The sequence below is a fragment of the Oryctolagus cuniculus genome, chromosome 5 (genome assembly GCF_964237555.1).
Source record: "Oryctolagus cuniculus chromosome 5, mOryCun1.1, whole genome shotgun sequence".
NCBI classification, from domain to species: Eukaryota; Metazoa; Chordata; class Mammalia; order Lagomorpha; family Leporidae; genus Oryctolagus; species Oryctolagus cuniculus.
This window is the reverse complement of record NC_091436.1, coordinates 8,030,167-8,147,955: the sequence shown is the minus strand read 5'-3', so window position 1 is coordinate 8,147,955 and position 117,789 is coordinate 8,030,167. Positions and strand designations below refer to the sequence as shown.

At 58.8% G+C, this 117,789-nt stretch overlaps 1 protein-coding gene across 2 annotated transcripts; it reads left to right on the top strand.

The window, feature by feature from the left end:
* The first annotated feature begins 789 nt into the window (after positions 1–789).
* On the top strand, positions 790–107,634 carry IGF2R (insulin like growth factor 2 receptor). Of its 2 annotated transcripts, XM_051854188.2 has the most exons (48): positions 790–1,159; positions 19,881–20,020; positions 40,014–40,138; positions 42,268–42,366; positions 49,177–49,309; positions 51,736–51,865; positions 53,258–53,363; positions 55,384–55,546; positions 56,012–56,174; positions 57,167–57,270; positions 61,879–62,043; positions 64,788–64,928; positions 65,969–66,112; positions 67,401–67,538; positions 68,007–68,154; positions 68,429–68,606; positions 68,899–69,014; positions 69,326–69,494; positions 71,260–71,439; positions 73,033–73,134; positions 73,970–74,071; positions 75,949–76,138; positions 78,699–78,863; positions 79,468–79,611; positions 79,698–79,873; positions 80,142–80,229; positions 80,589–80,804; positions 81,706–81,836; positions 81,957–82,054; positions 84,634–84,770; positions 85,648–85,838; positions 86,944–87,070; positions 87,688–87,807; positions 88,135–88,391; positions 88,560–88,778; positions 89,820–89,969; positions 90,969–91,130; positions 92,028–92,235; positions 92,496–92,642; positions 93,696–93,930; positions 94,555–94,691; positions 96,892–97,006; positions 97,958–98,104; positions 98,696–98,883; positions 101,360–101,546; positions 103,684–103,833; positions 105,221–105,290; positions 105,910–107,634. In XM_051854188.2, the coding sequence occupies exons 1-48, from the start codon at positions 999–1,001 to the stop codon at positions 106,342–106,344; spliced, it is 7,497 nt and encodes a 2,498-aa protein (XP_051710148.1). In that variant the 5' UTR covers positions 790–998; the 3' UTR covers positions 106,345–107,634. The 2 variants fall into 2 exon arrangements, with proteins under 2 accessions (XP_051710148.1, XP_069930698.1); XM_070074597.1 differs by lacking the exons at positions 790–1,159; positions 19,881–20,020 and adding an exon at positions 36,846–37,693.
* Positions 107,635–117,789: the final 10,155 nt, after the last annotated feature.

Genomic DNA, 117,789 nt, shown 5'->3' with positions numbered 1-117,789 from the left:
TCGGCGGCTTTGTCACCGGCCCGGGGACGGGCTGGCGCCATCAGCCGGTTCCTCCGCCTCAGTCTCCTTATCTGTAGAATGGGCGTGAGGAGACAACGAGCGAAATCAAAGTGCGGGAATGCTAGTGGGACACAAGCCTCTAATAACAGAGCCACGCGGGTGCTTCGAGAAGTTCACGGAAAGACAGAACTGAACGCTCATTCGATGCAGAACTTGGTGCACTTGCCCGCTCTCCGGCCGGCGGCCCCCAGCCCCTCGGGGACAGCCGGGCTGCCTCGGCACCCCTCAGGGCGCCCCGCTTGCGGCTTCGCTCGGTTTCCGGGGCGGAAGCCCCGCTGCAAACAGGCGGGCGGCCGTGCCCAGCCCGAAGGAACCGTCTGCTCAGATTCGCCCACCTCGGCGCCTCCCGGGCCGCCGCGGGGCCCAGGGGCTCTCCCGGGCGCAGGCCCCTTCGGCGGCCGGTCCGCGGCGCCGGCTTCCTTTGCCCGAGACCCCTCGCCCTTTGCCGGCCGGGCGCTCGAGGCCGGAGACCTTGCAGCAGGCTGGGAAGGGCCAAGGCCACGGCGCAGCCCGGTCCCGCGCCCCCGCGCCGCGCGCAGCCGCCGGGGGGCGCCGCCCGACGCCGCACCTGGCCCGGCCGCCCCACCCGGCGGCGCCGCTTCCCGTCCGGCGCGGGCGGCGCTCACGTGACCGGGCCTGGGCGGAGCCTGGGCGGGCCCGGATCACCTGAACAAGGGTGTCACGTGAGCTGGGGGCGGAGAGGGGGCGGTGCCGACGGCGGTCACGTGATGCGGTTCCGGGCCGCCGCCGCTTGCCGAGCTCAACCGAGCCGCACTCCCCTCAGGCTCCGGCTCTCATTCCTGCCCCGGCTCCGCTCCGGCCGCACCTCCGCTTCCACCGCCACCTCCGCCCTGGCGGCGCGACCCCGTCCCACGCGTGGCCCCGGGCAGCCGCTCGCCGCCCGCCCCGCGCCCTTCGCGCCGCCCGGGCCCGGTGCGATGAGGGCCGCCGCGGGCAGGAGCGCCCACCTGGGGCCCGTGCCCGCCGCCCGCCCGCTGCGCTCCCTGCTCAGGTCGCGGGAGCTGCTGCTGCTGCTGCTGCTGGTCGCGGCGCCGCCGGCCGCGCGGGCCCAGGCCGCGGAGTTCCCTGAGCTGTGCAGGTGGGTGGCCCGCGGGGCGCCGGCTGCACTCGCTGTGCCCGGGGCGCGCGGCCGCGGTGGGGGGGCAGGGTCCCCGGGGCGCCGCTCGTGCCCCGTGGGGGTGCGCCCCGCGCCGGCCCTGAGGGAAAGTTGCGCGCGCGGGCGCGCGGGCGGGGGTCGCGGCGCCGGCGCCCGGCCACTTGTGGCTGTCACCTCGCCGGCGGCTTTGTGCGACTCCGGGCCCCCGCCGCGAGTTGCGGGGGGCTGGCGCGGCGGCCGTGCTTTGTTCCCCTGCGGGGCGCCGGCGGGACCCTCGGGCTGGGGGACACCCGGCCGCGGGCGCAGCCCACGCCTTGGTTTCCTGTGCTGAGTGGGAGTCTCCCTGCGGGTCTCCATTTTCTCCGCGAGGGCGCGATGCCACAGTCGGGGTCCTTTCCCCTTGGGGTCCCGGGGGGCTCCCGAGGCGACTGCTCGCCTCTCGCAGCCTGACTTCCTGTCTCGATGCCCCGATGATGTCATTGTCTGCGGGTGGGCGCTTCCAGCGGAGTCTCCGCGCCCGGGGGTCCGTGGCACCGCTGGTCCCCTCGACGGCCGTTGCCCGGGGACTTGCTGGCGCTGCGAGGGCGATGGGCAGCCCGGCTTTGTTCACCGTGCACACTTTGGGGAGAAGGAAGCGCGGTGGAAAGTTCTGGGCAGCCGACACGCCTTCTCCCCCAGCGCGGGCAGGGCACTCCGAGGACCGGGCGCAGCGCAGCGCACTTTCGGGCCGAACGGGGAGTTTGTGGGCTCTCACTCGCCCCTCCGAGGCGGGTCGGCTGGCTCCCCGGGGGTCGTGTTTCCCGGGAGAGGGAGGGCGGCCCCGCTCAGGGCGGGAGGGCACCGGGGGGAGTTTGCAGCAGGCGGGTTTGCCGTGCGGTGCGCCCCGCTCGAGCTGCCGCGGTGACTTCGTGGTGTCGGCGAGCGCTGCCATTGAAACTGAATGTCAGGGCTGCTGCGACCCGACGCGTCCATTAGGAATTAACTCGGCGAGGCTCGCGGGGGCGACACGCTGCGGATCGTGAATGAGCCGGAACTCACTGCTTGATGGTTGCGGTTAAAGTTGGCCTGGGGGTAGACTGGTCTTGCGGGGCTCATTCGGGGGCCCCCGCTTTTGGTTACAGTTTAGTGACCCTGGAGTCTTCGCTCCGTGTTCGCCCCCCCCCCCCCGCCACGTGGAGCAGGGCCTCGTGGTCGTGGTCCAGCAGGAGTGGACTTTGGATCTTTCCATACTGTGGCCCCTGTCACATGTGGGCATGGCTCGGGGACTGTGGAGAGGGGCTGCGCTCGCCCGGCGTTGTTAGGGTGGCAGAGCGAGCCGGCCAAGGCCCCAGGACGCCCCCGGGTCGGGGGTGCCCTGATGCCCCTGGGACTTCTCAGGGCGGGAAAGCCCTGGTGCACTCCTGCTGCTTTCCCTCCAAGTTCTGTCCGTTACACGAAGTTTCTGCAAAGTGAAGTTCTTCCCTCTGTCCTGTTTCAAGTCCCTACCTCTGAATTTTTTTTTTTCTCTTGGGATGATCAGGTATCTGCGTACCTTTGATGACGCTGGCTAAACGTTCTTAGCTAAAGCGCGTTTCTGAGTTATGGGAATGCGTGTTGACTTCTCTCTTTTTTTCCCTCCTTTAAGCCCATCTGAGAAGTTATACGGAGCATCCCCAGAGCATGATGTGTTTAGCTATCTCTTAAATCATTTTAAAAATATATTTCTTTAGCTTATTTGAAGGGCAGAGTGATAGAGAGGGGGAGACAAAGAGAACGCTCTTGCATCTTCTGGTTCACTTCCCCAGCCGATGTAACGGCCAGGGCTGGGCCCAGGCAGACGCCAGAGCCTGGGACTCGCCTGGTCTCCTGCTTATGTGGCAGGGCCCCACGTACCCGGGCCACCCTTCACTGCTTCCCCAGGGGCCTCAGCAGAGACCTGGATTGGAAGCAGAGCAGCCTGGACTGGAACCAGCACGGCCCGGCGGGGCAGGCGGTGGTTAGCGCTCTGCGCCCTCTGTGCCGAAGCACGCCGCCCCGGGCTGCCTGTTCCTTCTGCCCCTGGGCGTTCCTTTACTGAAATGTAAATAGCTCCTCAGGTCTGCCTCGGCGAGGATGTAAAATGAGCCCTGCAAGAATTACTCTTTGTTTTTGCACCTTGGTCTTGGGCAGGCAGCCCCCTATGTAAAGAAGCATCATGTTTCAGTCATTTGCAAAACACGCTTTGCCCCCAGACGCCGCGGTCGCTCGCAGGGCGGCCGCCACGCAGGTTTAACGCCCGTGCTGTGCGTGCTGGGGCCGCAGCCCTCTACCCAACCCAGCGCCTTAGAACCTGGAGGGAGCATTTTCCCGCTTGTGACCCCAGGACCACATCTGGGAAGCTCAGGCCTGCCTCTGGGTGCCTGCTGGACACCAGAAGCTGGGGCCGGGGCGGAGCTCCTGGTGCCGACGGCTGGTGGGAGAGGTGACAGCAGCGGGCGAACTCTTCAGCCCCCGCCCCCACCCCAGCCCCCGCCCCAGCTCTGAGCGTCTCCGTGAGCGCGGCGGGAGCAAGTTCCCCGGAGTGTAGCCGGCTTGAAGCAGCACTTGAGTAAGCGCTGGTTCCCTCAGAGCCTCAGCGGTCAGTTCTGAGTGTCAGGGGCAGGGCTGCCGGGTCAGGTGAGCCCTGCGTGGAGGAGGTGATGGAACAAGGACAGGCGCCTCGGCGGCCGTCTGAGCTCCCGCGCCCTCTTTCCTTACTGGAGGCAGCGAGGAACTTTTGCTCCAGTGTACCTGGGGCCAGCATGGCAGGCTGTGAGACTGGCTCCTGCAGAGGTCCTGGGGCAGCCCAGTGAGAGCCAGAGGAGAGCGAGCCAGGAAGAGAGGGGCAGAGGCCAGCCAGGCCGAGCAGCGCTCCAGAGCTGACCAACGTGCGCTCAGAGAGCCAGTAGCTTGCGTCTTTACTCCGCTTTAAACTCCCTGAAACGCTGTGTTACATATGTAACATGCAAGCTTCCATCCATTATTTTGGTGTTAACAACATCCTTAATGGGTGAAGTCTTAACAGTTTGTAGTAATTATAAAATAATACGTTGGTCTGGCTTGATTTAGGCAGTTACGTGCTTTAAAATTCGTGCAAACAAGCTTTCTCCAGCTTGGGTGGGTGTCCATGCTGAAAAGTTTTATTGTGTTGGACAAGAGCATCGCGGAGCCAGCTGGGATTTGAAGATACTTCAGTTTCTCTCTCAGAGGAGACTTTTTTTCCCTCTGTATTTTTTCTAAAGGAACAGTGCCTATATTCCTAATTTGGGTCATATGTTCAACCTGGATTGTACCCCTTTGTGTGTGTGCGTGCATTTCTTTTTTTTTTTTTTAATTTATTTTTTATTTATTTATAAGAGGGTGGGGAGAGGTCTTTATCTGCTGGTTCACTCCCTAAATGGCTGCAAAGACCAGAGCTAGGCCCGGCCCAAGCTAGGAGCCTGGAGCTTCTTCTGGGTCTCCCACATGGGTGCAAGGACCCAAGGGCTTGGGCCATCTTCTGCTGCTTTCCCAGGCACATTAGCAGGGAGCTGGATCAGAAGTGGAGCAGCCGGGACTTGAACCGGTGCTCCTGGGATGCTGGCGTCGTAGGTGGTGGTTTAATCTGCTGTATCACAGTGCCAGTCCTTGGCTTCATGTTTTTTGCCAACATTTCATGGAGGGATTATTAGTAAAAGGTGTGTACTGGGCAGGCAGAATTCAGCAAGTTCTAGAGCCGCGTCTCCTGGCAAGGCGTGGCTCTTCCTCCTCTTCTGAGTGTGTCCCAGCTGTGGGTGGGCATCTTGGTAATGGCCCAGCTGCCATTTTTATGGGTTCATGGGAACCACGGAAGGGGTTGTGCCGTGCTCATGCTGTATCCCCAGCAGCAGTGCATGAGAGCCCCAGGTGTTCCCTAGCCTTGTCAACACTTGATCTTGCCACTTGTAACACTAAGTCCCCCACCAGCCCTCCCACTCCACTGCTGCCCCAGCTGGCACTGCAGTTAAGCCTGTGCCTATGATGACAGCATCCATTTGGATGCCCATTTGGGTCCTGGCTGCTCCACTTCTGATCCTGCTCCTTTGCCAGTGCACCTGGGAAAGTAGTGGAGGAGGGCCCAAGGGTTTGGCCTCCTGCACCCACATGGAGACCCAGAAGAAGCTCCTGGCTCCTGGCTTTGGTCTGGCCTAGCCCTGGCCACTACAGCCATTTGGGGAGTGAACCAGCAGACGGACACACTCTCTCTGTAACTTTGCCTTTCAAATAAAAACTAAACAAAAAAGAGTAATTACCTCATCCTTTAAAACTTATCTTGGATGTTTTCTCTTGAGGTTTAAGAGTTTCTTATATATTCTGGGTTCAGGTTGTTTCTTAGATTAATGTGCATTATTGTTCAGTCTTTGCCTTACCGTTTCCTTCCCTGAGTTTGAAGAACAGATATTTTATAAAATGTGATGGACTCCAACTTATCAAATTGCTTTAAAATTTTTAATTTCTTTTCATTTTGTTTGAAAGACACACAGGCATATGTGTGTGTGTGTGTGTGTGTGTGTGTGTGTGTGTGTGTGGAGAGAGAGAGAGAGAAAATCTCCAGTCCTCTGGTTTACTCTCCAGATGCCCACAGCAGTCAGGACTGGGCCAGACCAAAGCCAGGAGCCTGGAACTCAATCCAGGTCTCCCATGTGGGTGGCAGGGACCCAGGCAGTGGGGCCTCCCAGGTGTGCATCCGCGGGGAGCGGGGTCAGAGGTGATTTGAACCAGGATTCAGTCTCAAGAGGCGACTGAATTGCTGCGCTGAATGCCCACTCCTCCATTTTTTCCCTAATGTTCTGTGCTTTTTGGTAGTCTAAGATTTTTGGCTACCCCGGAATTTGTCGGCTCAGCACTGTGGACGTTTGGGCTGGGACATTAGATGCTAAGAGTTCTCTCCACTGCCTGCCTCTCACCCTGGCCCCCCAGGGTGCCCCATGGAGAACCACTGGTGTACTCCAAGGTCACAGGGATCTTCTCCTGTGTTTGCTTCTAGAAGTTCTATAGCTTCAACTTTCATGTTTAGCTCCATGATCTACTTTTTAATTTAATTTTTACATAGGCTATGAGGAAAGGGTGAACGTTTATTTATTTTAACTAGATTTAAAAGATTTTAAAAAGATTTTTATTTAATTGGGAGGTAGAGTTACAGACAGTGAGAGGGAGAGACTGCTGGTTCACGTCTTAGATGGTTGCAGTGGCTGGAGTTGGGCTGATCTGGAGCCGGGAGCCTCTTCTGGGTCTCCCACATGGGTGCAGGGGCACATTTTTTTTCCATGAACATACAACCAAGGTGTTTTATTTATTTATTTTTTAAAGATTTACTTATTTGTTTGAAAGACAGAGAGAGAGCGAGCTTTCACCTGCTGGTTCACTCCCCAAATGGCTGCAATGGCTGGAGCTGAGCTGATCCAAAGCCAGGACCCCAGAGCTTCTTCCAGGTTTCCCACATGGGTGCAGGGGCCCATACCATATGGGATGCCAGCGCTGCAGGCCAGGGCATTAAGCCCACTATGTCACGCCACAGCGCTGGCCCCCTGGGGACGGAGTTTTTAGGTGAGATTTGGCTGGGCTTGACTGATTTTGTTCTCAGGAATATGTTTGCTTTGTAGAAAGAGCTAGCTTGCCTTCCGTGTGTGTTTGCAGTAGAACCGGTTTTGTATAAGATGAGTATTTTCTGTTCCTTTAGTCTTGGTACAGCTCACCAGAACTGTCTAGTCTGGGTGCCTTGGAGTGTGGTGGGGAAGAGTTTTGGTTATGGTCTCAGTTTTAGGTCCTTTATTTGCTAGTCAGATTTCCTAATTTTTATTGAGCCAATTTGGGTATTCTCTCTTTTTCCTAGAAAATTGTCATTTTAATCACATATTTGTATGGAACTAGGTAGCATGCTATACACTTTTTATTCTCAAAAATGTTCTTTGTAGGTAAGTTTTAAAAAATTCCTGTCTTTGCACCTCTTTTTTAAAAATTTTATTTAGCAAATATAAATTTCCAAAGTACAGCTTATGGATTACAATGGCTTTTTCCCCCCATAACTTCCCTCTCATCTGCAACCCTCCCAACTCCTGCTTCCTCTCCCATTCCATTCACATCAAGATTCATTTTCAATTATCTTTATATACAGAAGATCAATTTAGTATATATTAAGTAAAGATTGCAACAGTTTGCACCTTTTTTCCTTAATTATATTAACTGCAGGTTTGATTACCTTTTTAAGTTTTTTCAAAAGAATGAGCATTTTATTCACCACCCCGTCACCATTAATTTTTGATTTCATTAATTTCTCCTGTTAATTTCATTAATTTCTTCTGTTCCTACATTTTCTTGTTTCCAGTTTGAATTGAAATCTTAGAGATTTCACTTTAAATCATGTCATATATGTAAGAAATGAATTTAAATCACATTGTGTATGAACAGCGTGAATTTAAGATGCATCCTGTATGTTGAGAAAATTTAAATCACGTCCTGTCATGTAAGAAATGAGTTTAAAATGTTTCTCCCTAAGCCCGTAGCTTTCTTATGGGTTCTGACGTGTGGTTTTTTCAATAGCTCAATTCTATATATTTCCTTTTTGGACGCACAAGTTCTCTCGCAACTTTCTGGGCCCTCTAATGTTGTACACCCTTCTTTTCCAGGTAAGTGGGTTTTGGGGTTGTTTATTGACTTTATTTTTGCATCGTGGGGAGTGGGTGTGGTGGAATTTACCGAGATTTCTCCCGCGGCCCAGCACCGACTCCAGGTGGGAGTGTTTGATGAGTTGAGTCTGAGGGGGACGTGTTCTGGGTCGGAGTTACGGACTGTGCTGTTTGGCTTTTCTTTGTCCCGATTTCTTTCTCCTGCTCCGTTTGTCTGTTGCTCTTCTGCGTTCACCCGGCTCCCACGGCGTCGGGCAGGGTGTGGGAGGTGGCCCTCTGCCCTTGCCTCCCGCTGTGTGGCCGCGGTGTGGCTGCGGTCTTCAGGTCTTCAGGTCTTCGCAGTCACAGCCGCCGGCTCCTGCTGCTTGGCTGCCAGGGCAGGCAGTCACAGCCCTCCCGAGGTGCAGGGGCACTTACACAGTCCTGGAAAAGTGGAGGTAACAAAAAAGAATGTGTAGATGCTATCTAAATCATGAACAGGGTATGCAACTAACAAGAAAAAATGGAGGTAACAGATAAGTTCATTTGGTGTAAAATTTTTTTAAAGTTCATGCATGGATTTTCTAGTCCGAGTTAATCTGTGCAGTTCAGTTTTTGAAGTCTATGCATGGATTTTCTGCACCCGCCATTTCCATGGACTGTCTGAAAACCTTTTGTATGCATGGATTGCAAAATCTCTCTCTCTCTCTCTCTCTTTTTTTTTTTTTTTGGCGCCAACACAAGCTCATGCTTTAATTCTGGTTCCCATGAACTTGTCGAATTCGTCGTGTGTGTCTTAAACCCCTGCCCTGACTGCTCTCGGTTCCTTTTCCTTGGGCCCGGCTTTCTGGGTTATCTCCTTATCTTCCTGGGGTTGCCTCCCTGTGCAGCTGTGCGGGGAAGCAGTTGTTGGAACTTGGCTATCAATTGTTCCTGGGGAGAGGGGGATGGGCAGGGTGTGCCTCTCCGGGCCTCTTCCATCCTCCCCAGCGTGGAGAGGCAGCTGCCGGACCCCTGCTGTTGGCAGCCTGGAGCATCCTGCTTGCCACAGCTCTGTGCTCACTCCTCTTTTCTGGATCTCACTTTCCTCCAGGGGAGAGGTGGGAGTCCGTTTTGGAGTCCGCACTGTTCCCCTCACAGGCCTGGGGCAGAGGCCCCCCGCCCCACCCCGGCCTGTCTTCCCTTCTGTGTCAGTTGGGATGCTGGCTGGGGTTGGGCTGGGCGTGGGAATGAGAGCGCATTTGCCTGGCCCGCGCTCAGCATCCACAGATGTGCGGGCTCCTTGCCGCCTTACCTGCGGCGAGACTGCGCTGCTGGCTGGGAGCAGGGCTTCACGTTTGCAGCCCGTGCCTCCGTGGCCGCACCACAGCTTCACCGGGGTCGTACCTTGGCCTGCCCAGGAAGTTTCTGCCGTTTGAAAAGGTTTCCAGGCCACAGGTTTTGCGATTCTCCGGGCTGCTTTGTGTGCGGAACTTTGATTCTGAGTTCTGGCCTGAGGACTCCTCCCGATGGCAAGGAGCTTGTGGACAGGAGGTGTGGGGTGTAGGCGGGTGCCAAGCACCCAGTGTGTACTGGGCCTTGGTCCTTTCCTGCACCCCTCTTCCTCTGGCGGGAGGAGAGCAAGAGGGTGGCAGCTCCACCGTCTGTGGGAAAGAGAGGGCCCCCTTGTTTATCTCTTGGGGAGTCAGGAAGTCCCAGCAGGCTCCTGTTGAGGGTGTAGGCAGCGGGGGGCTCCCCTGGAGGTGGAGGCATGGGTGCTGGACTGCAGGGCTGCTCCTGGTGGCCTGGGGCATGACGGGAACGCAGGCCAGTGAGAAGGACATGACAGACTTGCTAAACTCCCCTTGCAGTACAGCCTGGAGAGCTGTGCTGGCCGGTGTTTGGAGGTGCTCACGACGGTGCTTCACCAGCGGGGCCTGGGGAGGGCTGTGTGAACCCTCCGCGGTGCAGGGAAGCCCGAGCCTTGAGTTCCTGCCAGCATAGATCCTGCCCCTGTCGGCCTCTGGGGGTGGGGGTTCCTGGGTGCCTGTTTGTGTGCTTTTAGATCCTGGGGGAGTCCTTGCCGCCTGAGTGTGGAGGGCAAGCGTCATTCTCTGTTGTTTTAGGACTCAGAGGGCTCTGGGTGAGATTAAGGGATGTGTGCAGAGTGAGCCCAGGCTTTGGAGGAAGTTGGAGGGAGGCGGAGGAGGGGTCTTTTGGGCAGGGTCCCTGCTGGCCCTCACCCGCCTGCTGTCATCGAATGCCCCCACACCGCCCGTCCCAGAGCACGCTGATTGTGGGTCAAGTACTTTGCTGCCACCTCTTGATGACCGCTGCTCCCAAGTCCGTTACCCGATTTAGCACAGCTGTTTCCTCCTTGTGCGCCCCACCCCCGCCTGCAGCGGGAGCCCCCGGCCTGCGGAACAGGGGTGCTAACGAGGTGGGTTTCCTAGAAATGACAAGGGCGAGCTTCCAGTGAGTCATCCTCACCGTGCCCGCCAGCGGTCGGCTGCTGTGGGAGCGAACTTTCCACCCCAAGGGGGCCGGCGTCTCCCTCGTCCTGTGAGCGCTGGCCGCTAGAGGAGGCGGCGCCCCTGAGTCACTGGGCTTTCCTGATCCTGTGGCACAGGGGAGCTGGGCAGGTGGGCCGAGGGGCGCTCTGCGACTTGATGCAAAAGCAGAACCAGGAGGAACCGCGGAGTGGCCTGCACCTGAGTGCAGGAACACCTTCCCCACCGGGGGTTCCCTGTGTCAGACATGCAGGTGGGAGAGCCCCCCTGCCAGGCTGGGGAAGGGCGGGGCCCCCGTGACTCCTTGGGAGAGGGAGGACAGGGGCAGCAGGGGTGGAGCACTCACTGGTGCTGGGGCCCTGAGGCGGCCGTCATGGCTAGAGCCTGTGCTCTCAGGGAGCCTGGGAGGGTTTGGCTGTGTGAAAGATGCTTCGATGAGTTCACAGATGTGTTTTCTATTCACAGTTCCTTTGAGTTGGTGATGCTTGTTATTTATTTTTCTTAAGATTTATTTATTGATTTGAAAGAATTGGAGAGAGGGAGACACAGAGTAAGACATCTTCCATCTGCTGGTTCACTCCCCAGATGACTACAACGGCCAGGGCTGGGCCTGGCAGAAGCCAGGAGCTTCATCTAGGTCTTCCATGTGGGTGGCAGGTCCATGCACTTCTGCCATCTTCCATTGCTTTCCCAGGCCGTTAGCGGGGAGCTGGGTCAGAAGTGGAGCAGCTGGGACATGGGGACAGGAACCGCCATCCATATGGGATGCTTGCATTGCGGGTGGCGGCTTTATCTGCTGTGCCACAATGCTGGCCCCTTGGCGATGCTTTTTAATGAAGTGGGTAATGAGAGCTGTGGCACGTGCCCTGGAGCAGGACACGCCTCTCCCAAACACTGGTGTGGCTATGTGTGGTTCTTTAGGTGCTGGATCAAGTCCTGGCTGCTCCACTTCTGATCCAGCTCCCTGCTAATGACCTGGGAAAGCAGCAGAGGATGGCCCAAATGCTTGGGCCCCTGCACCCACAAGGGAGACTTGGATGAAGCTCCTGGCTCCTGACCTTGGCCTAACTGTTGCAGCCATATGGGGAGTGAACCAATGGATGGATGGAAGTTTCTCTCTAACTCTTTCAAATAAATAAATAAATTAAAAAAAAAAAAAAAGCACACACACAGTGTGAGAGCCGCACCGTTGTTGGCTTGGGATGTTCCGCCCGTTTTCGGAGAGGTGAGAACAAAGGGCTCCGGCTCGAAGGAGGGTGCTGTGTGTGCCCCCTGCCCTGGCCGGCGCTCCACTCTGCTCAGCCCTGTGTGCTTGCCCACTGCGGACCCCCGCCTCTCCGGAGCAGAGGCTTTGCTCCTGTGTCCACCGAATTGGCCCTTGCGATGCTCCAGGCTGAGCTGACGGCAGAGAGGGGCCGGCGCTCCCTGGAGCAGGGACTCAGGGAAAGGCGTTGGGCCTGGGCAGCGGGGTCTGCCGTGGGTTGGCGCTGAAGCCCGTGGCACAGACGGCTGTGTGATGCAGGAGGCCTTGGCCGTTTGTACGGGTTTTTCATATGCACAAGGGATTCTGAAGCTTCACCGTGGAGCAGGGTTTAGGGGAGACGCTGACCCCCATCCTGGGTTGCAGAGGGCGTGCATGTTGCGTGGAGGGCACTGGGTAACTCCGTGAGAATCCCACGCTGTGCACTGCGGTGATGCCTGTTCGGGAAGAGAGCCTTGCTCTCCTGCTCCTGTGCCAGCAGTCTCCATCCCTCAGGTCTGTGTTCTGACGGCGGCAGCCAGTGGCTGAGCCCAGGGTCACTGGCCGTTTCTGACAAGTTGTGGGAGGCAGCTGGTTGTGCGTGTGTGGTTGTGTGTGAATGTGTCTGAGGCTGTGTGCAGACTGGGCGTGTAGACTGCGTGGTGTGTGTGAAATATGTGGATGTGTGGAGCGTGTGTGATGTGTGTGTTTGTGTCCCGTGCGGAGGGTGTGTGGTTTTGTGCGTGGGGTGGGGGGGCTTCTGCCCAGCACTGTCAGCCCCCAGCCTGCTCCGCCTCCCTCTCCAGATGCCTTTGCGTGAGCAGGTTGCCCGTCTGTGGAGCAGGCAGAGCCTCTGTCTGCCTCCCTCAGAGCCCTGGGCCCCTGCTTCCTGCCGGGACCTTGCGACTCAGCCGGCTGTGCTGGGAGAGGAAGCCGGCGGCGGTGCAGGTTCAGGCCCAGGTCCCTGCAGCTCTTCCCACTGTGACCGAGGGTCCTGTCAGGAGAGGGTCTCTTACCGCTCTCCCCCTGACCTGTGCTCCACCCGCTCGTGGTGTAGGCCCTGATGCCCACGTGGCTGCCGTCGGCTTCTGCCGCGGACTTAGCTGTTGTGTGTGACGCTGGGCTGCTGGCTGCCTTTCTGCTTCCGGGCCCTGCACGACAGGCAGCACCAAAGATTGAAGCTGAAGCTGGCACTATTTTTTTTTTTTTTTTTTTGCAGGCCCTGTATCTTCGTCCACAGCTTTGTGGGTTTGTTAGAATGGGAAGTGAAGTACTTCCTGTATAGGCTTTGGTCACGCTGTGTCAAGCTCATGTGCTCCCAGCCCCAGGTCAGAGGACAGAGTCACCATGCCAGATCAGATGCTGTCCCTGCGGTGGTGGTAGCAGGCGGCTGTTGGCGACAGTGGTTGCTTTATGCTCTTGTCGCGCCGGTGCCAGTATCGGCGACGGGACCCTGCTGCTTTCCACCCTTCCCTTCTCCCCCCAACTCCGTCCCGCCTTTTTTTTTTGGCCTGTCCTCCTTAGTTTGGGAGGCTGGCCCAGATTTTTGGAGGTTAGTGGGCTGAGAAACTGTCTTGACAGTGATAAAGGGCGGCTGTAAGCCACATGATTTCTTGAGTGTTCTTTCAGAGGACTTGGGTGCGTGCCGAAGGAGGAGACCGTGTGGACGAGCGCCTTGGACAGGCCCTGAGCTCCCTCTGAGTCCACTGGGCTGGATCCGTGGCTCACTCTCCACTCAGCAAAGCATCCCTTGCTCGAGTGGCATGGATGGGGTCTGGCTGTACAATTCTCGCTGGTACATCACCAGCTGGGCTTTTTTTTTTCTCCCCTTAAGGAAACCAAATGATAGAGTCACACATGCTTATTCATTTTATTACAGAGGCTGTTATGCCTCTGTCCTTCTTTCTGTGCCAGTAATTGTAGGCCGGTAATAAAATGTGTAATAGATACGTGACCGTCACCCCAAGACTCACAAGGAGAGAGAGGAGCGAGGTGTATTTCCATAGTGTGGATGTGTGGTGGTGTGAGGAAGGGGATTAATGGGGATTTTTTTTTTTTTTTTTTTGAAAGGCGGCAGAGTTAGAGAGAGAGACAGAGAGAAAGGTCTTCCTTTTTCTGTTGGCCGCTACAGCCGGCACGCTGCGCCGATCCAAAGCCAGGAGCCTGGTGCTTCTCCTGGTCTCCCATGCGGGTGCAGGGCCCAAGCACTTGGGCCATCCTCCACTGCACTCCTGGGCCACAGCAGAGAGCTGGACTGGAAGAGGGGTGACCAGGACAGAATCCTGTGCCCCAACTGGGACTAGAACCCGGGGTGCTGGCGCCGTAGGCGGAGGATTAGCCTAGTGAGCTGGCCATGGAGATGTTTTTGTATTCCAGAGAAGGAACTGGATTTTCCAAGGCTCCTTTCTTTCAAGAGATGGCCGTACTCTAAGTGTGGGAGGGAGAACTTTATCTCCTTTATTTATTTATTTAGTTGTAAAACATAGGAACTTTCCCGTTACAGCTTCAGGGCATTGCACTCCTGCAGGCGTTTGGGATGACACACGTGAAAACCTGGAGAGGCGTCACTCTGTGTCCCAGGACCCCTGGACGGTGCACCCTGTGGCTTTCTGAGTTTTCCCTTCTTCCTTATTCACAGACATTGGAGGCTCGCTCGGTGCCACTGGCCCTGCAGCTCCCCTCCCCTCCCCTCATGTCCCAGCTCCTGGCAGGCGCGCGGGCAGTCCATGTGCTGCCTGCTCAGTCCAGACGTGGCCAGTGTGGGCTGTCACGGGGGCCTTTGCCGGAGCAGGGTGGGAACGCGGAAGCACCTTCCCGTCTCTGGGCAGGTTGACGTGCATTGCCTGTGTGCTCCCATCTCTCTGGCCCAGCGTGTCCAGGAGGTTAAGAAACGTGAACCACATGAGGGCCCCCCCCCCCCCCCCCGCTGAGTGCGGGCACGGACGGGTGGGGTGCTCAGGGTGGCTGTAGCAGGGAGGAAGCTTCCCTGAAGAAGGTGGGAGAGGTTCAGAACGTGTGGTGGACTCGCCCAGTGGCTGCCCGCGTCTAGGACGTTTTTCAGCCACAGAATTCACTTTAAAATCAGAGGTTTGTGGAGGCGATTGCCATGTGTGGGACTTCTGACCCTCCCCCATTTCCTGCCGGCTTGAGTTATTGATGGCGGTTGCCGCGGGAGCAGGGTGGGGGGGTGTGATTCTGTGCCGACGAGAGCATTACAGACGTGTCCCTTCCTTGTGGGGTCCCCGGCCAGTGGGGAGGGAGCGGGCATGATAATGCATGTTTTCTCTACCTCTGGTGTTTGGTACTTCAGACTGCAGAGAAAGCAGAGCTGGGCTGGGACTATGGAGTAGCAGAAGCCTGAACTTGGGGGAGAACTTGGACTAGGAGGAGCGTGTGATCTGGCCACGAGCATGACAGGGTGGGGGCCCCGAGCCTTCGGGAAGTTCATGGCTTCTCCCAGGAGGCTGCACTCAGAGGGGGCCAGGGGCTCCGAGAAGTCTGCCTTCGCCACCCAGGCATCATCTACGTGAACCATGGCCTTGACAACGGGAAGGGAATTTGTGCAAAGAGCTGCGAGCGCAGAGAGCTGCAGCGTGGTGATTTCCATCTTTCTATGTAATTGGTATTTTATGGAACCAAATTGTACTATAGACAGTTGGCTGGTAACATAATTGGAACTTGGGAATCTTTACGCCATGCAGAATCTGTTGTTTTAACAGCACTTAATTGTGACAAGATTTGAACTCTATAAAGTTGTGTGAAATGCTTTGCTGGTTTGAATGTTGTCATTGACATGCTAAATATTTTCTGAAAAGTTGATTTAAGTGTTTTAAAATCCTGAAAACAGATGAAGCAGTTTCCCTCTGTGGGAAAGCGCCTACCTCTAGGGTGTAGACTGACCGGAGTTGATTCCAGGCCCGTCCCGTCCTCTTTGTGTGACGCTGGGAGAGGTGTGATCCCTCCCAGTCTTGGGACTTTGAGCCGAGTCTGAGGAGCTTGGAAACCGGCGCCCAGAGCTGGGGCACATGTGGCTTAGAGTTGTGGGTGTATCTCTGGTTTACCACATGTGGTTCAGAGTCGTGGGTGTATCCCTGGTTTACTTCCCGAATGCCTGCAATGGCTGAAGCTGGACCAGGAGCCTGGGACTCAATCCACGTCTCCCACGTGGGTGGCAGGAACCCAAGTACTTGAGCCACCACCTGCCTCCCAGAGTGTGCATTGGCAGGAAGGTGGGATTGGCAGTGGAGCCAGGACTGAACCCAGGCACTCTGATGTGGGATGTGGGGCATCTTAATCAGTACCTCAGACGCCCGCCCAAGCCATCAGGGATGTAGGCGCTTACATCTGCCGGGCAGCGGGCCGTGAGCTCCAGTGGCGGTGCAGGGGTGAGAACGGACACCTCAGGGGATGGCGTCGCTGAGCAGTGAGGTGCCACAGAGGGCAATGTGCCAGTCACCTCCAGCAGCCACTGTGGCGTGCGTCGGCGTCGGCGTCGGCGTCGGCGGCTTCCAGGCTTGCCTGAGAGACCGATGAGGCTCTTCTGAGCGTGGGAGAGGGGCCATCCTGAAACGTTTCACATCCTGAGAAATGAGGTCAAGGAGCCAAGGTCTGCGTGCTTTTGCTAATTTTCCCAACCCGGCTTCTTGCAGAGTTTTGTGTCCAGAAGAGCAGTTCTGCGTGGGGCTGCGCTGCTTTCCCTGAGGACGCTCCCCAGGCCTCGCAGGACTGGGACACTGGGCAGGATTCTGGGGCAGGCGGCTGCCCTGGGCCCCTGTGGTGCCTCCTGTTCCCCGCCCTGTGTCCAGTTGCTTCCCTTGGATGAGGCGGACCGTGGCACAGGGTCAGTGACTTAGAAAACCCGACTGCATTTGGGAGGTGTGTGTGTGTGTGTGTGTGTGTGTGTGTGAGACGGCTGCGTGGCGCGGTTGCAGCTCTGCTCCTGGCGGGTGCTTGCTCGCTGCTCCCAGTCCCCAGCGGCAGAGCACAGGCAAAGGTGCCGGGATCTTGGCCGCATCTCAGGGAAATGAAAAGAATGACACGGTGCCTCCTAAATGATGCTGCCAAGGCACCCGCAGGCTTTCAGCAGTGCGAACATGACTCCAGCGGCCGTCACGTCTGCTTTAAAACACACCTGCCTAGTGTCCAGTGTCATTAGGAGCTCAATCTCCCTGAAAACTCATGAAGCATATTTCAAACAGTATCATACACTCTGGTATGTAGTGTAATATAACTCTGGTTAGATTAAACTATGCTTCTGCTAGTAGTAAATATTTTTTAAAGACTATATAATAAACTTGAGAGTTATATAAATACTTCATAGCACTTTTTAAGAGATTCATGTTAAAGGGGTAGGCATTTGACCTAGTGGTTGGGACAGTACTTGGAATGCCTGCATCCCACATCAGATTGCCTGGGTTCAAGTCCTCGCTCCATTTCCAATTCCCGCTTCCTGCTAATGCACACCCGGGGAGGCAGCAGGTGGTGGCTCAAGTACTCAGGTCCCTGTCACCCAAACAGGAGACCCACATTCAGTTCTTGGCTCCCAGCTTTGTTCTGGCACAGCCCCAACTGCTGCAGGCATTTGGGGAGTGACCAAGGGGGTGGAATATTTCTCTTTGCCCCGCCCCCTTTGTCTCTTTCTCCCTCCCATCCTCCCCCTCTCTCTTTGACTCTCAAATCAATAAGAGAATAAAGAGGTTATATGTCTGAAACGGGATGATTCTAAATTTTTTGCCAGATTGATGGTCAAGCCACCAGAGTGGCCTAGGCCCAAATCATTTGTAAAATTAAATTGATGTTAAAGCTTAAAAGCACCGTGATCATATTATAGAACCAGGGGATGGGTTGAGCAGCCCTGGGAGTACTGCACGCTGAGTAGGATGCAGTGTAGCTCTGAGGAGTGGTAATATTTTGTCTGAACATTTGTCTGCTGGAAACCTCCCTACGCGAAGTGAGGAAGCACAGCCAAAACCAGGAGCGGGCACTCCACACCAGCACGGCTCACGACAGCCAGGCCGGTGCAGGTCCTAGACAGCCCGCGCTCTAGACGAGGCTGTGTGGACTTCCACAGTAAAGGCTTAAGAAAAACAGTGAAGGAAAAGAATGAGATCCACAAATCAGATCAAAAGAAAACCAAGCTGTAATACTACAAGTTTAAGTTTCAGCAAGAAACGGGGCCACGTAAGAAAGTAAGTGGGAACTTTGTGGAAACACAGTGCACGTGCATGCACACACACACACAAACATTCCAGCTGTGCCTGCATAACCAGCAGCTTCCGGGCAGGAGGGTGCGAAAGCACCGTGCACGTTTGCCTGAAACACACACACACACACACACACACACACACCCACACACACCGGTAAACAGTGCGCAGGACCCTTCAGGGGACTCACCGCCCCTGTTCCCAGAGCCACCGAGCTTGTGGGAAACAGAGAGGAAATGCGAATGGAGGAGAGCCCGTGATCCAGTGGAGCGCCAGGCTTGCTTTCCAGCAACGCTGATTTCCAGGAAATCCGGGCGCTGCCCCTCGTTCACTGTTCTCTGTCTCCTCTGCTCCCCAACCCTCGCCTTGTTTCCACGTCTCCTCTGAAAAGCAGAGCAGCTCAGGCCCCGTGTGGCTTCCGTCCAGCTGCCTCGCTCTAAGTGACACACTTCTCCACCCTGTCACAGACCTAGGTTTGTGAGCTTGGTTACGGGTGCCACCGTCAAGGCTCTGAACGTGCTGTCTGCTGTCCTGGGCAGGCTTAGCCATCGCCCTGCAAGAGAGGAGCATTGCCCTGTCATTGGGCAGTGATCGCGCCAGTCCACTGATGCCCCGCAAATAGAAACCCCAGCGTCTGTGTTCCTGGGGCGATCCGTGGCCTCTCTGCAGGGCTTCCTTTGTTCCTGAGTTCTGCAGGCCCCACCCCCACCCCCGTGACCCAGCCTCCCCGTGCCCTCCTGTCTGTCCCACAACTAGGCGAGTTCTCTACCTGGCTGGTCCCTCTGCTGGAATGTCCTTCCTGCTGTAACCCCCCCTCCCACTCCCTGCCCCCAGGTTGTTACCTTTGTGAGCAGGCCTCAGGGCAGCCATCTCAAAGCGTCCTAGTGTCCAGCAGCCTCGTAGTGCCCCGTCAGGCCAGGCTACTTCGTCTTCCTCGGAGCGTGGATCAGCAGGTGGAATGCCCTGGGCGTTCATTTACTTGCTTGCTTTCTGCCCTCCGCTCTGCCACTGGTGGGTTTGATCTTGCCCCGTGCAGTGCGTGTTAGAAACGTGTGTGAAGCAGATGAGCGAGGGTGATGTGGAGCGCAGGAGGCAAGTCCTGACCGGTGTTTTCCGCTGTGCCTGGCCATCCTTGGGTGGTTTTCTCTTGTGTGCAACGTCCTGGCTCTGTGGCTCTGAGAAGCGACTGATGAGTTGAGCTGCACCTGCTGGCACCCCAGGCCGGGCGCTCAGCTGGTACCCCAGCCTGTTTTTCAGGTTTGTACCAGCTGTCACCCTGCTGGAATGCTGTGGGTGCTTCCACCCTGCAGCTGCTTGGCAGCTTAGGTTCTGGGGGACACGTGCTGCCTTGTCTGCCAGTGACCGCCACAGGGCTCTTGGCTCCTCCATCACGGGAAACTGAGTCCACGCAGGGAGGGGCTGCTGCCTGGAGCTTCGTTCTGAGACCTGGCACTGATGTCCCCCATCTCGGAGGCTCTGGGAGTGGACTGAGCTCGCAGTGGGGGATCACGTGCAGCCCGGGGGCCCCCATGCCTTCTCCAGGCCACAGCCCCCTGCTTTGTGTAGGGTGATGCCGTGTCCGCGGGGGCTCTGGGTCACTCTCCTCCCCCGTCTGCGGAAGCGACCCCCTGGTGCTGGAGGGTGGGCAGCACGCTCGCGGAGGGAAGAGCGGGCGCTGGGAAAAGGGCGCGGTCGCCTCCTTGGCGGCTGCTCCCCGGCCGCGGGGCCAGGGCTTTGAAGTGGCTCTCGGTGAAGCAGCCCAAGTGGATGCTGCCCGGCCGTGGATTCGGTGACGACATCGCTCTCGTCAGCGTGGCTGTGAACCGTGGGGCTCCGCAGTGCCATCGCGAGAAGAGCGGGAGCAGCCCCCTGGCCTCTCAGCGCCGTGGTGGTGGTGGGGAGGCGCCGGACCGCCGTGCCGCGCGTCAGGTCCTGGGGTGGCGTGGAGTGGACCTCAGCAGAGCGGGGTGGCAGCGGTTCCTGCCCTGGCTTTGCGTCAACTGGACATACTTGACATTCGCATTCTCGCCAACGAAAATGTCTCCTAGTTTGTGGTAGTTCTGAGCAAACACGGCTCGGCGCTGAAACTAGAGAGAAGTGTAATTATTGGCAAGTCCATGACAGTGACAAGTTGTTTTTCTTCCTTTCCAGTTATACATGGGAAGCCGTTGATACCAAAAATAACATACTTTATAAAATCAACGTCTGTGGAAACGTGGCCGCTGCCCCGTGTGGGCCGTCCAGCGCCGTGTGCATGCACGACCTGAAGACGGGCAGCTATCGTTCCGTGGGTGAGTGACACCGCCGGTGGGCGCCCGATGGGTGGGAGGGTGTGTGTGTGTGTGTGTGTGTGCGCGTGCGTGCGTGTGCCTCATGTTTTATAACAGAGGTGGTGAGAGTTTGCCTTACGTGAGGAAGGCAGAGCTGTCCTGGGCGGCTCTCTCCCCTCTCCCACCTTTCCCGTAAACTCTGCATTTTCTCTTCTCCCTCCCTCACCCCTCAGTGTCCAGCCCCTCCTCCCCGTGCCTTGTCCACAACCCTTTCTTTTGTGGTAGTTTTTTTTTTTTTTTTTTAAAGATTGATTTATTTGAAAGAGTTAGGGGTGGGAGGGGAGAGATCTTCCATCTGCTGGTTCACGCTCCAAATGACTGCAATGGCCAGGGCTGGGCCAAGCTAAAGTTGGAGCCAGGAGCTTCTTCCGGGTCTCCCATGTGGGTGCAGGGGCCCAGACACTTGGGCCATCTTATGCTGCTTTCCCAGGAGCATTAGCAGGGAGCTGGATCAGCAGAGGAGCAGCTGGGACTCGAACTAGCACCCACATGGGATGCGGGCACTGCACGCGGAGGCTTAACCTTCTACGCCACAGTGCTGGCCCTGTGGTGTTTCATTAGCCTATGGCATTAGACTTACGGGGCAGGAGCTGTGGCTTAGGTTAAGTCTGTTCCACTTCTGATCCAGCTCTCTGCTGTGGCCTGGGAAAGCAGCAGCAGATGGCCCAAGTCCTTGGGCCCCTGCACCCACGTGGGAGACCTGGAAGAAGCTCCTGGCTTTGGATTGGCCCAGCTCTGGCTGTAGTGGCCATTTGGGGAGTGAACCAGTAGATGGAAGACTTGTCTCTCTCTCTCTGTCTCTCTCTCTCTAACTCTGCCTCTCAAATAAATAAATAAAACTTTAAAAAATAAATAAATAAAAAGACTTACCTCACACATTAAATGGTCATGAGGGTCTCAGAGTCAGAGAGGGAAGTGCGTGCTGCCTGTCTTTGCGAGGGTTTGGGCCAGGCTGCAGTCCTGTGGTGGAGGAGGTCCAGGTGGGCTGGGCACCTCTTGGTGTCGTGGAGCAGGTGAAGGCAGGTGCCCAAGGGCAGGGATGGGGGATTTCTCCTCGTGCTTCTTCGCTGCAGAGAGTCTGGTGGCCAGGGTTGATCAATCAGGTTTGCAGAAACAGGAGAAGGTACTTTTCCCCTTGACTTTATTATAATACCTTCATGTTCTGGGCCAATGAAATTGTGTCTTATAGTTTGTGGCTTGGTATACTAGGAGGGAACTTCAAAAAGTTCATGGAAAATGGAGTTACAAGGTGAGTTCATTGAGGTGCAGAATACTTGGAAAATTGCATTTGTTTTTAAAATGTATTTGAAATGCAGAGGAGGGACAGAGCTCCCACCTGTGGGTTCCCTCTAGAAGTGGCAGCAACAGCTGGGGCAGGCTGAAGCCAGGAACCGGAACTCATGCCGGGTCTCCCACATGGGTGGCTGAGACCCAAGGACTTGAGCCACCACCTGCTGCCTCCCAGGCTATGCGTTTGCTGGAAGCTGGGACCTGGAGTGGACAAGGAGGTGAACCCAGGAGCTCTGATGTGGGATGCAAGTGTCCCCAAGCAGCGTCTTAACCCTTGTACCAAGAGCCTGCACCAAGCGCAGAAAGCTTTAAACCTGCCTGTGAGGGTTATTCCTGAAGTTTGTGGAAATGCTTATTATGAAAAACTGGGTGGGTTTCAACAAATCTTTTGCACCAAAATAAACTTGTCTTTTTAAATTTTTTTTTTTTTTTTTTAATTTGAAAGACACAGAGATGGAGGGAGGGAGGGAGGGAGGGGAGGGTGGGAGGGAGTGAAGAGGGAGGAGTCCTCCATCCACTGGTTCACTCCCCAAATGGCCACAACTGCTGGAGCTGAGTAGATTTGAAGCCAGGAGCTTCTTCCAGATCTCCCACATGGGTGCAGGGACCCAAGTGTTTGGGCCATCTTCCATTGCTTTCCCAGGCACATTAGCAGGGAGCTGGATTGGAAATGGAACAACCAGGACTCAAACCAATGCCCATACGGGATGCTGGCCCCTTAATTTATTTTTCTAGTAACTTTCTGAAGTACTTTCCTGTAATAAAAGGGACTGATATCAGATGCAGATAAGTCATCAGGAGGGTGATTTGTGATCAGCCTGGCTGCACAGAATATGAGTGTGACTGAACCCTGAGGCCTGGAGAGCCTGCTCGGTCGTGGGTCCACTGCAGATTCTTTGGAACAGTGTTGGGAAGGTGGGCCGATGGCAGGTGTCTTTGGAAGACATGGCCCAGTGGAACAAAGAAGGTTGCTTAAAGGGGCGAGGCTGAAGGCAACTGGGTGGGTAAGAGCTAAGTTACAGGTTAAGTTGGTGGCCATATAAACCAGCAGTTTGCAGTCTCCTTTTTATTCCTGGACACAGACCACAGAGATCTGTCCCGGAGTGCGGACTCCCAGAGGGAGAATGAGGCAGCAGCAGTTGCTCATTTCTTTAACTCCAGAAAGCAAACTGTGTGTGTGGAGGAGAGTGACATGAACATTGACATAGGATAATGTGGACTCAGGTCTAATTTTGCTAGTTTGCGTAAACTGTCAATTTGTTGTATACGTGTGTGCCAGGTTTTATGTTTTTAAGTGAAACATTTAATTTATCCAACAACCTTTTGAAGCAGATCAAGATCTCATTCTCATCGTAAAAATAAGAAACGCAATTTAAAATGCATAGGCAGTGTGGCAGGGTCACGTCAGCCAGGTGTGGGCGCTGAAGCAGGAACCGGGATGGGAAACCCGAACACACGGCCGACTGAGAAACTAACGTCTTATGAACTTGCTAGAAAGGGAAAAATGTGAACTTTAAAACCAACCACAAGAGCTGGAACGCCCGTAGATCAGAGGAACAGAAGAGCCAGTGTAGAAAGAGATCCAGACATGCACACGCAGAAGCCTAACGCACAGCCAGGATCTCGGGTGTCCTTGGTGGTGTGTCTTCCACGAAGCACAGTGAGACAACTCCCCTCCCCCTTCACATCACAGACCTGCTAACATTTGAAAGTGAAAACACAATTCGACATTGGGAAAAAATTAGTAACTTAGAATCTGAAGAGAATCTGAGCTTCCCTGGAGAAGCCTGGCGCATAACTGGAGCTGAGGGCACACGCTTTAGTGGCACAAGGTGCTTTAGTGGCACACGCTTTAGTGGCACACGGCGCTTTAGTGACACAAGGCGTCCCGGAGACAAAAGACCACACTAGCCAGGGCAGATGTTCCCAGCAGCAGTCCCACATGCTGTTAGGAGAGGGAGAGGGAGAGGGAGATTGAGACCGACAGCTGGGGAGAAAAACGGCGAAGCCCAAGAACAGGCAATTCACAAGAGGACGGCATCCGGCTGGGCGGAGCAGAGCGACCGTGAGAGCTGTCTCGTGTTCCCTGCACTGAATTAGCAGAAATGTAGATGGCTGCCTGCTGGGCTGCTGGCCGGCAGCCTGGAAGTGGGCTGCTGCAGGGTGCTTGTCTGCAGCCCTGCGGGGAAGGTAGTGCTGATGTGTGTTTCCTAGAGCCCTCAAGGGCACTTTCTGTGCTCCTACGCAGATATTAAGACCCCAACTCTGGTTTTAACAGTACTGCATTGCAGACTGAACATCCATAATCCAAAAATCAAAGATCTGAAAGGCTCCCAAATCCGAAACTTCCTCGCACTGACGCTGCAAGTGGCACATCCCACTCCTGATCTCGTCTGGGGTGACAGTAAGTGCCGGTGTGCTAGAAGTGGGTTAGAAACTACTTTCAGGCTGTGTGTCTAGGGTGTCCGGGAATTCTGTGTTTGGACTTGGGTCTTGTTCTCAAACTGTCTCATTTCTAAATATTCTACAGTCTGATGGGGGCTGGGGGCGAGGAACACCTGAAATCTTAAAACACTCGTGGTGCCAAGCTTTCTGGAAAAAAGTGCTTAGTTTACGTTTTTAGTGTAAAAAGTCCCACATCAGTTCCTTCCTAGGTACGTGACACTACACGTGAATGGATGAACGTAGCAGCAAACAATCGAGTTAATCATCGTCGGCACATTTCGCAGGGTTTGTATGTCGTATGTGTTTGAGTTCCTTTTGATGTACTTCACATATGGCGCAGCAGGTAAAGCCACCATCTGCAGTGGGCATCGGTTTGAGTCCTGGCCACTCCATGTCCAGTCCAGCTCTCTGCTGTGGCCTGGGAAAGCAATAGAACTCCTTGGGCCCCTGCACCTGCGTGGGAGACCTGGAAGATGCTCCTGGCTCCTGACTTCCGATCGGCCCAGATCCGGCTGTTGCAGCCATCTGGGGAGTGAACCAGCGGATGGAAGACCTTTGTCTCTCAATCTGCTTTTCCTTCTTTTGCTGTGTAACTCTGACTTTCAAATTAATAAATCTCAAAAAAAAAAAATTCAGCGTCACAACAATTCTTACAAGAACAACAGTTTAAACTTATAAATATGATAAAGCTGAAATTCTCTTAAATATTCTAAAACTGTCAGGATTCTAGTCAGTTGCTTGGTCGTAAACTTTGAATTGGAATTATGTTGAACATTGCACATGTATAAAAATACTAAACGTGTTCACATGATGCCTGTTATCCCCGTGGTGAGTACCTGGGCTTTCACTAGTCTTTGTGAGGATCCAGAGCTCTGCGTTTGGAGTGGGAAGCCCGTTGCCTCCTGTGTGGACTGAGGCAGCGTGCTCGCTGGGGAACGGCATTACCGAAGGAGACAGCGTCGGAGCGGGAGTCCCGGCTGGCTCGTGGTTGCGGCCTGGGGAGGACATGGCGGTCCTGACTGTGGCTGCCAGGCCCGGTGCTTCCCGTCAGGAGCCCGGCCCCCGGTCCCGTTTATATGGTCTGACTCTTAAAAATCCACAGCAGCCATCCCGGCTGATCACGACATTAAAGCTTTCACCTCCCTGACTCGTGTGATGTGCCTTCAGCCCTTTGCCCCTTCATTTTCTTAAAATCGTGTTGGCTATTTAAGGGATCGGTTGCGTTTTGGAAACGGTTCATGTTTTTATATGATTTATGGTCTCTCCTGGAAATGTCTGTTAATGTTTAAAACAAATTCTGATGACCTACTTTCATGAATGCAGAAAACAGAAGAAATAATACTACACATAGATCTTTGAACAAAATTTTTTTGTTTCTTTTTTTTTTTTTTTTTTTTGCTGTGGCAAATATGCTGGAACCATCTGGCTGGAGATGGTTCAATAAATTGTGTGGTTTTTGTTCTGGGTTTAGTCATGTTCTAGGTCATGTACAAAGCTATATGTGTAAGTTTTTTTGAAATACAGCCAGTGGTTAATATTCACTTATTTACTGTCAATAGTTGACTGCCGGTCATTTTTGGGCGTTGTTCTTGGTACTAAGTCATTGAAACAGACAAAACTCCCTTTTCTTGGGGCACTGAGTAGGGGGAGACAGGCCAGGAAGTGTAGAGCGGCTGCAGAGTTAGGGCAGAAGGAATGCTGTGAGAGCGAGTGAGGGTGTGGGGGTGGGGCTGGGGCTGGGGCTCAGGGCTGTGTGTGAAGGATTAGATGGAGAGAGTGACATGTGGGTGGGGGCCTGAGCCCTGTGGCTGAGTGGGGGAGCCAGCTCAGGGAGGAGGGGCTGGGGGGTGGGTGCCAGTGGCAAGGACAGGGGTCTCCCTTTAGAACCTTCATAATAAGAGCAGAGAAACCAGGCAGTCACCGGAGGCAGCAGTTGTCAGAGGGTTCTCGTTTGCTGGATTAAATCACACGTGCGTAGTGAATGGTGCGAGTGGAATTCGGGAGATGATGCAGCAGCAGCAGCAGCAGCGAAGGGAAAGCGGTGGGGGGTGACGCGGGAGCAGGAGAAGCCTTGCCGGCGGCACGCGTTGGTGAGCAGCAGGGAGCTCGTCTGTCTGTCTGTCTCACAGGCGTTTGTCGCCCCGCGGCTGAGTGTGGAAGGCCTGCAAAGTCAGATTTGCTGCAGGCTCAGCCAGGCTCCAAGGCATGGCCTGGTGGGCCTGGTCAGGTCTGGCCTGGTGGGTGTGCCTTGGTGCTCTGCAGGCCCCGCTGGTGTGGCATGGAGGGCTTGCAGGTGCAGTCTGGCAGGCAGGCTTCAGCAGCCTCGTGGGTGCGACCTCGTGGGCCTGGCTCTGACAGCACGGCCTGGCCAGTGTTCAGCGGAGACTCTGGAAACCTAGGGTTCTCTGAAATAAAGGGTTTGTTGGGCTGTTACAGATGCTAGCCAGAGAGGCTCCCAGGCCCTGGAAGGGGTTGCGTGGCTCCCAGCGGCAAGGCTGGCGAGAGGTTGGATTAGAAATAGATCTGCAGGCCCTGCTCCCAGGGCATTTTTGTGGCAAAATTTGGGAAAGGAAAGCATACCCTGTGGACGATGACCTGACATTGGCTATAGATATGGGGGGTGGGATGATGGGAAGCTGGGAGATTTGGGCTAGGAGGACCACCCACTGGGCCAAGGACTGGTGGCTTCTGGGTTGGTAGGGGCCAGAAAGTTCCTGTGTACCTGGGAGTTGACAGCCCCAGACTGGGGGCCGCCTGGGGTTTTGAGTCTGAGTTTCAAGTCCCTCCAGGAATGTGGAGCAGTCGTTGGCTTCTGGCCTGCAGCTGGTAACTGATTAACTTCCCTTATCTCTGCCCCACTGCACTCGCTGACACTTGTAATTAAATTTAGGACATCTCATAATTTTTTTTTCTCAGTTCCCCCTTTTTCTCAAGGGCCTTCAGAGAAAGCATTACTGATGAATGCTTGCAATATTTTTATCGTCTTTAATGAGCTCTTTTGTGCTCAGGGTGCATCCGGCGTGGCTGGGAAGGCTTAGTCCTGGGAGGCCACAGCTCATGGAGGAGGAACAATGATAGGTGATGGTGGTGAGGATTTTTTTTAAACACAATTAGAGATGACAAGATGGCGCTAGAAAGGGAGGGAGAGGCAGACGTGCAGCCGGCTCATGCCGTCAGAGATCTTCAGTTTTCTCAGAGATGGCTCTGTCTGGAAAGCATGGGCAGCAGGTAGGTCTCCCGAGCACGCATGGTACTGGCGGGAGTTTGGCCTCACTGATTGACATGGAAGGGGAAAGCAGAAGATACAGCCCTGAAAGATGATAGCAGTCAGAACGCAACCTAGAGCTGGTGACCTGTCCCCTACTAGACCCGCTTTTGGTTGGTAGCAAATCATGTTAGAGGGTTGTTTTTTTTTTTTAACTTTTATTTAATAAATACAAATTTCGAAAGTACAACTTTTGGATTATAGCAGCTTTTCCCCCCGTAACCTCCCTCCCACCCGCAACCATCCCAACTCCCACTCAGAGGCCAGTTCACTACATTTGCCGTGTTTGTCCATGTGCGACAAGTGCTGTTAGCTCCTGTGCGTGCTCCTCCTCGTTCTGCTGCTGGGTGATCTAAACTCTTCCGCTGTTTGCTGCAACCCAAGTGAGAGAGTTAAGGGCTTTCCTGGGGCAGCAGGACTCGTGTAACACGTGGTGAGTCTTGGCCAGCTCCAAGCAAGTTAGTTACTGCATGGCAGCACGCTTCCCATTTTAAATAAGAACCATCAGTAGTGTGCCCAGATACATCAGCATCAGGGGTCAGAGTTTCCTTCCAGAAATCTGTTCTGGAGAGTTAAAGAGCACAGTCAGTGCTGTGCGGCCCCGGGCGTGTCTTCTCGCCGAGGGCAGCAAGGTGGCTGGATGAAGCCTGGGAGATCTCCGGAGGGGGCAGAGGCTGCTGGCCGGAGGCTTCTCAGAGGTCAGCCTGCTGGCAGACGGAGGTCGTATGAAGTGAGCGAAGGTAGCCGGCAGGGGAGTGCCTGCAGCAGTGTCTTCCGTGCAGGCAGCGGCAGCAAGATGGCTCGGAAGCAGGGAGGCACTGCTTGTGCTACACGGCCTACGGAAGCGCCCACGTTCCTCTGTCAGGACCTCCAGCATGGAGCCGTCACTTTTACGAACCATAAGCAGAAAGGCAGATTGTAGTTTGGGTGGCCCAGGGCTGGCAAGTTGTCCTGAGTTCCCGTTAAAGTCCTAAAAGCCTGCAGCCGTTCTCTGGCGGTGTGGAGCCCTGGTATCCAGGCAAGCAGCATCTCACATCATGGCTTAGCAACCAAAGAGAAGGCCGGAGCCCAGTTAACCTGGTCCTTTCAGCTCCCCAAGTCCTCTTAGTTGTCCTCTGGTAGTTGGTCTGGGGTGCTTGTGGGTATGGGTATATTTACAATTTAAATAAATATTTGAAAGGGAGTATCAGTCAGTGGCCCCAAAAGGGTATGGGCTTGGGAAGGTTCCGGAGAAATCAGATGCCCGTGGCTTCATGTTTTGTCAGTCGTCCGAGGGCAGGGATGCTGCATCTGCATAGGGCCTGGGGCCGAGAGAATGGCCCTGGGTGCCGGTCCTGAGGAAGTTGGAGGAAGGAGGGCAGGCAGCCCCTTTGTCTCCTCAGAGCTCCAAGAATCTCCGGGATTTTAGAATCAATAATTTAGGTTGTTTTTTTGGGATTTTCTTAGTTTGAGGTAGTCCCTTTTCTTAGTTTGAAACCAGTCCCTGGTTTCTTCCAGCAGTGGCAGACTCCTTTGGGTTTGCTTTTGGATTTGTAATTATATGTGAATAATATATACACATATTCACAGTTGCTTTTGTCTCACATGTTGGAGCTGCAAATTCATTATGTATCAGTCTTTTCTTTGTAGTCATTAAAATTCTGGGCTAACTCATCAACGCATGGGCGCAGGAAGGACTTCCCAGTCAGTGCTGGTCCTTTTAGCTAGAGAGGACCATTCCTTGTCTGTTAACCAAAACCACCTTATTTTGGCATCAGTAGGCAAACCAGAATTTTCCTGGAAGATAGAACACAGTCAGTTGGAGTAATATTTGTAAATGGTTTCTCCTTTAGGGCCCCTACATTCTTGCATCGGAGCCAATCTATAGGTTTTGGGGAGGCCTGAGAAGCAGTTCTGTGGCTGTTCATTTAGCTATACCAAACCAAGGGCCAAATTACTAGGTTGAGTCCCTGCGAAGCCTAAGAGGTTGGCCAGTCCACAAGCTGCATTCAACACTCTGCTTCTCCTAATCCCACTAACCTGTGAGCCAGTGGGTGTAAGTGAGGCGGCCCTGGTTTATAGGGTCCAGTTCTCATTGGAATGGGTAGGGATCTTTATGAAAAATTGGGATTTGCTTTGCTGTAGCCCTTCATTCGGCTTTAGACTGTGGGGCGTAAGTCATGGCTGGCTTTTGTGTCTGGGGTTGGCCAGCTCCATTTCTGACGTGGCCACTTCACAGCCTGTTTCCTGCCTGTGCAGCCTGGTCTGGACCCTGACCTGGGGTGATGGTCGCCTGTCTGTCCAGGCCAACAGCACGGTGGGCTGCGTTGCCAGTAGCTACAGTGGTTGCAGTCTCTTGCCTACAATGAGAGTTACCTCTTATGGTTATGCCTGGATTTTGGGAATTCCTTGAAACAGGCTGAGGTGGTGAGGGGCAGGAAAGGGTTAGGGGGACCAGGAGGCAAATCAGGAAAGGGGACAGGTGCTGATGCTGGAGGAGAGGTAGGTGGAAGGGCTGGGGGAGGGGAGAGTCTACCTGGGAAGGCTTCTTCAGCTTACTCTCGCTTCAGTATATTTTCAGTCATTTTGGAAAGAAACCCGCAGGGAAGCCATGTCAGTCTCCAGTCTAGCTACTGCTTTGCATTGTACCAGTTAAAGGACACTGCCCATTCTAATGTTCAGTGTGTTTGATTTGTAACTTGGAATCTCAAAAAGACCCGATTAGCCAGAGGAAAGTGCCTCACTGGACATCCAGAGAGCTGTCTTAGGAGGGCCAGCCCGTTTTGAGGAAAACCTGCCTGCATCCACTCTGTGTTCATGGTGTGTGTGTGCACGCATACACACAAACACACACACACACTCGCACCATCATTCCTGATGAAGGACCAGGGGCGGGGGCAGACCTTTGTCTTCCCATTGTTCGTTGTTTACAAGAGTTGCTTTGGGTCTGAAGTGTGCTGTTTGTGAGTGCCACTTCCCAAATGTCCCCAGTGGTCGCTGGCTGCTTGTTTGAGTGTCTTAAGCCCCTGCAGACCACACAGCGTCGGGGTGCTGGAGGTCCTGGGAGAGCTGGTCCCTCGTGTGTGCCTCAGTTGAGCCAGAGACCTTCCTTCTGATCCGGGAATAGCACGTGCTTTTGTCTGTTGGGGAGCCCTGTGGGACTGCTGCATGTCACGGGCGGTGCCCTGACACTGGCACAAGGTTTCCAGGCCTGGAACAAGCAGTTATCTCTTGTCTTTGGAATGAAATTCATCTCATTTAAATAACAGAGCTAGTGGTGGTGGTTACTAGTGCGGTGAAGGTGCAGTTTGTAGTAAAAGGACCAGAGATGTCAATAGGAGCTCAGAGTGTTTGAGGCCGATGAAGGCAGTCAAACCCAAGAGAAAAACCTGGTGCGAAACACATGGTGATGCGGACTTGAGGGTGTCCCTGTACCAACTCTGCAGCTCCAAGGTTGGTGTTTCCACTACAGACGTAAGGAGCTCAACACAGCCGGAGGGCAGTGGCCGCAGAGCTGAGTCCACGGTCCAAGGCTTTGAAGGTCCCAAAAGAAGCTCCGTCTGCTGAGTCTCAGTGGGACTGCCGAGGACACCGCACTTGGCCTTGAGGGAGCCGCATCCCTTCTCCCTCAGATGTTACACCTGATGCCAGAGTGTTAAACCAAAGCTCTCGAACCAAGGACTCTCTGAAGCAAAAGGGTTTATTGAGCCAGCAGACACCGGCCAGAGAAGGAGCCACTCCTGGGATGAGTCTCTCCACCTCCAGCAGCCAGGGTGGTTAGTGATTGGAAATCTAGATGGATCTAAGAGCCAAGAGCATCGTATGTCACTTTGTGTAAGGACAGCATGAGTGGGAGACGTTGAACCTACACTGGCTGAAGATAAGAGGTGCAGGGGAACTTGAGCCCGGGAGGCTTTGGGACAGAGGGCTGACCGGCGGGCGAGGCACTGGCTGCTTCTGCGTGGGACTGATGCGCTGGGAGGTTGGTGGGTATGCAGACAGCAGCAGCACCTGAGATCTTGGAATATTAAGAGTCTAGAAAAAAATTCACGGAAAATGCCCGTTGGGAGAAAACTATACGTGGATTTCAGTTTTGTTTGCACCAAAATAAACTCTTACTAACTTGTTCCAACATGGCTGGGTTAGATCCAGTTAGAAACACTAAAAAGGCTAAGACATCAGTTTGGAAAGAGCCCTGTGAGAGCAACGTGAGTTTTGCCCTCATTGAAGCCAGAAGACATCAACTCTGGTGCTATGAGAAGGGGGAAGTCGCTGGGGCCTTACCTGACATTTACACGGACAGTGTGCATAATAATACACATGGCTGATCTGCTTTAACAAGGGACAAGATGAGAGGAAAAAGTTAAACTGGCTCGTGCCCTCATTGAGCAGGACCGGTGACTGACTCAGAGGCCAGAGCCGGCCCCACAGGTGTTGCAGCTGTCCAGCTGACCCGGTTCCAGCGGAAGAATCAAGGTGGAGCAGAGTTTCTGCTCAACGATTGCCGGAGCTGTTGTACCCAGCTCGGCCACGGGCAAGAGCAGCGCGCTCAGCGACTTGCCAAACAAGTGGGCTCAGGATCCTCAAAGAATCGCGGGGAGGTGAAGCCGTGGCTTTGCCGGCATGACTCTCCAGAGGGGCGGGCCCAGCAAGAGCCAAGGGTCCCGTCAGCCGTCGCCTGGGGCGCTCAGGGCAGTGTGCTGGCTGACCTGGACGGACAGTGAGGACAGCTGCTTGTTGGAGTGCTGTGAGGAAGAGGGAGCTGGGCAGGGAGTCCTGCACAGCGCGATGCCCCCCCTGCCGTTGCCCTCATCCTGCCAGGGCCACCTCTCCTGGCCAGAGTTTGGTGGGGATCGTCCACCATGCAGTCCTGGTGTGGCTCCCGCTTTTTTGTCTTCTGAAGAGCACCCATTTTCCTCGGGTGACTCGTGAAAAAGACGAGACATGCTTAAGTTACTGGGACTCCCAGGTCTTCAGGCGTGGGCTAAGTATTGCTTACAGGAGTATATTGAATGTAATGCAGAGTATATTGAGACAGAGTTGATCTTCTAATCCTGTTTCCTTGACCTCTGTGGCGCCCACGGGTGTTCAGGAACGTGGAGACATCTTGGTCCAGTTCATCCTCAGCTGTTCACTCACCCGATTGCCTCGTGTCTGCCCTCCTGCCACCCGCTGGCTCTTTAAGTTTAGAACATTCCAGGATTTTTCTGTTTGCTCCTGGGTGGTCCAGAGGGTCCCTGAGAAGTCTGTGGGGCTGCGACCCACGGGAACGTTGTGGAAGTGACCCGAGTTTTAGCCAGGTGGCAGACTGCAGGCCCTGTGAGCTTGGTGCGGTGAACTGCACAGTGTGGTGCGCAAGGCCTGGCTGTCTGGGTTCAGCCCGCGGCGGAGTGAGCTTTGTGAGCGCGGCTCTGCTGGCGGCGAGTGTAGTTTGCGGCGCTCCTCAGCAGGGCCTGCAGCATTGGGACGCGCAGCGCGGTGGTTCAATGAGCGCCGGGACCGAGCTGGCGGGCCTGGCGAGCGCGGCCTTGCCTGGACCACTGGGGGTGTGGCTCGGAGAGCCCGGCCAATGGGGTGCGGAGCACGCGGAGGCGCGGCTGCGGCACGCTGATCACAGCTGGCGGGCCTGGCGCTTCCAAAGAGCGCCGCCTGGTGAGAGCGGCCGGTCGAGCATGGAGCTCTTGGAGGTGCTGCTGGCTGGGCAGGAATTCTCAGCGAGCGCGGCATGGCGAGCCCGGCCAGTGGGGTCTGGAGCCAACCAAGGCGCGGATGGCGGTCCCGGCCAGCCCGGTGGCGGGCTGGTGCTTCAAGAGCGCCGCTTGGCGAGTGCGGCCGCTGGAGTGTGGACCACTTGGAGGTGCTGGGCTGGTGAGCCTGGCTGGTGGGGTCTGGAGCGCTCTGGGGCGTGGCTGGCGGACCCCGCGATACCATAGAATACGGCTTGGCCTAGAGGGGTCAGAGGCACAACTTAGAAGCCCTGGTGAGCCGTGGCCAGTGAATGTGGCTGGTGGGTGTGCAGCACTCAGAGGCACGGCTGGTCTGCCCCGCCGATCGCGGCGAGTGCTGGCTGGCGAGCCTGGCCCCTAAGGTCTGGAGCGCTCGGAGGCGCGGCTGGCGAAGTCCGACGATCCCAGCGAGCACGGCCTGGCGAGCCCGACCCGTAAGGTCTGGAGCGCTCGGAGGCGCGGCTGGCGAAGTCCGACGATCCCAGCGAGCACGGCCTGGCGAGCCCGACCCGTAAGGTCTGGAGCTCTCCGAGGCGCAGTTCCCAGAGTCCGGCGATCCCAGCGAGCACGGCCTGGCGAACGCGGCCTGTGGGGTCTGGAGCGCTCGGAGGCGCGGCTGGCGAAGTCCGGCGATCCCAGCGAGCACGGCCTGGCGAGCCTGACCCGTAAAGTCTGGAGCGCTCAGAGGCGCAGCTGCCAGCGTCCGGCGATCCCAGCGAGCACGGCCTGGCGAGCGCGGCCTGTGGAGCGCTTGGAGGCGCAGCTCCCAGAGTCCGGCGATCCCAGCGAGCACGGCCTGGCGAACGCGGCCTGTGGGGTCTGGAGCGCTTGGAGGCGCAGCTCCCAGAGTCCGGCGATCCCAGCGAGCACGGCCTGGCGAGCCTGACCCGTAAGGTCTGGAGCGCTCAGAGGCACAGCTGCCGGCGTCCGGCGATCCCAGCGAGCACGGCCTGGCTTGCGAGGCCTGTGGAGCGCTTGGAGGCGCGGCTGGCGGAGTCCGGTGATCCCAGCGAGCGCGGCTTGGTGAGTCCGACCCATAAGGTCTGGAGCGCTCGGAGGCGCAGCTGGCGGAGTCCGGCGATCCCAGCGAGCGCGGCTTGGCGCGCGCGGCCCGTGGGGTCTGGAGCGCTCGGAGGCGCGGCCTGGAGGTTTGAGCGCATTGGATGGGGTCTGGAGTGTTCGGGGGCGTGCCGCAGGCGGGCCTGCCTGGAATTCTAGGAGGCGCGGCCTGGAGGTTTGAGCATTGGATGGGGTCTGCAGCGCAGGGAGGCGTGGCTGGTGGGCCCGGCGCTTGCATTGAGCGCCGCCTGGCGAGCGCGGCTGGTGGGTGCGGAGCGCTGGTGGGCCCGGCAATTCCAGGGAGCCTAGTCTGGCCCGTAGCACTCGGAGGCGCGGCGGTGGCCCGGCGATCCCAGCGAGCGCGGCAGGGCGAACCAGGCTGGAGGGGTCTGGCGCGCTCGGAGGTGTTGCCGCAGCCCAGCGATCACAGCTTTGAGAGCGCGGCATGTGGGGTCTGGAGCGCTGAGACGCGGCAGTGGCCCGGAAGTCCCAACGAGTGCGGCATGGGGAGCGCGGCATGTGGGGTCTGCAGCGCTCAGAGACGCGGCTGGCGGCCTGGCGATCCCAGCGAGCACGGCCCGGCGAGCCCGGCTGGGCGAGCGCGGCCCACGGTGTCTGGAGTGCTTGGAGGCGGGGCCTGGAGGTTTGAGCTCATTGGATGGAGTCTGTAGCGTAAGGGGGCGTGGCTGGTGGGCCCGGAGCTTTCCTTTTCCGCTGCCTGGCGAGCGCGGCCAGTGTAGTGCGGAGCGTTCTGCGGCACGGCTGGTGGGCCCGGCGATCCTGGGGAGCGCGGCATGTGGGGTCTGGCGTGCTGTGAGGCGCGGCTGGCAGGCCTGGCACTTAGAGAGAGTGCCGCCTGGCGAGCGCGTTCGGTGGCGTCTGGAGTGCTCGGAGGTGCTGGACTTTCTCAGGCGCGGCCTGGCGATCCCGGCCGGTGGGGTCTGGAGCGCTCGGAGGCGCAGTCGGCGGGCCCAGCCATACCATAGAGCACGGCCTAGCATGGAGTGGTCGGAGGCACAACTGAGAGGCCTTAGTGAGCATGGCCTGAGGAATGCAGCTGGTGGGTGTGCAGCGCTCAGAGGCACAGCTGGTCTGCCCCGCCGATCGCAGCGAGTGCTGGCTGGCGAGCCCGGCCCGTGGGGTCTGGAGCGCTCGGAGGCGCGGCTGGCAGAGTCCGGCGATCCCAGCGAGCGCGGCTTGGCGCGCGCGGCCCGAGGGATCTGGAGCGCTTGGAGGCGCGTCTGGCAGAGTCCGGCATTCCCAGCCAGCGCGGCTTGGCGCGCGCGGCCCGTGGGATCTGGAGCGCTCGGAGGCGCGACTTGGCGCGCGCGGCCCGTGGGATCTGGAGCGCTCGGAGGCGCGGCTGGCAGAGTCCGGCGATCCCAGCGAGTGCGGCTTGGCGCGCGCGGCCCGTGGGGTCTGGAGCGCTCGGAGGCGCGGCTGGCAGAGTCCGGCATTCCCAGCCAGCGCGGCTTGGCGCGCGCGGCCCGTGGGGTCTGGAGCGCTCGGAGGCGCGGCTGGCAGAGTCCGGCGATCCCAGCGAGCGCGGCTTGGCGCGCGCGGCCCGAGGGATCTGGAGCGCTCGGAGGCGCGGCTGGCAGAGTCCGGCGATCCCAGTGAGCGCGGCTTGGCGAGCGCGGCCCGTGGGGTCTGGAGTTCTGCCGCAGGCGGGCCTGCTTGGAATGCTTGGAGAGGGGCCTGGAGGTTTGAGCACATTGGAGGGGTCTGCAGCGCAGGGAGGCGTGGCTGGTGGGCCCGGCGCTTCCATAGAGCGCCGCCTGGCGAGCGCGGCTGGTAGGTGCGGAGCGCTCGGAGGTATGGCAATTCCAGCGAGCCCCGTCTGGCCCGTAGCACTCGGAGGCGCAGCTGTGGCCTGGTGATCCCAGCGAGCGCGGCAGGGCGAACCAGGCTGGAGGGGTCTGGAGCGCTTGGAGGTGTGGCTGGTGGGCCCAGTGATCCCAGCGAGCCCGACCTGACCTGGGCGCTCAGAGACGCGGCTGGCAGCCCTGTGAACCCAGCGCCCAGCCTGGGCGCTCAGAGACGCGGCTGTGGCCCGAAGTCCCAACGAGTGCGGCATGGAGAGCGTCGCTGGTGGGGTTTGGAGCGCTCAGAGGCGCGGCTGGCGGCCTGGCGATCCTAGTGAGCACGGCTTGGCGAGCCCGGCCCGTAGGGTCTGAGCGCTTGTAGGCGCGGCTGGCAGCCTGACGATCCCAGTGAGCGAACCCGGCCCATGGTGTCTGGAAAGCTGCCACTGGCGGGCCTGCCTGGAGTGCTTGGAGGCGGGGCCTGGAGGTTTGAGCTCATTGGATGGAGTCTGTAGCGTAAGGGCGTGGCTGGTGGGCCCGGAGCTTTCCTTTTCCGCTGCCTGGCGAGCGCGGCCAGTGTAGTGCGGAGCGTTCTGCGGCACGGCTGGTGGGCCCGGCGATCCCAGCGAGTGTGGCCGGTGGGGCGTGGAGCGCTCGGAGGCGCGGCCGCAGCCCGGCGATCCCAGCGAGCACAGCTGGAGAGCGCGGCATTTGGGCCTGGAGCGCTCAGAGGCGCGTCTGGCGGGGCTGGCCAGTAGGGGTCCCGGAGGCGCGAGTTGGAGGGTCTGGAGGCACGGTCTGTAAGTCCTAGGGAGTGGTGTGCGGCGACCGCGGTTGGTGAGCGCATCCGCCAGGCCAGTTGGGTCCGGGAGCACACGGAGGCTGGCTGGCTGTTCCGGCGGCCCCACCGAGTGCGGTCTTGCGGGCCTGACCGACGGGGACCGGAGCGCAGAAGACGAGCCTGGAGCCTGGCGGGCCTGTGGTTCTCGATTCCCGCCGGGCGGAAATGGGGCGGCCGGCGGGCCCCGTGAGCTTGGCCTGCGAGCCCTGCCGGCAGGGACCAGAGCGCACTGAGAAGCGGATCGCGGACCCAGCGACTTGCCGCAGTTCGCGGCCGCTTGCCGGACACCCAGCTTTGCAGCTCTCCAGCGGCGAGAGTTGTGGACCCTCCACTGAGGATTCCTTCTCAGGCCGACGCTGCCGAGAGCTCCAGCGCCTTTTTTTTTTTTTTTACAGGCAGAGTGGACAGTGAGAGAGAGAGAGAGACAGAGAGAAAGGTCTTCCTTTGCCGTTGGTTCACCCTCCAATGGCCGCTGCGGCCGGCGCACCGCGCTGATCCGAAGGCAGGAGCCAGGTGCTTCTCCTGGTCTCCCACGGTCCACTGCCTTCCCGGGCCACAGCAGAGAACTGGCCTGGAAGAGGGGCAACCGGGACAGAATCCGGCGCCCCGACCGGGACTAGAACGCAGTGTGCCGGTGCCGCTAGGCGGAGGATTAGTGAGCCGCGGCGCCAGCCTTCCATCGCCTCTTGACACAGTGCTGGAAAGGTTGCCCTTTGAGAGCCGGAGTCGCGTGCTGGCGTCCCGGACGTGGGGTCCACGGTCTCGTGTATGTCTGGACAAGCCGCACTCCCTACTGGCCCCGGCTTGCGCGGCTTTTCGCAGACTCGTCCCTGGCAGGAGAGTCTCCAGCCCCATGGCACCCGCCACGCCTCACTGCACGCCCTCTACGGGCGGGGCCTCAGGGAGCTGTCCACGGGCGCTGTCCTCAGTCCCGGAGCTTCGGCCCGGCCTCTGCACGCTTTTGGGTGAGCCGGTTGGGGACAAAAACATGTTAGAAAAAACTCGGGTTTCTCAGGCACTAGAGGACGATTCCGGCAGACCTTGGCGTGCGCACGGAAGAAGAGCCGTGGTGCGCGGACCGGGGACAGCCCTGACCCGCACCCGGGGTTTGGGTGTGCGTGTCGCCCCGGACCGCGTGCGTGACGCCGTGAAGTCTGTCGCTAAGGAAACCCGCACTCCTGGCCGTGACTGGTATCAGCCCGCGTTCCGCTGCCTGCATTTCAGGTTTGTACTCTAACCTCGGAGAACTGTGGGTGTGTATGAAATTAGCGTCGTGGTGCACGGTGTCCGTCGTTTTATGGGCGACTCTGCTGGACATCGCCGAGTGCTCCGCTCCTCCCCGCTGGCCAGGGCTGAGCGCGCCGCGGGCGGGAACTGGCCGGAGCCTCTCCCTGCACCCCCGGTTATATATAGAGGATGTGCTTGGTGTTCTCTCGCGGGCAGACCTGCGAGTGGAATAACTAGGTCACAGGGACACGGGCATTGGATTTCAGGACGCAGTGTCACACTGCCCGAAATAGCGGCCAAGCCGTGCACGCCTGCCCCTCACCGCTGGTACTTGCCGGCCAGGGCGCGTTAATACCCACGTGGTCTCGCAGTTCCCTGACCACGGTGGTCACTTACCAGCATGGGGCCTTTGCCGTGCGTTTGGTCACGTCTTGTCCGTTTTATGGCTGGTTATCTCTTGGGTGGGGCATATTCTGGCTGGCTCAGCACTTTAGAATTTCCTCTCTGTCTTTGATACAAAATCGGCAGAAGTGACCAGGCGTGGGTTTCATCTGTTATCTCCTGGAATTACAAGAAAGCTTGTCTGTTTTTGTTTGTATGTGATTGGAGATATTCTTGGCGCTGGTTCCTTGCCAGTTCTATTCATCTCCCAGTTTGTGACTGTTTTCTTTAAGCTGCTTTTTGATGGATGTAACCTCCTAAGCTGAGCAGGTCAAGTTTGTCAATCTTTTCTTGTGTAGTTAAATTTTTTTTTTTTTTTTTTTTTTTTTTTTTTACTTTAAATTTGAGAGAGTGAGAGAGAGAGAGACTTTGAAACCCCTTGTCTGCTGGATTATTCCCTAAACAGCCCACAGTGGCTCAGCCTGAAACTTGGAGCCAGGGACCGAGGCCAGGTCTCCCGTGTGGGTGACACTCAGTTCCGTGAACCATCGCTGCTGCCTCCCGGGGTCGGCGTTAGCAGGAAGCTGGGAGCTAGGGCTGGAGCGGGGGATTGGACCCAGGCATCTGGTGTGGGGGCTGGGAGCCTTAATCACTAGCCCACATATGTGCTTACTCCCAAATTAACGTTTGCGAGTCTCAGGAGCCGTGATGTTGTGCTGTAAGAGATGTCTTCTACGGAGCTTTAATGTTGGGTTTTAGCATTCGTGTCTTTAATCCATTTAGAGTTGATTATTTACCTTAAAGGCAAAGAGAAAGAGGGAGAAGGGGAAATGGAGAGGTGGGGGAGATCTTTGATCAGCTTAGTTCACTCCTAAAATGGCTGCAGCAGGCTGAAGCCATGAGCCCGGGGCTCAGGACTCACGGGCTTGAGCCAGCATCTGCTGCCTCTCAGATTCCCGAGCTGGATTAGAAGCAGAGGAGCCAGGACTTGAACTGGCAGCGCCTCCCATGTCGGTCGGATGTGGGAGTCCCCAGTGACAGCTCAGCCCATTGTGTCACATTTGCCCCCAGAGCTGGGTTTTGTATACAGTGGGAGGTAGGGTTCACATTGTATCTGTTCCCAGAAATAACTGTTTCGTTTCCAGGTTGATTGATGCAGCATTGTCTGCCTTCTGCACCGATCCGGCATCGCTCTGTGGCCTCATCAGAGTTCCACGTGTATGAGAGGCCTTCAGAGAAAGTGCGTGGGAAAAAACGCAAGCTGTCTTTTCACTCCATCTTCCCACGAACTTTCAGAAGCACCCTCATCCATGTGTCTCTCTGCTCGCTCTCCTGGTCTGTTGGTTTCTGTTCTGTTTATCACTTTAAGTATTCCTGTACCAACCCGTGCCATTCATTTTACATAGACTTTACTCTGTATTATTATTTTAATGTACCACACAAACCCGATACATGGCCACCCTACTTGTGGGTCTTTATTTTATGGCGTGTGTGATGGGAAGCGTTGAAGAATGTCAGAGCTGAGTTATGCCTTCTGATTTGTGTTTTGAGATCACATTGATGCGGGGTGGATGGGGAATGGGACTGGGGAGGGAGGACATGGAGTGGAGGGTGGCGAGGCCTGGGGTGTTCTTTTGGGGGTGCAGGTGCGGGGTGAGGGTGGTCTCAGTGCTAGCAGAGGTGGAGAAATGTGGGTGACTTTACCGTAGAACTTCTGACGTGCTGACTGAGGCAGATGAGGCAGTGGCCCTGGGGGTCCTGCGTGTGGCCCAGAGCAGCACGCGTGGAGGCGAAGACTCCCGGGGCGGGGGCCGTTCTGGCAGTGTTGGAGTTTGCAGACACAGAGTCGTGCTCTGAACTGCTGTTTGTCCCTGCAAGTGGCTTCGAGGCGACGAGTCCCTCTAAAGTCTGTTCGTTCTCGTCCTTCTCCACACAGGTGACTCTGCCTTGAGGAGTGCAAGCAGATCCCTTCTGGAATTCAACACCACGGTGAGCTGTGGGCCCCGGGGTGCCGGTCACCGGGTGCAGAGCAGCATCTCCTTCCGGTGCGGGAAGACCCTGGTGAGTCTCGAGTCACTCCAGGCATTTCTTGGGTCAGAGGAATTTGCGCCTGGTTCGTCCTTGCCACACAGACAGTCCAGGAAGAAGGCAGCAGAGTTAAAAAGACAGATAAGAAAACCATGCAGGTCGCCGTCACCGTCAGGACCTGTAGACGGACAAAGTCCACACATAGTTCGCAGGTTGTTAGTGAAATTTGAATCACATCCCGTGTGAGCGCACAGTTCAAAGTGATTAATTGGTATGTTAAATGCAAAGCACTGTTCAGTGTTTATGTCACAGGCGTAATAAATTTTTTTCTTCTAAAACCTCCTCTCCCAGTATTTCATTTTGATGAGTTTTAGAAGAATGTGCTTGAAAAGCGGTTTTCCCTCCTTATTTACGTTAGATTGGAGAGACCAGAGTCTGTTTAGGGGAATCCCTGGCCAGGGGGTTAATGGGGTTTCCGACCTTTTTGGGTTAAAAGGGGTGTCTTTGTAAAGCAACGTGTTCTTATTCTAGGTGTGTTGTACGTAGTTGGTTGGTGTTAATCTTCAGTTTCTAATAAAGGAAGTTGTAGTAAAAATTTCAAGCTTTTAGGAAAAGCAATTGCTGTAAAAATCTTACGAATCTTCTTGAGTCAGAATAAGAAACCCAGTGTTCAGAAAAGCTGGGAATGAACGAGACTCACGTGGCTCCCACGTTGTACCTTGCATATTGTCTTCCCAGAGCAAAGCGCCACAGTTTGTTAAGCTCCCAGCGCAGCAGTGCGTGCTGGAGAATCAGGAGAAAGACGAAACCCACAAAACAGGTGGGACCTGCCACCCGAGCCTCTGTCGCTGTGGGTTGTCGGCCCGGCTTAGTACTCCTGGACTGCAGAGTGCCCGAGCCGGTGTTTGGACGTCGTGGCTATCAGGGTGTGAATTAGATCCATGAGCTGGGGGGAGGGAAGCGCAGAACCCCCTGGAATTGCGATCACCTTGGGTTCTTTGCCTTCGAAATGCCTCTATGGTGCTGTAAGGAGGCGAGGAAGAAGTTCAGGCAGGAAGTGTGTTGTTAATAGCCTGAGCGCCGGTGCTCGGTGAGCCTGGGGGCTGAGGCTGTGGACAAGGAAGCCACGGTTCTGAAACCACTGTGCTGCAGCGAGGAGACTGCTAGTGCTCACCGGTCTCCATGTATGACCTAAGTCTGCTAAACCCATCTGGTTCACTTCCTTAACGTTTTTATGTGGTCTGTGAGGCAGTATGGTTTCAGACGGGCAATAATTTGTGCAGTGGTTTATTCCCAAGTATGCCTTCAGCAGAACAAACATTTTTTTCTCTATAGTTCCTTGCCTTAATAAATATGTAATGTGAATTCAAGGCAATTCTGTTTTGTGTATTTCTAAAGCACAAAGTAATAACGTGAACACCTTGTGGATTCTTGTCATTAGCACACTCAAGGTGAGAATCCAGTTTTAAGTAAAACTACAGTGTTTTATCTGAACAATGAACAAAACCCCCGTGTGCTGGGAGCAGTGTGCAACGTGGAGGATTATGTCACGCAGTGAGCTCGTTGCTGCAAGTTTGCTTTATGAGTTGTGTGTTCACTGTGCAAGAAGCAGAACCCGCCAGCCCTGCACGTGGGAGCGCAGAGGTTAATCTGCACCGAGCCCCACGTCCCCCAGGACAGCGCTATGGTTGACCAGTTTGGAGTCAGCCCTGGCCGCAGTCTTGACGGGAGGGGCTTCCTCCAGGGCGGGGGTCTGTTGGGCGTGCGGACCCGGCCAGATGCAGACGGGCTCCTCACGGGGCCCTCTCAGGAAGCATGAGCTCACGTTTTCTGGCTTTGATTTTGCTGGCGTTTGGTTAAGAGAACATTTGGAGCTGGAGCGTGGAACGGCTCTGAGGATTACTTCCCATGAGTTCACTGTGCTTGCAGAGCTGGGGCACAGGGACAGTCCTGGACCAGCTACACGAAGATTCCAGCACGATTTCACGAAGCCTTTGTCTCAGAATCTGGGGGCTTGGGAACCTCGCGCTGACCCTGTTGCAAACAGCTGCCCGTCCTTGCTGCCGGCCCCTCAGCCCCCCTTAGCCTTGGCCGTGCTCTGAGTGTCCCAGAGACGCTCGGTGAGATGTGCTGTGGTGACTTTTTTCTTTCTTTTTAAACAGGGAACTCCTGAATTTGTAACGGCCACAGAATGTGTGCATTACTTTGAGTGGAAGACAACAGCAGCCTGCAGGAAAGACACGTTCAAAGCAAACAAAGAGGTAAAGAGGGAACCCGGGGTTGCATCTGCCTGCAGCACGTGCCAGCGACCGTTAGGATTTGAAACCCTGGCTCCCGCCCCCTGGGGGTGAAGCTCCTGTGCAGCTTTCGGATTCCGTTTGAGCAGAGACGCCATGTGATTGTGCTGAGACTTTTCTGGTGGTTCTTATTTTTAGGCTAGGGCATCCGAAACATCCTGGGGTGTGATTTGTGGCCCAGATTGGAAATAGAGTGGCTCACCCATATAAGGCGAGGCCTCTCTTCTGGTTTCTGGTGCAGTGCAGCTCCATAAGCTAAGGGGCGTGGTTGGGCTGGACTTGGGGTTTTCCCTCTGCCCGCGGGAGCTGTGTTTCCGACCTGGCTGCATCGTCTTCCACTGCACCTGGCCTTCCCAGCTGTGTTGCTCCTCACTCTGACAAGTCCCTGCTGCCTGCTTTCACGGTCAGATACCTTGCCTTGGTCTTGGGACCATCCCAGGATGCACTTTGCGCACAGGCCAGGTGTTCCGGCCCCTTGTGTTCTTGGCTAGTTCACCGTAGAGGCAACTAAGTGTGTCTTGGCCAAGTTATGTTCTGGTTCTGTCTCTCACTCTCTACCTTTTGTGTACAACATTGGTGTTTTGAAATACATAACATGGGGGGTCTTCTAAAATTCAGAAAATGCATTACCGTGCACGACTTCCAAAAAGATTTTGCACCAAAATAAACTTATCTTTTATTGTTTCTCCATGCGCCTTTTGAGGTGTCATTGTACACTGACGAAGGCTAAACCAAGCTAATGGACGCACGCGTGCACTTCGGTGTTGCTGTGACAGCACTGGAAATGCACTTTCTTAACTCACTCTCCGGAGCGCCATGCACCGCGCTAACTACCGATACTGCCGGTCGTCCCGTGTTGTGTGACGGGCCGCGGGGACCAGCCTTGGCTGTCCCAAGTCGGCCTTGCAGCCTCACTCACCCTGGCCGCGGCTTCCCCTGCCACAGCCCCACAATCCCAGAGCGTAAAGGCACCTTCCTGTGTGGTTGACTGATTACACACACTTTGCTCCATGCATTTCTGCTTTTAAGAATTGCATTCAAAGGCTCTCAGGCTGTGGGACCTGAGGAGTAAGTTTCACTGGTGGCCCGATAGGCACACAGAGACACCATTTTGTTATTTATTCCCTTTTATTTATGTGACATGCAGACTAACGTAGACACACAAGCACAGACGGAGGGAGCGAGAGAGCTGATTGATTCACCAAAGGCCTGCAACAGCCCGGGCTGAGCTGGGGCTGAAACTGGGAGTTGGGAGCCCAATCCAGGTCCCCCCGTGGGTGGCAGGCACCCATCGTCTGAGCTGTCAGTACTGCCTTCTGGGATCTGTATCAGCAGAAACCGGAGTCAGGAGCCAGAGCCAGGACTGTCGTGAGCTGTGGATATCTTAACGGCCATCTTTGACCTCTAGGCTAAATGCCTTCCTCTGGATGTTTGTTATTTTAAAAAATAAAGTAAAAAAGCTATGAATAATAAGCTACCACAGGGTCTTCAAATGTGGCCATCTATAGGAAAGAAGTCTGATGTGAACTGGAAAAGACAAATTGTCGCAGCCGCCCAGGAAAGAGCGCGAGGAATGCTCAATGAAAACAGAGTGTGTAGCAGGGAAGAGCCAGGACTGGCATTGAGGCGGGTGAGCGGTTGCCGCAGCTCTGCCTGCCGTGTGGAGCCCTCGGGTCAGGGCCGGCTCTGCCTCTGATTCAGCTCCCTGCTGGTGCACACTCGGGGGCGGCAGCGTGGTAGCTCACCCACGTGGGGGTGTCAGAGTGTGTTCCTGGCTTCAGCATGGCCCGGCTCTAGCTGTTGTAGGCATTTGGGAAGCGAACCAGTGGATGCAACATCTCTTTGTCTTCATCTGCTTCTTTGCCTTTTAAATAAAGTGAAAATCAATACATTTTTTTAAAAAAATGAAGTCAGATTGTTTGGCAACATACTGCCAGTGGCAGGAAAGGCATTTGGGGGGTGGAGGGTGCTCATCCCATCGCACCTGGTTGGCCCAGCCTGAGATGCTGTCCCCCGCTCCCCTGTGAGACCCCCACGGGTGATCTCTTGGGCTTGCGTTCCCCAGCTTGGTGTCACCCCAATGGTTTTGTTTATCTGAGTGTCCCTCTTTCCCGGATTGAAAGTGGCGTTTCCCACCACCTGGGAAACAGTTGCTTTCTAAAATAAGTACATGCCGATTTTTCTTCTGTGAGTTAGAAATCACGGAAACTGTAGTCCATGGCCTGATCCTGCCCCTGGCTGTTTCTTGCACAGCCCCAGAGCTAAGAACAGGTTTTACATTTTCACAAGGTTGTACAAAAAAACAAAGAATTTGTGATAGACTGATGTAAGCCACAAAACCTAAACTATGTACTGAAAAAGTGTGCTGCGGCCTGTGCCAAGTAGTTCTCTGGGGTGGGAGTATGGAGATACCGTCTGTGTTTTCTCAAAACAGCGACGTGCAGTTTTTCTTAGAAGCTGATTTGAACGTGCATGAGAGCAGTTCGCAATTTGTTCTCAATTATTGTCCTGCTCCGCGTGCTTGGCGGCTGGGGCTCCATCCACTCAGCTTTCCCTCATGAAGCCGGTTGTGGACTGGGCTGTGGAATTCCGTGCAGTTTGGAAATGGTTCTCGCTTGCAGGGAGCCCCCAGGGGAACGGCGTGGTATGCGTCACGCGTGTTCACCAGCTCAGCGTGTCCTGCCCTCGGGCCTAGGCGAATGGACGGAACAGGCCAGGAGCGAGGGCCCCGAGGACAGGGCTGACGCCACGGGCAGATCGGAACGAAGCACTCGCTCTGTTTTCTGTCCCCAGCGCGCTCTGCCTACGCCCTGTAGGCGCTGTGATGTGACAACTTCAGAACTATTCGAAAAGTTTGTGTGCTTAGGAAACACCCATCACCGAGAAACGAGGTCTCGCGTGGGTGTGGCGTCACTGCGCCTTGGTCTTGGTTTCCACGCCACGTGGACGGCTTCCCACCTTTTCTCCCAGCGTCGCTCTGTCGAGCTGAGACTGAGTCGACGGGCAAGGTCAAGGCCGTTCAAGCCATCCGTCTCACAGCGGCTGTGCTGCGTGTTCAGTGATCCTGCTGGAGGTTTTTGAGAGTTATTTCTTCAGAATGTTCTGTACGTCCGAGCCCTTTCCTGGCATTCTCGGGAACATATAAAATTCAGAGCTGGCGTGCTGGCGCTCTGAGTGGCGTTACATAAGTAAGATTAATGGACATACAGAAACACGAAGCACATAACTCAGTGTGCGGTGTGTTGAAGCTGGCAGGCAGCCTGCTTCCCCGGCTGCGGAATTCCTGGTCTTATGAATGTCTCCCTTGCTCTGCTCGCTGGAGCGGGAAGCGGGGAGGGAGGACGTCCCAGCGGCCTTGCCTGTTTTTCCGACGTGCACTCCAGTTCTGGGGAGCTCTGTGTTGGGCGTGTCTTCTCTCCTCTGGCCCCGAGACAGCCCGAGGGTTCAAGGTTGCTAGCTGCCCCGAGCGGGGTCCCTGTGGACCTCGCTGACTTGAGACCCTCCAGATGCTGGGATGAGATGGGGCTGCTTCCCGAGGCCAGCTTCCCCTCTCGCACCAGTGCCATCTCGCCCCGTTTCTGTCACTGGGCTTCGCAGAGCCAGCCAGAGAGTGACTCGCTTCCCATGCTGGCCAGCTGGCCGGGCCGTGGGAGAGCAGGCTGTCGGCTTGCAGGGCTGGGGGTGCCCGTGGTGGCTTTCCTCTGCAACCCAGCCAGCTTGCAGGAATAACTTCCCTTTCTTTTCACTGCTGGTCTGTGGGCATCTGGCGTTGGCCTCGGGCCCTGTGTGCCAGTGCCCTCTGAGCCTGGGTGGCTCCAGCGGAATCCTTCTGAGAAGCCTGGTCAGCAGCCTCGGGTGCCTTTGCTGCAGGCATTGGTCGATGTGGGGGTTCACGGGCCCCAGGAGGCTGTCAGAGACGGAGGCCATTAGGCTGACTTCATTGGCTCTCTCTGGAACCTCTGAAGTCAGGGCTGGGGAAGGAGGTTAGTGGGCTAGAGAATTCCTGCTGGGCTGATAGCATCTTTTAAGGGAAACTTGAAAGCGAACTCTTCAGCAGTTAACTTTTGCAACTGCTGTGAGTTGCTTCAGTCTAGAAGATAAAATTTTAGGGAATGTGTCCAGAGGAAGTAATAAAACGAGCTACTGTGAAATGACTGGAGAGCACGAGTCGCTGGAATATTCCCCGGCTGAGGCCGTCAGACAGTGCCAGTGTATTAATTTGGAGACGGAGCGTGTGGGCTGTGGCTGGTGTTCCCGCGGTGACCCGGGCTTATCTTCAGGCCGATCGCTCTGCGCTCAGAAACAGGCAGAAATCCTCAATCACAAGGCCTCGCCAACTGTAACGGGCTCCTTGACGTTTTTACAATGCGAGGCCATTAGTTCGCAGACATGAGAGAGCGGTCATAAATGAGACTCGAGCAGGGGCGGGTTCAGGCGCTGCGAGGAGGAACGCTCCTTCCAGTTTCGCCGAACGGAGAGGACTGAGCTCCCGCTCCGTCGTGGGCAGCGTCCTGAGCCGAGCTCCGGCAGTGGCACCGTCGTGTACCCGAGGAGCCCACACTCGAGTTGGGGAGCTGACACAGGCCCAGCATCTGTGAAGGAAATGAGGCTGGGAGGGGGGCGGAGCCCAACACTTGGGGCGCTCGGCGCAGGCAGCCTCCCAGCAGTGGCGGGCGGGGGTGGGGTCGGGTGCTGCAGGTCAGGAGTTCGGGAAGCGATTGGAGCCGAGGGACGGGGCCCGATTTCATTTTCAGTCTCCGTCCCGCCGGCTGGCGGCAGGAAGGTGTTGGAGCTGGGACAGGGAACGCGTTCAGAGCGGGTGGCAGGCGAGAGGTCGCAGAGGTGGTTCACAGGACTGCCTGTGAAGGGGGAAGGAAAGGCTCAGACTTGCCCACGCTTGGGTGTAGAGTGCGAGAGACATGGCGCAGGTATCCAGTGACCTCACGCCCTGGTGCCCGGCCCAGCAACTGCACGGCTGTGTCCTCACTGAGATGCAGAGCACTGTGCGTAAGACCAGGTTGGGGGGGGGGAATATGCAAGGCCCATTTTAAGATGTGAGGTTTCAGGTGCTTTTGTGTGCCTTTCAGTGGTGATGGGAGGCCGGCGCCGCGGCTCACTAGGCTAATCCTCCACCTTGCGGCGCCGGCACCCCGGGTTCTAGTCCCGGTCGGGGCGCCGGATTCTGTCCCGGTTGCCCCTCTTCCAGGCCAGCTCTCTGCTGTGGCCAGGGAGTGCAGTGGAGGATGGCCCAAGTGCTTGGGCCCTGCACCCCATGGGAGACCAGGAGAAGCACCTGGCTCCTGCCTTTGGATCAGCGTGGTGCACTGGCCGCGGCGGCCATTGGAGGGTGAACCAACGGCAAAGGAAGACCTTTCTCTCTGTCTCTCTCTCTCTCTCTCACTGTCCACTCTGCTTGTCAAAAAAAAGTAAAAAAAAAAAAAAGCCGCAGTGGTGATGGGAAGTAGGAGCAAGTCACACCCGGGCACTGCCTCGCCAGGAGCTGTGCCAGGCACTGCGTCGTCTCCCTCCTGCCTCCCAGCACCTGCAGGGGTGCTCGCTTTCACCACCCCCACCCCTTTTTAAGATTTGATTTATTTCTTTGAGAGGCAAAATTTCAGAGAGAGGGAGAAACAGAGAGAAAGCTCTTCCATCCACTTGTTTCACTCCCCAAATGGCCGCACTGGCTGGAGCTGGGCGCATCTGAAGCCAGGAGCTTCCTCTGGGTCTCCCATGTGGGTGCAGGGGCCCAAGCGCTTGTGCCAGGTCAGAAGACCTGCTTTCTCAGGTCAGAAGAAGGGAGCTGGATTGGAAGAGGAGCAGCCAGGATACGAACCAGCGCCCATTTGGGATTCCAGCACCGCAGGTGGTGGCTTGACTTGCTACACCGCAGCACCATCCCATCATTCCCCTTTGACTTGTGGGGTTTGCCCACGGTCAGACAGTGACAGCACCAGCGTTGGAACCCAGGGTTCTGTTAGCTTTGCATGTCTGGAGCTATGAGGAGACACACACGGGTACCTCAGAAAAGTTGGCGGAACATGGAATTAAATAAAAAGTTTATTTCTTAAAAAGTGGAAACGTGCATACTAAGGGGGTCTTCAGAGAGGTCTTGGAAACTGTGCATCGGCCTCAACTGTTTTCCCACCAGAACACGCTTGTCGTCTCCTTCCATTTCCCACACACTCTCTGAGACGCCCAGGTGCATTTGGGAACGAGTGGCAGGTGTTTAGAGCCGTGTCCCCCGTCCCCATGTGAATGGGCACAGGCAGGGAGGAGCTGCGGTCGGGGGTGTTGCAGCACCTTTGGGAGTAGCACTCTGGTCCCAGGAGGCTGGGAACGGGCCGGCGGCCGGGCAGGTGCCCAGGAAGCAAAGCAAGGACTTGAGGACGCAGAGGCTGTCAGTAGCACCTGTGGCCCGAGAGACCAGTGAGGGCACCCTGGCAGACGGCTTTGCTGGAAAGACAGAGCACGGGACGAGGCTGGGGAACCGGCTTCGACGGAGTTTGGCTGGAAGATGCAGACATGGGTGCTGGTGCTGTGGGGAGCGAGGGGAACGTGGGTGGTGGGGAGGAGGAGAGAGGACCGCGGAGGGCTGTGCCCCGTAGGCGAGAGACACCAAGGGACAGGCTTTTGTCCATCTGTGCTTCACAGGGGTGGGCCTCGTGGCCTGTCCTGCCTGATGGGTGAGGACGTAGGATGTGGCTTACAGGGTCAGGAGAGAGGCACTCATCCCAAGATGCGTGCTGAAGACCCGCTCCCGCTCCTGTCTTCCAGGTGCCCTGCTACGCGTTCGATGGGGAGTTGCGGAAGCATGACTTGAACCCACTGATCAGGATGAGTGGCGGCTACCTGGTGGACGACTCGGACCCTGAGGCCTCGCTGTTCATCAACGTTTGCAGAGACATAGGTCTGGCTGCGGGGGGAGGGGGCTTCCGTGGCTCTGCCCTTCCCCCCACACTCCTGCGCAGGCACCCCCGGCCCGGGCAGCCCTCTTGGAAAGCTTGTGTCCCACAGAGGTTCTCTATGCACGACCCCAGCCCTCTCCGCTGTAATTCCTGCCTCGGGCGGCCTCTTGGGCCCCGCGGATCCCAGCGAACCACGTGTCCTTTGGGTTTCGAGGTTTCAGGGTTGTAGCAGGGGGAAGGGCTGGTGGAGCTGCTGTGTCCATCAACCCTGCTGGGGGCCCTCCCGAGGCACAGGCCGGGTGGGAGGCGGCGAGCGAAACAGGCTGGGGGTGCCGGCTCACCATGCGGGTATTTCTTTCTCTGTAGATGCCAGAACTGGGGTGAGATGCTTGTGTATCCCTTCTAAATTATCCAGAGGAGTTTATCTAAAAGGGGCCGGGAGACGCTTTCCTGTGCCCGCCAGCACGCCGCTCCCTCGCTCCACGCGTCCTGCAGGGGCCGTGAACCCTGGGCCCCACAGGCCAGCTCTGGCCTTGCCGCACTGCCCTCAGTGTCTGTGCTAGGAGTCGGCATTGCTGGTGATAGACGCAGTCACAGGGTCATTGTTAGTGCTTTCTGTCTCTCACACGGCAGCGTAAAACATGTCCTTAGAAAACTGTGGTGATAAATTTTTAAAAATGGCCTTAGTGTGTTACTGGGTGACAGGTACATGAGCCTTAGTTCACAATCATTGTTCAGATTGTGCGTGCACACTATGGGTCATCTTGCTTGTGCACTGTTTCTAAACAGTTAAAAATAATAGCGTCCCCCCACTCCCCAACCGCTCACCAGAAGTGATGAGTGATAATTTAAGATTTTCTCATGTGTGTGTCAGGTTATTACATCATCCTTCTGTGGTCCAAGGACAGTCTTTATTGTTCTTTAGGAAAAAAAAGCCAGCAGAGCAGAGTCTTTGTCCCAAGTGGGTCAGTATCTCATGTTGAGTTGTCATGTTGAAGACTCTCCTAGATTATTGACTTCTGAAATAATGGGCTGTTGTAACTCGGAAAACATTTCGCTCTCTGGCCCCTTAGCCCTTTGAGGATTATGTGAGCTCACTGGACAGTTTCTGACAACGGTGTTTTCCTCCCAGCCCGCTGGCAGTACGAGTGCGACGCCAGGGCCTTTGATTCATGCGAGACGGCCCCGCTTTGGCTCAGGCAGCCTCCATTCCCAGGAAATTAGCCTGAGCTGCAGTCCAAGTTTGACCGTGACCCCCAGGTTTCCGCGTTTGCTGTCAGCTCAGCTGCTTGCACACTTGGGTGCTTGCCTTGTGTTTTGTGCACAGTGACCGAAGCGGTCTCTGCGAGGGCACTGCACACTGTGCGTGGAGCAAAACGGCCCAGGCGGTGGGGGTCTTAGGACAGCACTGGGCAAGTCTGCTTTGCGTCACCTCCATGACATGGCTGACACAGACGAACCATAAAGAAAAGGGGTTTATTTAGTTGGCAGCTCTGGGTGCTGGAGTCCAAATAGCACAGCCCGGGCTTTTTCGAGGCCCCCAGATGCAGGGCGTGGATGGGAGAGAGAAGTCACGTCGAATGAAGTATGTGGCCAGTGGGAGCCGGGGGTGGGGGTGGGGCTGGGTTCAGGTTTCTCAGGCAGATCTCAGGAGAACCAGCGTGCTCCAGGAGAAATGCATCGGCCCCAAGCGCTTCCACGAGGCCCCACTCTTAAGGTCCACACTGAAGGTCTCCCAGCACTGCCAGCCTCGTAACACAGGAGCCTACAGGGGACAGGCCACATCCCCAGACACCGCCTCGTGCACACACCATGCCTGCCCTATGCGCTAAAGCTCAATGGAGGTGGCACTGGTGGTCGCTCCCTCATCCGTGGGAGGAGCTCCCAAGCTCCTCCTCTGTGCCCGGCAGTGGTGTCGGAGCTGGGTCACACCGCTCCACGTCCCACAGTCCCCGCTCTCTGGAGCTCAGAGGCAAGTAGAAGACATGCAGGAAGCAAGAAAACTCATCAGGGTGTGTGTGTGTGTGTGAGAGAGAGAGAGAGAGAGAGACAGAGAGAGAGAGATGATAAACAGCACCGGGCAAAGAGATGCACAGCTCCCATGGTCTCTGAAGCCTGCCGTGGTCCTTGTACCGGGCAGGTGTGTCAGCGTGCTGTGAGCGTTACACCTCCCCCTGCCCGGGTAGCTCTGTAGTTGGACCCGAGTTGCAGACAGAGGTGAAGGAGAAGCACTCACCCCCGTGAGGGAGGAGAGTGGGAGCTGTGCTGTGCCTGTGCAGAGCCACTGCCACCCACTCCTGCACCCTGGGCTTTGTTTGCCGAGCCAGTTCTCAGTGACACACTGGGCAGTTTTCTCTAAAGGACCCTGGGCCGGAGGACCCCGTGGCGGCCACTCACTGCGGCTTTGCGCGTGTGTGATGTTTTACAGACACGCTCCGTGACCCAAGCCCTCTGCTGCGTGCTTGTCCCCACGGCACTGCTGCCTGCCTGGTGAGAGGAGACCAGGCCTATGATGTTGGCCAACCCAAGGAGGGGCTGAAGCTGATGAGCAGAGACAGGTCAGTCCGTGGACACCACCGCTGTTTGCGTCCTCAGTCTCCAGCCAGACCTGCACGCGCGGCCCTTCCTGCGGGGTGCGGGACGGCCCCGTGTGGTTGCTGCTTCGCAGGCGCTTGCAAGGTCACTGGTCACTGCCGCGAGCCACGCGGGCTGGGTTGCTGGTGGGCCGCTCCGACGACAGAGTGTACCTTTGCTTCGTCGCCTGGGCGTTCTCGTGTCCAGGGCTCTGTGTACTTGGGAGATCAGAGGTGGCGGCCTTGCAGAGGGCAGTCTCCTCCCCTGCAGGGGCGGCTGGGGGCTGGGACCCCCGCGCCTCACTGTGGCCCTGCCTGACCGGCAGGCCTGTTCCCTGCAGCCCGTGGCACAAGACCACACCTTGAACTCAGACGCGGGCTGATTTTCTCCCAGTCCCCGGAGCCTCACGGACGCCTGGTTGCCGCTGCCTCTGGCCTGGAGCTGCTGGGGCCCAGAGCGCCAGTCGGAGCGGTGTGCAGTCAGAGATGCAACTGCTGAGCCAGAGTACAGTTGGGATTTTTCCTGCGTGGGCCCTGGGGCCTGTGTCCTGGTCCCCTCTCCTAGTTAGGACCCTGGTGGTATCAGCCAAGGGCCCCCATGACCTCGTTCTTACAAATTCCTTGCCTTTTAAAGTCCCTGTCTCCAAACACAGTCACAGGCAGAGATGTAGGGGCGGGGGCTTCCACACAGGCCCTGTGCTGGGAACCAGCTCAGTCCCAACATTTGTCCTGAGTGACAGATGGCGAGTGTTGACATGGGGCGGGCCGGCCAGGCTGCAGTGAGGGGCAGGGCACCGAGCAGGGGCCCAAGCTTGGCTCTGAGAAGAGGCAAGGCGTCTATCTATTTTCAGCTGTTCTGCAGCCGGCCCGCGAGCCACGGGCGCATTCCACAGCGAGCGGTGCCCGCCGATGGGCGCCAGGCGCTTCCTGCTGCTGGGGCCCTGTGGCTGCTGCTCTGGGGCGGGGAGGAGCAACCTGGGCCTGCGACTGCTGGGCCAGTGCTGACTCCTGGCTTAAAAAAAAAAAAAAAAGAAAAAACAGGTCTTTGGCTCACAGTCAAAAATGTGCTGGGCCTGCTCGTCTCTGTTTATTGTGTTTTGTTAGATCGTTTACAAGTCTGTTTTGTTTGTTTTACTCAAATAGCTTTCTTTAGTCTTTCAAAATCACATCTTGATCATTTTTACTTAGTTGGTTTTTAACAAAATAGCCCTCACTGAAGTTTAATTTCACCCTGTTTTGCCCTCCTCCAAGTGGAAATGAAGTGAAGTGAGTTTAAGCTCCTAGCCGCTTTCCTGTCCTCACCTCTCCCGGGTTGCCCGTGCCCCTACCCCTACGGGCGCGCTTTGTGACGCTCTTCTCTCCACGTGGCTGATGCAGGCTTGTCCTGATCTACGTGAAGGAAGGGGCAGAGAAGCCGGACTTCTGCGATGGACACAGCCCTGCCGTGACAATCACATTCGTCTGCCCGTCGGAGCGGAGAGAAGTAAGCCCCTCGTCTCGACGTGGCGGGTGCGGGCTGGGGGTGAGGGACCCCGCAGGGCGGGCTGGGCTCGTGGGAAGAAGGCCTCCTGGGCTTTGCCCGCTTTTCGCGCCAGCCGGGAGTGCGCTGGGCTCCGTCAGGCCTGGCGGTGCCTCGCGCTGGTCAGTGGGAGGACGTGCAGGTGCGGCGTTGGATGGGGTCGTTCTGCGGGTGGGTGTTCGTGGGTAGCTGGGAAGCTAAGTGTGCTCTCTGGCCTGCGGTTCCTTCAGGGCAGAGTTTCTCCGCCGGCCCCTTCCCGGGCCCCCCGCCTGCCCTCCCCCTCACTCACTCGCACTCCCAGGCAGATTTATGACTTGTGAAATCCACAGCACAGCTGCAGCCTTGTCCTTCAGTCCCCATCGCGGGGCGACCGTGCGTGCGTCAGTGCGCTGCCTAAGTGTTTCCACAGAGTCCAGGGTGCTGATGGAGACGGGCCTCCCCCAGGAAGGAAGGGCCAGGGCTTTCCTTTCATTTATTTCTGCCTTCTTCTAACAGAAAGAATTGGGAGGGGCTGAATTCTTTTGCCTGAGAACCACACTCCCCCTCCCCCACCAGCAAATGTGGAATTCACTGTGATCTCGGGCTGGCTCCTGGCCTGTTTTGTGCGAGCATGATCCGGGGACCCAGGCACAGCCCGGGCTTGGCTTTCCGTCCTGCGTCCCCAGACCTCATGCCCGCGTGCTGTCAGCTTAACGAAGCTCGGCTGACGTCAGCTCTGAACGTGAACCTGGAGAGGTGTTTGTTTGTTGCTATTTCCTGTTTGTACCTACAGATGCGAAGGTGATCTGAGCTGATAGTGGGTTGAGAGCTGACCCGTGTTTGTTCCGTGCTCGGTCGCACACGGTGGCCTGCAGGAGAGGGAGAGGCCACCTGCGTACCCGTGCAGTTGGCTGAGGAGAACCGGCTGTAGCTAGTGGGGCCTGAGGGCCCGTTTGCAGCCGAGCTGTTTGCTGGGGAGCACTTGAATTCAGGGTGCACGCACACGTGGTGTTTGCGAGGATTAGATTGGCTCCTTGAAGCTTCTAGGAGCTGCTGTTCAGTAAACGTTCACCATACTGGAGTGATCTTTCGAAAAAGCCGAGGTTCCATCCTGTGCATTCGCTTGTTGTCAGTGAATCCCGTGGCTGCAGACCTGTGCACCCTTCACCACAGTCCCATTTTAGGACATCTTCACCCCCAGGAAGAAGCCTCGTGCCCGGTAGTGGTCTCATCCCGCTCCCGCCGCCAGCCCGGAGCAGCCCCTCTCTGTCTGTACGGCTGCCCTTTCTGGACACTTCGCGCGTCTGGCTTCTGTCATTTAGCACTTGGCTCTGCCTCGCGCCGCATCAGAGTGTCCTGGCCCAGTGTGGAGTCACCCAGATCAAGCTGGGCCTGCAGACGTGCAGCTCACTGAGGGGGTGGCCTGCTTGTCAAGCCAGCGCTCGGTCCTGGGCCTGGCATGCAGCAGGCGCTCAATAAATATTTACAGAGCGAAGTGAGCAGCACAGCTGTGTGTGGTCCTGAGACCAGCGAGCCGTTTCTCCCAAGGTGGATTCAGAGGCCCTGGGGGTTTCTCCCGCACCCATCACAGCGCCCACCAGAGCAAGCCCCCAGAGCTCCTCCTCGTCTGCAAAAGCAGCAGGGAGGCAGGGTCTGGGCTTGTGGTTGAGGGGTGCTCTGGGGCAGAGCAGGGGGCCCCCAAGGCCCCTTTGTGAGTCCCAGGAAAGGGGTCAAGGACCCTCTGCTGGGTCACTGCCGCTGGCCTCGTAGTGAGGCAGCTCCCTGGTGCTGAGTTCAGGCTGGGTTTGCCGAAGCTTGAGGGTGACTGTGAGGGTGGCTGGGAAAGAAACTGCATTGTCAGAAGTCAAAAAACTGGAATACGGCTCTGGTTCCAAAGGCAGAAGAGTGTAAGAACCCACCAGCCTGTGTTCAGAAGCAGGGCAAATCTGCACTGATGCTGCATGTAAGAGTTTTTAATGGTCTCTTTTTAAACTGTTCCCACTAGGGTACCCTTCCCAAACTCACTGCTAAATCCAGTTGCCGCTACGAGGTCGAGTGGGTGACTGAGTACGCCTGCTTCCGGGACTTCCTGGAGAGCAGCACCTGCTCCCTGACCAGCCAGCAGCACGACGTGACCGTCAACCTCAGCCCCCTCGCCCAGCACCCAGGTGAGCGCCCCCAGGGGAGGGGTCTGGCTCTGGGGCGAGTTGGGCGGGGGCGGGGAGATTCCGGCCTCTGCGGGAGTCAGGGCAGGGGTGCAGGGAGACCAGCTTCTGCGGGAGTCGGGGCAGGGGTGCAGAGAGACCAGCTTCTGTGGGAGTTGGGGCAGGGGTGCAGGGGCAGGGAGAGACCAGCTTCTGTGGGAGTCGGGGCAGGGGTGCAGGGGCAGGGAGAGACCAGCTTCTGCGGGAGTCGGGGCAGGGGTGCAGGGGCAGGGAGAGACCAGCTTCTGCGGGAGTCGGGGCAGGGGTGCAGGGGCAGGGAGAGACCAGCTTCTGCGGGAGTCAGGCAGGGGTGGGGAGAGACCAGCTTCGGGGCTGGGGACTCAGACGCAGGAGGTGGGGGGACTGAGTCCGCACTGTAGCTTTGCAGTGCTTGCCTGCTTGAGGGTGCATCTCTTGCCCCTGCCTTAGGGTCCCACTACACCGCAGACGGCGGGGAGTACACGTTCTACCTGAACATCTGTGCGGGGACAGGGGCACCCATCTGCAACAACAAAGACGCTGCCGTGTGCCAGGTCAAGGCCAACACCAGCCAACTCAAAGTGGCAGGAAAATACCAGAACCAGACCCTCCGGTGCGTAGGCAGCCGCCCCGCCACGTCCAAGTGCGGTGTATGGGGGGCCCTGCGCAAAGTCAGCGGGAAATGCACCGGACAGACATTTATTTTGGTTTAAACAAAAAAAATTCCAAATTCCACACGTAACTTTTTCATGCTATATGTTTTCCGTGAACTTTCTGAAGGCCCTTTGTGTTCTGGAGAAACATAATTCACTCCTGTTCCTCCTTGCCTTTTCCATAAAGTTCAGGAAAATCGGCTACGCCGGCGGCGTGCCTTCCTGTTTCTTAGGCAAGTCGCTAAACAGTTGGATGTTTTTCCTGGCTTTACAATAAGATTGCTTATGTTAGAGCTGCGTGTTTCATAAATCTATTGTTTGACAGGATCCGGACTGCAGGAAAGTTAATTAGTTTACGGTTTTGTGTTTTTTTTTTTTTTTTTTTTTTTTTAAAACACCTATGGTTTTGAGGAGCTTGGGTTTTTCCTCCAGTGATGTGAGAATCGGAAATGCCGTTAGCATTCTATACAAGTTTTAAACAGCCCAGAAAACACGTTTGGGGCGGTTCTGGTGACCGCTCAGCTTGGCGATTCCCCCCACAGAAGCCACGCAAAAATGCAGTTCTCTGAGAAGGAGAGGTGTGCGGGCACTGCAGGCGGGAGCGGGTGGAGGGCGGTTTGCTGCGGGAAGGCCGCCTGGTCCGCGGGCGTTATTTGTTCTGTGCAGAATCTAGCAGTGAGAGCAAGTCTCCATGCTCACAGCGAAGCCGTCAGCACTTGGTGACTTTGAAGTCAGGGGCCGACAAGTCCCTCCATTTGGAACTCATTTCCTTTCCACGACCCCTCCCCCCGCAACTCCCGCCCCCCAGCTGGCTGGAGAGCTCGCTGTTTTATGTCAGTAATGATTTGTTGATGCTATGCGAAAGGCTTCATGGAGACATTTAAAAAAAAATCCCGCCATCTTCCTTGGTTCCACCAAACGCGTTTGTGCGCGCGTGTTCTCGCGAACGCAGGTACTCCGACGGGGACCTCACCCTGATCTACTTTGGCGGCGAGGAGTGCAGCTCCGGCTTTCAGAGGATGAGCGTCATCAACTTCGAGTGCAACGAGACCGCAGGTGAGTGGGCCCTGCCGCCGGCCTCGAGGGGTGCTGCACGTGTGTGCACGTATGCGTGTGAGTGTGCGTGTGGGGTGCTCAGTGGGGCGGTCAGATGTCCTCCCCCGGACCTGGCCAGCCCTAGTCCCCACCAGGTCTTTCTGTTGGACTCGGGCCCCCCGCCCCCGTAACGACACACACATCCTGTTTCCATTTTCCTCTGCTCTCATGTTTGTTTTGGGAGTGGGCCCAGCACTGGGCTTGCTGGGAGAGTTTCTCTCTGGACTTCTGGGTGCAGAGAGGCAGAGCTGGGCTTACTTCGCAGCCTCGAGTGGGTGCTGCCACTTTGCAGGAGTGAGTTTTGAGGACACCCTGTCTGCTAAAAGGCGGCCCAGTGGCAGCGTTTGGTTCAGTGGTGGTGAGGTGCTCTACCAGGAGAGTGGAAGCCGAAGGCGGGCTCTCCCTGAGCGGCTAGCAGCAGGCGCCATGAGTCACCGTGGCTCTGGTGTGCTGCTCCTGTGTCTTGGAGATTGTAGACACTGTTGGCATCTGTGGAGAAGTGATGGCTTCCACCATCTCCAAGGCCAGTCCCTACCCGCTGGTACCCAGGCGGTACACCCAGGTACCCCCGCAGCTGACTCCCCTCTGCAGAGCTCTTTCTGGAGCCGGGCCTAGTTCCCAAGCCCATCTGTGCACAACTCGTCCAAGCACACGTGGCTGCCCCCATCCCCCTAAGCCCCCCAGGCTCTCTCTAGCCTTTCCTTCTGTTTGTTTCGCATGTTTCTATGGCAGAGCTCGGAGGGCCTGGCCACGGGGCAGGTTCCTACGTGCTTCGTGCAGGACCGGGAGGGGCAGCTGTGTACAGTGTGGACTGTGCTCCCAAGGCACACGTCTGCAGTGGGGGAGATGTCAGGCGTGGGTGGGGGTGCAGGGCCAGTGTTCCAGGGAGCTTGCCAGCAAGCAGAGCACGGGCCCAGGGTCATGCAGCTGGGAAGGCCGTCCATCAAAGCTCCCCAGGCAGCACTCTTGGCGTCGCTGTCCTTGGAAGGCTGTGGTTCACGGGATGTGCTGGGGCCGTCCCACCCTTCCCCCTCTGCTCGGGGCCTCCACTCCCCCGTTGGAATCTGTTTGCTGTTCCCCACTCCCCCTCCTCCCCACCATTTGTCACTTTCATGGCACACATGTTGTTCTAGTGCTTGCCTGCTGAGGCCCTGGGAGGCCTGCGGGTGCTGTGTTCAGACCGGGAGCAGAGCGGGAGGACACTCGAGGGCGGGCGGCATGTGGCAGACCAGAGAGCCCTTCAGCGGCACGGGGCAGGGGGTCAGCCCCAGGCAGCGGGCCGTGAGCGCGGGCTGTGGCGGGACCTGCGTGCACGGGCGGCCGGGAGCGGGTCTGAGGCTGCACGTTCAGCCCGCGGCCGTGGTAGACGTGGAGTAGCCCCGCGGAGCCAGACTCTATCTGGAAATCAGTGTGAGGCTGGGGGGATTTGTGAGTGAGGAGAGTCTGTCTGGCCCTTGGCTGGTCTCCATCCGGTCTGAGCCCCTGCCCATCCTCAGAGGCCCTGGGTTTCCAGCACCCTCCCCCGCCCATCTTCCCCGCCTGCTCTCAGAAGGCGGAATTTGAGCTCTGGAGCCCAGGCCTTCCTGCTCTGCGTCTCGGCCGTCAGCCCCCACGCGTGGTCCCGGATGCTGGCCGGGCTGCTCTGGGGGCTTCTGCCCCGGCCTTGGCCTCACGTGTTCAGGGCTTTTCACTGACGGTTCGGCTGAGAGCTGCGAGGATGTGCTGGGAAGAGTGCAGTGAGCTGAGTGGGTGTAGATGGGCGAGGAGGCTGGCCAGCACCGGTGTAGGCGTGGCAGCAGGGTGCCGGGAGAGCGGGAGCCAGAGGAGCGGGCTGGCAGTCCTCCCCCACTCCCTTTGTTCCTCTTTATCACAGAACATTTCAGACAGGGATTAGAAGGGACGTGTCGAGGGAGCACTGGATACCCACTCGTGTTTTGCCGGCTTTGCTTCTTGTAAACCGTGGGTCATCGCTGGGTCCTGTCGCCCACCCCGATGCCTGGAAGGAGGCTTCCTTGCCACACCTTGACACGATGAGCAGTGATGTCCTCGTGTCACTGGTCTGTTTGCATCGGGACCAGCAGGAGCTGGAACAGAGATACCTGGTGCTTTGTGGAGGGGTCCAGTCCGCCCCGAGGCCGGAGTTGGTTGTAGTGCTGGCTGGGTCCTCAGCCCTGTGGCCCCTCCTCCAAGCTTGGGAGCAGATGGCGCCCCACGCAATGGCTTCGTTGTCACTTTGTTTGGATTTACATGGACATGGATATTACCTGCACAGGTCTTTGGGGGCCGAGGCTGGTGGTGGGCTCAGCTCCGTGTGGGCCTCCCAGGACCTCCTACATGGTTTCCATCCCTTGGGGCTGCCGTCTGTGGTCAGAATGGCTTTTCTTTCTTTCTTCTTCTTCTTTTTAAATGAGCTGCAACTAAGTGTCTTGGCCCAGGCTTTAAGGTGAGGAGGCTGTGTTTAGCTTGGTACCCAGAGAGACAGCAGAGCTGGCTGCGTAGTAGGTGGCTTTGTCTTTGCTGCACAGAGCTGACAGGAGCGGATGCTGCCCATCTCCTTAGGCAAAGCGACCCCTGGCTCCCCTAGAGAACGCTTTTACTGTTGAGCTGGTTGTGGAATCCGGAGACTGGGGCCACGTGCGGTGCTGCTCTGGGGAGTAAGGCCGGGCCTTTGGGATTGTGTGAGTGCGGGGCGGATTGTGAAAAGCTCCTGCTCTTGTTGATGAGCCGTGTGGGCCCCCAGCTGTGGGAACCCCCGAGCGAAGGTCCTTCCATTGCGAAACGAGTGGCTTGGTGGAGGGGAGGGTGGCTGCCTGCCCCGAGGTGGGAACACAGGTAAGATGCGTCCAGTGGTTGTTTCCAGTGAGTCATTTCTAAGCCCCAGATGCAAAACCAGCTAGAAGGTAGGGCGAGTTTAGCACCATTCCTGGGATCATGTGTTTGTGTGCACAGCGAAAGCTTCCGGAGTGTGGAAACCAGTCTTTTTTTGGTAGCAACATCAAAACCCAGAGTGGTGAGGCTGGGAATTGGGTGGGACTCAGCCATGTGCAAACAGTGCGGTGGGCTGACGGGGCAGATGCGTGTCGTTGCTGGTGAGTTAGTGCGCAGCCGTGAGCGGGGCCAGGGTCCCAGCCAGGGTCCCAGCCTCTAGGTTGTTGGCTGCCCAGGATGGGCAGGCAAGAATCGCTCTTACGGGGAATGCCTTACAGGAATGCCTTAGGGTACTTCCTACAAAGGGAACCCCGCCAACCGCCAGAACGAAAAGCCCGGGAAAGTGAAAGAAAAGCAGCTGCTGCCACGGGAGGGGAGGGGTTCCCGCTGGCGGTGATGAGCCCGGCTCCAGGGCTGCTTCCTGGGCTCCCAGGCTTTCTAGCTGTGAAACCACAGCCACGCCAAATCCACAAATGGGGCTAAAATTGTACCCTGGCCACAGAGTTTTGAAGACCCAGTATATTAATGGTAGAGAGCCCTCAGAGCAGCCCGTGGCTGCGCAGCCAGCCCTCGTGCGGCAGGGCGGCCCAGCGCCTGGCGGAGACGGGGCAGTCTCGCGCAGCTGCTGTTGCTGGTGTTACGGTGACCATGATGGTAATCTTCAGCGTTTAATAGCAGCTACAGTGGAAACATCATTTGCCCTTGATCCAGAACCTTATTTCCCTTTCCCTTAGAACATTAAACAACTCCAGATACCAAACCTCAAGGAGGCAGATCGCGTGGGAGGTCCAGGCAGGGATCATTAAACCGTCAAGGGTGGAGAATGGAGCTTGTGCCAGCGGCCCACCGGCCTGCACATGCGAGGGGATAGGGTTTCCAGCGAGGGGAAAGTCAGCAAAATTTGTTGAATCCCAGGCCACGTGGAAAGGGGAAGTAGCCCGTGCAGAGTGGGTTTTCAGACTGGAGTGGAGCCGCGCTGGCCGATGGAAAGGAAACCCACGGGTGGCGGCCGTGGTGGAGGAGACTGTTGACTTTGGAGGGGGGTGCAGACATGTGCCTCAACGGTCACAAGACACTGGCAATCTGGGGTGGTGGGCCTCAGCGGCTGCGGCCGACATGGACCGTCAGCACCCCACAGCCAGGAGCCCCCGCGGGCGGCCTTCTTCTGTGCCTCCATCCTGGGGCCCAGTCCTGGGGGCCAAGTCTCGCCCCGACCGCATCGTCGAGTCAGCAGCACTCTTAGAAGCGGCACTCTGGCCTCGGCCCTGTGTTCCGCACGCTGTGGGCCTCCCCGCCAGGGGGCTGACGGCCTTGGGCAGCAGAGGCCTGCTCTGTGGCTGGCAGGAGGCTCCTCAGCCCTTCATCTGCCCGTGGAATGGGCTGTTGGTAGCTTCCTGTCCAGCCCACTCCGTACCACTGTGCCTGCCTGCCCCCGGAGTGGGGAGGTGGGAGTGTTTGCACGTTAGAAGCCGTGTGGCGGCCCTCCTAGTCTCTGACTTCCAGGGTCTCTTGCAAAAAAACGTGGGCTTCACTTAGACAGTGGCCACAGGTCCTGTTCGCCAACTCTTCCCTCGCTCCCCGGGCATCCCTTGGTTTGGTCACATTGTACGAGTTTGACTTTTCTGCTCTTGACTCGTTCAGAGAATGACGGGAGAGGAACCCCCGTCTTCACCGGGGAGATGGACTGCAGCTACTTCTTCACCTGGGACACGAAGTACGCCTGCATCAGCGAGAAGGACGGCCTCCCCTGCGGGGCCATTGACGGCAAGCGGCGCTACGACCTGTCCGCGCTGGTGCGCCACTCAGGTAGGGCTCCCGCCGCCCGGCCGCGGGTCCGTGCCACGTGCCCCCGGGCTGCTTCCAGAAACACTGTTCCCGTTGTCTGTTGTTGTTCCGACCCTTGCTTTTCCCTCTCAGGTAACCGTACAGATTGTTAGAGGGTGCGTTGAGTGGGGAGAACAAGTCCGTGTTTTGAGACCAGCGCGCACCGTTCCCTGGTTGGGGTGCGGCGGGCTCCTCTTAGCCGCGGTTTAGCACGCATTCCGGGCGCCGGCTGTGTGTCAGGCGTTGGCAGTTATTGCTTAGAAACCCTCGGCTGCCGCTGGGGGTGAGCTCTCGTTTAGCTCCGAGGTAGACAGCTGGGTGGGGGTCCTGGTGGAGCTGGGCTCTGTTCCTGTGCTTTCTCCCTTTGCTGTCTGCAAAACGGGACCCGTACCCCTGCTCATCCTAGGAGATGGATGTGTGGCCTCGGGGGCCGTGCTTGCCCTCGAGCCCTGCTCCCGTGAAGCCCCGCCCAGCTGGCTGAGCATTTGTCACGGGGCAGGCGCCAGAGTAGGTGCCGGGGGTCTGGCACGGGCCCTGCCAGGGTCACCTAGTTTCACAGCAGTGGGGCGGGGGGAGCTGCGGTCTTACCCATTCAGCAGCCCCGGAATCAGGCATACAAGGGTGCTTCCAAACGTTTGTGGAAAATGTGTTTTACGAAAAACTTGGCATGGATTTCCAAATTGTTCTGTATCAGCATCAGCCTTGTCATTCCAGTTTCACACAAGCATTTCCTAGTGCTCTCGTGTGGAGGCCAGTTCCAAGTTCAAGGTGGCGATCACACCCAAGGCAGGGAGGGAGTCACGTGGGGGCTCGCAACTGCCAGTTGCCAGCCTCTGAGTGCCTCGGCTCTGCACGGCCCCTGCTAGGGGAGGGAGCCTGCCTCTGTGAGCGCTGGACACAGCTTCTTGGGCTGAAACTGGGCAGTGGTATTAGATCCCTTTGGTTAGCATTGGGTGTTTCTCATTTCCTGTTTTACTTTTTAAAGAGATTTATTTATTTATTTGAAAATCAGAGTTACAGAGAGAGAGAGAGAGAGAGAGGGAGAGGTAGTATGAGAGAGAGATCTTTTATCCACTGGTCACTCCCCAAATGGTCACCACGGCCAGAGCTGGGCCCATCTGAAGCCAGGAGCCAGAAGCGTCTTCTGGGTCTCCCACGTTGGTGAGGGCCCCCAAGCACTCGGGCCATCTTTGCTGCTTTTTAGCAGAGAGCTGGATTGGAAGAGAGGCAGCGGGATTCAAACTGGCCCCATCTGGGAGGCCGGTGTTGCAGGTTGCGGCTTTGCCCACAGCGCCCAGCACCCGCCCCGTCTTCTGCTTTTTGAAACATCACCGTGTACAAGACACAACCTGGGGTGTGTGAGCGGTGCTGGGATCTGTTTATTTGCTCTAAAACTTTCTGACCCGTGCTCTGGGTCCCTGTGACTCCAGAGTGCTCTTTGGGACTTGCACATGGAGAGCCGAGGAGGCTGGGGGCAGAGAGAGCTGACATCCTCGCCCACTGCTGAGGAAGGGCCGGCCCAGTCTGTGACTTCCCACTGCAGCCCAAACTTGCAGACGCTGGGTGGTCCTGGTTTCCATGTAGTCTTGGCATGGCCTCTCTTAGGCGTCGGCGTTGGAAGATTGTTCTCCAAAAGCCATTTGTCACCCCTGATGAGCTGTAGGACTTTTTTTTTTTTTTTAAAGATTTATTTCTTTGAAAGAGCAAACAGGGAGGCAGGTGGTGGGAGAGAGGGGAAGATCTTCCATCCACTGGTTTGCTCCACTTCCCAGATGGCCACAACAGCCGGGGATGGTGGGCCAGGCTGAAGCCAGGAGCCAGGAGCTTCTTCCAGGTCTCCCACATGGGTGCAGGGGCCCAAGCACTTGGGCCGTCTTCTGCTGCTTTCCCAGGTGCATTAGCAGGGAACTGGATCGAAAGTGGAGCAACCAGGACTCAAACTTACATTCCGATAAGGGGTGCTGGTGTTGTAGGCAGTGGCTGTACCCCATGCGCCACAACCCCAGCCCTGGGCTTTTGCCTTGTAAACCCTACAAAGGGAAGACCTCAGTTAAGAACACGTGCGTTTGCATCTCTACGTCCTTCACACACAATTCTAATGTCTTCCCCATCTGCCGGCTGTCGCTGGCTTGTGGGATGAGTGACTTTCGGCGGCCCCTCCTCCGTGTACGGTCCTGCTCGGGACATTCAGCGTAGGCTCCCTCCACCTTGCGAGGACTCTGCTCGGCGCCTGAGCCCCGAGGGGTCAGCGAGCAGATGCGTTTGCTGCCCTGCTGGCATCCCCCTCCCGCCCTGCACGGGGTCTGTGTGCGGGGAGGGGCCTGTGGGTTTGTCTAAGCTGCGCAGGCCTCTGCAGTATCCAGAGCTGGTGCCTTCGCAGTGCTGTGTCCCCAGCCCGGTCCCGGGACACGGGCTGGCTTCCTGATTGGGTTTGCAGTGAGGACGGTGTGCTGTGGGGTTCTGTCTCCCGTTCGGTGCAGGTCCTCGCGTGAACGAGTACGGGACCCTGGTGCTTCCCTTCACGCTAAATGAGAAACCTGAGGACGGCAGCGAGTGTCCGGGTCCTTGGGCAGCCTGGGTTCCAGAAACGGGAACGCCGCCGATTTGGTGGCCGTGTCTCTGAGAGGGCTGGGCCTGGATTTGGCTTAATCGCCACCGATGGTGTGACTCACGGGAAAGGAATCGCTGCTGGCGAACTGAAGCCTTTTTTTCTGCTCTGGTGACAGAATCAGAACGGAATTGGGAAGCCGTGGATGGCAGCCAGGCGGGAGCAGAAAAGAAGCATTTCTTCATCAACATCTGCCACAGGGTGCTGCAGGAGGGCCAGGCCCGGGGCTGCGCTGAAGAGGCCGCCGTGTGCGCCGTGGGTGAGTGGGGCCCGCCGGGCACCTGGGTGACCCTCGTCCTGGAGGTGCGAGCGATGGTTAGGGAGTCCTGTGCTTGCTGGGAGCCGCGTCTCTCTTGGCTCAATGGAGGAAGAAGGAGAGGGTGTTTTCAGTGACTCACCCGTCGGTAGCTGCCGGGGGCGCGCCCCGATGTCAGCTGAAGCCATAACCAGGAGCAGAAGAAGCACGCCGGGAAACACGTGGTCGTCTTGTCATCTGTAACCTGAGCAGCCACCCCGCCAGGGCCTGCGTGAAACCCATCCCGAGTCTTAGACAACTCCGCTGCTGGGCGTGCTTCCGCAGTCGCTGCTCGAGGCGATGGGGGCAGGTGGATTCCGGGTGGTGGCCCTCGTGTTAAGTGCGTGTCCCCCGCGGCTGTCGCTGGTTAGTCTGGAAGCTGTCGTGCGGACTCCCCGAGCTGACGCAGAGTTCGCACATCAGTTGTCTGTCCCTGGAGCCTCTCTGTGACAGTACCAAGTGGGCGTAATGGGAATCTGATGGGGGTGTTCAGTTAGGAGCCCTGGGCCTCAGCTGGGTGTTCCGAATCGGCGGTGTGTCTTTAAAAACAGTTGAGGCAAGTCCACGTGTTTCCTTAAGGACTTGGGGACAGAGTTTTCATCCTTAAGTGGCCACTTGCTTGGGTTGCTGAACCGGCTTAGTGAGTTTCTGCTCTGGTTGTAAGACTGACCCTCACCTCTTGTCCCCGCCATCAGAAGGCCTTGTGTCTTAGGAGCCGGGCCCTAACGGTGGGGGGTGGCGTTCCTTTGTGGATGGCTGTGACTAGTGTGCCCTTGGGGGCAGTGGGTCGTCGTCCCCAGTCCTTCACTGCTGAGTCAGTCCCGAGTGATCGCCCAACCTGAAACTCGACAGAAACCTCACCCCAGCCCAGCTGGCGTAGCGGCCGGGGGGGGGCGGCGCGGCGCACCTGCTGAGCTTCGTCCAGTTTCTGGTGCTTGCTGTTTGAGTCGTGAATCATTTTAAACCACGTCTTCCGTTTTTGTCTCCTTCTTTCTCTTTTCCAGATAAGTTTGGAAGTAAAAATCTGGGAAAGTTTATTTCTCCTCCCACGAAAGAGAAAGGAAGCCTTCAGCTCTTCTACTCAGATGGTGATGACTGTGGGGATAACAAGAAAATAAGCACTAATATCACACTCGTGTGCAAGCCAGGTAAAAACCAGGGGCAGATACATGACAGCTTGGCCACAGGTGTGGCCGCCTCCGCCCTCTCCCTGCAGGGCTGGCGCTGGGCACACTGGGTCCTGAGACGGTGCCCTGCCCCCAGCCACTGCTTGAGTGCAGGAGCCCGGTGGTGTCGAGCCTCATCTCGGGTCCCATCTGGGGTCCGCAGTGTGGGTGCTGACTGCTGCCCTCCGGGGGAAAGGTCGTGCAGTTGTCCACGGTCTCGCCATTGAAACGCCGTGTGCACTTCCGTAGCCTCGCTAAATGGAAGCCCGCGTCTGGTCACACAGCAGACGGCTCCTCGGGTGTGCTAGTGAATGGCTCTCAGTGTCTCTCTCTCGATCACATGGGGAATTTCCTTGTTGACGCTCCAGCTTTGCTATTTTTAAACACCCCCCCTGCTGCTGGAACTGGGGCCGCTGCCGATGCTGAAATGGTTCCTGGGGATGAGTCCCTGCTGGGGAGGAGGGCAAAGGCCAGGGCCAGTTTTTCTTGTTTGTTTATTGTGTTAAAATACACATAGCACAGAATTTGCCTTTTTCTTTCTTTCTTTTTTTTTTTTTTTTTTTTTTTTTTTAAGATTTACTTACTTATTTGAAAGGCAGAGTTAGAGAAGGAGGGGCTGAGAGGGAAAGGCCTTTAATCCACTGGTTCACTCCCCAAATGGCTGCAACAGCCAGGGCTGGGCCAGGCCGAAGCCAGGAGCCAGGAACTGCTTCTGGGTCTCCCACTTGGGTGCAGGGGCTCAAGCGCTTGAGCCGTTGTCCACTGCTTTCCCAAGTGCATTAGCAGGGAGCTGGATTGGAAGTGAGAGCCTGCGTGGGGTGAGTGTCAGGGGGAAGCTGGATTGGAGCAGCTGGGGCTCGAACTGGCGCCTGTGTGGGACGTCGGTGCTGCCGCTGTGTGCCACAGCACTGGCCCCATTTGCCGTGTTCAGTGCGCCCTTCACTTACAGCATGGTGTGCGGCTGTCCCTGCCACTTGTCTGCAGCCTCTGACGGCCACCACTGCCCATTGTGCTTTCTGTCCCTGTGGACTCGACCTTCAGAAAGTCCACGGAAAAAAGGGAATAAAAAAGATGAGCTTGTTTGTACAGCAAGGAAGACCTGAAGTCTGTGCTGTATATGTGTTTTCCATAACCCAAATTGTGTGCATCACACACCTGGTGTGCTTTTCCCTCGGTCCCTGCTGCCCCTCTTGGTCCATCAGCACAGTGAGAATGAGGAGGGGTTTCAGGAGCGGGCGGGTAAGTGACGGAGCCTGTTCCTCCCGGGCAGGAGACCTAGAAAGCCCGCCAGTGCTGATGGCCTCGGGGGACGACGGCTGCTCCTACGAGTTTGAGTGGCACACAGCCGCCGCCTGCGTGCTGTCGAAGACGGAAGGAGAGAACTGCACAGTCATTGACTCGCAGGCAGGTGCGTGTGCTGTAGGGTTTTCCTGGGAGGGTCTTTGAAGCGGCCTGCGTTAGAATCCGATCAGCACCGTTTGACCCGCGTTCTGAGAACCTTCAATGCTGAAGACACTGCCTCGGATTTGTCGCGGATGGAGGCGCCTTGTGCTGCACGCGGAAGCTCAAGGCCGCAGGGGGAGCAGATCTGGTTTGAAAAGGCTTTCTGCGGGCGCCCTAGCCGAGGGAGCCACCTCGGAGGGGCCTCCAGGAAGCCTCCTGTGCTGTGGCTGTGTGCCTGGGCGTGCTGGCCTCTCACTGGACCCGAGCCAGGCGAGGCAGTGTCAAGGGCAAGGCTGGTGGCTCACGGCAGCGCTGGGGGCCGGAAGGCGCTGCTCCATTCTCAGCTTCCTGCCGCCCTTGCGAAGACTCGCCCCTGTGCCCCGGCGACCGCATCCAGACAGGCCGTACCCACCTGCCCCGTGTTTGTTCTCAGGGTTTTCTTTCAACTTGTCACCTCTCACAAAGAGAAACGGCGCCTACCGCGTGGAGACGGCAAAGTATGACTTCTACATCAATGTCTGCGGCCCCGTGGCCGCGGCCTCGTGCCCACCGGACGCAGGGGCCTGCCAGGTGTCAAAAAGGCAAGTGGCTTCCCGCCTTGGGTGGGGGAAGAGGGAGGCGCTTGGTGTTCTCACTCACACGGCTGCCTGCAGGAGATCGGGCCGACAGAGCAAGGGGCCGGGCGTCTTGATTTCCCCGGGAAGGGACCTGCAGGATCTTGTGGACGAGGAGGGGCTGTGCAGGGCCCCTTGGTCCTCAAATAGTTGTGTGTGGGCTTCTCCACTGTGCAGGTAGTGGGTTCCAGCCAAGCGAGCTGGGCGCGTCTTTTCTGAGAGACCCCCGTGTTCCTTGCAGCGATAGGAAGTCCTGGAACTTGGGAGTGAGTAACGCCAAGCTCTCCTACTACGATGGGATGATCCAGCTGAGCTACAGGGACGGCACGCCCTACAACAACGCCAGGCGCACGCCGCGGGCTACCCTCATCACCTTCCTGTGCGACCGCGACGCCGACGTCGGTTTCCCCGAGTATCAGGTGGGAGTGGCAAGGCCGTGGCTGGTCTGGGGCCAGATCCCCTCTGGCGGTGTATGGCGGCACTCACTCCTCACCGTGCGGTCCCTGGGCCAGCACCTCAGTGCCCCACACAGCCTTGTTTGTCCTGGGGGTAAAGCATAGAAAAAAAAAAAAACAAAAATCATCACCTGTCCGGCAGGCGGCTACTGTCCATCTTACTGCGGGGCAATCTCCCCTTTGATTAAGCGAGAGGGGCTGGGCACAGGAAGCTTGGTCTCATGTTGGTTTTCTGCCGCTCTTCCCCCGCCATCAGGAAGAGGATAACTCCACCTACAACTTCCGGTGGTACACCAGCTACGCCTGCCCGCAGGAGCCCCTGGAGTGCGTGGTGACCGACCCCCTCACGCTGGAGCAGTACGACCTCTCCAGGTGCGCGGATGACGACGGGGGCCCCTGTCGCCCCGGGGTGGGGAGATGGGAGCAGAGTGGGTGGTGGTCTTGACCTGGTAGCCCGTGGGCCGTCAGTCTCCACGGCAAAGCCTCCGCCTGTAGCTTCACCATTGACAATGGCGACATTGGCTGGCAGGCGCGTGGGTTTAGTGCAGGTTGCGGGTGATCGGGGTGTGACTCAGAGCGCTGCCCGCCACCTTTGTTTCTCTCCGAGCTCAGAGACGAATTGTCAGAAACCTGGATCCTCTCTGAAGCCATGCTTTTTTCTTCTTTTTGGTTCGCCATTTCAGTCTTGCCAAATCTGAAACCAGTCGTGGAAGGAACTGGTACGCCTTGGACAACTCAGGGGAGCGCATGTCATGGAGGAAGTATTACATCAACGTGTGCCGGCCCCTGAACCCGGTGCCCGGCTGCGATCGGTTCGCGGCGGCCTGCCAGATGAAGTTCCAGAGAGATCAAGTGAGTCTGCCTTGCCTGCCCTCGCCCGTGCACAGAGGGTGGACATCAAAGCGGGCTGGCTGCTCACGCAGGGCCCCGTGTAAGCCGATCCTGCCTCCTGAGCACATGTGCGCCACACTCGGGTCTTTGTTCGGATTCAGAACTCAGGGCAGATGCCGTGGCGCTGGGGACGTTTGATCATGACGTGGGACAGAGGGAGCTCTAACGACTGCGTCTGGCCCGGAGCGGACGGTCTTGGCCTGATTCAGCAGACATCTGTAAAAGGAGTCTCTGCTTCCAAGGGCTGCTGCTGTGGGATTAATTAGGGGAAAAGATTGGGCTGGGAGCGTTGCTGGGGATGAACTGGATCCAGCCTTCTCCCCTCTTGGGGTGCCCGGCTGCACTCACTTCCTCATCTGAGCAGACACAGCCACGTCCAGGCCTTCGGTATCTCTCTCTCCCTAAGATTTATTTATTTGTAACACAGAGTGAGAGAGAAATCTATCCACTGATTCACTCCCCAGATGCCTAGAACAGCTGGGGCTGGGCCAGGCTGAAGCCAGAGGCCCGGGACTCCTCTGGGTCTCCCACAGGGGTGTCAGAGGCCCAAGCATTTGGGCTGTCCCACGCTGCCTTCCCGGCTGCATTAGCAGAAAGCTGGATCGGGGGCAGAGGAGCCGGGACTCTTGATCCGGGATCCAGGCATTGCAGACGGTGCCTTAACCCGTGCCTCCAACACCCGCCCACTTCTGTGTGTTTGTCTGTGGTCCTTGGACGTGTGTGTTGGCTTCTGTGAGCGTGTGCGTCAGGAATTGCATGCACACGTGTCTCAGCGTGAGTCAGGGGCAGCACAGTTTCATCAGGGACAGTGGTGAGTGTGCCCTCACGGTTACGAACTGTGTCCCCCGTGCACACTCCTTACCGGGGCAGTGACCTCACCGTCCACAGATTCCATGTTGTGGGTTCACCTGCTCACTAACACGTGTGGCCTCGGTGTCTTGTGGCAGCTGCCTCCTTGTCCTCCTCAGACACACATTCGGCCCCTTGCACACATTCCCCCTCTAGGCTGAGCAAGGCAGTGCTCTGGTCTCTTGCTTCAGCCAGACACAGAGAGGATCATGGGAGGGGAGGGTGGGGGCAGGGCTGGTGGCACAGGCTCTGAACCCCACCTCTAAGGCCCGTCTGTGGGGTGTTCCCAGGTGAGTCCCTTCACCTTTCTGAGCCTTGATTTGCCTTTGGTGATGGAGATTCTGTGAGCCTGAGCTGTTTCCAGGAGTTGAGAGTATGACCTGTGACTTACACGCTCTTCTCAGAGCAGTGGTTCAGCATTTGATAATTCACGCCACAGCTCTGTAGAAGCAACAGATCGGGGCTGGCGCCGCAGCTCACTAGGCTAATCCTGCGCCTGTGGTGCCGGCACACCAGGTTCTAGTCCCGGTCGGGGCACCGGATTCTGTTCTGGTTGCTCCTCTTCCAGTCCAGCTCTCTGCTGTGGCCCGGGAGTGCAGTGGAGGATGGCCCAAGTGCTTGGGCCCTGCACCCGCATAGGAGACCAGGAGGAAGCACCTGGCTCCTGGCTTCGGATCAGCGCAGCACGCTGGCTGTAGCGGCCATTTTGGGGGTGAACCAATGGAAGGAAGACCTTTCTCTCTGTCTCTCTCTCACTGACTCTGCCTGTCAAAAAAAAAAAAAAAAAAGAAGAAGTAACAGATCGGCTGTGCTGGTCACCAGGACGCCAGCTGTCCTGTCATCAAAGGAAAACCCCAGCACCACTCTCTCCTTGCAGGATTCCTACACTGAGGTTGCGTCCATCAAGAACCTGGGTGTGGCCAAGACAGGCCCCGTGGTGGAGGAGACGGGCAGCCTCCTCCTGGAGTACGTGAACGGCTCCGCCTGCACCACCAGCGATGGCCGGCAGACCACCTACACCACGAGGATCCACCTGGTCTGCTCCAGGGGGAACCTGGTAAGTGGAGGAAGCGCCACGCTGGAAGGCTTTGGGGTCCTTGTGAACAGTTCCGCTTGCTTGCAGTTTTGAGTTGTGGTCAGGAACTGGCCAGATGAACCACCTTTGGGTCCTGGAGCACGTGGTGCACACGGCCGGTCTCAGGCATCCGTCGCGAGGATCTGTTTCCAGATGTCACCGTCTCGGCCGGCTGTTTTATCTGGAGTCTCAGTGTATACCAGTTTGTAGTTACGTAACGGTTGGTGGCTCCCGAGTAGAGATCCTAATTCCTCACAGCCCACCGGGGTGACATCTGTCCCAGCTCCTTCCCAGCGACGTGTGTTCACTGCCCCAGGGCCCCCAGCAGGGGCTCGGTCACACACAGCCCGGGTCCCCTTCCTCCCCCCAGTTCACGTTCGCTGAGGGCGTGGAAGGCCCTGGCCCTCACACCTTTGGTTCGTCTGAGCCTGGCCCGCCAGTTTGCTCTCCCCGCCCAGGGAAGGAATCCTGGTTCTTCGGTTCCACACGTATCTGTCCACGTTACCCCGTGGCCTCCTGCCAGGCCCTGCATCTGTATCCTCTCGTGGGAGCCCTGGCCAGCCACAGGCTGCCCCTTCTCCACTCTCGTTTTTTGGTGCCAAAGAGATACGGAGTATTTCTAGAAAATTCCTTGTGTCTTTCAGTGTTTCTGAGCTGCTCACTGTTTTCAGTGAGGCCTCACTTGGTCGCTGTATCTCTCAGCCTGTGTGTGCTGGGGCCTGGGGCCTGGGACGGGTGCAGGAAATACTCACTGCGTGAATCAAGCGCCCCTGTCGCAGGTTCGAGCCCCGTGGCTGTGCACACCCTCCTTGGAGGCCCTGGAGGCAGTTGTGTTTCTGTTTGGTTGTCAGAGCTGCTGAGGCCATGAGGGCAAGGGCCTACAGGCGGAGAGGCTGGGCAGCCTGGGGTGTGCGCTCGGGGCCAGCTGACCACTGTCCCGTCACCTGTGGCCCGGGCAGGTCCTTCCCTGTGGCTCCGTCTCCTCTCCTGGCAGGGGTCCTCAGAGGTGCACTTGAGAAAAGCCGACAAAGCCCCCCCAGCGCAGCCTGCTCTGTGAGGGGCCCCTGCCGCGTGCGGTGGAGGGGTTCTGAAAGGGGGCGTGGCACACAGGTGGTCAGCGAGTCACGGTTGGATGAGTTCTCCAGAGCCAAACACAGCTGCAGAAGCAGAGTCCACATCGGGGCCTGGCCCCGCTGCCCAGGGAGCCCTCCGGGTGCTGGCCCTGGCACCGTGGGTCGGCTTTGCCGGGCCCTGAGCTTGCGTCTGTCTTTTGTGTCTGGCTTTTTGCCTTCCCCTCTGGCCCACGGCGTTCTGCAAAGCAGACACTCGAGCTCGGGTCTGCATGTGGACCCCACCCTGCCTGTGCGGTTGCTGTGGTCTCTGAACTCCTAGCACCCAGGTGGAGGAGGTGGCGGCACCTTGGCGGGGGGCGGGGGTGGGGGTGTTCGGCTGTGAGGAGCTGACAGTGCACATCATGGGCACCCAGTAGGTTGTGGCCGTTTGGAGGCTGTCCTTTGGGCCAGGCGGAGTTCCGTGTTGTTCTGTCATCTCTCACCCTGGCCTTTTCCTTTGCAGAACACACACCCCATATTTTCTCTCAACTGGGAGTGCGTGGTCAGTTTCCTGTGGAACACGGAGGCTGCCTGTCCTGTGCAGATGATGATCGACACAGACCAGGTAGGATGCTGTCGCCTGGTCCCCTCGCCGAGCCGCCGGCTGCCCTGCCCCTGCCCTGCTTTCTGAATCGCTCTATGGCCTCGTCACCCCCTCCACATTCCTGTCCCCACCCTGACTCCAGGACCCGTTTGGACAGGCAGGACCCTTGGTTATAGCCCCTGCTCTCCCTCCCCCTCCGCCCCGTGCCCCTTCCGTGTGGTGGCTCTGTCACCACAGAGTGGGTCCCTGCACCCATCCTGGCACCTGTGGGGTGCAGCTTGTGTTTAGATGAGGGCTCAGCTGGGGGGGGCTGGTACATTTTAATGTGACCTCACCTGTGGGGTGAACCTCGCGTGTTTTTATTTACTTGTTTGAGAGGCAGAGAGACAGCAAAAGGGGGAGAGGGACCCACGGCTGTGCTGACGCCAGGAGCCTGGAGCTCAGTCCAGGACTCCCTTGTGTGTGGCAAGGACTGCAGAACCTGAGCCGTCCCCTGCTGCCTTCCAGGTGTGCGTTAGCAGGAAGGTGGAGGAGCCAGAGCCGGAGTGTGTGGAGCGTGGAGGTCATAGCTGCTAGGCCAAGCACCAATCCCAAGATTTTTTTAAAATTATTTCTGGGCGTCTTACGGGTCCCACGTAACTTCCCCCTTGGGGATGAGAGAGCCGCCTTGCTGGGGCAGACGGAGCAGCCCCGAGAGCCTCCGGCCGGCCTCGTGTCTGGCACTGGGGCTGAGTTAGGAGGCCGCCGAGCACGGCAGGGCTCTGGGCATCAGCGGAGCGCACGCTGTGAGAGTGCCGTGTGTGTTCTCCCGGGAGACTGGCCTGAGTCCTCCCTTCTTCTCCTTTGTCTACTGTAGACTTGCTCTATTCGGGACCCCAACAGTGGATTTGTGTTCAACCTGAACCCCCTGAACAGTTCGCAGGGGTACGTGATCCCAGCCATCGGGAAGACGTTTGTGGTAAGTGATGGGTCACCTGCAGCCGGGCTCGGGGGAGGCAGGAGTCCTGGGGACGTGCCCGGGGCACCGGGGCGGCAGCTCTCGCCCTGGAAGAGACGAGAAGACCCAGGCTTGGGGACAATGCCGTGGAGCCATCACCACCGTCTGCAGCCTTCAGGAATCCGAGACCGTGTCAGGCATCCGTCCCAGGGTGATGGCAACACCTGGGAGCTTATTAGAAATACAGATTGTCAGACTGCACCCGGGACCTCCCGACTCAGAAGCCGTGGGGTGGGGTCCAGCGGTTGATTTAGTGAAGGCCCGGTGATTCCGACGCCCAGGGCAGGGAGAGAGCTGCTTGCCCAGAGGAGGTGGTGGTTACGGGGCCTGTAAAAGGGAAGCAACCTGGTGTTCCAGAATTTCCTGGAGCGCCGGAGCCAGAAGTGCAAGACTCCTCTTTGATTCCAGCTAAACGCGACTGGAAAGGGCAATCGTGTTTTGAAAATCTTCATTCTGATTTTGAATGCTTAAGTCCTTTTAGCAAAGTCCACACTGGGACTAGAGAATGTGTTCAAAAATGAGAACTCGTCTGAAAATCAGATAGGGAGACCTTTGTAGGAGATTGCACATGTCCGAGAGCAGACAGCTCATGCCTGGACAGGGCGTGCTCCTGGCTGCCCTGGTGGCCCTGTCCCCACCCCCAGGCCTCCTGCAAGCTTTCAGGGGACTTCTTTGTCTGGCAGTGCGCTGAAGGCCTCGGAGTTGAAAGCTAATTTCAATACTGTTTGACTCACCAAATGTCCGCTGCAGGGTTTGGTGCATACTGGGTGCGTACACGATAGGTCCGTGATGGTGGGAGTATACTCGCAGGAGGCAGGGGAGAACCTCGGTGAACCTTTGGAGAGCCTGCTAGATGCTGACCCGCTAGGTCGTGGCGAGACTGACTCAGGGTGATGACCAAAGCAGACTGGAGCTGGTTGGGAGGGTGTTTGGGCTCCCAGGAGTCAGACTTGCCTGGGCGCTGCGCAGGAGCTGCCTGCCTGGGGGACCACAGCCCCTCAGCTGCCTGCTTGGCATCACAGGCTGAGTCGCCCAGATTCCTGCCACTCTGTCCTGCTGGGCTCAGCCACCCCGTGCTCCCCGGCGGCCTCCACACGCTCCATACGGGTGCCTGAACACCCTTGAGTGGGGCGCGTGCTGGTGTGGGTCAGCCAGTGTGCCCAGAGCCCACTGCATCACCCAGCTCTCTTAGCTCGCAGGCAAGAGCTGAGGGAGGGGGAGGGAGCCTGGTGCAGCACCCCAGACACAGCCCAGGTGGCCGCAGGAGCATTGTGTGTGGTCTCGTCCTGGCTGGCTGTGGGTTAAGTGGGACACTTCCGTCTCGAAGGCAGACAGTTCAGCCTACATTCCTGAAGTCCGTGTTCATCGTCCGCGGGCACCGAGCAGATCCTGGGAAGTCTCTGTGTCTTCCTACCAGGAACATTCTGCAGTATTTCATAACCGCAGTCGACTGATCTTTAATGGAGTGACACGCGCACGTTCACCGGCTGCCAGAGCTCCATTTCATGTCTCCTCCAGCTCTGCATGCTTTCTCTGACGCCGTGAGGTCTATAAGTCACGGCCTCTGTCCCTTCCCTGCCCCGTGTGGAATGTTCCTGCATACCACCCAGAGGCCCAGGACTGTGCAGAGAAAGCTACGTGCTCTGAGTCTTGGAGGCCATTTACGGGTGTTTCTGGTGGACTTGGGTTTTGTTTTTTTTTGCCTCACGTGCTGACTGACAAGGGGCTGGTGTAGATGGCGCTTGCTCAGGCGGCAGGGTTGTGCACAGTGGGGAGCTCGTCTGTGGGGAGTTGTGTGGCCTGACCGTGTCTGTGTGGCTCTCGCCCTCCCTTCCCAGTTCAATGTGTGTGGCACGATGCCCGTCTGCGGGAAGGTGGGCAGCCAGCCGGCCTCTGGCTGCGAGGCAGGGACCCACACAGAGGACCTCAAGAACCTGAAGCCAGAATGGCCCGTTGTGGAGAGGAGCCTCCAGCTGTCCACCGAGGGCTTCCTGACGCTGACCCTCAAGGGGTCATCTTCTTCCAGAGGTGAGCTCCAGGCCGTCCTCCCACTCCCCTCCCCGGGGCATCGGCCGTCCAGTACCTGTGGGCTCCTGCGTTCCTGCGAGGGGAGTGCTTTCCCACTCCTTTTATCTGCTCTCCTTTAGGTCCAAGGGAGGCGATGGATGAAGATAACGACTTATTTTGTTCTTTCCTAAATGTTTTTCTTTGCTCCTCCTCTTACACTCAGCCTCTCTGGCATCCTTTTGCAGAAAACAGTTTTGTTTTGTTGAAATGTTTCTACCCCTTTCTGCAACCGTGTTGTACAGCTGAAGCTCCGTCACTGTTTTCTGAGACCCAGGGTCCAAGCCCTGCGTGATGACCGTGGCAGTGGCAGCCACAGAGACCACGAATTAAGTGCTTCCTGCAGGCCAGCCTCATGTTCAAATGCTGCGTGCATGTCATCTGGTTAATTCTCGCGCCAGCCTCAAGAGTCTATACTCTTCTGTTGCTCCAGTGCCAGGTGCAGTCAGGGGCTCGTCGGTGGGCAGGGTCCCGTGAGGGTCCAGGTCTCTCGGCGTTGGATCCAGGCTCCGTCCGTGCACGGGTTTCTGATAGGCAGAGGAGGAACCTCAGGCACACGCAGGTGGGGTCACACAGCTGATGAGCAGCAGAGCTGAGATTTGGGGCCTTAGGTCTGACTTCCCCGTCATATCCATGAGACCCCCGAGGCAGGCAGAGGTGTGATGTGGCAGCCAAAGATGTTCTGCCGTCTCCAACAGCGATCAGGGAAGGCCGTGCCAGCGGAGTGGAAGGGTGCTGCTCTCCTGGTTTGTTGCGGCCAGTCTGGCATCATCTGTTTCTTTAGGATGTCACGCCTCCAGCTAACTGATACCAGCGACTCCTCGGACTCACAGCCGGGGTGTGAAGGGCGGGTTAAGATCTGGGAATCTGTGCTCTCCGGAGCAGAAGACCTGGGCCCGCAGGGGCTGCTAGCCTTTGAGGGGTTTCCCCGTAGAAGAGGACGAAGCTTGTTCTGTGTGCTCTGTCGAGGGAGGATGTGGACCAAAGGCCGAAGGTCAGAGAACTCACTTCGGTTGCTCAGACGGGAACTGTTCCGTGGAACTGGCCGAAGCTGATGGATATGTCGATTGGCTCAGGAGACAAGCGTTGCTTGCAAATGACCAGGCAGACGTGGCGTGTCCACCTGGTGGCCAGAATGCGCATGTTCTTTCCGTCCTAGAGGTTCGGGAACGCGTGGTTTTCTTGGTGAGCACGAGGCAGAGTGCCTTGGGCAGCCAAGCTCACACGTAATCCTTCCTATGAGTGAAAGCTGGCGTTGGACTGGAGTTGCAGGGTCAGGATGAAGGCGGGGTGAGGTCCTCAAAGCTTTGGTCATAGAGCTGGCCGCTGTCCACCCCACCATGCAGAAAGCCGGTGGTGCTCACTCTAATTATAAAGATTCATTGGCTTTGCCATTTCAAGTACTTTAAAAAAAAAACTTATTTTATTTGAAAGGCAGAGTTAGAGAGAGGAAGAGACAGACAGAGGTCTTCAGTCTGCTGGTTTACTCCCCAAATGGCTGCAATGGCCGGGGCTGGGCCCGGTGGAAGCCAGGAGCCCGGAGCTTTTTCCAGATCTCCAGCTTGGATGCAGGAGCCCAAGCACTTGGGCCATCTTGTGCTGCTTTGTTAGGCCATTAACAGGGAGCTGGATTGGAAGTGGAGCAGCCAGGACTCAGGTCGCTGCCCATATAGGATGCTGACGCTACAGGCAGGGGCTTAACCCACTGCGCCACACCACCCGCCCCTCAGAGCACTGTCTTAAAAAGTGAAATGGATGAGTCATTTTTTTGTGAAAATAATCATCTATCTCTTGCAGGGGTGCCCACATGGCCATGATGTGGCTAATGCTTTATCGGCTGCTGGGTGTGAATCCCTGAACACACTGGGGGGAGGCTCTTCTGTGGAGTGGGCTGTGCTACCTTAGGCTTCAGATCCTGAGTGTATAAAACAGGGCGACGGAGCTGCTGACGCCCTGGTGTGTGAACGCGGGAGTTCCCGTGTTAACATCCATGCAGCATGTGGTGCTGCCGTCGCCTGCACACCCCCGTGGCTTGTGCCGGCGCCTCGCTGCACAGCCTCCTCCTCTCCGCCGCTTCGGTCTGTCTCCACACAGCAGTCGGGCCGTGTCACTTGCCCTGCCGTGGCTCCACACCCCACCTGGAATAGAAGCCATTGGTTTGCTCTGTGGCGGTCACCAGCTGTCCCTCCCTCTCTGTTGCCCAGAGCCCCGTGGGGCACCCTTAGCCACCCTCCCTGGCCGGGCCTTTGTACCTGCTCTTGCCCTGCGACCGTGCAGCCTGATTCCCTTCACCCTTCCTCATAGCAGGAACTTAGCAAACATTTGCCCACTACACCGAACTTTCTGGAAGAGAGAGCATTCCAAGACGTTGGATGCAAACCCAGTCGGTCACCATTGCCGCAGATGTGGCCACTGTGTTCAGCTTGGGCCCTGCTGGGACCGTTGGCGAGGGTCGCTGGAGGCCCGCTGCCATCCTGCGAGGGCCCATCCTGCGTCCTCAGATCCGGCCCCTCTTACTCCACAGGTGCCTCTTTCGTCATCCGCTTTGTTTGCAACGACGACGTCTACCCAGGAACCCCCAAGTTCCTGCATCAAGACATTGACTCCAGGCGAGGGGTCCGCAACACCTACTTTGAGTTTGAAACCGCGCTGGCCTGTGTCCCTTCTCCAGTGGATTGCCAAGTCACTGGTGAGACCCGGAGCCAGCCACTAGCAGATAGATGGGTCGAGAGAGGGAGAGTGTGTGCACGTGCGTGTCTCCATGCGCATGTGAGGGTCTTTGGAAGGTTTATGAGCAATACATGTTATGAAAAAAACTGCATGAATTTAAAATTTTTTACACCCAAATAAACCCTTTGTTGTTGCCCGTGTTTTAAAGCCCCCCGAAGCCGCGCGTGTGCCGTGGTGTGGGCTTCCTTTTCCGGCCATCTCCGAGCGATGCTTAGAGCCGTGTGTGGTGTTCCGTTTGAGAATCCGGACACGGAGGTGCTAAGCTAGGTTTTGGGATCAGTTGCTGCTTAAAAACAGGAAAACTCAGAGGGCAAACGAATGCACAGCCAGCCACTTGCCCCTCTGAGGGCATTGCAGTGGCAAACCCTGGCCTTGGTCCCCTGCCCCACCGTGTCCTGGACGTGCTACTTCTATGAAGGGCGGCTCGAGGGACTGGGTCTTTTGTGGGCCATGCCGCGCCTTGGGCTCCTGTGGCTTGGCCCGTCCGGCACTGGCGCCAGGGGCAGGTCCGTCCCAGGAGTCTGTGCTCGGGGACAGAGGACCTGGTGTTCCTTGTGTTTCAGACCCTGCGGGGAATGAGTATGATCTGAGTGCCTTAAGCGCTGTCCGGAAGCCGTGGACTGCTATCGACAGCTCCACGGACGGAAAGAAGAGAACTTTCTACCTGAGTGTCTGCAACCCGCTCCCGTACATCCCCGGGTGTCACGGTGAGTCCTGCCCCGTCTCCCTCTCCTGCCCTGAATCAGCGCAGCCCCCTCCGCCCCTCACCCTGCCACTCCTCCCGCGCCTCCAGGCAGCGCCGTGGGATCCTGCCTGGTGTCAGAGGACAACAGCTGGAACCTGGGGGTGGTGCAGATCAGCCCCCAGGCCGCGGCCAACGGCTCTCTGACCATTGTGTACGTCAACGGGGACAAGTGTGGGAACCAGCGCTTCTCCACCAGGATCATGTTCGAGTGTGCTCAGGTCACGGTAGGTGTCCAGGCCAGCCAGGGCCCTGGCCGCGGGCAGCGCCGTCTCCCACTGCCCTCGAGCCTCCACTTCTCCTGCTTCCAGCTTGCCTGTGCTTGCTCGGCCTCCAGCCAGGGTGTGCTGTTTTCCCGCAGGCCTTACGTGCTAAAAATCGCTGTGTTTGCTCCTGGGGCTTTGCGATCAGCTAACCCTGGCCGTTGTCTGATCAGGTCTTTATCTGTTTGCTTACAAATAAACGGAGACCAAGGGAGCTGTGGGTTTGTTGCAGGGGTCACCAGTCTTCCAGCTGATGGATGACTGCGAGTACGTGTTTGTCTGGAGAACGGTGGAGGCCTGTCCCGTTGTCAGGGTGGAAGGTGAGCCGGGGGCCCTCCAAGGAGCGCACGTCCCTGGGGACCACGTCTTAGATGCAGACCCTGTGACGAAGGCCGCGGGGGCGCGCTCAGAGCACCCCGAGCTGGTGCGCCACGGAGCCCTGCTGCGCTCACCGGGGTGGTCCTTCCTCCCACCGCGTGGAAGCGCGGGCACGGGTGCGATCTTGTTTTATGTGAGGAAGTGGCTCCTCGGTCCTTGGCCGAGGCTTTTCTAGAAGGCTCTGTCAGTTACAACAAAGACAAGACGTGGAAATGGGAGTTCACGGCCTTTCCCTGGTGGTGCTGGGGGCGTGACCGTGTGCACCCTCACGTGTGCCCTCGGCCCTTGTGTGTTCTCGAAGGGGACAACTGTGAAGTGACGGACCCCCGGCATGGCAACCTGTATGACCTGAAGCCACTGGGCCTCAACGACACCATGGTGAGCGCCGGCGAGTACAACTACTACTTCCGGGTCTGCGGGAAGCTGTCCTCGGACATCTGCCCGACCATCGACAAGTCCAAGGCTGTCTCGTCGTGTCAGGAAAAGCGAGGGCCGCAGGGATTCCAGAGAGTGGCAGGTGCCGTTGACTTCCCCCTGCTGTCGTCACAAAGGGACGGGGTTGAGATGGGAGGGCGGCACTTGTCTCGAGTGGGAGGGATGAATGAAGCGACAGGATCCGCACTCGGGGCTGTGGTTAGTACGTGTGTGATTGATCTCTATTAGCGACACGCGTTCCTGACCCCTTGGTCTGATGACCCTTCCTCATCATGTTAGGTTACACTGAGTCCCGCACGTGAGCACCCGGGTGATGCTGGGTGTCTAGAAGGCACTCAAGAGACACATTCGAATTTCTATTTATTTACATATTTATTTATTTGAAAGAGATCAATCTTCCATCTGCTGGTTCCTTCCCCAAATGCCTGCCACGGTTGGGGCCGGGCCAGGTGGAAACCTGGCATCTGGAACTTGACCTAGGTCTCCTCTGTGGGCAGCAGGGAGCCAAGTGCCTGAGCCATCATTCGCTGCTTCCCAGGGCGGGCACTGGAGGGAACTGGATTGGAAATGGAGCCAGGGCTCGGGGATGGGGCATCTGAGCTGACATCGCAACAATGAGGCCAAATGCCCACCCCAAAATCGCGGGGTTTGGCGGTAGAGCTGAGTGCGGGCTGTGGGTCACGGGGGCCATCTCGCGGCCAGGCTGGGTGTAGCTCAGTGGCAGCACTTGCAGGAATGGCATGGAAGGAGCTGGCGCAGGAGCCCGGAGCCCTCAGGTGCAGTGGAGGCTCAGGAGTGTGAGCTTGGCGCCGTGCCCGTGGCAGGAGGAGGTGCAGCGGATCGGGATGGGGCGGGGCCAGGCTGGGGAGCAGGGGCTGCAACACCAGCGGGTCAGGCTGCCTCCTCCCCCGGCAGTCTGGTGGCTAAGTGGCAGCCCGGGGGAGCTGTCCCACCTGACCGTGTTGCCGTGCTCTGCTTGGCAGGGCTCCTCACTCAGAAGCTGACGTATGAAAACGGCTTGTTGAAGATGAACTACACGGGCGGGGAGACGTGCCACAAGGTGTACCAGCGCTCCACGACCATCTTCTTCTACTGCGACCGCAGCACGCAGAAGGTGAGCTCGCGCCCGGCTCCCCACAGCCCCGCCCACTGCACAGCTGGCCCTGGACCGCCGAGCGCGAGCTACGTGGAATTCCGTGTTCCCACCGTGAGGCTGTCCCTCTCCCTCTTGCAGCCCGTGTTTCTGAAGGAGACTTCAGATTGCTCCTACCTGTTCGAGTGGCGAACACAGCACGCCTGCCCGCCCTTCCACCTGACCGAGTGCTCTTTCAAGTGAGTGGCTGCGGGTGCCGGGTTTCCGGACAGGAGAGCAGAGGCCGGGCGGGGGTGTCGGGATCCGGTTAGTCGGTTAGTTTCTCTAGGCCTTGGTTCCCTGCAGTTGAAATGAGGCACCGTGTTCAGGCAGCTCCCCGACCCCTGGCAGCTGCGAGATTCCATGCTGATCTTGTGTACAGCAGAACGTGGCTCAGTGGGAGGTGCGGCGTAGGGTGGGCCCGGGCGTCCCCTGCCCTCCGCTCCTTCCTCAAACGGCCTGCACCCTCACCCCCGTCCTCATGGCAGGGAGCGGGTGATGGCAGGCATGGCCTGCCTGCAGATCTCTGTGTTCCCTGTAACTCCAGCACGCCCCAGAGATCAGCTGTGCGGGGCGAGGCGGGGGGTGGGGGGATGGGGGTGGGGGTGCTCTGGTGTGTAAGCTTCTGCAGAAACACCGGGGATCTTTACCAGAGAGACACGGTGGTCCCCTGGCTGCACAGCGTGGAGGGACACACCGGCAGTTCTCCTGTGCTGCGCCACCTTGTGAGCCACACAGCCGCCCGTGCTTCCCAGGGAGCGGGCTGGTTTTCCCCTTTCCCCTGTTGTGTCATCTATTTTTTCTTTTTTGTCGGTGAAATCATAACATGAGTTTCAGTAATGTATGTAAATGCGTGCTTTTAGTTTTCTATTTTTAAGTATTTTTAAGATTTATTTACTCATTTGAAAGGCCGAGTTAGTTGGAGAGAGAGAAAGAATCTTTGATCTGTTGGCTTACTCTCCAAGTGGCTGCAGTGGTCAGAGCTGGACTGGCCCGAAGCTAGGAGCCAGGAGCTTCCTCTGTGTTTCCCATGTGGGTAGCAGGGGCCCAATACTTGGGCCATCCTCTGCTGCTTTCCCAGGCAGGGGCCTGGATCGGAAGTAGAGCAGCCAGGACTTGAACCAGTGCCCATATGGGATGCCTGTGTTGCAGACAGTGGCTTAACCCACTGCGCCACAGTGCCAGCCCCAAAGAGTAAAATTTTGAGTGTTTATGTATATGATAATTTTCTCCTGAAAATGCTTTTACATGCTAGCTTCTAAAAGAACAAATAAGTCGCAGGAGAATTTTGCAGTTGGTTGCAATAGAAGTTAATATGTGTATACTGAAATGAGTTTGCGGAGGGAGGACAGAAACGTGTGAGGTGAGCTGTCCGCCCACCCCTGCCCCACTTGCTGGTATCCTGGCTTCCCTGGGCTCTCTGGGGCCTCCTGTCACTCTGAATGGTCACGCGTCCCCCACGGGCAGCCTGCAGTGTGATGACCTGACCTTGAGCAAGATGCTGCCTCTGCGCCCGGGGCTGCACCCCTCGCCTCTGTCCCTGGCCCCACTCCGTTTCTGCACTGGATTCCATGAAGTCAGTCCTCTGCGCTCCGTTTCTCGCTCGCGCACCCATGGGTCCCCTTTCACTGCCTGTAACACTGCCTGCTGCCTGCCCCGCCTCCGCGCCAGCCACACCTCTGACCCGTGCCATGGCTGGTTAGTTCAGTCCTGCTAAAGTGTGGGCCAGACCTCGTGTCTGGCTGACAGATATCGCTTGGTGCTCCCAGCCTAGCTTCTTGTGGCTTTAAGAAAATCCTGGACAGGGTGGTGGCTCTGCGAGCCCCTGGCCTGCTGCCATCGGTGGATGCCTCCATGTTTCCTCTGCTCTGGCCACGTGTGGCTCCTGGCTTTGCTTTGAATGTGCCAGGCCTGCTGTGCCACGGGCCCTTTGCTCCTGCTGTTTGTTTGCCCACGGCGCTCCTTACCGGGTGTCACGACGTTCCCTGCTCTGTTTTGCCCAGTGTTTATTCTGTGGTAACCTCAGTGACGCCTCCCTCGGCCACTTTGTCTAAAATGTAGGTGACCCGCGTGGCCCTGTGCAGCTTCGTTCCCACTTCCCCCGCTGTGCCCCCTTCAGCTCAGTTGTTGTCTTGTTCCTGGTCTTTGCTCCTCCTGACCACTCGTGTGGATTTTGAGACAGGGCTTTTGGGTTCTGTGCGGCTCAGTCCGCTGGCCCAGCAGAGGTCAGAAGCGCTGTCCACTGTCAGCCCAACCCCACTGTCCACGCGGCAGCTGTCTGAGCGCTGGCGCCGCACGTGGCACAGGGCTGTCCTCGGGAACTGTCTGCGGTGGGGATTTGTATAGAAGGGGCTTTTCCGACGTTGGCTCCAGCCGTTCCTGTTCCTGTGGCCGTCGGTGGTCCCAGGCTTGCGCAGCAGGTGGCCTGCCAGGCTGCGTGGTGCCGCGTGTGCTGATCCTGGCTGTGTACTGCGGCCGCTGGCCAGCCCGCTGCTCTCCGGCCTCACACGGGCAGCTGATAGGCCTCAGATTCCTGGTTGATCGTCTAGTTACAGCGAACATGGGAGTTCCAGGGTCCCTGGTTCTTTGGGGGGGGGGGGGTATGTGCATCTGGAGCCCAGGGCATCAGGGAGAGACCAGGCCGGAAGCGGGTCTTCAGAGAATTCCCTGAGGACTGCGTGGGCCTCAGGGCTGCGGTGCACGGCCGCACAGTCGCCTCTGATGCGCTCTGCGTGAGCTTTGTGCTTAAGACTGTGCTACTGTGCTCTTCTCCCTTCAGGGATGATGATGGCAACTCCTTCGACCTCTCGCCCCTGTCGCGGTACAGCGACAACTGGGAGGCCGTCACCAGGACGGGGGCCACCGAGCACTACCTCATCAACGTCTGCAAGTCACTGTCGCCACAGCCCGGCACTGGTGCGAGGCGGCCCTGGGGGGCGGGGGGGGGGGGGGAGTAGGGCGGGGAGAGGTGGTGTCTCTGGAGGCCCTTTGTTTACTCCTGTGGCAGGAGCAGGGCTGATCGGAGGGTCTGTCTCAGTCGAAGTGAGCCCGCCTCCCCCAGACAGGCATCAGCCCCTCTGAGCGCATGTCCCACGGTGTCGTCAGCTCCCACCACCCTGGGCACCCAGCCTGCAGCACTGGGCCTCTGGGGAACAAGCCCTAATGGAGTCTTAGATGCTCATGGTGTGGCCCCAGGTTGGGCAGCGCCGAGAGCTTTGAACAGGAGCGTGAAGACACTATTGAACACAAGGGGCAGGTAGAAATAATCGCAGTGGCCTGTCCCCTCGAGACGGGAGGGGTGTGACGCACAGACCCTGGCGCCTGTGTGCTGTGGTGGTCAAGAGCAGGGGCCGTGGGCTGGCTCTCCACTCCCTGGTGCCAGGGCCGAGCCTGGTGGTCAGGTGCACACATGGGCCCAAGGGCAGTCCCCGGGGAGCTCAGCACTGCCCTTGGCGGTGTGGACACCCGAGAGCGAGACTAGTCCTATTCTGTTGTTCAGTGTAGCCCCGCCTGCATCATGGCGTGGCTCTGTTTAAACTCCGGACAGGGCTTTGTGCCCTGTGCGGCTGGGCAAGCGGCCCCCTCAGGAGGGTCGGTTGCCTCTGGTTCTCCCCGCCACACCCCACAGCTGTCCCAGCCCGTACACTGTTGAGTGAGAAGCAGCAGACGTCGGGGTGGCTTGGAATGAAGGGGGTGTGAGGTTCTAGAGCACGCCAACCCCCTTCCAGGTGAAGCTGTGCTCTCCCGGGAGACTCACGGGGGGTGGTCTCAGTCGCGCCTTCTCGTGTTGCAGACCCCTGTCCCCCGGAGGCGGCCGCGTGTCTGGTGGGCGGTGCCAGGCCCGTGAACCTGGGCAGGGTGAAGGACAGTCCTCAGTGGAAAGACGGAATCACCACGCTCAAGTACGTGGATGGCGACCCCTGTCCCGACGGCATCCGGAGGAAGTCGACCACCATCCGCTTCACCTGCAGCGAGAACCAGGCGGTGAGTGGCGGCCTCTCAGCCCCTGTTGCTGCAGCTTCCAGAATTTTCCAGAATGGTACAGATCTGAGTCCCTGAGACCCACGTCCTTGTGTGCCTGGGTGGTGTTCAGAAGAGCTCAGGTCGGGGTCAGGGCATTAGGGCAGTGTCACGGTGGCCCAGGGAGCTCTCGTCTGTGACTCCCGGGTCTTCAGCCTGGCAGCTCAGTCTCAGAGCAAGTTGGGGCCCTCCTGGGTCGGCCTCGGGGGCCCCTGGGCTGCAGAGAGGATGGACTTTGGGTGCCACGCCTTGTCTGTGGAGCAACTTGGGCAGTGAGAAGGCTGAGACCCGGTCACAGGTGGTGTCTGCCCTGGCCTGAGTGACAGGAGGTTGGAGGAGGTGGGGGCACCTCGGGGGCCATTTCTGGCTCGTGATGGGCACGCAGTGCACAGGAGCCTGTCTTGCCTTCGTGACGGGTGCCGTGCAGGCGAGCAGGTATTGACTGCGCCGACGGCTTCTCCACGCCTCTCTGAGCTGTGCCAAGTCTGAGCAGTCTTTGCAGCCCTGCACCTCCACGCCGCCCTCTTGACCAGAGCAGGGAGGCTCGTGGCCCCAGACCGCGTGGCGGCCCGACAGGCAGAGGCAGTTCAGAGCGGCGGGGGCTACGTGCCATCCTGTGCAGGGGCTGGACTGCAGTGCGGGCCAGGGCGCTCCTGGTGGGATCCTGGCAGACGGAGGGGGGCGGGATGTCCCCTGGGAGCAGCCCTCGGAGGGGTTGGTGGGGTCAGTGCCTGTTCTTCTGGCAACCTGCTGTGCCCTGAGCCAAGACAGCAGGTGTCGGTTCCTTTGCTGCTTAGAGCCTTATCAGCCGTCCACTTCTTCCGTCCCTGGTGGGCCCGTCTTGTACCCCAGCATTTGGAAGCTCTCCCGGCCCCTCTGTGGGTTTCCGGCCCTGGGGGCTCTGCCTCACCTACACATCTAAGCCCACAGTGGTGCCGCAGGGCCGAGCAGTGCTCGTCGGCTTTCCCGACGCCTCAGGGACGTTGAGACAGGAGTTCAGGGCCTGTGTTCGGCAGAGGAGGGTGCCCTTGTTGTGGGCTGGAACCGAGGTCCCTGTGGTCCATTGCAGAACTCCAGGCCCCTGTTCATCAGCGCCGTGGAGGACTGCGAGTACACCTTCTCCTGGCCCTCGGCCTCCGCCTGCCCCGTGAAGAACAATGTGCACGAGGACTGCCAGGTCACCAACCCCAGCACAGGTGAGCGCCGGGGACAGGTGAGGACAGGTGTGGGCACAGGTGAGCGCCAGGGCCCGCCCCTGAGTGCCTGAGGACAGGTGAGCACCGGGCCTGTCCCTGAGCCCAGCTCGGACAGCTGAGGACAGGCGTGGGTACAGGCGGCCTTTCTTCGCAGGTGGTCAGGGCCGGCGGCTACGTGCGAGGCAGGGGAGGGGTGCTGCGTAAATGTCCTTCCTTCCTGCGTGCGGGTCTGGGGTCCGTGATTGACGGCCCCTTGTGGTCACTCCTCGCTTCTGTCACCCGCGGGGCTGTGGAGTGTCCTGGCCATGCCAGCGGCCGCGGCTCTCCAGGGCAGCCTGCCTGTAGGCCAGCGTGATGGACAGCAAGGCCTCTGCTGTCCCTCAGTGCTGGGCGCCCAGAGGGACACGAGCGGCGGTCCTAAGGCTCCTCCCAGGCCGAGGAATCCTGGGGGAACCTCTCCCACATTTGGGGGTGGCTGTTGTCATTACGCACATGGGGCAGCCAGGGCGGCACCGGCGAGGGGGCAGTGAGTCAGCCGAGCTCTCAGAAGTCCCGAAGCTGGCGTGAGCAGGGTGTGAGCTCCCTGGGGTCACTGTGTGCCCTCCCCCCCCTTGCAGGGCACCTGTTTGACCTGACCTCCTTAAGCGGCAGGGCCGGCTTCACAGCCGCGTACAGCGAGAAGGGGCTCGTCTACATGAGCATCTGTGGCGAGAATGAAAACTGCTCCCCCGGCGTGGGTAAGTGCCGTGGCCTCGCGCCTCTCGCCTGCGCACTCGCCCTGTCCCTGGGCGGGGGCAGGGCTGTGTGTGTCCACGCCCTGAGCCTGAGCTCATGGCAAGAGATGAGAAGCAAGGGCAGCAGGCTCTCTCCTCCCCCTGCATGGGCCTCTGATATGGGGCGGGCACACGTGACCATATGTATGTAACTCGTTAGCTAAAACCATGTTAGGCGCTCACGGGGACAGCGGGCTGGAGGGCTCAGATTGGCTGAGAGCTCTCACTTGCGTGTGAGCCGCTAAACCCGTCCCTGTGTGTATCTCCCGCCCTGCCCATGTGGTGTTCCAGGAGCTTGCTTTGGGCAGACCAGGATCAGCGTGGGCAGGGCCAGCAAGAGGCTGAGCTACGTGGACCAGGTCTTGCAGCTGGTGTACGAGGACGGGTCCCCTTGTCCCTCCAAATCTGGCCTGACCTACAAGAGCGTCATCAGCTTCGTGTGCAGGCCCGAGAGCGGGCCCACCAACAGGCCCATGCTCATCTCGCTGGACAAGCAGACGTGCACGCTCTTCTTCTCCTGGCACACGCCCCTGGCGTGTGAGCAGGTGGTGAGTGCCCACCCCATGCCCACCGGCTGCACCCGACCCCGCAGCAGAGACTCAGCTGCCCCGTGCACTCCCAGTTGTCCCAGGAATGCAGTCGGTGGGAGGGACTCGGTGCCGTAGTCTCCAGGAAAATGCTTTGGTAGACTGAGCTGTGGTTTTTCTCTCGAACAGACGGAATGTTCCGTGAGGAATGGGAGCTCCGTCATTGACTTGTCGCCTCTCATCCACCGCACCGGCGGTTACGAAGCATACGACGAGAGCGAGGACGACTCCTCCGACACCTACCCCGATTTCTACATCAACATCTGCCAGCCGCTCAACCCCATGCACGGCGTGGCTTGCCCTGCCGGAGCCGCCGTGTGCAAAGTGCCCGTGGATGGGTCACCCATCGTAAGTGTGGCAGACACGGGGCTTTTGGGCTACAGCCCTCGTGTCATGTTCCTTGCTCTCCGTGGAGTTACTCCGGCAGAGAGAAGGGGGACGTCGGGCTGGTCTGTGTGTGTCCTGAGCCGTCCAGGGGAACGTGAATGTGAGGACGTGGGCTGCGGGTGGTCAGCCGTGCGGAGTAGCCAGCAGGTCCTGTGCTACCTGAGGAAGTGTGAACGCAGGTGCAGGGCGCTTCTCCGGCAGCCTGGGAGCCTCAGGGCCCACGTGGTCAGGAGCAGCTGCGAGGATTTATCCCAGAAAGGGCATTGGCCGAGTTTGGTTTCTGTGTTAACATTTGTTCAACGCAAGCGCCGTGTTCAGCAAAGGGGGGAGCAGGTCTGAGAAGCTTTGGCTGGTCTCCCACTAGCGCTTTCCAGTGCAGATTCAGGTCTTTAAAAATTATCTCTGTGACTTGCATTCAGGGCTTTTTTTTATCCGTCAGATTCTTGGTCTGGTTTAGTATTTAAAATGCACGTCAAGAGCTTCCCTTTCGACGTGTGTATCTGCGGTGTGTGTGCGTGAGGGTGAGTCCTGCCGTAGATACCTGGGTGTCCTCGGCAGAGCCGGGTGCCGCGCGTGGCACTGCCGCGGGGGAGCAGAGTGGGCAGTACGGAGTCAGTGAAGCTGCAGCCGTGCGAGGCAGGGAGGCTGCTGGGTAAACTTGCTTCCTTCTGGCTGTGGGGCCGGGGTCCACGATGGACGGCCGCTTTCTGAGAAGCTCAGTCTGCAGTGTTTTCCTCCTGGGTCGCCCTGTGTCGGGTTGTCAAACCGGAGTCAGTCCCCGCGTGGGCGCGGTGTAGCCAGGTGGTCTGCACGTGCTGCGGCGATGCCTCCATGGAGAGGGAGGCGTGTGTGTGCGGGAGCTTCAGAAAGTCCTGGGAAACAGAATGCAAAGTTCATTTTGGTGCCGAAAAAATCTCTCTGCTGCTGATTTTCCTGACTGATCGGGTGTGATTCGCATAGAGACAACTTCCGGAACCTCCCTCTGCTCTCGTCTCTGTCCAGGACATCGGCCGGGTGACAGGCCCTCCGATATTCAATCCAGTGGCCAACGAGATTTACCTGAATTTCGAGAGCACCACTCCTTGCCAGGCGGACAAGCATTTCAACTACACCTCTCTCATCGCCTTCCACTGCAAGAGGGGCATCAGCATGGTGAGTGGCCGCTGAGACCGCCCGCCGCCGGGGCGCCGCTGGGGGAGCCGGGCAGCGCGGGTCAGGGGGGAGGAAGCGCGTATGTGGAATTGCTGCCTGACATGGAGGCGAGACAGCAGTTGCAGGGCGCGGAAGGAGCTGCTGCCTCGGGGCTGCTCCGTGTCGAGGCCAGGGCACCCCCGGGCCCGTGCGCAGGCGTCTGCTCGGGCACCACTGGAGATGAGTCGGCACGGAAGGGCGAAGCTGCTGCAGTCTGCCCCGCGCACGCGTGCGTGTGTGTGTGTGTGTATGTGTATGTGCACGTGGATGCCACGGGACCCTGTGGTGTCACCCTGAGGGCACGTGTGGCACAGGGCCGGGTGCTGTACCCTGCAGGAAGGTGCGTGTCTCCCCCAGCACCGCCTTCTCTCGAGGGCATCCTGCAGATGTGTCCACTCCGCAGCGTGGCTGGGCGTCCTTGATTGTCTCCTGCCGCGCAGGGCACCGTGACTGTACTTGGCCAACGATCGGTGCTCGTGCTGAGTGAGCACCCACTCTGGGGAGGCTGGGAGAGACTTTCCCCTGTGCTCCCATGAGTCACAGCGAGTCTCGGCAGCGGGGAGAGGGAGCCCCTGACAGCCACCTCACCTGTCTTTGTGGATTTGGGCGAGGCAGGGGGTAGAGAAGCTGACCCAAGAACTGATCTGCACTGTGAATGCCCCCAGTGAGGAGTCGGGGGTGAGGGCGCTCACTCCTTGTGCCCAGACTCCTCTGGGAGGCCTGGAGCAGGCCTCTCCCTTGCTTCCACTGGGCGTTTGCATGGCCCCCGGACACCCTCTGTGTCTGAGGAAGGGACAGTGACCTGGGGCTAGCTGGGCGTTGCAGGGGTGCGTGGGGTGGAGTCAGGGCTGCCCGTCTGTGCCCTGAGGACAGCCTCACTCCCCCACCTGCTGCCGAAGCTTGCCCGTCGCCTCCACTCTGCCCCCACCTCTGTCTCCCACACGCTCCTCCCACCCGCAGGGCACTCCTAAGCTGATCAGGACCAGTGAGTGTGACTTCGTGTTCGAGTGGGAGACGCCCATCGTGTGTCCCGATGAGGTGAGGACGGACGGCTGCGCGCTGACGGACGAGCAACTCCTCTACAGCTTCAACCTGTCCAGCCTCTCCAGGAACACCTTCAAGGTAGGTGCTCCGGGGGAGCCGCCGGCCACGGGGCCTGCCTGGCCGCTGCTGGCACGCTCTGCGCTCTCAGGTCGCATGCGGTCTGTGGCCGTCGGGGTGGTCATCTTGGCAGGGCCGGGAGGGGACTGTGGTCAGCCTGGTTACTGCCCACCTCGTGCCCTGGGTCACAGTGCGCCTGTCCTGAGTGGGGTGGGTTTTGTGAGGGCCAGATGCTCAGGGAGGCTGACAGTGGGGTCCTCCGTGTCCCAGGCGGAGAGTGGGCTGGGGGACGCCCATGTGGTCGTGCACCCTTGGGTGGGGCTGGGTCTAGCATGGCGGGCAGCAGGCTGCAGGCAGTTCCTCTGTGTCCCCAACCTGACTTTACGGTGAGGAGGAGCCAGCACCAGAGGAGATGGGTGCAGGGAGCTAGGCCGTGCCCCCAGCCTCAAGAAACTCAAGTATGTGAGTCAATGCTGTCCCGAGCCTCTGGCCTGTGTCTGGACTGCCGCTGAGGTAGTGGTCCCTGCTGGCTAGAGCCAGGCCCTGTGATGTGGCGATCACCGAGTCAGACAGCGCAGCTACCAGGCCGTGGGCCCCCAGCCAAGCTCGGCTGCCACCTCTGCTTCGGTCACAGAGCCCTCCCGACAGGTGCACTTCGGGGGACAGCCTGCAGAGGGCGATGTGGGCAGGGAGGCAGAACCTCTGCCTCTGTCCTCACAGCCCCTGGATCCCCGGAGGAGAGAGAAGCTGGGCCTGAGGGCGGAGGGAGGGTGAAGCCCTGGGAGCCCACAGTACATTGGTCACCCTCTGGGGGCAGGCCCGGGGCCAGGGGAGAAGGCAGGAGCGCCTGCGCAGCCCTTGCCGCATGGGAGGGGCCGCCGCTCCACTCACAGCCACACGTCGTGTCTGCCTGCCCAGGTGACCCGAGACTCGCGCACGTACAGCGTGGGGGTGTGCACCGCGGCCGCCGGGCTGGACGAGGGGGGCTGTAAGGACGGAGGCGTCTGCCTGCTCTCGGGGACCAAGGGGGCGTCTTTCGGACGGCTGGCGTCCATGCAGCTGGACTACAGGCACCAGGACGAGGCGGTCATCCTGAGTTACATGAATGGTGACCCCTGCCCTCCAGGTAAATCTCTCAGCGTGATAAACACGCAGGTGCGCAGATGGTGAAGCCGAGGAGGGAAGCCCCCCAGTGCGGTGGCCTCCCACGTCCCCGTGCCCCCTGGCCTCGGGTGGTCTCGGGAGGGGATCTCGCGCATCCTGTAGGTGGATTGGGACGGAGGGCAGCTCCTTCAGGCTCCACATAGGCCCTCGAGTGGTCGTGCCTGGCCAGGTACCGCTAACAGCGCTGAGCCTGCGTCGTTCACATCACCTTCTTCTCCCCAGAAACCGACGAAGGCGACCCCTGCGTCTTCCCGTTCACCTTCAAGGGCAAGAGCTACGAGGAGTGTGTCGTGGAGAACAGGGCCAAGCTGTGGTGCAGCACCACCTCGGACTACGACCGAGACCACGAGTGGGGCTTCTGCAGGCAGTGTAAGTGGGGCGCCACGTCTCGGCAGCAGGCGTCGGTCAGTGATGGCTGGGCTTCTGCTGCCAGAACTTGGTCTCCTGGGGCTGCTCTCAGAAAAACCTCCGGTCGCTCTGCCGGACGTGGGGGTGGCCGTCTGTGGCTGCAGCACAGCTGTGCTGATGTGGATGCCGGGAGGCCCACAGGACCCCTCCCCGGCTGGAGGGAATTGTGTCCCCACAACTGTGTGCAGCCGCTTGCTCAGATCTGTGCCTCAGCAGAGTCCCTGCCCCTCGTGGGTGGGTCGTGAGCGTGTAGGAAAACCCAGGGGCTGGTGCTGTGGCTCACTAGGCTAATCCTCTGCCTGCGGCGCCGGCACCCCAGGTTCTAGTCCCGGTTGTTCCTCTTCCAGTCCAGCTCTCTGCTGTGGCCTGGGAAGGCAGTGGAGGATGGCCCAAGTGCTTGGGCCTTGCACCTGCATGAGAGACCAGGAGGAAGCACCTGCCTCCAGGCTTTGGATTGGCACAGCGCGCCGGCAGTAGCAGCCATTTGGGGGGTGAACCAACAGAAGGAAGACCTTTCTCTCTGTCTCTCTCACTGTCTAACTGCCTGTCAAAAAAAAAAAAAAAAAAAAAAAAAAAAAAAAAAAACAACCCAGGGGCTCCGTGCCCTGCTGCTGCCAGGCAGGCACGGTCCGGCTGGGGCTGGTAAGCCAGACCTGGAGCCCTGGCTCCTGTCTCGCTGGAGACCCATGTCGCTAGAGGGTCCCCTCACGTGACGTGAGCTCCCAGGAGAGCGAGGTGGGTGAACCCAGGGAAAGTGATGGGATTCTCGTGAATGGCCTGCCCAGGGGCTTGAGGTCGCTCTGAGGCGTCTGTTGGCGCCTGTCCCCCTCGTCCTCGTCCGGTTGTCTGCAAGCACAGTGAGATGCTGTCTCCTGCAAGAGTGGAACCAAGTGGGCTGTGGCCAGGGCGGCACGTGGGGCACGGCCGCTGGTGCCCAGTGTGGCGGCTTGGCAGGGCGGACTCGGTGAGCCCAGCATGGCCGAGGTCTGACCGGTTCTCTCCTGCTGCCCCCAGCCAACAGCCACCGGACATCCACAATCATATTCAGGTGTGACGAGGATGAGGACATCGGGAAGCCACGGGTCCTGAGTGAGGTGCGCGGGTGCGAGGTGACCTTCGAGTGGAAGACCAAAGTGGTCTGCCCTCCCGAGAAGATGGAGTGCAAGTTCGTCCAGAAGCACAAGACCTACGACCTGCGGCTGCTGTCCTCCCTCACCGGATCCTGGTTCTTCGTCCACGAAGGAGCCACGTGAGTTCCTGCCCCGTGGGCCTTCACTGCTGTGCTGTGGAGGGGCGGCAACTCGGGGGCCCCTTGGCAGTAGCCGAGGGGTACAGGAGATGGGAGCACCCCACCTGTGTGATGCTCAGGGGGCTTAATTTCGATCATGCACTGGGGGGTGCCCACCTGTCAAGGTGCGCCGCGGTGGGGGCGTGGCTTCTGGTGAATGGAAACAGAGCCTTTGCGACCCAGATGTGCCGGCCTGCTGGGCGTAGGCTGGTCTGACTTGTGCCCGTGCAGGGGCCCTCCTGTGTTCAGGTAGGGGCGGGGGTGCTGAATTTCTCTGATCCTTGGAAGAACTGGGCACTCATAACTCTGCACGGCCTGGGCACAGGGCAGGGGTGTGGTAAGCAGCAGGATGAAAGTGACCTCGGGTCATGCTCCCCGCTGCCAGTCCCGGCTCCACAGTCTTTCTTGTTGCGGTGTCGCAGGCTTGCGTGGGTGAGGTCCCTCTGCAGTGGTCACCTCCTGTCAGTACCAGAAAAGCTACGTTAGTGCACTCGTTAGTGCACTAGGAGAGGACCCCTCGCGCTGCGCTCTGCCAGGGCGGGGACTGACTCGTGCCTCTCCCCGGTCCCTTGCGTCACCTCGCAGGTATTTTATCAACTTGTGTCAGAGGATCTACAAGGGGCCCCTCGACTGCTCGGAAAGAGCCAGCATCTGCAAGAAGAGCCCCACCGGGCAAGTGCAGGCCTTGGGCCTTGTTCACACGCAGAAACTGGACGTCGTGGGTGAGTTGGGCCTGTCCGGGTCTGGAGGCCGGGCTGTCCTCAGTGCGACGGGGGAGTCCTCACAGCTGTACTTGGGACTGAGTGCCTGGGGGCCCAGCTGCCTGGGAGACCAGGGGTCGGGCGCTTAGCGTCCTCCCTGAGAGGATGCAGGAGTAGCGTCTCAGCAATGTGAAGAATAGGAATGGCGGCTTGGAGAGTTGTAATGGGACTTGGACCTGGCGGTTGACCACTGAGTGGCAGGTGTTACACCAGCGCGTGCCCGAGGCGGGCAGCCTCCGCGGCGTGAGAATGGCTGGGCTGTGTCAGAGGGGCAGGGGGAGAAAGGCATTTTCCGTTGCCTGTTAGGATAGGGCGAGGTTCTCCAGGTCGTCCAGATGAGACCAGAGTGGCTTCTGTCTGCTCAGGATGTTGAAATGGAAGATGAGGAGGGAGCCTGTCACGCTGATACAAATGAAACCCAGGTCCTGCAGGCCAGCGTGGGGAGTCCCCAGCTGTGAAGGGCTGGCCGACCTCCAACCCGAGACCCGTGCTGGCTCTTGCTGCCGGGTCCTTGTTGTCTGGGCAGGGCCAGGGTGGTGGAGGTCCAGCGGGTGCTCCCCTCTCGCCTCGGCTCTCTGGGTGCTCGGCCAGCCTTTCCCTCAGCCTCCTGTAACCGACTAAGGCTGAACTATTAAGGTTTCACTAATCAGGTTGGTGAGCACCATCTTGAGGGCTGGCAGGGCCTGCTGGGTAGAGTTCATGCTCTCCCCCGGGGAGACACCTGGCCCTGATGTCCGGTGTTGGGTGAGGAGGGGGTGGGGAAAGGGAGGTCTTTGGCTCCAAAAACAACACCGCCTGTAGAAAACCCCAGCATCCATTCAGGGAATACCGTCCATGGGGCAGTAGGCGGACTTCTGTGAGAGAAGCTGACGTTTGTCAGCCACGGCTCTGTGTGCTGGTCTCAGTCTGTCTTGTGTTGCCGGAGGGCACCTGAGGCCGGTGCCGCGGTGGCTCTGGGGGCGCTGCACGTGCGCAGGCCTTCCTGCCGCCTCATCCCATGGTGCACGGGCCAGCAGAGAGCCAGACGCAGGAAAGGGGACCCAATTCATTCTCATAAGGACCCCCCTTCCCCGTGATAACAAACCTGCCCTCGTGGTCACAGCATGGATCTGTCTGGGAGGGCAGAAGCCTCGTGACCTCTGACCTTCCCAGTTCTGCCCCAGCACTGTTGCTATGGAGATTGGGTTTCCAGCACGGGCACCTTGAGGGCCACGTTCAAAGTGCAGCAGTCGCAACACTGGGGGCAGGGGCTGGCGTCTGCCTCTCCTGGGTCAGGCAGCCCAGGTACAGAAGTCGCACGTTTGCCCAGCTGGTACGGGGGAGCTACACTGCTCAAAACCTGTCTTGGATCCCTTGAAACGGGGGAGCTCCTGTAAAACTGTACACAGAAGCCGGTATCCAAAACGCACTCACGAGGCAGGGCTGAGAGCCGAGAGCCCCTGGTCCAGCAGTGCTGGGCGTGTCATTCGCTAGTGCTGCGCCGTGTTCTTCCTGCCACGTGAAGGGGACATACATGCGTGTAGGTCAGGCTAGAGGGCGTGTGCCCCTCCTGAAGACCCCGGGCTGTGCCCCAGGGAGACGGGCTGGGCTCAGACCGCTCCCAGCAAGGCACCGAGGCAGCCGCCAGCAGGGTCTGGGCACGGGCACGAGGGTCCAGGCTGGGCCGCCCCGCAGCCCTGTGGACTGCACCTTCGAGCCTGAGCGTGTGTTTCTGCTAGACTCTAGGTTAGTGGGCTGAGGGCTTTCCTCCATCATAGCACCCACAAAAGCAGACGAGCTCCACTCAGGGCCAGCAGAGCCCAGCAAATGCAGGCGGCTTTGCCTCTGGCTCCTCGCGTGGTCCACTCCTGCCCTGTTATCACTGGGACCCTGTTATCACTGTCAGGAGAGCGCGGCAGACAGGTGCATGATGACGCCGCTGGAGGTCAGGGCGTGGCCCAGCTCCTGGGTCCTGAAGGCACTGGAAGCATCCTAGAAAGATTGGGAGGAGCCCGCGCCTTGCCATTGCCGAGGCGGTGTGGTACAGGTGGTGCTGAGGTCGGGCCAGCAAACCCCCAGAGAGGCAGAAGTCCCAGTCCTTAACGTAGATTCCGACTCCGACGCTGAGGTCTTTTTTAACACCCTGGAAATTAACATTGGTGCAAACCTCTGTGTGTTTCAGATGACAAAGTGACCATCACTTACTCCAAGGGTTATCCGTGTGGGGAAAATAAGACCGCGTCCTCCGTGATAGAGTTGACCTGTGCAAAGACAGTGGGCAAACCTACGTTCACGAGGTGAGGAGCCGGGGCCAAGCGGAGCTGTGCAGGGGCGCCCTGAGCAGGGAGCACTTCAGGATTCCTCCTGTGGTCCCGGGGCCTGGCAGCGTGTGTGCGTGAGGAGCAGGCTGGGAGCCAGAGCCGCTGGCGGTCCCAGGAGCAGAGTGTGGACGAACACAGGGCCCCTGCCTCGCTAGCTTAGCGAGCGCACCGTGGAGCTAGGCCTGTCCAGCAGCCCCACTGGGACCCAGAAGCCGTGGGGCCTACGCCTGGGCAGTTCTCTCTCCAGCAGCACTGCGTCTGGTGCTAGGGGGACTTTGGCCAACAGGGGGCACCTCTGAGCTGCTGATGACTAACTGTACTTTCTGGACGCTGGGCTTGGAAAAAGGCATCCCGGACATTGAGGATTTATTAATTTATGAGTCAAAAGTCTAGGAGCAATTTTTTTTAACTTTTAAATTATGCGTGGGATGAGGTGGGGGTGGTAAAGCTGCCTCTTGGACCGCCTGTGTCCATGTGAGTGCCTGGGTTTGCGTCTCGACTCCACTCGTGATTCCAGCTTCCTGCCAACGGCACTCACGTGGGAGGCTGGACAGAGTTGCCAGCTCCTGGCTGCAGCCCGGCCAGGGTGGGCAGTGTGGGGTGTGAGCCAGCAGACGGGAGGTACCTGTCTCTCTGCCTTCCCAATAAAGACGTGTGACGCCATTTCCAGATTTTAAGAGCTGCCAACGGAATGCTTGCTTCCTTTTCCACGTCCCTGACCGACGCGCTCAGGCAGTGCTGGGACAAAGCGCACACAGAGCTGCTTCCGTGCTGCCTGGGCCTGCACAGCCCCAGGCGTTGTCAGGGAGGCCTTCGAACCCAAGTGGCTGTGCTGGGTCGCGGCCGGCACGCCGCTGCCAGTCTGTCCCACGGTCGTCTGTCGCGGCTGGCGGGGCGAGTGACCACGCGGTGCCTCCTTGCGTGCAGGTTTGACATTGACAGCTGCACCTACTACTTCAGCTGGTACTCCCGGGCGGCCTGTGCTGTGAAGCCCCAGGAGGTGCACATGGAGAACGGGACCATCATCAACCCCATCAACGGCAGGAGCGTCAGCCTCGGCGACATTTATTTCAAGTAAGCCCTGGCCTTTTGAGCACCGAAACTTACTCTAGAGAAGCCAAGCACGCGGGTCTTTGTCTAGCGGGAGCGTTGCGGGACAGGCGGGTCTGCGTGTTCCAGTACTGACGCTGGAGTGGTCATCATGCTGTGCTTAAACCAAGAGCACGTGACTCCACTGCTGCGTGCTGGACGCCAACGACGGGCAGTTCTCACCTCCCGCCCCGCCCGCGGTTGAAGACAGTCTTCTGAAAGCGTGGGCGCCTGGCAGTGTCCTGACTTAGCGGCTCCTGGGGGAAGGTCAGCTTCTCAGCAGGGCCCTGGCCGTTCCTGGGGTCCAGCGGCCCGGGTGACTGCCATGCCCACTGCCTGCGAAGGGGCAGATGTGCCGTGGTGCCAGTGATCTCCGCATTCGGGAAAATCGTGCCCCCCACAGCAGGGTGGGCGAGGCCATGGGCTCAGAGCTGCTGTCCTTGCGGTCACTGGGGCTGTGGAGGAGCCGCCCCAGCTCAGGGCAGCCTCCTGGGACCTGCAGTGTCTCCGAGGACCCTGGGTCATGTCAGAAAGGGCTTCTGGAAGACCTGAGTTGCTGTCGTCTCTCCTGTCCAGGCTGTTCAGCGCCTCTGGGGACATGAGGGCCAACGGGGATGCCTACTTGTACGAGATCCAGCTGTCCTCGCTCACCAGCCCCACACACCCAGGATGCTCTGGGGCCAGCGTGTGCCAGGTCAAGCCCAATGACCAGCGCTTCAGCAGGAAAGTGGGCACTTCGGAAAGAACCAAATACTACGTTCAGGGTAATTGCTTCCTGGTTGTGTCATGTTCAGGGTAACTGCTTCCTGTCACGTATGTCCAGGGTTACGACTTCCTGGTCGTGTCACATTGAGGGTAACTGCTTCCTGCAATGTGCCATGTGTGACTTCCTCCGAGGAAGAACTCCATAGCCTCTCCACCGTGGCTTCCCGGCTGCGGAAGTGTGAGCTCAGACAAGAACTCTGCTCTGGTCTGTGCTGTGTGAGGCACAGCTGTGTCAGCCGTGATGCGAGAGGCCCGAGCGTCCCACTGTAGGGAAATTACATCTCGGCCATCAAAGCCTGGTGCTCCCAGAGGTGCTGCGGTGGCTCTGGGCAAGGCCTGTCAGTCACAGTTACCTTCGACTTGGTTTTGGGCAGGACACCTCTTTTTCTTGAAATTCCAGCTAAGGGTGAGCAATTTCATATGCATCAAAAGAATAAGGGAGAAGGTCGAGACGCGTAATGTTAGAATTGGATCTGAGCGAAGGCCTCCTCCTGGCTTAACAAGGCAGCACGAGGCCGGCCCCTGGGTGGCGGCCGCGAGGCCGGCGCCGGGAAGGGTCGTCTTGTTGCCTGCCGGCCATGACAGCACGTTCCTGGGAGGCAGCTGCTGTCAGGATGGGAACGTTTCTTGTTTCCGACAGGAAGTGCCTGAGGCTGCTGGGTAGGTTCCTAAGGAGGAAAGGGTTATTTACACTCATCTCACAGAGATTTAAGGCCACACTGGCAATGGCCGCTGGCTGGCAGTCCCGAGCAGCCAAGGGTGTGCCTTGGGAGAGACGGGCCGTGCACAAGTGTGCCCTCTGGCCTCTCTCTTCTCAGTCACCGGGGCCCACCCTGGTGATTGTACCTGATCCTAACCACTTCCCCAGAGCCCCACCCCTGCACGCTAGCGTCGGGTGGGTTGAGTTTCCGCCTTCCTGCTGCCTCACAGCAGGGTTAAATCTCCACACGGGACCCCCTGGGGACACCGCGAGCCCTGTCCAAGCCACAGCACCGGCGTCACAGCTGCCACACACTTCTCACAGCTTGGTCTTGGCGCTGCATGAATGTGTGAACTTTCCAAACCATGAAGTATGGCGAAAAACCCAGGTTACCCAGATGAAGAAGGGCTCCTGCACCCCGACGCCGGTCACTGAGTGTGTGGCCCCTGTAGCAAAATCCGCCCATCATTCAGAGGCAAAGCCCGCACTCAAACGGCCCTCGCTCTGCCTCCCTCGCTGTCCCGGGTCCTTGGCGCCTGGCCCCACAGAGGTGTCCGGTGAATGTTGGTTGGCCTTTAGGGCAGGGACGAGAAGTGCACACTCCTGTCAACAGAGCAGGACGGCGCTTTGGCAGACCTCGCGTGCTGTCCAGGCTCGTAAGCTGCTGGCCACTCCTGCGCCCCTGGTGCTGTCCTGTGCCCTGGGGGCCTTACTCCTGCTAGGCCTGTGGAGGGTGCCTCAGCCCATGCCAGCCTCCCGTGGCTCAGGCACAGTCAGGCTCCACAGCCTTGCACGGGTGAGGAGTCAACACCTTCACGTTAGGCTTTCTGGAATCCCCAGCTGTGAGCACGTGTGTGCATACATGCACGTGTGTGTGCATACGTGCACGTGTGTGTGTGTGTGCATTTAGTCTTGGCTAATAAAATCCTTTTCAGATAGCTTCACTTTTTCACTCAGTAAGACCAGAAAGGAGCTCTACTTTCACAAAGAAATGAATGAACTTTTTTATTCATTCAAGAGGGTAGAACCGCAAAGCCCCCTGTAGCCCAGGTGTGGCTCTGCCCGGCCTCAGCCTGTCCTGAGCAAGACCTTGGGCCCTGCTGCGCCCGCACATCCCCTGCCTCCGGGCCCCACTTGGTTCGGGGGCCTGTCCAGCTCACACGCTACACTCGTGTCCCTTCTTGGCTCCCCAGCAGTGGCCGGCCACAGGGACTTCCACCCACACAGCTGGAGGAAGCAGAGTGCTTGTGTTTGTCAGGGCAGGAGGCCGTGTAAGGGTAAAGTCAGCGGAGGGGCCGCACACGCACAGCCTCGTCGGCCTCTTCTGTGGCATCCGGGCGTGCTTCCATCACAGGCCGGTGTGCGACAGTGCCTGGGAGGGTGGTCAGCCGGGTGCAGGCCCGAGCCTCGGAGTCCGGGGTTTGCACCGGTTCTCCGTGACGTGGGTCTGATCGGTGGGTTGACTGTCCATGTCACTGTCCTCAGTCTCTGGGAGGGCCGGACGTGCATGGCCGACTGTGCTGCAGGTCACGTGGTGACGGTCTGGCCTTCGTCCTCGCAAGGTTAAATTCTTCAGTGCACATTCGCCCCACATGTGTGTGTCCAGAGGCTCCTGTAAGCCACCGAAGCAGAGGCAGGGTGCCCCCCGGGATGTTGGGTACAGCGTCCTGCCACAGGCCTGGAAGTCTGCAGACTCCCCCAGATGGTAGGAGGGTCACTCGGGCCACCGTGGGGCAGCTGATGGCAGCGTCCCGTGTGTCCCTCCTGCTTCCCAGATGGCGACCTGGACGTCGTGTTCACGTCTTCCTCCAAGTGCGGAAAAGACAAGAGCAAGTCCGTGTCCTCCACCATCTTCTTCCACTGTGACCCGCTGGTGCAGGATGGGGTCCCGGAGTTCAGCCACGAGACCGCCGACTGCCAGTACCTCTTCTCTTGGTATACCTCGGCCGTGTGCCCTCTGAGGTAGGCGCCCCTCCTAGTCGGCACCGCATCCCCACCACCGGCCACCCTGGGGCCGTACTCCCTCTGTGAGCAGGTGGCTCCAGGGCCGACTGGCCACCGCCTGGCGTGTCCAGGGTCCCCCGCAGCTGTTGGTGGGCGGGTGCCGTCTGGGTGTCGCCTGCGTTTCCAGGACCTTCCGGCGTGCCCTGGTGCGTGTGGTTAAGTGCTGGGGCTTCGTTGGTGTTTGAGTGGCACATCTGGATGGATGGAGTTCCGCCGCAGGCCGGGTGTGTGTGGCAGCAAAGGGGACTGTGTTTCTGCCCGAGAGTCCCGGCTGGGGAGGGCGGAGGGGCCTCTGTGCCTGGGAGCCCTCCGCCGGGAGGCGTGTGACACCCCTGCTTCCTCTTGGGCTTTTTTCCGTCCTGTCCCAGCAGGCCACCATTTCTCACAAGCTCCTCGGTGTCTGGGTGGAGATGTTAAGACCGCGAGAAAAATGAGTTCTGCAGTTGAAGCAGGGATTTGGGCAGGGGTGGGGGTGGGGGTGGGGATGCAGGTCCGTTTCCTTTTGCGTAAACTCGGCCCCAAGTGGCCAGCTTGGTCCTACGCCATCGTAGGTTCGAGGAGCTGAGGCCTCGTGGCCACAGTCACGCAGAGAGGCTCCGGGTTGGCAGCTCGCCGTGGTGCGGTCAGCACTGGGATGGCTGAAGCGTTCCGGTGCAGCCGTTACACGGTGAAAGGCGGCCCCCAGGATTCTTTGTGAAAGCACCAGAGTGGGCAGAATGGGGATTAAAAAGCGGTGGAAATGGGCGCCCGGCGCTTTCCCACGTAGAGGCTGTAGGTGCCCTCCGCTCAGCCCCCTGCCTGGCCTCTGTTGGTTCGGAGGAAGCCAGCCCAGAGGTCTTGTCAGTGGTGGAGCTGAGAAGTTGTACCTGCTGGGGGTGCAGGAGCACGGCGCACGCGGGGCAGCAGGGCTGGCCTCAAAGCTCAGGCGTGGGGTGGCGGGCAGCAGCAGGAGACGTCTCTCAGCCACGGGTGGGTGGCAGGAGCAGGAGGCGCCTGGAGGGCTGACGAAGCCGTAGAGACTTGGAGGACAACCAAAGCTGTAGCCAAGAGCAGAGGCCCACCCAGAGGCGGTCACTGACCTCTCCGTGACCTGGGTGCTTCGATGGCGCAGGCACAGCCACCAGGAGCTGAGGCCGGGGCGGTGCCTGCAAGGTGTTCTCTTACTTCATAGTAGCGCGGGCTCTGCAATTCAGAATCTCATGGTGCAAGAATGACAAGTAGCAGGTGTCACCCTAGCAGAAGGCCATTTGTAGCTCTGCAGGGCTGCTGAGTGGCGGTTCGGGGTCCGGCTTCGAGGGGAGGGGTCTGCGGGCTTCGAGGGGCAGAGCGGAGGCTGACGCCGCCCTGCCACGCTGGGACAGGATGCCCAGCTGTCCTGTGGCCGCTGATGTTCTAGAACGAGACGGTTGGGCTTATGCTGAGCTCGCTTAAGGGCCAGCAGTCGGCCGGTTGTCTGAACACTTTGGGAGCCAGCCGTGCCCTGACCGGTGCTTTTCTGAGTGAGCACCGGCCATCCTCAGGGTCTGACGTCGTGTGGACTTGGGGTTGCCGCTCCCTTCCTGTGGCCAGCAGAGCCTCGCTGCTGGCGCTGTGCGGGTCCGCCTCTGCCCGTGCTGCCCTCTGCGGCCAGGGCCAGAGACGAGAAGGTCAGGTCTCCCTGAGTGTCGCTCGTGACTTCGTCTTTAACTACTTTCTGTAAATGTCCAGCGGCACGGAGATGCACTGCTTACCCGGTGAGTGTGACCGTCGGTGCTGGCCGCTGTGTTGCACAGGCTCGGCGAGGGCTCTGTGGTGCCCATGCCTGGGCAGCACTGGCTGGGCACAGCCCTGGTGCGCGATGAGGCTGCGCCTGAGTCCCGCATCTGAGACACTGTCCCATCCCTGAATCCGTTCAGGGTGCAGAGAGAGTGGGTGTGGGAGGTCCCGTGGGGCGGGAGAGGCTCCGAGCAGGCAGCATCCCCAGTGTCTGGTCCAGCGGCTCCGTGCTTTGCGCTGCCCCCTACCCTGCCTCACAGCCATCCTCCGGGAAGCCGCCGGGATGTGCCCCGGCGGGGCCCCCGCCGGTGACACGTCTCTTCCTGCGGTGTCGTTCCAGCGACTTCGACAGCGAGAACACGGAGCAAGATGAGCAGGAGCACCGGGGGCTGTCGGAGAGGAGCCAGGCCGTGGGGGCGCTGCTCAGCCTGCTGCTGGTGGCACTCACCGGCTGCCTGCTGACCCTGCTGCTCTACAAGAAGGAGAGGCGGTGAGGAGAGCGGGCGGCCGCGGGGCAGGGGCCAGCGCAGCCGGCTACAGGTCAAGGTCAAGTAGAGCTTTCCGTGGCGGGAGGGCTTCTGAAGGTGGGCGTGCCCACAGGCCGCCTCCAGGCATGACCCTCAGCCATGTGGGGGAGGTGCCCGTTTCAGACATTGGTCCCCGAACCTAAAGCAAGCGTGGGCCAGGTGCGGGGCCACCCTGCTGGCTGCACCTCGCTGAATGCGAGGACCCGTCATTGTCCTGTGATCGCCAAGTGGAGTTTCCGGTCCTCCCGTGGGGAGCCTGGAGCTGAGAGCCCTGTGGTGCAGGGCAGCTGGGGCCTGGGTGCGGGGCTGGGCAGCTGGGGCCTGGATGTGGTGCAGGGCAGCTGGGGCCTGGGTGCGGGGCAGGGGCAGCTGGGGCCTGGGTGTGGTGCAGGGCAGCTGGGGCCTGGATGTGGTGCAGGGCAGCTGGGGCCTGGGTGCGGGGCAGGGCAACTGGGGCCTGGGTGCGGGGCAGGGGCAGCTGGGGCCTGGGTGTGGTGCAGGGCAGCTGGGGCCTGGGTGCGGGGCAGGGCAGCTGGGGCCTGGATGTGGTGCAGGGCAGCTGGGGCCTGGGTGCGGGGCAGGGCAGCTGGGGCCTGGGTGCGGGGCAGGGCAGCTGGGGCCTGGGTGCGGGGCAGGGCAGCTGGGGCCTGGGTGCGGGGCAGGGCAGCTGGGGCCTGGATGTGGTGCAGGGCAGCTGGGGCCTGGGTGCGGGGCAGGGCAGCTGGGGCCTGGGTGTGGGGCAGGGCAGCTGGGGCCTGGGTGCGGGGCAGGGCAACTGGGGCCTGGGTGCGGGGCAGGGGCAGCTGGGGCCTGGGTGCGGGGCAGGGCAGCTGGGGCCTGGGTGCGGGGCAGGGCAGCTGGGGCCTGGGTGCGGGGCAGGGCAACTGGGGCCTGGGTGCGGGGCAGGGCAGCTGGGGCCTGGGTGCGGGGCAGGGCAACTGGGGCCTGGGTGCGGGGCAGGGGCAGCTGGGGCCTGGGTGTGGTGCAGGGCAGCTGGGGCCTGGATGTGGTGCAGGGCAGCTGGGGCCTGGGTGCGGGGCAGGGCAACTGGGGCCTGGGTGCGGGGCAGGGGCAGCTGGGGCCTGGGTGTGGTGCAGGGCAGCTGGGGCCTGGATGTGGTGCAGGGCAGCTGGGGCCTGGGTGCGGGGCAGGGGCCGGCTGGCCCCGGCGCTCCCTGCAGCCTCAGTGTTTGCCACGTGTGCCACAGCGAGAGGGGGGCCGGGCGGCACTGACCCCGGACGTGGAGCTAGCGAAGGGCACTGGCCGGCGTTTGCTTGCGCACTGTCTCTCCCGGCACCCTCCGCGGTGCCCCCGCCGCCCCCTGGCTGACCTCCGTCTCTTCCTCTGCAGGGAAACAGTGATGAATAAGCTGACCAGCTGCTGCCGGAGAAGCTCCAGCGTCTCCTACAAGTACTCCAAGGTAGCGGGGTGCTGGGTGCCGGCCCTGGGGCGGTCACAGCGCAGGGTGACATCCCCACGGGGACAGGAAAGCAGCGTGGCCCCAGCCTCTTTCCCTCACACACTTCCGTGGTTTTCCTTCAGTTTTCCCACACTGTGATTGCCACTGGCTTCCCCAGAGTGTTTAAGTTGTCCCCGCTGATTTTGGGGGGCTGTTTGTGCTAGCATTGGGGGTCGGCCTCGTCCAGGTCACAGGGCATACACGAATACAGTTGCAGCTCTTGCTCTGTCACCAGATTCGCGCCCCTTTGACCCAAGTCCTTGCTGTGGCTCCTGCTCCCCTAGCCCCACCCCCGCCCCCCACGGCCGGGCCCCTCGCCCAGAAGAGCCCATGTGGCCCCAGCACTGCTGGCCATCATCGGCCTGCGCCCGGAGGTGCCGTGGGCAGCTTCGTCCTGCTGGGAGCCGGCAGTGTCCGCCCACCCTGCCGCCCTCTGGAGGGCCCTGGGGGCGGCCTGGAGGTGGTGGAGGGCGTCGGGCAGTGTGCCCAGCTTGCCCCCGTCGGGCGGCTCTGTGACCCGGGTGGGCTGGGATGGAGGCGCGTAGCGGGATGGCAGGGGTCTCTGTTGTCTCCCTGGCAGGTGAACAAGGAGGAGGAGACGGAGAACGAGACCGAGTGGCTGATGGAGGAGATCCAGCTGCCGGCCCCGCGGCCCGGGAAGGAGGGCCAGGAGAACGGGCACGTCACCACCAAGGCCGTGCGCGCCGAGGCCCTCAGCTCCCTGCACGGGGACGAGCAGGACAGCGAGGACGAGGTGCTGACCATCCCCGAGCTGAAGGTGGCCCCGGGCCGTGGGGCCGCGCCGGACGGCTCCCAGCCCGGGAGGCTCCCTCAGCGCAAGGTCCCCAGGGGGAGGGAGGACGACCGGGTGGGGCTGGTCCCAGGCGAGAAGCTGCGGAAGGGAAAGGCGCGGCCGGTGCCACCGAAGCCGACCACCGCCACCGCCACCGCCGCCGCCGCCGCCCAGCTGGCCTCCTTCCACGACGACAGCGACGAGGACCTCTTACACATCTAACTCCGCGGTGCCTAAGGAGGGCGTGGGGCGGGCCCAGCCGAGCGCCTCCAACCAAATCAGACTTCCACTCGGTGACGCTTCCGTGATTTTTGCCTTTAACAAAAACTGCTTCAAAAGGGAAGAGTTTTTGTGACGGGGGAGAGGGTGCGGGGGGCCGGGCGCGGCCCCTCTGCGATTTGTTTACAGTCATGGGAACTTGGCACTGCTTGAATCGGCCAGGGGCGGTGCCTCGTGTCCCAGGGCTTGCCCCACGTCCTCGCGCGCAGGCAGAGCTGCAGATCGGAGGGCTGTGGTGGAGAAGCCCCTCGCTGCTTTAGGCCCCGCCGAGGGCACCTCCTCAGTACGTGTTAGCATTTAAAGCTCTCCCTATTTATTGACCTCGACAGTTAACTCAGGTCTGCAGAAAAGTACAAGCGAAAGAACCAGAAAGCAGCAAGTCCCTCCCCGCCAGGCAGCTTGTGTGGGGGTCTCGAGCTGTCACCAGCGCACCCCCCCCCCCCCCCCAGAGCCCTCCGTTCCGTCTTGTCTCTTTTTGGCTGTCTGATCCCAGGGGGCGCACGTGTGCGTGTGCGTGCACGCGCGCGCGCGCACGGGGTCCCCGCCTGCTTGGGCTCCGGAGGGCCCGCCCGGCGGCGGCAGCCGCAGCCGTGCACAGCACGTATCAGTATTGTGTTCACCGGCTGGTGAATCCCGACAACCCACCCAAAGAGTGACAATTTTTCTTTCTGTTTCGTTTTGTTCTGGTTTGGTTTCTGGTGCGTGACTAGAGTGGAGGCGTCGGCAAGGTGACTCGTTTCCAGCTTTGGGGCTGGGTCTCCTGTCCTCAGGCCCTCGTGATGCCACCTTTTACTGTGCTGATTTTTTTTTTAAGGAGAAAGAGGTTTTTGCTCAAACCATTTGACCTACAAGAAGCCTTAATTTGCACAGCGCGCGACTTAGGGAAATTGCATGGAAAGCGTGGGGCCAGAGCCCCGCCCCAGCCCTGCGCTGTGCTCGGGGTCTGTGCCCTGCGGGGGAGGGGGTCCCGGGCTCCTCCCTGGCTCTGACTCTCTTCCGGAAGTGTTTAATTACTTTTCTTGCATTTAGCGTGTATATAGACTTGGTGGGATTATATACTGAAAAGCAAACCACCCCACAGGTTTTTGGTTTGTGCCCAGTTAGTATGGCTTATTTGATTTAAACATGAGTGTATTTTTAAAAATTTGATTTTTTTTCTCTTCACTTTTTTTTCAATCAATCAACTTTACTGTAATATAAAGTATCAACAATTTCAATAAAAGATAAATTATTCTCCGCGTGTCACTGTTTGTTCCCGCCGCCTATGTCTTCCTGTTCGTGAGGGCCCCTGTGACCCCGGGCTAAAGCCACGCTCCACTTCTCCGGAATCTGCGTGGTTGCAGGGGCGAACCCTGGGGCCCCGCTGCGGCCTCCCGGCTCTGTCTGGATCTGATCTCAAGTGGACCTGGGCTGTTTCCTGTTGGCCAGAGTGACGCTGTGGGTTCACTTCTCAAGGATGCCCCACGGCCTCCTCGTAGGTGCCTGGTCCCAGGCTGCGGGGATTCACAGGTCTCCCCTGGGACTCCCGCATGCTAACCCATCCGTGACGTCCCCATCTGTGGTGTCGGTGCCCACAGCTCTGCATATCGTGAGTGGCAGGTTCCACAGAGGGCCAGACCCTGCGTTTCCAGTCCTGTGTTGTGTGATCAAGCCTCCGCCAGCCTCTGGGCCGGGAGCCACCCCTCTACCCTGCACGTGTGCTCCAGTACGCCACCGGCCAGTTCCTCACTTAGTGACTGCTCGGTCCTCAGAGGCCTATCCTGCCATCACGGGCCTGTCCCGCCATCACATGTCCTACCCTGCCATCACGTGTCCTATCCCGTCATCACGGGGCCAGTCCCGCCATCACGTGTCCTATCCCGCCATCATGGGGCCAGTCCCGCCATCACGTGTCCTATCCCGCCATCATGGGGCCAGTCCTGCCATCACGTGTCCTATCCCGCCATCACGGGGCCCATCCCGCCATCATGTGTCCTATCCCGCCATCACGGGGCCCATCCCGCCATCACGTGTCCTATCCCGCCATCACGTGTCCTATCCTGTCATCACAGGGCCAGTCCCGCCATCACGTGTCCTATCCCGCCATCACGTGTCCTATCCTGTCATCACAGGGCCAGTCCCGCCATCACGTGTCCTATCCCGCCATCACGTGTCCTATCCTGTCATCACAGGGCCAGTCCCGCCATCACGTGTCCTATCCCGCCATCATGGGGCCCGTCCCACCATCACGTGTCCTATCCCACCATCACGGGGCCCGTCCCGCCATCACGTGTCGCATCCCGCCATCACGTGTCCTATCCTGCCATCACGGGGCCCGTCCCGCCATCACGTGTCCTATCCCGCCATCACGTGTCCTATCCTGTCATCACAGGGCCAGTCCCGCCATCACGTGTCCTATCCCGCCATCACGTGTCCTATCCTGTCATCACAGGGCCAGTCCCGCCATCACGTGTCCTATCCCGCCATCATGGGGCCCGTCCCACCATCACATGTCCTATCCCACCATCACGGGGCCCGTCCCGCCATCACGTGTCGCATCCCGCCATCACGTGTCCTGTCCCGCCATCACATGGCCCGTCCCGCCATCACGTGTCCTATCCCACCATCACGGGGCCGTCCTGCCATCACGTGTCCTATCCCGCCATCACGTGTCCTATCCCGCCATCATGGGGCCTGTCCCGCCATCACGTGTCCTATCCCGCCATCACGTGGCCCGTCCCGCCATCACGTGTCCTATCCCGCCATCACGTGTCCTATCCCGCCATCACGAGGCCCGTCCCGCCATCATGTGGCCCATCCCGCCATCACGTGTCCTATCCCACCATCACGGGGCCCGTTCCACCATCAAGTGCTTGCGTTCAGGAAGCTGTGCTCTTCCTAGTGTTGGCCTCAAACACAAGAGTGGTGATGCTGAGGCCTGCGCTCTGGCGTAGTGGGCTAAGCCTCTGCCTGCAGTGCTGACATCCCATATGGGCGCTGGTTCCAGTCCTGGCTGCTCCACTTTCCATCCAGCCCCTACTGATGGCCTGGGAAAGCAGTTGAAGGTGGCCCTGCACCCACATGGGAGACCTGGAAGAAGCTCCTGGTTCCTGGCTTCGGACCGGCCCAGCTCCAGCCACTGTAGCCATTTGAGGAGTGAACCAGCGGAAGGAAGACCTTGCCCTCTTCCCCCTCTGTCTCCCTCTTTCTTTGACTCTGCCTTTCTTTCTTTCTTTTTTTTTTTTTTTTGAAAGTTTTTTTTTTTTTTTAAGTTTATTTATTTGAGAGGTAGAGTTACAGACAGTGAGAGGGAGATACAGGTCTTCCATCCGCTGGTTCATTCCCCAAATGGCTGCAATGGCCAGAGCTGTGCCAATCCAAAGCCAGGAGCCAGGAGCTTTTTCCGGTCTCCCACACAGGTGCAGGGGCCCAAGGACTTGGGCCATCCTTCACTGCTTTCCCAGGCCACAGCAGAGAGCTGGATTGGAAGTGGAGCAGCTGGGACTTGAACCGGCGCCCATATGGGATGCCAGCACTGCAGGATTAACCAACTGCGCCACAGTGCTGGCCCAACTCAGCCTTTCAAATAAATAAGTTTTAAAAAAGAGAAAGTAGTGACACTGAGGACACGTGCCAAGAAGAGCCACAGAACGGCTCCTCCAGGTGCGATGGTGAGAGGTCGGATCCTCAGCTCTTGAACTTGACTGCAGGTGCATCTGTCCACACGGAGAGCAGGTGCACACTGAGGGGCTTGGTGCTTGTCCCCACGGGCGCTGAGGACAGTTGTACCGTGTTGCCGCCGGGCGTCTGCAGCTTGGCCTCGGCTTTGAGTTGTCCAACTGGTGTTACCTCTTTAAAAAAATTCAAAGATTTCACACATCACCCCTTAGAGCAGACATGCCGGAGTCTCATAAGTTGATGGCCCAAGGGTCGCTGGTCCTTGGTGCGCTGTTAGAGGCTACTTTCCAAGCTGTCCTGTTTCCTGCCAGGAGCCCAGGACACCTGCTCTGTGGAGGGGCACTGGCAGGGAGCCGCTGCCCCCAGAGGGGAAGAGAGCCATCCCCGCCGCTGGCTGCCTGCCCTGTGCCCATGGTGCCCATCCCTCCAAAGACCTGACGGTGTGGCAGGGCGTTGACCCAGACTCTTGGGGGGCGTCTCTGATCTCTGACCTCAGCCCTCAGGCCATCCTGGCCAGCCATTATCACTGTATTACTCGTGTTTCAGAAAACCATGCACATGAGAATTAGGGGACTTTGTCGACCAAAGAGCACAACCTAGCCTCGTTTCCTTTTAGCCAAATCTATGCCTCCCCCTTCCATTCTTATCTTATTAATTGGCCTCTGCACACTTGAAATTTGAAAGCATCTCTGTCGCTCCCCCTCTTCGTGGAGGAACGACACTAAACCCTGCCTAGGCTTCATATCCGAGTCACGGCACCATTATGTCGCTCCCCCTCTTCGTGGAGGAGCAACACAGGACCCTGCGCTGTTCTTTCGTCTGCTCGGCCCTCCCCGGGTTTGCTGCTGGTTCTTCCCGGGTTGGCTACTGTCCCTTCCACCTCCGTGGAAGGGCGGTTCCCCCTGGCCGCTTTCCCCACTTCCGCAGGGGAGCGGCACACCGCCGGCCGGCTCTTCTCGGGGGCTGCACAGGTGTTCCTTCAGCTAGATGTTCCCCTTAGATGTTCCCGGTGCATGCCGTCTCTCTCCTCCTTTATAGTCCTCCTCCGCCAATCCCAACTCGGCTGCCCACACGCCGAGTACGCTGCTCTCCTCCAATCAGGAGCAGGTCCTGCTATCTATTGGCTGAACTGGAGGCAGCTGTGTAGAAGCTGTTTACTTCTCTCCCAGCGCCATATTGTGGGAGAGCAGATGCATAGAATAAGTCTTAATTCCAGTAACTCAGTCTAGTCCGGATTGCTCCCCACAGATCCCCCTTTCTTTTTATTTTTTTGGCGTTGATACGCGCCTGTCTTCGGTGTCCCGCGGCACACACTCTGCTCTACTTGCTAGAGTTGCCACAGGCTCTTACAAGTCCTATCAATCAGGCAAACCGAATCCAAGCCTTCTCATTGCCGTATTGTGGGGGAGACTTATTAGTGTTGGTTCGTGCCTATCTTCGGTGACCTGCAGCGCATAAGCTGCTAGCCGCCGCAGGTGCTCATCGCCTCACTTAATCAGGCAGACCGAATCCAAGCTTTCTTATTGCCATGTTGAGGGGAGGCCTTTCTATTTCTCTATTTCTCTATCTCCGGGCATTCCTATTTCTCCCATTCCACTTCTATCTTCCAGCATTCCTATTTCTCTCACTTTACTTCTAAACTTCTGTTTCTCTTATCCCCGCAGCTTCCCGCTGCCCGCCCCGAGGCTACTTCTCGGCGGCTTCCCGGCTGAGCCGCTTCAGCCCGCGCCTCTTTCATCTGCGCAGCTTCCCGGCTTTGCGCGGCTTGGCTTCGCGCGCTCCGCGGTCTCCACGCCCTTCGCGTCTGCACCACGGCCTCGCGCCAGCCCCGTTCCCTATCTATTCACGCCCCGTGCTCTCTCGGCACGCGGCGGCTTCCGCGAGTAACACAGCGTAGCTTACGTGTCCGCCACTAGCATTCAATCTAAGTTCCCCGGGCTAGCCTGGCGAATTCAACCCAGCATACGTCTCCACCCCACGGTTTGGCTTCCCGTCCTTTGCTCCCCGGGCTAATCAGACGGATCCCAATCTGGCTTACGTTTCAGCTTCTGGTTTCAACCTTTCGCCCCCTATTCCCGGGCTAACTTGAGAATCCCAAAGTGGCTTCCGTTTCCGCCTTGGCCTGCCCCCCGCGGCTTCAATTTCCCTAACACTTTTCTCTACCCGGTATGTTTCCCCAAGCTTTCTTCCAACAATACTCCTCCCTCATTTCTCCTGGCCTCTCCCCACAGTCCGCATCCGAGTCTGTTTGTTCTAGCTTTCACTTTCGCTTTCGACCTTAGAGATTTCTCCCAGCTTCCCCCCGTAGTCCGTATCTGAGTCTATGCCTAGGCTTTCAACAGCTTCCTCCGGCACCTCTTTCGTCCGGCTTTTCCCTAGGCTGTTTGCTAGTCTCTCTCTCAGGTATTTTCCGCTTCTTCCCGTTTCTTCCCTCCTAAGTTTGCTAATCCGTCCTAGGTTTCCTATCCGAGTCAGGTTTCCTATCCGAGTCATTTCTTCCCTCCTAAGTTTCCTTATCCGAGTCACGGCACCATTATGTCGCTCCCCCTCTTCGTGGAGGAGCAACACAGGACCCTGCGCTGTTCTTTCGTCTGCTCGGCCCTCCCCGGGTTTGCTGCTGGTTCTTCCCGGGTTGGCTACTGTCCCTTCCACCTCCGTGGAAGGGCGGTTCCCCCTGGCCACATTCCCCACTTCCGCAGGGGAGCGGCACACCGCCGGCCGGCTCTTCTCGGGGGCTGCACAGGTGTTCCTTCAGCTAGATGTTCCCCTTAGATGTTCCCGGTGCATGCCGTCTCTCTCCTCCTTTATAGTCCTCCTCCGCCAATCCCAACTCGGCTGCCCACACGCCGAGTACGCTGCTCTCCTCCAATCAGGAGCAGGTCCTGCTATCTATTGGCTGAACTGGAGGCAGCTGTGTAGAAGCTGTTTACTTCTCTCCCAGCGCCATATTGTGGGAGAGCAGATGCATAGAATAAGTCTTAATTCCAGTAACTCAGTCTAGTCCGGATTGCTCCCCACACATCTCAGTTCAGCAAGTATGAAGACGCATTCAATGAGAACACACTTTTTAGCGTTTAATTTTCTTCATATATAAATGCACACTTAAAACTCACATGCAGAGTTTTCCTTGAAAGCAGGGATGGGGGTGTTAGTGTTGCAACCTGCGTGGCAGAGACAAGGAGCAAGTTAGGGGGCCCAGATGATGAGGGGACACCCCATGCCCAGGAGATTAGTGATGAAGAGGGCACCGGGCCCCCACCACACACTTGACCAGCCCCTAGCACACTTCACGCAACAGGATGCCTTGGGAAGGTGGGCTGGCGCCCTGGTCATCAGAGAGAGGTAGGGGTGGTCGGTCCCATCCTGTGTGCGCGCCGAGGAAGACTGACGGGCCCATGGGCGTTGCCTCTCCAGTGTGTGCCGGGGAAGGTGCCAGGGATGCCATGAGGCCATGCGCATATAAGGAGTAACCATGGGTGCGTGTTGGGTGTGAGGTTCGGTGGCTGCTTGGGACGCCTGCAGTACCTGGGTTGGAGTCCAACTCCGCTTCAATTCTCACTGACGCACACCCTGGGAGGCAGTGGGTTATGGCCTAGGTACCCGGCCCCCGCCACCCACCAGAGAGAGCTGGGCTGAGTTCCAGGCTCCGTGCTCTTGTCAAGAGCACCTCTCTGGGCCCAGCTCTCCAGGGTGACGACCTTGGCTCTGACCCTGCTGAGGCACCAGAGCCACAGAACTGGGGCTTCTGACCCTGCCTCGGTCCCCTCCACCCCTACCTGGGCCGGCTGGGCCGGTCGTCAGGGCTGCATCACAGCTGCGAACCTCAGAGTGGACCCTCATTCAGAGCCAGGGTCTCCATGGGGTCAGCAAGTGAAAGTGGCGGCTTCGGAGTGGCGCCCAGAGTCCACTGTGACCCTGTCCTCATGGAAACGTTAGGCGCAGAGTGAAACCCGCGTGGAGATGCAGGGAGCAGACAGGTGGCGCCCACGAGCCAAGGGCAGAGGTCTGGGATAGCCCTGCCCAGGCTGGCGGAGCAGGTGTGGGTCCCTACGGGTGGTGGCAGGTCCTAGCAGAGGAAGCCGGAGCCTGGGCCCCAGTGCCTTCCCCGGAGCTCATGGCTGCAGACACCTGTTGGGGGGGGGGGCTGGCACCCTTCTCCCCCTGGTTGCCCAGAGCAGGGCACACCTTCAAGTGGCCTCTCTGCGCTCTGCCGCACGCTTCAGCCGATCCCAGGGAAGGCTGTTGTCACGGCACGGAGGGCGGACAGCAGACACGGGGGACCAGGGGCCACTGGCCCATAGCCGCGCACTGCCCCGTGCCCAGGGGACTAGAGGGGCTCTCCCTGTGCCTGAGTGGCATCTCTGTGTGGGGGAGGGGTGCATCCTGGCTTCCGTGGGCTCCTACAGAAAGCGCTGTGCTGCAGGCCAGAGGCGGGGCCTCTTGGGACATGGCGCGCGCTCTGTAGCTCGTGGTGGTCCAGGCCCGGCTGCCTTAACAGCGGACGCACACCGGGGGTCTGCACGACTCCTCTCTGCAGTTCTGCAGCAGACGCTCAACATCCAATGGGGCAGTCGTGGCTTCTCCTTGCCCCACCCTCTTCCCGCGGTTGTCCCTCTCTGTGTCCTGGTCCTGGTCTCCTCTACCCCAGCCTGTTGGGCCAGGGCCCACCCATGCGGCCTGGTCTTAAAGAGACAGAGAGAAACACACACACACACACACACACACACACACAGATCTCCCATCTGCTGGTTCACTCTCCAAATGCCTGCAATGGCCAGGGCTGAGCCAGGCTAAAGCCAGGAGCCCAGAACTCTCCATCTGAGTCCCCAGTGTGGGTGCCAGGGACCCAGGTACTTGAGCCATCACCTGCTGCCTCCCAGGGTGCACATTAGCTGGAATGGGAAACGGGGCTGGGACTCGAACCCAGACACTCCAATGTGGGATGCAGACGTCCTAAGCGGCACCTTGACCGCCGTGCTGAGTGCCCGGCCCCGGGGTGAGCACCCGGGACACGCAGCTGCGCCGCCCCCGGAGGCAGAGCACACAGACGCCCTCCAGGCACCCTCCAGGCTCCGCCCCTCCACACACGTACAGCGCTTACGCGGCCGTGAAAGGGGCTCATACGTTTAAGAACTCCTATCGAATGCTCTCTATCTGCTGGGCACTGCTGAGACTTGGGGTTGCGAGGAAAACAGTTTCCGGACGTCATGGGCAATGCTCCCTTCTCCTCCCCTCTCCTGTTCCCTCCATCCCTCCCCCACCCCGAATCTCCCCCCCCCCCCACTCCCTCCCACGCTCTCTTTCCTTCTTTCTCCTTTTTCTTTTTGGATTTCCATCAGAAATGCTTTCTCTGCGCGATGAGGGGTGGAGGACGGGTGTCGCTGGTGTCTCTCCTCCCCCAGGGCGGCAGGGACGGTCGCCATCTGAGCCGACCCTGGCCTTGAAGCCCATCTCCTTGCTAGGGGTCCCACATGGCACCTGCTTTTGTCGGGCCCATAGCCAGGAAGAAGCCTTACGTTTCCAAACGTCTGGAAAGAAAAAGTCAAAACCACTACAGCACTTGGGAAATCAGGCGAAATCCAAATGCCAGCGTCCCAGAGTAGAGCTGTATGGAAACCCAGCCACGTGCACTCTTGTACGGGCCAAGAGCCCTACGGCCACACACGCTGCAAAGCCTCAGAAGGGGCTGCCTGGGCCTTAGCAGAAGGGCCTGTCACCCCGGATCTCACCTAACTGGAGCAGCTCTGGACCCAACTCACAGCACTGAGGTTCAGAGGCTGAGCAGCCGGCTTAGCGCATCCGGGTGCAATTCAGTAGGGTGGGCGTGGCCCAGGGCCCCGGCCCCATCATTCTGTCTGCTGGCTGTCCGGCACCACGCTGGCCTTCGCCTGGACCCAGCAGGTCAGCCTCAGGGCCTCTGCTCCTGCAGTTCTCTCTGGATCACTCCTCCCCGGCGCACCTGTGAGGCTCACGCCACCCCACAGAGGCTGCAAGGCGAGGTCCCGTCTTCCTGGGCCCCTTCCCTGACAAATGCTCTATCTGCAGCCCTGGCCACCTGCTGACAGCCGGTCTGCTTGTTTGATGTGCTGGCCGGACAGCTCTCCCAAGGGTCAGGAGGGTTCGGGGTGCCTGCTAAGTGCCACGTGAACGGCCTGGCAGGCAGCAGAGCCTGGCGGCAAGTCCGTGTGCAGGGCGTGCGATGGGGAACAGCAGACAGGGACTGCAGAATCCGGGCACCGAGACAAACTTGCCCTTCCACTCCATTTCCCCATGAGCCTGTTGAAGCCCCTTCTTGTGTGTGGGGTGAGTGAGCGAGTGAGCCAGTAGGAGGCTCTGAGGGTCCCTGGAAGGGATGGGTACCTGAGAGGCCAGAGGGCCCCGGGCGCCGGCTTCCACACCGAGACCAGGGGCCCGGCGGCAGCGAGCTAGGGTGCTGGGCCCCCAGCCGGAAGGGAAGCTAGGGCTGGAAACCATGTGCTGGCCCTGCGTCCAGCTCACCTCCACTGGTGACATTCTCCACTCCTGGGGGCATCTGTGAGCTCTTGGAGCTCGGAACAGAGAGGTGGGGACTGACTGCACGGCCCCATTCACACAGGTGTGCAGACGCTGGGGCTCCGGGGAGCCTGCTGGGCGGACGTGGTGCGGCACACACAGGCCTCTGGGTCTGGCCTGTTCAGCACCTGCGGAGGGGATGCAGGAAACTCGGTGAGAGCCCCTGCCCGCCGGCTCTGTGTGCGAGTGTGCATGTGCGTGAACGTGCGTGCATATGATGTGTGCACGAGACTGTGCGTGTGCGTGTGAGTGGCGTGGCGAGGGGAGAGGGAGGCACTAGAACGGGCTGGGGAGGGGAGGCGCTGGCAGAGCGGCTGAGGCAGTGCCTTGGAGGACCCCGGCCGAGAGCCCGGCCACAGCCCCGCACCGATGCTGTTCTCGCAGCGGTAGACAGCTGTCCCTCACTGAACTTGGAGCAAAAGGAGCTGGATGGAGGGGGCTGTCCTAGCTCGGCGCTCTCTTCCTGATGGAAGCAGTGAGGAGGCCCAAAGGCCTGGACCAGCCAAGGGGCCTGAGTGCCGCCTGTGAGGAGGGGGAGTCACCCTGGGCGGGAGCTGCCCCCTGCCCCGGGCATCCCCCAGCCGGCGACTTGCTGACTCAAGGCTGGGTGCTGTGGGCCGTCTCACTTGGGAGCTCACCCGGATCCTCCGAGGTTGCACGTGCAAATCTGGGCTTGCCCTTGACCCCAGCTCTCCTCATGTGTCCTGGTGAGCTGGGCACCTGCTCCCGTTCTGCTGTGCCCCATCCCCACCCCCCAGCCCCTGGAGGTGTGGAGCAGAAGGGAGGGACCTCCTGGAAGTGGAGTCTGGTGGGGCACTGGGTGAGGCTGCTCGAAGCCCAGGGAGCTGGAGCAGCCTGGTCCCCAGCGATGGGCTTCGTGTGAATTGGTTCATGGACACTTGGCCCAGGGCCAGCCTCGTGGCATGGGGCAGGTGGCCTGCTGTCTTCCGCCACGTTCTCACTCTATAACAGAACACCGAAGAGGGAGCGATTCATGGTTCTGGCCCACAGCTCTGAAGGCTGGCAGGTCCAAGCGCTCGGCACCGGTGGTGACAGAGAGAGGGGACAGAGGGGGCTGGAAGCTCCCTAACACCGGGACCCACCCTCCTCTCCAAGGCCCCATCCCCTCCCAACATCGATCCAACCACAGCCAAAATGACCTGCTGCCACCCTGGCCCT

What these genes read in the sequence shown, in the direction of transcription:
- IGF2R (XM_051854188.2), top strand. Translation starts at nt 999, where the DNA reads ATGAGGGCCGCCGCGGGCAGGAGCGCCCACCTGGGGCCCGTGCCCGCC. An exon ending in CGTTCAAAGCAAACAAAGAG is followed by an intron (nt 42,367 to 49,176) that starts GTAAAGAGGGAA and finishes CCTGTCTTCCAG; the next exon opens with GTGCCCTGCTACGCGTTCGA. An exon ending in TCTCCAGGAACACCTTCAAG is followed by an intron (nt 91,131 to 92,027) that starts GTAGGTGCTCCG and finishes CTGCCTGCCCAG; the next exon opens with GTGACCCGAGACTCGCGCAC.